Here is a 142,267-nt window from a genome sequence, read left to right as displayed (position 1 = left end):
TCACTTACAACCGTTAAAGTTTTAAAAGTAACATGGATGGATTATTTCCTTTAAAAATATATTTGAACAATTTGAGCACTGACCAGGAAGTTGCACGGTGAAAAGTGGTCCCACGTCAGACGCTCCACTTGACCGCTGAACCTCCAGGTCCGATTGCTGCTGTCTGGACTGCGACAGTCGTACAGAACAACTGTCCTGAAAAGACAACAAAACATGTTTGTGTCTCAAACTCACATGATCTGTTCATTCCTTTGCACCTCATACGATAAACTAGTTAGATAGATAGATAGATAGATAGATAGATAGATAGGCTACAGCACATCAAAGTGGGAAAACAATAAACACCACCTGTGTTCTTGTGTATCAGTCTCTGTCCCCGCTCTAAATTCTGAGGTTTTTGTGGGTCCGTGAATGCAGCGCAGGCAGAACTCTTTATTTTTGTCCTCATTTCAAATCGGCGCAGCATGGCTTGAGTGGACGCGGGTAAAAGTTAAAGGGGAAAAGGCCTACAGTATTGTACGTGTGCTACTGCGGTAACTTCAGTCATCCCACAGGCTGATTTAGCGTAGCGTGTGCAACATATAGGCCGATGTCGCACTGTAGACTAATTAACAGACAGATTAAACAGAGGAGCAGCTCTGTGTCTCTCTGAGTCTTACTGGAGAAACTGTGAGTGAGTGAGAGGGGTGGAGCTGTGTGGGGAGTGTGAGAGAGGAGAGATGAACACTGGTGTGCGTTATGTGATGCGGTGTTGTCTAAATCTACATCTTGCATGAAAGTATCGATATATCATAAAAAAAAAAAAAAAAAATCGATATTCCATCCAGCCCTGGAACTGTCTAGCTCCAAAGATAGAAAATCAAAACGTGGCGGCACATGTTTTAATCATGGTGGACCGCCATCCATAAATAAATGAACATGTGGGAAGCCCTGATGAAGCTGACTGTTCCTGCAGTTTGCAAGATAAGCTGCGGAGACACACACACACGCACACACGATCAAACACATGATCCCCGCCAGGCTCATGACTGTCAGAGACAATGACAATAGTAGCTTGTACTTACTTATCATATGATCCTGATATCAGAGTCTGTGCCTCAAACGGGTGGAATGATAACGTCTGAACCTGAAAGATAGATAAAAAACAACAACATTGTTTTCCAGAAGCTGAAGCAAATTCTGAAGACGTAATATCAAAGTTACACTGTGAATTACATGCAGTGTTACTCTGTCTCTCATCAAATACCTTATCAGTGTGCCTGCGCAGAGTTGTGGCTGGTTTGCCTTGACTCAGATCCCACAAGATAACCGTGTCGTCTGCTGATCCGCTGGCCAACACGTTTCTGAGCCGGAGAGGCGGATTTGTTTTAAGGTGAAAGAACGACACATACACAGTAATGGTGCACAAACATGAAATGTAAAACGCCAGCAAATGGAACAAGGATCAGTTAAAACGTCTCAGAATTCTGACCTGACCAGTTTGTTCCAGGATAAGTCCAGCACTGCATCTGTGTGCCCCTCGACAGGCTCTGCTGCCGCCGCCGCCCCCTGGCATCGACAGGAACAGGCAGCAATGTGTTGTAAATGTGCTTTACCAGATCCCACCCTCACTGTATAGATGCTTGTGAGAATAAGCTTGTACCTTCTTGCTCTTCTTTTTCTTCTTGGAGGCCTTTTTGCTCCCGAGGGAGAAGGCCGGCTCTAGGCAGTCCACCACATCCAGGTCCCACACGTCTATCTGAGGAGTCATGTTGCCCACTGCAGCGTAGTTACCTGTAGCACGGACAAACAGAGCGGCACAGGGTCAATACAGGGACATGTGCATAATGTGCTGTCCTAAAATTAAACATAATGCTGGAAATTCATTACTATGTGAATGGCAGTGCAAAGCTGATACAAACTGAAGCCTGGATCAAAAGGAACAGGATTTCCTTTAATGGTTTTTCTTACCAGGTCCTTCTCCAGGGCTGGGGTCAAAGTTCAGCCACTCCACACACAGAGGGTAAGCCGGCAGCAGAATATCATGATGAACGTACAGAGAGTCCTCCTCGGAGTTATAAACTGTGAAGCAAAAAGGATCTTACTCTTCAACAAAAATGTCTGGACAACAGGGTCCAGGTTAAAAAATACAGAAGTCACCCTTTATCATTTAGCTTATATTCTAAACTAGAACAAAAGTATCACAACAATGGAGGTTATTTTCCTCTCTGTCATCTCATCCTGTCACATGTGAAGATACTTACCATGGATCTCCAAATTGCAGCAATCCTTTTCTGCCCGGCCTGCCAGGATGAGATTGTCACCGGGCTTGATTTGGAAGTCTTCTCGCTCATATTGGTCCTAGAGGGAAAACCGAAAGAAAGCTTGGCATTGGAGCTAAATGCTTCATGTTTAATGACGTTCCTGTGTGACAATTTGTGCTTCAGTTTATCTGAAATTTCACAGTGATACGTTTGTGGTTGATATCAGGCTTTGGTTGCTACTTGAAGGGGGATTATACTGAATGTGTCTGCAGGTGATCTTTGAGGGCACTCACTGTGTCTTTGATGGTGATGTAAGGATCCTCGTCATTACAGCTGTACACTGTGAGCCCAGCCAGACTGTCGCCCAGACTGGCGGTCGCTATTTTATAGACAAACAGCAGATACAGGGTCAGTCTGAACAAGACTCTCAGTCACGTTTATATAGACACACATGATGTGGTCAAACAGAATGAGCAGAAATTAGTCTGCACGCACACACACACACACACACGCACACACACACACACACACACACACACACACTGTACATAAACACCTCCCCACTCACCTGCATCCTCTTCATCATATTTATCCAGGCCGTACTCTGCCAGCTCGTCGTCTTCCTCATTTCCTTCGTCCTTCTCTGCTTTTGGAACTCCAGCGCCGTCCGCTGTATCACTCGCAGGATTCTCTTCGCAAGCTATACCTTCATCATCATCATCCTCTTCATCCCCAGCTGCCAGCTCCCTGATTCAGCAGAGTGAATAAAAACAACTCAAGAAATAAACAAAGAAACATGAAACCAGCTTCAGCAGTGATATTTTATTTCTATCGAGTGCTCAATGGCATCTTAAGATTCTGACAACAGATCACTGCAGTAACGTGTGATTCGTCCCAACATACCCCAACTCCTCTTTTGCTTCAGCGATGATGCGCTGCAGCTCCTCTTGGCTCAACTCGACCTGAAATTGAATTAAAAAAAGTTGATGACCTGTTTTGTTTAAAGCTCGTATCAGAGGCAAAAAAGAGGGAGACTGAGTACTTTCTTAGGTACTGGATCCCCCATAATTTTAGCAGTACTGGGGATCCTACCGGCAATTTAGTGTCATCAATTAACCTGCATGTCTTTGGACTGTGGGAGGAAGCTGGAGTACCCAGTAAACCCACACTGACATTGGGAGAACATACAAACTCCGCACAGAGGCCCTCCCTCACCCTAGGGTTCGAACCAGGAACCGGATGCCGCCCATTAGAAATAGTTGTATACATCTAATACAATATATGACTGTTACATTTAATAAAATAGGACCTTTTAAAAATATATATTTTATTATTTCCCTGACCCCCTGCAATTACACCAAGCACCACTGGAGGTCGCCGAACCCCCAGTTGATAAACAATGTTACTAACTACCATTTTTTGTTGCCATTTGTGGTTAAATCTCTAAATACACAGTATAGCAGGTGGCACTGAGGAGAAAAGGAGGTGCAACAATTTGTGACGTTTTTTAGATACAGGGCTACCTGCAGGGGGAACACAGGCTGTGATGTTGGTTCAAGCTGGTGGAGTGAGGCAGGTGCACACCTAATTCCATGCTGGCGTGTTGGGAAGAGTGGGGCAGTGAAATGCAGAAAAAACTGGTAGGTCTGTGTGCACTGTTTTATGCTGTTGAGTCTGAATGTGTGATATTTATTGTTTTAATGTGTTTCAGGCCTGGTAGTCAGTAGGAAAAGTAGATCAACACACCAGGTATTTTAAAGTTTAGTCATGTCATTTTTTAACATTTAATCTGTATGCATTTTGATATGTTGTAATGAAGCATTTTTAGGATTATTCGTATGTTTCTCTGCAGAGCATCAGCGGTACAAGAGCTGCTCTTGCCGTGGGACTATTTTCATTGTCTGTGTTTGTTTGTTTGGGTCTTTTTCTTTGTCTAGTCCACCCTGGCAAGTGAGCTGGTAGCAGGTAAAAAGATATGGGTATTGCCCTTGGGGCAGACGACATTTTCTTTCCTGTAGTTTTGTTTTGTTTTGTTTTTTCTGCCTGCTTCCACCCACTAATTGCCAACTGGCTGAGGTTGAATCCCAGTCAGAGGGTCAGGGCAGGCTTAAGGTGTGCTGTGGTTAACTGTTTGCAGTGAAAATAATTCTAAAGGAAAGAAATGTGCCAACGCATTTGGAGTGCAAGATGTATTGATTAGAGCAGTGGTTCCCAACCGGTGGGCCTGGGGCTCAATCTGAATGGACCACAAGTGACTTGCAAACGTGTCAAGTTTGTTAAAAAAAAAATAAATCATATTTTATTTCTAAGTGCAGTAAATTTCCAGCACAGAACTTTTATTTTCAAGTGCTGTTTCCTGCTGTAGAGTGACTAACCAACAGCTACTTAACAAAGACAGCAAGTATGACACTGAATATATTTAACTGCGTGGACCTTGAACTAATGACTAAGGAGAAAATTGGGCCCCATGGTTGGACCAGATGGGAACCACTGGATTAGAGTGTGTACTGGTGTGACAGTGGAGCTTAACCCCTGCCCTGTAAGTGATGGCTGGAGAGTCAATCCTGAGGAGGGTAAGGTGAGAGAACAGAGATTGTGAACCTGGACTTCTGTTATAAAAGCCTGTCTATCATTTACTGTCAGTCGATATGCTAATTACCTGATTCCAGTGCACCTGGTTTTAATAAAGCACTAATTAAGATTTACAGAATGATCTAAAATATTCATAGTAAATAAGTAAATAGGTCTATGAATACAGCAAGTATAATATATATATGTAATATATATATACAAATATACGTCAAGCTTTAAACAACCAATCAAGTGTAATAAAAGTTAAACACTTAACATTAAAACTAACATTTTATATCCTTTCCAACAGGTTTGATTTAATTTTTCATCACTTCCCTGCAATACTAGCATCAGCTGCATGGTAACTACGTTTTCTACTCCTACTTCTCAACTTTATATTTCTTCTGCTACCACAATAAAAAGGTAAAATACTTCCCTTGTGCCACTTGTAGCACTGACTAGCTCAGGGTATTCTCAATTATATTACAGTACAGCTACCCTGACAGGTAGCCTTGCTAGTTAGCTGTAGCTACTGTTACAAAATGTTTTATTACACGACAGTTTTTGTTTAGGCAGTCTAAAGCGCCACACTGGCTGTAAATAAAATGTAAATTAAAGCCAAACGGCTTAGTAGTTTGGTCAGTTAAACTAGTAAAGTAGTAGTAGTAGTCTACCTGCCATGTTGACAAATTAGCCGCTAGTTGGCTAACGCAGGCTAGCTTAACATGCTACCTACTTTGTCCGGGGTTTCCTTGGCAACGCCTCGAGCCACCCATCCGACACAGGTGATCTGGGAGCTCATTATGGAGACACTGTCTGATTTATCGATCAAATATGATAAAATCTACACACTTGTACTGCTGTCAAGGATGGTCCACCTCATGAACGCACACAGTGGGCGTACATGTGAGTTACAGTGGGTCCTTGTCGCATCTAGATGACGTCAAGAGAGTGTCGAAGTCTGCCTGATCAAAAATGCAAGAGACGTAAAGAAAGCCGCCACCACACTGACCTGCTATATCTTAGTTTAGTTTTAGTTTATTAATGATGATTATGTAGATATTTATTGTAGTGACGAACGTATTTTTACGTTATATAAATAAGAATTTTATTTACAGTTACATTTGAATACAGATTAGGGTATTACTTTAACTGCAAAACCGAAAAAATGGATAATGAAAGACAAAACAAAATAAAATAAAATAAAAAAAGTACACATACAGACGTAGGGCCTTTCCAGTTTGAAAGGATTATATATCATCTGGAAACTGATGTAGATTCTAACGGCATGACATCATGTGGTTTCATACAGCAGAGCCAACAGCCATTCTCTGGTTTATTAGGCTCACTTGTGCACTGTGATGCAACCTAACAGCTACTGGTAAATTTGTGAAGCTCTTAATGTCTCAGCAGGGTTGTTTACACACTGTAACAGAGGTGCAGCCTGTTGCTCTGTATTACAGTGGTTCACAACCTTTTTGAAAATGACGCTGTGTCCTCTCGCTGCCCCTCATTGTGTTAAAAATTCCACTCTGAGGTGTCCTCTTCAACCAAGAGTGATTTTATTTTATTCTCAGTTTGTTTCATTTTGCCAAGTTACCCAATAACTCCTGAGTAAAATCTGTGATTAGAGGAAAAAACAATAATTTGGTGCAGTTGATTCCCAAATCAGTTTACTCGTGTGACCTCTCAGATTTATCCTGTGAACCCATAAGGGGACCACTGCTCTAGATAATGGCCGGATCAACCAAATTCTTCTCTGGTTTTATCTGAATGAGTTCCAGTGAGGTACGATTCTCAAACAGTTTGCATTTAAAAAAAGATGAAATGAACAGTTTGGTGACCCCTCAGATTCATCGTGACCCATTGGGGGGGTCCTAAACTTCAGTACTGCATTACCTTGCAAGGTTTTTATGCAGTGGTTCCCAATTGGTCCAGCCATGGGGTTAAGGTTTCTCTTTAGTCATTAGTTCCAGGTCCACACAGTTAAATAAATCAAAGGGGACGTACTTGTGTTTGGCTCTGCTGCGCAGTGATTTCCGGCGTCAGACACCAACAACAAAAGCCATCCATTGGCATGACATGCAGGCAGTCGCCATTATAGTTTAACGGTGGCCGACAGTGTCAAGGAGAAATGCAGCGGGATGTTAACGAAAGTTGAGGCAAACTCCAAATAGGGTGGCCAGGAGGGGTGTGGGTGGATCATCCAACAACCACTGACTTTCACCCGGGAAGCCGGGGTTTACTTCCCAGAAGATTGTATAGCAGACCGTGCTTTTTTCCGAAACCCAACCACGTACTTTTGTTGCCTAAACCCAATGATGCACGACTGTTAACAAAACATAACCATATACGTTTCTTGTTGAAGGAAAAAAGATGTCAATTTGTGGTTTTGTACCAACGTAGTGCGTTTATTTTGAAGCAGACTGTAAGCAAATGGTAAATTTCCTGTGAAAACGGAAGTGTATTTTGAAAAAAGTCAAAGCATGTAACAGTTGTTGAGACGGTGTCCCGGAACGTTAACAACCAACGCACCCAGGGTACCTTGCACATCACATCTGGACATGGGAAGTGACGAGGTCAGAGAGAGAATGTATTGGGCTATGTCGTAGAGCTAGTTTGTTGTCTCTATTAAGTAGCTGTCCATTATTCAATCACTGTACAACATTTCAAAATGAAAGCTCAGATTGGGAAATTTGCAGTACTTCAAAATAAAGTGTGCTTATTACAAGCTTGAAACATTCGCATGTCACTTACAGTCCATTCAGAATGGAACCACGACCCACCAGTTGGGAACCACTGCTGTAGGAGATATTTTATCTCACGTACGTCAGTAGGAGTGGATAAAATACAACGAATATCTTCTGATGTAGCAACACCTGGCCCAATGTCAAAAAAACAACAACAAATAAAGCATACACTCGTGTAAAGTTTTTTAATCTTAAGAGAGCCTTTAACCCAAGATTTAATACACACAAGAAAAACTTTTTTTTTTTTATAAAACAATTTCATGGCACTGACAAGATAAAAATACAAGACACATATGCATGATCAGATATTGCTGGTATATGATACTGTTTACATACATGGTTGTTATGGTACCATTGGCGAGGCAATAATACAGCAGAGGTATTGATCCAAGATTGAAGCAGTGACACAGGAGAAGTCTAAATTACTGTATCGCCTTTATCACAGGATAAAACATGCAGTCAAAATGTTGTGCAGTGCAGTGGTCAAGGCACAGGACTCAAACTCATGTCATTAAAAAGTGCATAGTGGATGAGAGTATCTGAATAGAGGAAGTGACAGACTATACTCACATCGTCGACGAAACCACTTCACAGGGCTGCAATTCTTTCACTAACTTTAAAAAAGGCTAAACTGCATTTGGTGTGATGATGAAAGAGCGGTCAGTTTGAAATCATTGTAAACTCTTTACGTGGCATCACATCTATCACCCTACTAACAATACAGCTTCTGAAACATTCGAGATGCTCACTAAGGTAAAGGTGTTCGAGGCACATTTAGTCAGTATATCAGTTAGTCCATGTCTATTCTAACTCTTTTGGTCTCATCACTTGTGTAACAGTGTGAGCTGAAGTGTAAAACACTCTTCATCCATCATCAATATTGCATTTTCTTGTCTATATAATAATAATACTGATATTTCGTGACAGCATTACACTAAAACAATCACCCAGCTGTGGCACTTGCTGGTTACATGTGTGAAAGCTTCCAGCTACCGGTATGAAGCTCAGTGGACGGAGTGATGCACCGCAATGCTGATTTCACCAAGCTGAAATGTAACACAAACATAAAACTGGAAGAAACTCTGGGTAACTCTGGGTAGCTTACATTTTAGGCCAACACTAAATCCTACAAGCTCACATATCACCGGAACCATTTCCACGACAACTGAGCACATTTCCAGATGACTGGAAGACCTGGAAGAGAACTCGTAGGTGCACGTTGAGCTGGGATTGTTTTGTTTGGTTGTATTTCATACTTAATCCACCAAATGGTTGGTGCTCTTTAGTGTGAAACTTCAAAGTGTGAGGCACTCATTTGCTTCTCTTTGCTGTCACATCCAAACCAGGCTGCAAAAACCAATACATGAAACACCCAGCAAGTCAAGTTAATGTGTGTAATATAAATACATTTGAAGTTATTCAGAATTGATTTGCTGTTTAAAGTGGTTAAAATCTAAATACATTAAAATTCAATACTGGCTTCAGATTAGAACAAATAGCACTGAACCCCCCTAACCCTAACCCCCTAACCCTAACCCTGTACTACACAACTTTATAGTCTCTAACCCTAACCCATCCCTTTCCGAATATCAATTACTTTAGGACGCATTCACACTGGCGCTATTTGGTCCGCTTTAAATGAACCCTGGTCCACTTCTATGGATAGTTTGGTTCGTTTGGAGTGGTGTGAACGCTCATTTGAACTCTGGTGCAGACCAAACGAGCCAACCCTGGTCCGCTTGAAAACTGGGCGTCTCGGTTCACTTGCAAGTGAACCCTGGTGCGGTTCGCTTACAGTGGGAACTGCAAACGGACTATCCAGCGACCCAAAGAGAGGAAGTGAACCAAAGAGAGGAAGTGACGTAGAGCACAGTGCATTTTGGTGTTTTTGTGGTGACCAAGCCGGCTGAAGGGGATGGATTTCCGTTTTTGGCCCTGGCCAATCAATGAGCTGGGCTTTCTTCTTCCTCATGCTTTTTTCTTCCTGGTCAGTGGTCATTTCGGGCAATACCGCCTACAAACGAGCAGCTGTTGTAACTGCGTAACATTGTCCAGGGGCTTGGTGCGTTTTAAAAAGTGCTGTGTGAAAGTGAACCAAACCAAATGAAGTTGTGACATTTTTTTGCATTCCCCACCCAATTGAACAGAGTCCCCCGAACTATCCTGGTGTGAATGTGCCCAAGTGGTTGCAGGAAGTCATAAGTGGTACTGTTGGATGTGGAATAAGGAGTATAACATGGACAGTCTTGGTTCAGAGCGTCTATGACCTTCAGGAGGGCCTCCATAAGTGACAACCTATTTTTATTTTTTTTTTGCATTCATCTTAGGGAAAATAAATCATCCAGGCAAACATTACTATTTTTGGCAGTGTAAGGAGACCCTACACAAGGACAGCATTGACTTGCAGAGCTCCTCTCGAAGACGCAAGACCATAATTTCCTTTAGGACCTTCTTTCCCAAAAATGGCTGACCATGGCAGACTGAGGAGAAAAAGCCTACTCAGTGCAGTGGTTGAACTTCTACAGGAAAAGGTGACCACTGCCAGGCAGAATCCCCCATTGCATCCAGGACGCTCTGCACCTCTCACTCCTGCCAAGGGTGATGCTGCACAGGGTCCACCGCTCCATCCCTGATGCCCCAAGCCCTATAACTGTCTGTCCACATTTGAATATGAGAGTGGCGTGGAGGTGGACAGTGGGGGATAATACCCTGACAGGAACTGGTTCTAAGTCTATGCGGCCTTCAAAACAAAAGGTATGAGCAAACAAACACCAGACATGCAGCTATGAATTCTGGGAAACAATGTTTTTTTCAGATACATTTTCTAATTTCTCTCCGAGGGCTCATCAGAACCACTAAGTATTATGTATTTTCATAAATGTCTACTTCATAACTAAAGAGACATGACGAAAAATGGGGTATATAAAGTTGGAGTGATAAGTCTATGGTCCCAGGATTACAACGCACCATATCCCATAATCCTACAGCAGAAATACTAAATAGCATTGCCCAGGGGCCACTTTAAGGCACCTTAAGGATTTGAGGACAATGGGGGCCTCGCCTTGACCCCTGCTGAGTTGTCTGTTATTTACATTGTCAATTAGAAAATGGTTTGGGGCCATCTAGTACCCTATCGCGAGCCAGATTTGGCCCACGGGCCACAAGTAGAGTATCACCGTCCTCCAGCCTTCTTATCAGAAGTTATTTATGTTCAGCGCCCTGCCGAAGTGTGATTCCATCCTAATCAGGAACACTGTGTTTGTGCACTGGTGCATCAGCTACAAAAAATCCTGTACGATATATCGGTCAACCTGAGAGGAAAGTTACAGAGGACAGATGATCTGTTCTTCTTCCTTTTAGACACTTCAGCCTGATGGGGGTCCAGACCATGAGCACAGTAGGTGGGTGAAGACTATACAAAAGTGGTTTCTCCTTTCTTTGTCCGACAGAAACATCGTCTTTCTTACTGGTTTCTACACATTCTCCATAACAGAAGTCCATATCTTGTTCCAGGTCTTAATTCGTCACTAGTTCACAAAGTCAGTATTCAAACAGAGGTGGGTAAATGTTGCAGAAAGCTGGGTAGTCATGTATTTACAGTATCAGGGATGAACATCGTCTCGATTTCTTCCTCCATAGATTTAATTCAGAAATCAAGCTCCAGCTCCTCCTGCGTCGCATTCGCCTCCGTGTTCTTGACAATCATGTCTGCGGCTGGTTTCAAACGTTTGGTCACCAGCTTGAGGTTTGTCTCGTGGAGGATAACCTGGGTCAGGTACTTCTCTCGTTTGATCTGTTCTTTGACCGCGTACGGGACGTCTGGGATCATGTAGGACAGGATGAACTTTGTAAGGTAAACAATGTGCTGCGAGGAGAAGAAGAAGAAGACACCTCCATGAGTATGTTTTAATAATTCATGCTTTGATTATATTTTTTAGTGTCAGAGAGATTTCCTGTTGTGTTCACACCCACCTCTACAACAATTATAAAAGCCATTTTGGCAGCGATCACATGCCAGTAGTAAACATTGTGCTCATACTCCCTGGAATGCCCGGGAGGGAACCGGAAATCTCGATACCTTAAAAAAAGAGAGGTTTTTAATAGTTTTCTTCAGGACTCAAACATGACTTGCCACACAACTGTCATCCACTGAACTCACCAGCTTTTTAAAATATTATTTCAAGTGTCTTTATGTGATGACGTTGTATTTTGTCCAGATGTTTCCATCACATCGCTATCTCCTTTTTGCAAGTAAACTCAAAAGACATTTCAGTCCAATTGAGATCATTCTGTTTAGAGATTCCAACTTATCTGTTCACAAATGCTAAGTTATCTGATAACGTGTCTTTACAGGCTCCAAAGCATTTAATCAAAATTTGAGTTTTTCACATTTTAGTCTCAAGTCTAAGATTAAGACTAAATCTAAATTAGCTGTCAAAATGAACACTGCCTACTGTGTGAAAGCTAGATATCTTACTCAAATACAACATATTACTGTAAAATTCAAGAGTTTTATCTCTCACAATACGCAACATTCATCTAGGGAATAACTGATAACATAAATATAATCAATAATAGCAAACTACAAATAGCAAATATTCTGAAACAATAATCTAATGGATGCCAACACAACCAAACATAGGAAAATTAAATAGAGGACACACATATGGGCCGATTGTACCTGCAGGTGGTGATGTTGTGCCTCGTCACTATGGGCATGCTGTAGTTGGAGAAGTCATTGATGTCAAATACAGACAGCGAGGTGTTGATGTAGCCCTGCATGGTGTTATTTGGGTGATCTCCATACGGGTACACAGAGAAAGACCAGTAGTACACCAACCGTGGAATCATGTCAGATGTGAAAGCAATGATCATGGCCTGTTGAGACACCAGGACATTATGCTTGACAAAAGTAGGATTTACTGAGGCATTGCTGAATGAGATTATATTAGATTTTAAAACAAATGTACAAACGTATAACTCAGTGTAAACAGTAACTCACATTTGTTGCAACAGCCAATATAGCGACGCCTTGAAGAATGGGCTGCCAGGCCCCGATATCCTGGGCCTTCTCTGGCACGATGCGACGAAACTGAGTGGTGATTTTCCACGCATCAACCCGGATCTCAAACAGGTTGTTGACCAGAGCCAGGATCGGAGCCAGAGGGAAGGAGGCCACAAACAGGGTCACAAAGCCAAACTGGATGACTGCGAGAGACAAGATACATGTATAAGGAAAGACAGGCACAGGTACTTATTGTGTGTGAGATCCTTAGTTACTTGCTGGCTAGTTTTGAACTAGTTCCCTTAGAGTTGCAACATTAAAACTTAACACTATCCCCGCCACTGCCGAGATTTTCCGTCACTGACAGAACGCTTCGCAGCCATTGACGAGATATTCTGGCAATCGGTGTTTTCACTGTTATAAGATGGAGGGCGCTGTTACACATCTCGTGAAGTACAACAGCACAGCCACGTCCAAAAACAAACAAAGAGGAAGATCCGCTGGAAACTGGAAGAAGATGATGTTTACAAAAATGTAGCAGCTTGTTAACCGCACGAAAATGCCGGCGCAGACGGAAAAGTTTGCAGTTGCGCAAGCTGTGTAGATGTCAATGGACTCAGACTCTGACAATTCCTGTTTTGATCAACATTCTGAATCCGATTTGGACGCAGACGCAAATGAGTTAGGTGGGACGAAATGGGATCTCCATGACAACGACAGTGACACATGGACAAGAGGACCACAGAGGAGAGTGAGACAACAGTATCGAAACTGAATGTGACGACGTGCTCCGCTATACCTGTGTTTCAGAACTAACAGTATTCGTGTAGTTCAGAGTCAAAGGGAAACATCTGACCAGTTGACATTATTGGCACACCATTTGTGATTGTTGACACTCAGCTTGCATACTGTAACTCTTTAATAAAAATAGTTCAAGGATTACTTAATCTGCTCGCCTTCAGGAATGCATACTCATATTCTTGCTTTATTTGCCTTCTCGCAAACACTTAGCTGAAGAGATTGACACCAGCAGCCCGTTAGCTTAGCTTAGCATACAGACTGAGCTTTGTTTATTCTGTAGACAAACAGAGATGTAAAAAACAAGTAAGGGTTTTAGCTCATTTGGTAACAACTAACCACTACTGTGTGTAAGACGTAGTTTGTGTGGTGCAACCTGTTTTGCAATTTAGCAACACATAAGCCTCCACATTGCAAACCCATGCATAATAATAAGTGGCTCCAGGTATGCAGCTGTAAATGCGACAGATGGGGGACTTACCCATCTCCAGGTATTCATAGAACAGCCCTAGTTTTGAAGGTGACTGAAGTTGGTAGTCCTGCTCCCAGCGAGGAACCACCTTCTCTGAAGCCACATTGGTGCAGTATCGGAAAATCAGATTCTTCACCCACCTGTGGAAGGGGTGGAGGAGGTCATATACAGACACGGTGACTCAGTATGACAATGGAGAGTTGGTGTACGATTCGCTATTAGCCCTATGGCCTTGACTCCTGTTATTGGCAGCAAATTCACTTGAGTTCACTGGAGATTTGTTGCATCCCATGACTGTTTATAAAGATGGACGGCATGACAGCTCCCCAAAAGTGAAGCCAAAACACCTCAATCGCCCCCTGGTGGCTGGTTGCAGTATAGGTCATAAATCTTTCCCCCCTCCATGTTAGCAGATGTTTGGTTTTAATCGGTTATTTGAGGCTATAAAAAGGGGGTTTGACATCATGGTTGACAGCGATTGGCCTGGACGAGTGTATGGGCGAGAATTTGATACTCCAAATCCACAACTGCTACTGCTCAGACTCTGGCTCCAACAGCGCAACATGACAGCGCCCATTTCTGGGATATTCTGGCTACATTTTTGCGCTTTGTCGGAGGGAGTGCAGACGTGTCGTCCATCTTTGTGTAAAGTCTATGGCTGCATCTACAGTGTAAGCTGCCATTGTGCTACTTGCGTTCCATATTTGACGTAAAGTTGGTCTTAGATTCTGACATCTTACGGTAGCAAGACCTCTTGGATGTTGTTCCAGATGGCTTTTCCACCCATGATGATAGAGAGCTGAGTCGTCAACTCGATCAGACAGCCACCAGGATCACACTGCAGGACAATGAGACACAAAATAAGAGCTGGACACACACTGTACGATTTGAACCCATTTCTGACGCCATTTTGAGCTGTACGACTAATTTTAGAGTCCGACAGAATTTGAGCTTCGTCGTTTGTCGTGCAGTGCACAGGCGGAAGGAGTGAGGACTGATCGTGGCCCGATCAACTGCTCCCAACCGACTGTTGGACGTTCGGATAAATTTCACGTCAGAAATTTTGGCCAGTTGTTGTCAGGCTCTGGGACAGCTGAAGCAGATCCATAAGTTGATTACCCCAGATCAATTAATCGTACAGAGTATATCCAGCTAGTATGTTGGTGCTGCTAACTTTGACCTGCCCGCAGCCACTTAGCTTTCAAACTTATCTTTACTGACATTTGTCATTAGCCAGAACGGTCCACAGGGGCCGACAGGCCATTATATCGTCTATTTTACACATACTGTGTGAGCACTCAGGTCGTGGCTTGATGATGGGACCACACAGTGAGCATTGTGAGTTTGGCTTTACATCACAGACGATTTACTCGTACAGTGGGAGTTGGAAATTGTCAACAACTTTTCTATGTATGCCCAACTTTAAATACGTAACAGCCAGATGGACAAACCGTACCTCTTCATTCCGGTATTTTCCCAAGAGATAAACAGGGTCTCCAGGAAAGCCGACCGCTTTCCCTTTGGCAAAGGCGATGTAGAAGCAGGAGGAGTAATAGTTGACGAACTGAAAGAGGAACATCTTCAGGGTCAAGCTGTTCTCGTAGTCCGTCTTAGTTCGTGGAAGCTCTGTTGTTGTGTCAGACAAGAAAAGATTTCCGATTAAAAACCACATGCAGGTCAATGCAGGGAAGAAGGCAGGAGAGCAAACTCACCAAAGTCGGTGATCCAGATGGCGACCCGCTCATAGAGGATGTTGAGGATCATGATTACAACAAAGCTGATGAGAGAGGCTGTGACAGAAGTGGCCATCTGAGGTGTCACATACTCCTTCAGGGGCTCCAGCTCCTTCAAGGAATCCTGAGCTCTGAGTTTGGCTGAGAAGGCAAAAAACGCAGCCAGGCGGTAGACAATGATGGCCACGATGGACGCCAGGATCAACAGAATCTAAAGGACAAAAATAAAATCAAAAAGATTAACGTATATTCTGTTTTGAAATTGAGTTTCCAATTAAAAAAATGATAAATTACAGAAAATTTACATTGGTTTAAATTGACCTTTTCTTTTTATAATTAGCACCAATTTACTTATTTATTTACAAGAATGTCTGAAGAACTTGTAAAATTACAGACAGGTAAATTACAGTGTTAACAAAGAAACATTTTATAAATAAAACACATTACCCAGAATAAGACTGTGCTAATTCCTATGGACACTCGAAAACATCGTCCGCAGGCTGTATAGGGCACTTTCTCTTTGATCTACATCACAAACAAAAACAGTGAAATGGTTGACACGACTTTAAACTCATCATTTCAACATAGCATCTCCATGTGGTTTAAACCTTCTGAACAACAACAACAACAAAAAAAAAAACGTAAAACATATTTCTTTCTTGGTTGGTTTAGTTATGTGATCACGAAACAATTTTTGGACTATTGGAAACATTATTAGCTGCAAATAGAATAAACCAGAGAGTTTGTGAGTGTGACGTACCCCTGTGACCGGGTTTTTCCTCTCATAGATGCACTTGGCTTCATATTCCGGGCGAGGTGGCTCTTCCTGCTCCAGAAACTCCACAGTGTCCCACATGTACTCCAGCTCTGCCTGGTAGCGCTTCCAAAACTCCAGGAACAAAGTGACTGCAGTCAGGAAACGAACAGAAGCAGGAAAAAACAGGCATGGCAATAGTGAGAAAGAAGGAAACAACTGAATGTACACAGTATTGTCTGCGTCATCTTCTATAAACACTGATGTACTGTAAAGTGTGTTGCCTTTAATAGTACTAAAAATAAGGACAAAATAAACATTTCAAATGGTCGGTTATAAATATAGCTTCCCTCGAAGATAGTGATATTAGCATGCCTGCTCTATGGGAAAACTGTAGGGCTGCAACTAGAGATTATTTTAATTATCCATTAATCTAAGCTTTTAGTCTATAGAATGTCAAATTTACTATTATTGATGATGAAAAATCAGCAAATTCTCACATTTGAAAAACCAAGAATCAGCAATTTTTTTGACATTTTTGCTTGAAAATTGACTGAAACGATTAATCAATTATCCACATAGCTGGCAATTGATTCTCGTTCAATCCACTAATAGATTAATTGACTTGTTGCTGCAGCTCTAGAAACTTAGAAATGAAGGACGCCAACACCTTTCTGACATCGTGTGCAACTTACCCCAGATTGACATGAAAACTGCAAACACCAGGGTTCCAAAGTTATCAAATATGCAAAGTTTCTAAAGGACAATGGAGAAAGAAAAGAGAAACAAGGACGTCAAAACTGTCCCAGTTCTGTCCGGCGTACATGCAAATCAGATCTAAACAAAACTGTTGCTGTGTCACGTAGGGAAACAAACATGCAAAGTGGATTCTGTTTTTGTCCGTTGTATATTTCGTGACATTAGAGGGAGGACGGAAGTGAAAAACATTGCAGAAACATCTTCATATTTACTGTTGAAATAAAACAAAACTCACTTTCGAAGCTTCACAGGTGTTGTTCAGCCTCCAGTAATCACAGTCTTTGTCACACTGTGGACACATTATAATCTTTCCTCCGATGTCAGGGTCGCACACCTCTTTGCTGCAGCCATTAAAACACCGAACAGAGATTTATCAGACGGGGAAATAAACATATACATCATTTATTTACATGTCCATCATCCAGAATTGTTTTTAGGAAAATGTACCTCCATGTGCTGGTTTCTTGAGTTCTGTATCCATAAATGAAACAGCCCAGTCCCACCACAGCAGCCAGAGCCAGCATTATTGTGTAGAAACCCAACCAGGCAAAGTAGATGCCAATCTTCTCCCCATAATACTTCCTGTGGGAACAAAGTGCTTCAGATGAACTAGTGTGGCTTTACTGTTCATTTAGAAAACTAACATTTCATTTGCAAGGATGAAGAGATAAAAAATAAATGTTCCTGCTTGAACACAAAGGGAATGTGAAGCTTTTTCATGTTAAAAGTGACATGCTCAGGATCATACTTTGATTTTGGTTTCTAGAGATGCACCATATTGGATTTTGCTGATATCCGATATGTAACAACTAGACTTGGCACCGATTTATCGGCAGTGCTCGGAATCGGGCCGTTTTTCACGTGATCAGCCATGACCTGCAACCGGCCGGTCAGTCTAGAATATGCTGACATAAAACGGCGGTCAAATTCCCGCCGTGCCGCATAATTGACATCCTGTAATATCAGCAGCGCACACACACGCACATGTGCAACTCACGGCTTGGCCGTTGTGAGAAAGTGAAACATGGGCGGCTTCTCACCTTAATCATTCACACACACATCAAAAGAGCGAAGGAGAAAGTTGTTAATTGTCCGTGTTAAACTGAACTGCAGAGCTCTCACTGCTGCACTGTGCTGCTTGAAACTGACGAGGCGCGTGTCCGCACACTTACTGGCGGGCGAGTCCCGAAGACCTGTGTGAATTTTCCACAGGAGATATTTTTACTATTTGGCTATTCAAGAAATTACCCACAAATGCTCTACACCAAGAATTATTATTTTATTTATCGATGTTTTTATTTATGTATGCCTTTTTTACTTATTTATTTTAATACTGTACCTGAAGTTATATTTGAGCAAAAAGGAAAATGTTTTGGAATTGGCCATCCAAACACTGCAAATCGGAAATCGGTATCGGCCCAAGAAATTGTAATCGGTGCAAGTCTAGTAACAGCTCATTTGACCGATAACTGATAACCGATATTGATATTTCTGCTTTTTTCCCTAACCTTTCTTTAGTGATCATCAAGTCTCTTCAGTAGTGGAATTAACATCATATTATGCATGCATACTCTTATCATGATGGCCACCAGCTGATGGAGACATGAAATACAATACTTTTCGATGTCTGTAATATTCATTCATTGTGTGGATTAAAAAAAAGCAGGTTGGCCGTTTCTGATGACGTAGGGCTGGGCGATATATCGATATATTTTCAAGCTAGATATAAATTTGGACAACGCCGTTTATATCGATATAGGGTCAAGTTGCGTTACATGATGCCTAACAGTGTGCATCTCTCCTCTCACACTCTCCACACAGCTCCGCCCCACACACTCACTCATAGGTTCTCCAGCAACACTTTTTAGAGCTGTAGCCTGACGTGCACCTCCTCAGAAATGTAACTACACGTCGCGGTGACGCAGACCTCCTGTCTTTTTTGTACGTTGAAACCAATTTCCCTCAGTGGAAACAAAGGATTCATTTACTTTAATTCACAGATAAGAAACAATAAATTGTGAAGACAATAAAGCCTCCACAAAAATAGCATTTTCAGTCTTGTGTGTGATTTATCCTGGCTTCATATGAGCAGAGGAAATCGCAGTTTGTCGCTAGGCTAATTTATACAATGTAAAATGCCATAGGCTTGTGCTAATAACATTAGCATGTCATATTTGTTTGGAAAATGTGTCAAGATAAAGACAAGTGTTTGTCTGTGAATGCTGCGAGTTATAGTGAAGCTGATTTATGTACTTGTGTTTACAGTGTCGCTATAAAGCCATGTTTACTGTGTGTTTAATGTGTGATTTAGGTGTGTTTTGAATCAACTAAACTTTACAGCACTTCCGCCGCCTGCATATTTTCAAACAGGTGCATAAAATCCCTGTCTTTGCATTTTATTTTGATCACAGCCTGTTTTTATAAAACTGCTTGCGACATCTCAATGTGGCTTTGATTTGCTACTGAGCACAAGTAGCCCATTTTTTGTACAAAATACCAAGATATATATATCGTGTATCGCCAGTCAGCCTGTGAATACCGAGATATGAATTTTTGTCCATATCGACCAGCCCTACGATGACGTAATGGTATTATCAGCATGTTGGCCGATTTCAATATTTCATTAGAAAGCCAATATCGGCCAGTACAGATGACCTGCCGATATTATCGCACATCCATATTTATTCAAAAAACACTTGATATTTGTGAAAAAGATGTCTGTATATAAGTTAATTTTTCTTTTGCATTATAACTCTCGCGAAATGACTCGCTTCACTATTGTGATTTGATTTTTTTTGTGATTTTAGTCCGATAACATTACAAGTCTAGAGGAGCCATAGGATTAAATCATTTTTATCCCCATTCAAGTTAGTGGAGGGCTTAACCAGGACTTAGCCGCTCAGCCAACGCAAGTCTCTACACAAGCAGACTACTACTCTATCGGCCTCATGATACCGAAGATCTGGGAAACTGCATATTGCGGAAATCAAGCTTATTTGGCTTCATGCGCCACTGAGCAATTTTCAAAGCAATGAATGGGGGCCTCCTCCAACGGAAGGAGTATAGCAGTACTTTCTATCATGAAAAAATCACCAATAAAAGCCTCTAAACCAAAATCTTTACATTCGGACATGTTCCAGCAGGAATATAATCTGAAACTGGGGCAAAATTAACAACATCAGCAACCAAGATAACAGATTTCTCTGATGTTAGCATGTAGCTAAATGTAGCAGTGTATGCTACATAATGTAATGCAGCAGCGTGCCTGGAGCAGATGACCATATAAAGAAATCTGTCACAAGCTGACATTGGCTCGTCTTGAAAGTACAAAAAAAGATGGAAAAGGGGATTACTTATACATACGTTTATGTCATTATTTGAAACTGTGGCCACGTTTAAAATGAAGATCTGACATTGTAACATTATATACATATGACAGAAAATGAGGAGAAGGAGTAATTCTCATACTAAAGTTTATCTTTGTGACAAGAGCATAAAAGATTGTGTTCACCTAATGAGGTTTAGTGGTTGCATCTTGTAGAAGCTTTTGGGATGAGCCCATTCTTCATAGAGCAGGTATCTCTCGTTTGGGCAGCCCTCCTCTTTGGACTTTACATTGAACCTACACTGAAATAGCCAACAGGAGAACAATACGAAATTTTAAATCTTAAATATGATTGTTACAAACGAAAAGAGGACACAAACCAGGCCTGATACGACCGCAACATGTAACTTACATCATGGAGGGGATAGGCAGCTTTGTACACTCCACCATCCAGCAGTTTGGTGATGCCAAACTTCCTTACGCTCCCTCGTGTTTCATAAGGGGCACGACTCAGGATGTAATATGCCTGGAAAAAGAAGAGGTTACAGTATCGTTAAATAACCGTAGAGTATGTTTACAACCCTTCAACTTCATCCTTGAAAATAAAACAGATATACGAAAACTGCCGACAGCAACACGAGACAACTTGCCATCCTGCTCCTCATGGACGGGGTGAAGAAGAGATCTCTGTCCCTCACGTAGAAATACTCCAGACGATCTTTCTCAAAGGGGGCGGTGAAGTACTCGGTCTCCTTGGAGATCATGTCCTCGTTGGGGTAGAAGTACTTGGTGATGCAGGAGAAATGGCGCCACGGAGAGGGGCGGGACGACAGGTCGTTGGGCTGGATGGGGAGCTTGATGTGCAGGACCTCGGCGTAGGTGCACAGCACGTCCCACGGCATGTGGACTTTCACAAACATCAGTTTCTCATCTGTTACCTGCAGAACACAACGAAGGGGAGCTTTGAGTATGAGATACAGTATGAGGAACCTTCCAATGAGTGCGATCTACTTACAGATTGCGTCGCCTCCAGCTCCATCCCCATCTTCATCAGGCTGGCTTCAAAGTACTCTCGCCGCCTCTACAGGGAGCAAACACAAAAAATGGCATTCAAACAGCTTCTTGATTTAATGCTCCCTGGCCATTATGATTCAATTTCTGTACCAGATGCACTGAAGCTGTGTGCCGGACGTCTTTGCCAAGCCTGCAGTGTAAATACAGCGAGCATGTGTCAAAGGCCTGCCAATCGTCTGTGTGTACACTGAATCTCATGACTTATTGATATGGTGGTATCTCATGAAGTGCCGACACATCATCACCTTGATTTACATGATCCACTTTGTCAACACTGTTGTTAAAGATGGACTCTAATTTTGTTTGATAGTTCAGTGTGTAGGATTTAGGGGTCTTTTTTAGCGTGTTAATTACCTTAAAATAAGAATTGTTGTGTTTTCGTTACCTTAGAATGAGCTGTTTATATCCAAGTAGGGAGCATGTTGCACCGCTTTGTTTCTGCAGTAGCCCAGAACAGACAAACCCAACACTGGTTCCAGACAGGGCCAATCGCATTTTGCATTTTCTCATTGTCTCAGTAAAAACCTCCTGAACAACGAACATTGAAGGAATCCTAACTGGGAGCAGCTTCAGCTGGTTGTAATCTGCAATCCTCACCGCTAGATGCCACTGAATCCTACACACTGCTCCTTTAAAGCAAGTTGTAAAGCTGACAGCTCATTTATTTGGACTTATTCCATTTCCATAACATAGGCATTATTTATACTGCACATAGCAGCAATGAATGGCGACACTGCAAACAAGTCTGAGCAGGTTCTTGTTGGTGGTATGCTGTCAGACATTACAGTGAATCCTGGAATCTCTTTGAACACAGCTTCCCCAAAACCAAGAAACACATGAAAAGCACTGAAATAGTATGAAAAAAGTATTAAATATATCCAAATTGTATAGAAAGTAGCTCATCAAAGTGCTCAGGTACAGTGAATAGCTCCAAGCTTTTGTATAAGTTATGCATGGATACAAACTTTGATGTGGCACCTTTATAGACTCTGAGGAATAGAGGCTGTTGACAGAGCAAAAGTCAAATACCCTCGCTGTTTGTTTTAGCCAACCCTGTTTACAAGTGGATGTTTTCATGACAAACGGAAAATACAACAAGTGCATAAAAATGTAGTTAAACTACAAACTAAAATATTCAAAGCATCATTTCAAGCTATCTGAAGTGAACCACGCCCTTCCGGCAGTCAGAGTCAGAGCAGGAAAGAAAGGTTTTGCAACTTGTGTTTGACCCAGGTTTAGCTTTGGAAAAACAAAGTCAAGGGAGTGCCTGGTAGAGACTGTTGCACTCCTCATCCCTCCTTGGATCTAGTTTGCCTTGGGAAGATTATGAGTAAGGAATTGCCTCAGTGTCAGTGTGTCTGTGGTGAAGAAGCTTGTGAGCTCTGACTTGTAACGGCTTTGCCAGCCTTTTTCCAAGGAACTGGCTGATCTGCTTCTACACGTGATTCTTCTGCCAACACCCCGTTACATCAATTCACTGCTGCGGAAAAAACAACAAAACTACTATCTATCATATTAGGAAGCTTTTTCACCCATTAAAGACGTAATATTTTGTTTGCAGCCTCCGCAGGGCACAGTCTCCATTTCAAAAACCACTTGTTGCAGAGTCACGGCTGCAACACTGCAGGTATCAGTCAACAAGCATTACATATCACATCTATCACTGTATTGTGAAAGGCACTGGCATTAACAAACAACACACCTGGAGTCTCGGCGTTGTTAATTTGTGCACTTCAAATCCCTGCGCAGATCCCTGAATGTTGGATTTGTGATGTGTAAGAGAGGTGGCCTGCTGAATATTCATGACACTCAACTAATACACAGTGAGACAAAACCAGAACAGCTGTTTGCCTTCTGATTTACTCAGGTGTAAGATTTCTGAGGCTAGATAATAACATTAGACGGAGTTCAAGTTCAGACAAGGAGCCTTATAACCAGAATAATCAGATTTGAGGGCTTTTTTTTGCAAGGTTTTGTTTGCGTGAAGTGAAGAAGTTCCACTTGTCCCTCTGGGAATCTAGCCAACACATGAATTGAGCAATTCACACTGAGAATGTGTGTTGAATGAATGAGAAGTGCACAAGAAAGGCACTACCATAACAATGTAAGCCAAGCTGTTCCGTTTCCTGGATAATTAAAGCCTTTTTAAAGTTCCTGTGCACACATTGCTGAATGCAGACGGTCACTAATGCTTAGTTTAAAGTCATGGTGGCATCCCGCTGCAAATGAAAACTCCCTTTACAAACAGGCAAGAAACAATAGAGTATGTGTGTCATAAAACACCCTAGGGATATCACATTCAACCCATGCTTTCAGTGGTTGACTTTTACTGAGTGAATATAACTTTAAATTAAAGTTTTATGAGAAAACTTCCACTTCTATTAACAGAAATAGTGGGTCATTCATTGAGACAAATGATCTGCTACTGAATCTTAGTTTTAAAACTCAATGCCTAAAGAATTGTGACGCTGACAGGTTCAGCTGTGGACTTTTTCTGCATATCAGGCCCTTCCTTTTTCCTCCCCACACTTCCTATTATCTCTCTAATGTACGCCATCTAATAAAGGCAAAAAGAATCCTTATCAATATAACAATATAATCTGCTGAGTTATCCAGCTCAAAATTATACCAAAAAAAGAGAGAGACCCACCTTGCGGCGCTGGTACGTATGCCTCTTCTCAAAGTCCTTCTTATCCTCATCCTCATAGACCAGGATGAAGTCAATCCTCCTGACACCGTCGTTGAAGAATAAAGACTCCGGCTTGTCATTAAACTCTGCCTGAGGGCAAAAACAAGGCTCGTCAGTTAAGTCTACGGCCTGAAACTCGTACTCTTCCTCCTCCATGATGCCGTACATGTTGAACAGAGAAGGGAGAGGACAGTGTGTGTGTGTGTGTGTGGAGAATCTGTGCACAGATATTGTTGAATGCTGACCTTGACCAGCCTCTATAACGTGCAAAGCGGGCCATGCAGGAAGAGTGGGAAGTGTCAACAAACAATATGATACCCGCCCTTTCCTTCTCTCTCTCTTTCTCTCCACACAATCAAACTTGTGACACCGCTGCGTATTAAAAAAGCTCTTGCAAGCTTATGTAATTACATGCATGAGTTGGTATTTTAATGCATCTTTATGTCTGGCGTGTTTTGTGTGATTTGATGTCTCATGGTCCAGTGACTGTAATATCTGCCATCTGTTGGCTAAATAATTGTGCCTTGATAAAAGCTTAAGACAATATTTATAATAATCATTAAAAATAAAGGTATTATGTAAATCTAGGCACCTGGACAGTATGAAAACTTAATTAAAAGAATCAATCAGTTAGCTGACACTCCATATACACAGAGTACAGACACCAACATTATTGTGTTGACTCACCAGTTGCACTTTGGCGACTTTTGAGCCTTCTTCAATACTGTAAAACGTTGGTAAAAACTCCTCGGGGTAAACTGTGAAAACAAAAAGACCAAACACATGAATGGCAATGCAGGCATAATAATAAACAAAGACAGTCCACACCACATGGCTATTTACTTGAGCCCCTCCAGTAAAATAGCAGGCTGATATTATCATGTTATTATTGTATCATTAAAGTGTCGAAGTGTCAGGGGTACCCCTGGCCTTCACCTGCAAAATGTCAATCAAGTTAACACATACGGACCAGGAAGAAACACAAAAAGACCACAAAGACATGCAAAGGAACTGCCAAGAGACATACAAAACGTAAAAAAAAAAATGGGTAAAACACCAAAAGGACACAAAACAACCACAAGGAGACACATAATGACTATAAATTGCTATTAAGTGATGAAAAAATATACAAAATGATCCCAAAGACACACAAACTTATCTGAATAAAACACAAAATTACCTCAAAGAGAGCTTAACAACAAAAAGATACAAAACTACCACAAGCAGACACAAAATGACTACAAACTGATATAAAATAGCCAAAACGACAAAAAAGTATCTCAGTAAAACACAAAATGACCAAAAAAAGACACAAAATTACCCCAAAAAGGCACAAAACAACCACAAGTAGACACAAAATGACCCCAAAGAGACATAGAACCATAAAAAGATACTTAACAAGTACAAAAAGACACAAAACAACCACAAGGAGACACAATAGGACTATAAAGAGATACAAAACTACTACAAGGAGAAAGAAAATGACTACAAACTGGCATAAAAAAGAAAAAATATTTTTAAAAAAGACATAATATTACCTCAAAGAGACACAAATAACTACTAAAAAGAGGCACAAAAATGGTCAAAGCACACTGAATTACTTGAAAGACACACAAAACAACCACGAGGAGATACAAAACCACAATAAGACACATAAAACAACGAAAAGATGCTTATGGACTACACAAAGACACAAGACAACTGCGTGGAGACATGAAAGGGACTGAAAAGAGACACAAAATGACAAAAAAGACACAAAATTACCTCTAAGGCACATAAAACTTCCACAAAGAGACAAAACAACCACAAGGAGATACAAAATGACCACGAAGAGACACAGAACTACAAAAAGAAATTTAACAAGCACAAAAAAGACACAAAATAACCACAAGGAGACACAAAAGAACTAAAAAGAGACACAAAATTACCTCAAAGAGACACAGGAGAAACAAAATGACTACACGCTGGCATAAAATTACCAAGATAGACACAATATTACCTCAAAGAGACACAAATAACTACAAAAAGAAACAAAACAATCATAAGAAGACATAAAATTACTAAAAAAAGAGCCATAAAATGATCAAAAAGACACTAGATTACCTGAAAGCAACACACAAAACCACAAAAAGATGCGTACCAAATACAAAAAGACACAAAATAATTGCAAGGAGACATAAAAGACACACAAATAACTGTAAAAAGACACAGAACAACCACAAGAAAACACTACATTACTAAAAAGAGAAACAAAATTATCCAACAGACACTAAATTATCTGAAGAAGACACAAAACAACCACAAGGAGACACAAAATGACTTAAAAAGAGACACAAAATCACCTGAGAGAGCCAAAAATAACTATAAAAAGACAAAGAACAACCATAAGAAGACACTACATTACTAAAAAGAGACACAAAATGATCTAACAGACACTAAATTACCTGAAAAAGACACAAAACCACCACAAGGAGACATAAAATTACAAAAAAGAGACACAAAATAACCAAAAAAAGACACAAAATTATCTCAAAGAGACACAAATACATACATAATGACTACAAAGAGAAAAAAAAAATCACCACAAAGTCTGTGTGTCTTGCTCCTATGTAGGAGAGGTGGTGGGGCCCTTTGCATATCTGTGCCCAGGGCCCCACTGTCTCATAATCCGCCCATGATTATAGTCATGTATGTATGCAAAAAGGAAATGCAGCAACACATTCAACTTTTGCTGACAGTGATTTTATGCATAACTGTAGCTGTGTATTAAATTTGATGTAGTTTTGTGGTTTTATTCATAGTTATCAAATACAGAAATAATTCAAAATGTGTTGTTCAAAGGCTTAACTTATCCCACTTCTACTGTTACATATCAAAAACCAACATGTCAAATTATTTGTGAACACCAGAGAGAGAAGGTCACTGATTATGTGACAAGCTGCGGGCAGCTGAGGTTTGTTTGTCGCTGGCTGAGCCAGTTGTCAACTGTTTGTTCACCTGAGGCTACAAAAAAAACAACTACATGTGCTGTAAGACCGACTGCCACTATGATTCCATTGTATTTCAGAGGTTATTGATACTGCACAAGATTGTTAGAAGTTATTACTGTACGGACAAAATAGACAGCTGAAACTCATTGCCATTTCCTGCGAAGGACATTATTATGCGTCACAGCTCTGAGTCACCTGTGGGGGATGGACCTGTCATCACCGTACATCCTGTTCAGCTGACATTTACCTGCAGTCCACCTGAAGCTGTGTTACAACAGAGCAGTCACGTCCACTTTAGCACCCAGCAAGATAATCCACAGACCTTGTTGTGAGCAGTTTCATGTAGGAACTATTTTCTCTCTACCAAACTACACCTGCCAACCGTATCACCCGTACATATACTGAGACCTGGCCACAGCATTACAGGCAGGGTCTGGTTCATTCCTATGAAAGTTGCTCGGTGGTGGGGTGTCGGTGGTTTAGTGGATAGAGCAGGCGCCCCATGTACAAGGCTGTTGCCGCAGCGGCCCGGGTTCGACTCCAGCCTGTGGCCCTTTGCTGCATGTCATTCCCTCTCTCTCTATCCCCCCCTTCACACTTAGCTGTCCTATCATTAAAGGCAAAAATGCCCGAAAAAATATCTTTAGGAAAAAAAAAAAAAAAAAAAAAAAAAAAAAAAAAAAAAAGAAAGTTGCTCAGTGGTGTTGGGAAAAAAAAAATCAATACAGCTTAGTATCGTGATATTTTTGATGCTGACATCGTATCGTCACATGGACACCAAGTATCATTTTTTTTTAAATCATATAAATTATTAGAATTAGAAATACAAATTAAACTTTTGGTACCCTACTAGAACAATAAAATTAAATGCCCTTTAAATAAAAATCACTGAAGTGAGATGAACCGACTGAAAAGTTTGTTTTATTAGATAAAAAAGTTTTCCTTCAGGGACAAAATTTGCAGTTCAAAGAAGAAAATAAATCCGATATTTTTTATTGCAATACTCACGCTTTAAATCGCAATAATATAGTATCGTGATAATATTGTATCCTGGTGCCTCTGGTGACTCCCACCCCTAATTTCCATAGTATGACACTATCCAGGTCTACTAGGTCGCACTAGAGAGTTATGGTGGCTAACGTCCAGTTTAGCGCTTGGCTAACTTAACTAAGGATAAAAAAGATTTAATTGGACAGCTTTTCTAGACTTTCTAAATGCTATCAGACCGAAAGGATAAAATCCTAAAAGTCATTTTGAGGGGGTTGTGACAAAAAAATGTAACCAATATCTCACAGACATCTCTTTCACAATATAAGTCTACAGGGACAAGCCTTTTTGGGCGCCCTGGCATCACATGATGGACCCGGATGGAGTAATTTGACATTAGGCCACTATGTAAAATTGGCTTCAAGGCCTGGCCCTGATCCTGGGGGCTTGGTATCACTGCACAGAAGGAAGCATGCATCTACTGTTTGACGAAAGGCTAGTGCTCATGATGGCGTCCCCCTTGGCTGAGCTGTAACGTTAGCTAGCTCAGTGGTGCTAGGTAAGCTAGCAATAGCCAACGCTTCCTTCTGTGTAGTGATACAGTTGGTGGGTGTAGTTCGGTAGAAAGAAAATAGTTCCCACATGAAACTGCTCACAACAAGGTCTGTGGATTATCTTAAGTAACTGGGTCATGATATCTGGAAAGAGACATTGCTGTTGAGTTTTTCAAATGTATTTTTTGGCACTTTGAGCGCCACAAGCTGAGTGTCATCTAGTTCCATTATATTGGAGAGAAGGCAGACATCTCAACAGCTGATATCTCCAACACTCGGCAACTCCCTCCAAAACAATCTAGAGTGATAAATAGCACAACAGTGAAGAGAAAATATATATTTTCTTTGAGTCAAAGTGCTGCTGACCTTAAAAGTTCTTCCCACCCCTGATCTATCTCACATTCGTACACTCACACACCGACCAGGAGAATACCCATGTTCTACCTCAGTGGCGCTCACTGAACCATCACAGACTGTTACTCATTTCCCAAACAGTCCGACGGTTTGAACCAGTGACACCTTCCTGTCACGAGCCTGTTTCACCAAACTGCATTTTTTTTTACAGTCAGCACACACTTGCCCACACACCACAGTGCTATATTCCTCCCTGGAAAGAGGCAAGAAATAGGTCACCACTCACTGCAGTGTGGTCAACACTGTGCCCACTGACAGCGTAGTGTTTTCCCAAATGTCCATTAAGAGATCTGCACTCACAGTCACCACATCATTAATAAACAATCAAAAACAACATTATTAACCACTGTATGCATTGTTAGATGCATTATAAATGTTTGTTTTTTATAACAGATAATATTACATCCAATATGGGAAAGTCCTGTAGTCTTTCCACATAAAGCAATGTGCTGATGACAAAACTAACTGAAGACAGATGTTGTTTTCCAAACACTGGCCATAGTAACATGCTGGGAGACTCCACTGTGGAGTCAGAATCAAATGAGACCTTCCCTTTGACAAAGTCCTCTACCAGGCTAACAGTCTGTACTCTAACAAAGCTTGTTATACTAGAAAGTCTGTTAGTATTTTGACATGAGAGACGTGCTGGTGAACCAATGACAAATGAATAATAATAACTAATGACTGTGCCTCAGGCTATTCTTATTTAGATGTAAACCAATAAGTAATTTACTGGCATCTAACAGCCTGGCTTTTTAATATCTGACTCCTGTCATCTGTGAGAAAGAAGGACAGATACAAGATCTTTATAAATAAATGGGTGGCTGTTTATCCATTTTTTTTTACACTGACCTTTAACCTTGCAAATGGTACCATCACTGTAATATCACATGATGCTTTCAAAGGGAAGCATAAATCCTCAATTGCTTTGCATTCATGTGTTTTAGTTTTGCTGCTGAATGGAGTCCACACTGTGGTACCTAGATGTTTATTTTCTGTTGTCACCGAGTCGGTGTGTCAAATAAATAAAATGTGCACCGGCTCCTGAGTCATTAAACCCGCCAGAAACACCGTTACGAAACCTACAGTGAGTCAGTCGGTCTGATTCTTCTCAAACGCACGCCGAATGCCCACAAGCTGTCGGCAATAAAAATCTGCTGTCTTGCCACAACCCACCCATCCCGCGCTCACTTGCTCTCTAGAGAACATCTTCCATGACAACACAAGAAACCATTAAAGGCAGAGCAAACAAACAGAAGACAAGCATATTTTGTTTTTAACATAAACAGCTGCACCAAAGTGGAGTTTTGTGTGTGTGTGTGTGTGTGTGTGTGTGTGGGGGGGGGGGGGCAACAGAGTGTGACCATTAATTATTCATAACAATTGAACATAGGCTCCATTAAAGAGAGTGCACTTTGGCATGCCTTTTGTGATCCAGCATGAGATGCATCTGTAATTTCCATATGATCAGGGCCATAAGATGTTACTGCTATTAAAGTTAACCCCAAAGGACCATTTATTCCTCACTGAGTTGTGAGTAACAAAAACAGCATACAATACTAGACACTATGTCATTGTGGACAAGACTCAAAGGAGCGTATAGATTGGGAATTCATTCCTGTAAGATACAAGCGTGGGAGCTGACAGCTGTGCAAACCCTGCAGGTTTCCAACAATGTACTCACTCAAAATTTAAGTTGCTGTTTCGGTTTGTAGCGTCAGGGTGGAATGTAAGAAATGCAAGACACAAAAGAGTGTGGAGAGATGCAATCTAGCCTTTGAGGAGCCCAACAAAGACTCTGGCTGTTTTGGGGCGGTTTCTTTTAAAGTCATGATTGCACAACATCTGTTAATCATATTAATTTGTGTTGCAGAAATGGCGGTGGGAAGATGGTGCCCTCTTGGAAATGTGCGACCACACCCCCCCACAGTTGTTCTGCCCTGCATGCATGATATGAATGTTGAACAGACTCCTATACTAGTCATTATTTGCTTCTATATTGTCATCTGGCATTTAGAGATGACAAATCATCATGTGTCATGATGGCAGAATGGGGAAATTATGTATTTGTGTCCAATAGACATCTTTGATCATACATTTTAAAACAGGGCCAAATCAGAGTTTTAAGTCCAAGTATTGCAGTCTAAATGCATTAGTATTGGCACCAAAATGCACCAAAGGTAAAAGCACCCATTAGGCAACAAAATGGTGCATGTCTGTGTTGTAATATCAGGTATTATTATTGGCTGAAGCTAACATTAAATGGCCTACAGACTGACCATATGTTTTGTATGTAAAAATCACTGTTCATACCAGTGATTCAATTCAAATAAATGCACAGGAGTGAAAGCTAGTGTTTCATCTGAATTTTGGGGCGCAAAATGAAGTTGGAGAAAATGAAAATGCTCCTAAAGTGCAAGTATCTCATTGTGGCACTTGTATATCATAAAAGTAAACGTACTTAATGATGGTGCACCACTTTAAAAGTTGCTCCCATCAAAGCATCACTGCTCAAACTAAGAACAAACCAGTGATGAATGAGTGGGTGCTAACTGTCCCACTACTTGTATTTCTCCTATCACGTGTACACTGAGACAAACTCCACACAGAGCCCATAAACCCACGCAACATTCACATCGACACAACAAACCTCTTGCGACAAACAAAGCTGTCTTCTTACCAACTTCCTCGTCTATCATGCCCATTTCAAAATCCCCCTCCAAGTCCTCCGTCTCACACACGGAGTCCATCTCGTAGATGTCGTTATTGCTCATAGTCCTTGTTGGAGTGTGGGGGGGGGTCCTCTCACATCACCCGCAGCAGACAAACTTTATCTATCTACTGTATATTACAATAGCTTTAAAGCACAGCCCCGTCCTCCGCGCATTCTTGCTGTATTTCCCAACATGGACTCGGTCGCAGAAAGTTTTGCTCAAGTTGTGACTTGAGAGAATGGAGAGCAGACGGGTGGGGTCGGAGGAGGCGGAGGAGCTGTGAAGAAGGAGGGCGTAGATGTAGTACAGTCGCGTTTGACAGATCAAGTTACGCCCCCTACTTTCCTTTAAAAGTTAGCTGTTTAAATAACTTAATTTGGCAGCTTTATATTTTACATATACTTAATATTCCCCTTGATAAACCGAATGTTTTAAGCTAACGTTAGCTCACGTCTGTTTGACATGTTTGGCATTCAGGTAGCCAGAGATGAGTAGAAAGACATCAAAATGTATTTTGATACAAAATACCCCTCAAATATTTGTCTCAAAATAAAATATAAAATACTGGTGCCAGAAAATGTATCAAAATAAAATACATGTATTTTGTATTTTCAAATACAGAAAAAAAAATTTTCTTTCTCTTTTTAGCAGCAACCCGCAGCTCTATAGGTGGGGTCAGCCCTATGTTCCCACATTTCTAAGATTTTTCTCAAAATTAGACCCTATGTTCCCACAGTTCCCATATTTCTAAGATTTTTCTCAAAATTAAACCCTATGTTCCCACATTTCTAGGACACTTTCAAAATTAGGTCTTGTGTTCCTACATTTCCCTTCAATTTAAGCCCTATCCTCCCCCATTGCTACTGGATAATAGGTAGAGTGTAACTGGCTACCAAATTGGGAGAAAGGGGGATAAAATCTGATACAAATTTATGAAAAAGGAAATGTGGGAACACAGGGTTGTGGGAACATTGGGCTGTCAGTTGGTCGGTCGGTCCACAAAGCTTTTCGTGAATAACTCAAAAAGTCCTTGACCAAAAATGCTCAAAATGTGCATACTGCAACCAGAGACCATGAGTAACTATACCAGAAGGAATGCCCATGATTCGTCCATAGGTGGCGCTATACTACTCAAAAAGTCCTTGACCAAAAATGCTCAAAATTTTCATGCTGCAATTAGAGACCACAAGTAACTATGCCAGAAAGAACAAACATGATTCATCCATTAATGGCGTGATAGTAGCAAATTTGGTTGCAGCTATTGCAAATTTATGCTTGTTTTCTCACAATTTGGTATAGCAGAGTATTCAGGTTTGGGCTATAGGATATACACAAAGCTCTGGTGAATCCCACAAAAAGGCAGAACAGTCACAGAACTAACTAAGTGTAACTAAGCGAAGCCATTAAAAGACAACAACTTGATTATGTATATATATATATTCATTAACCAGACTTAACAGCCCATAAACTTTTTTGTATCAACAAATAAAATATTCACAGACACTGTGATAATAACATATGACTGAATTTCAACTGTTTGTGGAGAAAGTATTTTGAGTATTTAAAATACAAAATTACTCCACTCAAAAGTATTTTGTTACAAATTACATTTGCTTTTTATGGTCCTTATCAAATACAAATTACAAAATACTCAAATGTAATTGAAATACGTATTTTAAATACAAGTAATAGAAATACTGCCCATCCCAGCATCAACGGAAGGAATCATGGCCTTTACTGACCTCAGTGTTGCCTCCTCACGTCAATTTAGGAAAAGTTCAACCGTTAAGACATGCAGCAGCGGGCTGTAACGTTAAAGAGGTTTTTTAAGTAGGGTTGTTGAGGATACTTCTCCGTAGATTGTCATGTCCAAGAAGTTAAGTTAGTTATTTTTAGTTCTGTCTTGTGTCTATGTTGTCTCGTGGCTTCCTGTTTTATTTTGACATCCAACTCTCCTCTCGTTTCAGGTACCTTGCCCCTTCCTCTCGTGTGTTCCCACCGGTCTGATTGTCTGCCCTGCCCTGATTGTTTCCACCTGTTTCCCATTACCTTGTGTGTGTGGGTACATATAGTCTGTGTTTCCCTTTGTCCTGTGCCAGTTCGTCTTGTCTTGTCAAGTCTGAGGTCCTCCATGTCCATTTATGATTTATCAGGTTATGTATTCTTTTGATACTTTGCTCAGCTTTTGCCATTGTCTAGTTTTATGTTAATTTGATACTTTATCTAGCCTTTTTCTCGATCCTTGTTGTTTTCCTCGCAAGAGTGATTTTTTGTTATTCTGATTTGGTTTTAGATTTTCCTCTGTATGAGCGATTTTCCTTTGTTACTTTGAAATTAAAGATTGTTTATTTGCACTTTAATCCGTTTCTGAGTTGTGCATTTGGGTTCAGATTCAGGTTCAGTTGTGACATAGATGGTGTATTATAGTTGGCACACCCAAGTTTGGAGAAGCAGGCTGGAGTCTGACATGGAAGCTAATGTACTGCTGTGGAGGGGTCCGCAACAAAATGTATTATAGACACCTAAAAAAAAAAAAGTGAGAAAAACAGTGATTTTACATTGCTGAACACAGGAGCTGCTGGTGTGCTACGGCCTCAAACTCTTAGTCACTTTGTGTTATTGTATGACTTTAGCGTTTAAAAGGGTTAGTTCAGATTCACCAAAGTCACACAATAACACAAACCAACTAACTTATTGAGGCAGCAGTAGACCAGCAGCTCTAGTATTCAAGCTAAAATTGCTGTTTTTCTCAATGGAGTCTGGTGGATTTCACAAGCACATACTGTAGTTGGGAAACTGAAGCCGTTAACAGCTTTCCTGTTGGAACAGGCTGTCTCATGGAAAGGTAAAGTGTGTTTAGGTGGCTAAAACTCATTTAGTTGGTGACCACTCTGCAGCAGTACATTACTTAGCTTCCACATCAGACTCCAGCCTGCTTCTCCAAAATGGGGGGTGTGCTGACTGACATCTACTGTACATAATATGCTGACTTTGGATAAGCATTGCTGTGGAGGGGTCAGCAACAAAATATATTGTAGCCTCCTGGGAAAGGTCCCACCTAAAAAAAAAAAAAAATCAATGTCAGTTTAATTGTATGCCATTTTGAGAGTACTGTTGCTGCTTTACCTTAATGTCAGACAGTGATTTCCAATGGGAAAATGAAGCAGTTTTATTGTTCTCTTTAGAGCCTATTGAAAAAAACAGTGATTTTACATCTCTGTGTGACTGTGTGACTTTGGTTTTTAAAAGGGTTAGTTCAGACTCACCAAAGTCACAGAGTCACACTAACTAACTGAAGCAGCAGTAGACCAGCAGCTCCTGTTTTTGGTGTGCTAAAATTGCTGTTTTTGTCAATGGAATCTGGTGGATTTGACCAGAGCATAGATGGCAAACTGAAGCCATTAACAGCTTTCCTGTTGGAACAGGCTGTCTGATGGGAAGGTAAAGCAGTGAAAATACTCTCAATATAGCATATAGTTAAACTGATACTGATTGTTTTTCTGGTGGGACATGTTTTAGTTGCTGACCCCTCCACAGCAGTACATTACAGCTTTCATGTCAGACTCCAGCCTGCTTCTCCAAACCGGGGACGTGCTGACTGACATCTACTGAATCTGAATGGATGAATGTGACTCGTAGTGTATGAAGCACTTTGAGTGGTCTGAAATCTAGAAAAGGTGCTGTACCAGTGCACATCCATTTACCATTTACTGTAATACACTTACTTTGGATAAGTATCTACTGCTGTGACAAAACATATTTTCGCCTCCTAAAAAAATCAATGTCAGTTTAAGTGTATGCTATATTGAGATTATTTTCATTGCTTTACCTTTACCATCAGACGTCTCGTTTCCCATTTATGTTCTGGTCAAATCCACCAGACTCCATTGACAAAAACAATTTTAGCTTGCTGAACACAGAGCTGCTGGTCTACTATTGCTTCAATTAGTTAGTTAGTTCGTGTTATTGTAATGCCAAAGTTACACAATAACACAAACCAGCTTACTGTCTGAGGGTGTAGCAGACCACCAGCTCCTGTGTTCAGCAATGTTAAATCACTGTTTTTCTCAATGGAGTCTGGCTCTAAAGAGAACAATATAACAGCATAATTTTCCTATTGGAAATCACTGTCTGATATTGAGGTGAAGCAGTGACAATTCTCTTCTTCACCTGGCCAACTGAAATCTCCTGTATGTAATACACTGTCTATGGATAAGTACCTCAAACAAATTCCACTTTAAAAAAAACTTCATCTATTTTCTGCCCGTAATAATAATAACATATTTGGCTTAAATTCAATATCTCATAAATTTTCAGCCTGTTGCTGTATAACAGGTAAAATCTAAAGTTTAGATTTTTGAGTGCTAGAGTCACAAATCCGGTAAGGAACCATTTAACCGTGCGGCCCAGCAAGTAGGGGAAGGAATACGGTGACGGAACATCACAGGACACATTTCCGCCAATAACAAACCTGCTAGCTTGCTACGGCTTAAAGTCTATTTTCTGTGTTAGACATTCCAAGTGTATGAAATAATTAGGTAATGATCACCTGGGGGTGGATTAAATAGAAAACATCCAGTCTAGTATTACACAAATGCCATAATGGGCAAATGAGTATGCAGCTGATAATAAACGTGAATCAGCAAACAAATGATTCCGGCTAGCGTTAGCCAAATGCTAACGCGGTGGTCAGCGACATGCTCCTCTAGCAAGTAGTCACGTTAGCTTGCTAACGATTTGGAGTTACTGGTAAATGGCATCCTGAGACGGATTAGGTGTCTGGTTTGGTAGTTAGATAATCCGTTTATTAACCAAAACTTGACCTAAAGAGAGAACCACTGTTTGTTAGCCGGTTCAGATCATTTCCTGACCGGGGAAGCCTTCCGCTGACAAGATTTTTCTCCAGGTGAGCTGACATTCACACACCATCAGGCAGTACTAAAATATGTTGAACACTGCAGTTTATTTATATCAACCACCTGCAACAATTTTAAACCATTCCTTAACCGTACATGTTAATGATGAGAACAGGCAGGGGCGTTTCTAGGGTTGAGGACATTCAGGGCTCAGCCTGGACCTGTGTAAGGGGTCCAGGGGGCTCCTTTCTTAATGCATTTTGGCACCTTATTGACACTGAGACTACACATCTTAATCAAGCCCATTTCCCACTGAGCTCTGGCTCCAACTGGCAGCAATGGAAATACAGCATCCGGGTGCCAATTTGAGCTCCTTTACCGGTGAGATGCAATAATGCGCAACCACATAATACTGTCCGTCTCCGCCCAAGCAGCAACATTGACTGAACAAGTGACAGATATAAAAAAAGAAGTAACCACTGTAACATCTTCACTGGCCTCCATGCTGCTTTCTATTGTTTACTAATCTGTTTTCCGGCCTGTCCTTGACGTTGAAGGTGACATTCCTTACTGCAAAGCCCTGTTCACAGCTCTAGTGTCCTGGCAATGGGAAAAGAGTCTATCGCCTATTTTTAGTTGGTTATAGTGTGCTTAAAAAACCAGCGTACACACGCTAATTTTGGTGGAAAAAGGGGTATCACTGAACAATTGAAATGTGTACCTCAAAAAGTGTCATTTACTTTCCAGACTGATAGTGAATTATGATGTCAAAAATGTAGTAAATGTTAGTAATTATATTACTTTAGAGTAAACTGCAATCACTGAACATTTATTGACTAGAGGGGGGAAAACAGTTAAATGTAAAATGTGACTGCTGTCATGCAGATTTCATGCTTACAACATCTATTTAAATCTCACGCTTGTGTATTTTTTATTTCATTATCCCTACAGATCAGTTGACACTGCAGATTTGCAAAATGAAGATGTTCTCAGTGTCTCACAAGACGGTCTTCGTGGTGGACCACTGTCCCTACATGGCAGAGTCGAGTCGTCAGCAGGTGGAGTGTGATGTGCTGACAAAGAGTCGAGCTCAAGGGGTTATTCCTCTGGCCCCCGTGTCCAAGTCCCTGTGGACCTGTGCTGTGGAGTGCTCCATGGAGTACTGCCGGATCCTCTACGATGTCTATCCCCTGCACAAACTGGTTAGCTTCTTGGTTTTTGTTTTCAGCCTGGGCTGGAATGATTTAGGTCAGACTGGTTTCACCTGAGTGATGTAACTAATCAAGTGTGAAATTGTCGACACAGACACTTGAGGTCAGTTAGCAGAAACCTAATGTATCATGTGCTGAGGAGGTTTTAATCAAAGTGGTTATATTAACATTTTCTGCCACCTCTTTATTTTACAGATTAATTACATCGTGAGTGATTCAGAGTTCCACATCTTGAATAGCTGGAGGCAGGAAGACCAGAGCACTCACGAGGTAATCCACTCCACACAAAAATTCACTCTCACCGTAACAATTGTACCTTTAACCCCAGTACAGTGCGGCATGTCCTTCAGTGACTCTCACTGCATTTTACTGTCTTTTCTGCTTTAATTTGCCACATTTTGGAGAAGTGCAGCATTTCTAAAAAACATCAGTAACCACATGCTTGCACAAGTTTTCTTCAGAATTGGATTTGAACTGTGACGATGCCATTTCTCCTCCTCTCTGGCAGCTCATGTCAGCTCTGGCGGCTGTTGGGCCACCCAACCCACGCGAGGACCCCGAGTGTTGCAGCATCCTGCACGGGCTTGTTGCCGCGGTGGAGTCGTTATGCAAGATCACAGAGTTGCAGCACGAGAGGCGCACCACTCTGATGGACACGGCTGAGAGAGTCGCTAACAGGGGTCGAATTATCTGCCTAACAAATGCGAAAAGGTAAACATTCATTATCATGGCAGAAAAACAGCCGCCGTCGGCTCAGCAACTCTGTATTATCACTTTATTGTACTTGTATGTTTTCATGTATGCTCTTATTTTATGGTCATCATTTACCCTATTAATTTTATAAAACAAGCTTTTGGTGTGTGTTATATCATTTTAGACTCTGCTAACACACTCCTCTTTTTGTGTTTGATCACACAGTGACACTCATGTGCGCATGTTGGAAGACTGCATCCAAGAAACTATTTTAGAACAAAACAAGCTGGCGGCAGGCTCAGACAGGTCAGTTCCAGATGAATGATATTTATTGTTTGATTGATGGATTAAATATGGCTGAAATACAGTATAAATAATTCCCTCATACATATGTGACACCACAGTGTCACAGCAGCAATTCCTCACTTGTGGGAAGTTGATGAATGACTGGTAGATTTGTTCTGTTATTTCCACCTCATTGTTGCGTGTTTCAGGCTGATGGCCATCCAGCAGTGTGACCTGGTTCTAGTTCACATCCACCCGCAGGGCGAGGACACGCTGGTGTCTGACCGAGCGAAAAAAGAGGTAGGTGCTTATAAGGAAGACTGATACGTGGGGTTGATTTTTGGAGCCAGAAGTGACCATATTTGGAGGAGAGGGTGGAGATGGTTTAGAGGAAGAGTAGAGGGTGCAGGATGCAGGACGTGATGCTAATTACACTGCAGTGGCACTTCCTAGTTGGCTTCATTTTTCAGCCCCGGTTGTTGCCACATGGTGAAAACATGACACCTAATGCTGGGTTTAACACCACACCACATCTAATAGCAGCGCATCACAGCTGTTAGTTCTCACTGCATCCTTCTCTTCTCTCGCCTCAGATCTCCCCTCTGCTCACCAGCGAGGTTCACAGCGTTCGTGCGGGGCGGCACCTGGCCACCAAACTCAACATTCTGGTTCAGCAGCACTTTGACTTGGCCTCCACCACCATAACAAACATCCCCATGAAGGTAAGAGGCTCCTTACCCTCCATCTGCCCTTGCACATGCCTTGCCAAACTTAAAAACTCACATAAATATATCTATTTTTCTTTTGTTAGTACAAAAATGTTGTCATGTCCAGAATGCAGTGAACCATCCCCTCTTTTTACTTGTTTCTTTTTTTATTTTCCTTGCTCTCTCACAGCCTTCACGTTATTTTTTTGCTTGCTTAATCTTTACGTATGAGCCCTTCCTCACTGTTTAATTACCCATGAGACTTTACATCTTTTTGTTTATCTCATCTGCATGTTGATTTGACTGTGAATCTGCTGCTGGTTTCATGCTGTATTTTCTGTTTTGCTAGCCCACATTAAATGTTTGCGACCAGGTTAGTACTCTTATCACACACACATCAAAGTGAGGAAGGGTGAGAGCTTACACCACATAGTGTCCAGTGTATGTTTGGAGCTCTGATGCTGCAACAGACCTACAGTGTCATTAATTTGTTTTGATGTGACAGTTGGTCTAAAGATTTGCTGGTGAGGCTCCAGTGATGGACAGGCAACTCTGGTCTCATGTGGACACCTAGGGGATGCAGAGTTTGGGCTCTTCACACCTGAAATTAACTTTGTTTTGAATTAAATAATGGTATAACTTCACTGACTCACCATTTGATTTAAAAGAATTCAAATTGTTGTGGCAAATGAACATTTTTTTGTCTGTTGTGACAGTTTTTAGCTGTTTTTATGTCCAAATATTTTTGACCAGCGTTGCCTCTTCTGAGTTATTTAACACTTGTCAGTGTCTGTCAGGTGTTTACACCTTAAAAGTTGTCCAAACTTTCCCCTGGTCTCTGTTTCCCCATCAGTTCCCACTCATTTTCCCCTTTAGTGTCTTGGTGTGGTCCATTGTGCTGTCTGGAGAACTAGTCCTTTAAACCTGACCTTTAAATGTTTAAACATGGTTCCACCCTTAGTTGTACTAAAACTGATTTTTCTAATCGTAGAAAGTCGTCAAATTCAAAGTTTGTTTTTAGATCAGCAGCTGCCAGGCCCCATTTTTGAGCTTGTGCCCAAACTATCTGTAATGGGTTTGTAAGATCAGGAGTCCATGATATATGTGTCACCTCGGTATTAGAATTTAAGGACATTTGCGTTAAACACAAGTCTCTGATGGGACTAGAAGAAAAACATTCATAAGTCACCCAGAGAGCTTTTTTCTTTTACTTTGTTCATTATCATTTCCCCAGTGGAACATGAAATCAGCAGTGTTAATGTGTGTTTGTGCTTTTGTGTGTGTGTGTGTGTGTGTGTGTGTGTGTGTGTATGTTATTAGTTAGCACATTTAAAGAGCTGACCTCATGCTGACCTGTGTGTGTTGTTGTCTCTGCGGATGGACAGGAAGAGCAGCACGCCAACACATCGGCCAACTATGATGTGGAGCTCCTGCATCACAGAGACGCTCACCTGGAGTTCTTTAAAAGTGGTGAGTAAAAAAAGAAAGAAATCCACATTTGAGTTGCATACAAGGCAACAATCCTCAAACTAAATTTACCTGTGCTCAAAGTAGTTTTTATTGTTTACATTATGAGCAAAATGTTGGGAAATCAGATCCTTTATGACATCCTTGATGCTTATATGTATGCTTAAAAGAACACTTCACCCACAACATGACCATTTGTAAATCGGTCATGCCGTGTTACCCTGAGTTTGTAAAGACTGCTCCACTGAAAAACTGCGAATTATTGATTGACTGGGGACCACGTTTAACAACATCATGTATTTAAGGTAACACAGCACGACTAATTAATACACAAATGGTCATTGGGGGGGGGGGGGGGGGGACGAGGTATTCCTTTAATGTTTTTGTAAAGCCTTAATTCATTATCAGAAATTAACAGTACATATCTCACCTTTGTGTCGTGCAGGAGACTTGCACATGGCCGGCACCAGCACTCGAGAAAATGGACTCAAAGAGACGATCACACTGAAATGGTGCACTCCACGCACCAACAGCGTCGGTGAGCACAATTTGCTGAATTTCTTATTTTACAATTTTTATTTATTTTGAAAAGTTTTAAGCTTGACAGTTGAGATGAAATGAAAAACGCTTTTTAACCCCTTGAGATTACGTCCCTCGTCATGTTGTGCACCTATTTAACAATTTCTGCACCCCCACCCAAAACAGAACATGCACGTATGTAAGCAAATACCAGTAAACTGCCTCAGTAACTACATGGAGCATACAGTGGGCTCCGTTTCACCCTGATGGTTACTGCTATCCTGTCAGCGTACACCATCAGGTCTCTCCATATCTGTTAAGACACGCCTACTTTTTAGTGATCAAATCAGATTTCTTTCGGCGTTACATTCCACCTGTCTGTCCCGTTTCACTCGGAAATATGTCGCAATACTGAAGCTAGGTACTCCAGAAATATTGTTTTATCTGGACTTTAAACAGAATTCAGAAGAAAATATTTCCCTCTTTGCCCCTCTGGGTGTTATATTTTTGAAACTGTTACCAAAGTCATTATCAATTCTGCTTTACACTGCGATTCCCTTATTGATTCCTGATCACTTTTCTCTGTGGTAAAGAAAAAGGCCTTCACAGGTTTTCAGCGTCAATTCAACTGTTTTATTATCTCTGCACACAGTGTAGAGACAGAGTAGAAGAAAGGCAAGTAACTCGTGTACAAAAGCTTCACTGTTCAACTGTTAAGTCTGCCTGTTACTACAACACAGAATATTTACCCTGGATAACAGACATCCTGCTCGGTTAGGAAGCAGTGGCACTCGTGTGCAGTGTCACATACATAGCATTCCAGGAATTCAAGCCCTTGTTGCTTAGAAACATGTTGCAGCATATTGTTGGTGTTTCCCTCTTTACTTGATTTCATTTTAGAGACATTTCAGGCAGAGATGTTGTCGTCTTTCTTCGTAAAACAAAGCCACACTTTGACCTGTTACTCCTGCTCTGCGGTGGCTCCTTGTTGTTGGAGATTTCCAGCAGTGTAGAAGCATGACTTTGATGTCATCGTTTTGCAATGTGCAGACATGCTGGCATTGATGAAAGGAACTGATAAGCTTGGAGGCTTATGATTCTTGTGGTTTGGTCTATTTCGAACTGGTTCTCATGCGGAAATGGTTCTAAATTTAGGAAAAGACATTCAGCATTAGCCCTTCAGACATTTGTAGACAACCATTCACACTCACATTCACACCTACGGACAATTTAGAGTCACCAGTTAACCTGCATGTCTTTGGACTGTGGGAGGAAGCTGGAGTACCTGGAGAAAACCCACGCTGACACAGGGAGAACATGCAGACTCCCCCCAGGAACCCTGTTGCTGTGAGGCGACGATGCTAACCACTGCACTGCCATGCTGCCATGGCACTAGCATTATTCATGGCAGCACTGCCACACCCATGATTTGAGATGTCTGATTTAGCTGCATCTATTTGTGTGTTTATATTTCCCCACCAGAGCTGCATTACTGTACAGGAGCCTATCGCATCTCCCCCACAGACGTAAACAGTCGTCCCTCGTCATGTTTAACAAACTTTCTCCTCAACGGTAAGCTGGATAAACCCTCTTCTCAGTTATATAGTCTCTTAACTGACTGTAGCCTGTGCATTTACTTGTGACCACCAATGTTTCCTTCGCCTGAGTTGACCTGCAGACTAACTGTTCTGACTTCTCTTAATTGACCACAGGTCGATCGGTGCTGCTGGAGCAGCCGAGGAAGTCGGGGTCCAAGGTCATCAGCCACATGCTCAGCAGCCACGGAGGCGAGATCTTCCTGCACGTGCTCAACAGCAACCGCTCCATCCTGGAGGACCCACCCTCCATCAGCGAGGGCTGTGGAGGCCGAGTGACAGACTACCGCATCACTGTACGTTCAGCCCACACCAGCTGTGTGAGAGTACAGTAATAATAATCTGCAAATAGTAACTGTTATTTTTTCCCTCTGTTTTTAGGATTTTGGTGAATTCATGAGGGAGAACCGGCTCACTCCTGTTCCAGAGTCTTCCCATGATCCCTCGGGGAAGCTACCAGCTGAGAGGGCCAAAGCTCAGCTGGAACGCCACACGCGATACTGGCCGATGATCATCTCCCAGACCACCATTTTCAACATGCAGGCAGTGAGCAGAGATACTGTAGTTCTAGATTTCACTCTTCAAAGTGAAGCTTATGCCACGCCCCAAAATATTTGACTCATTGTTTCCTGATAAAATCTACACATAAAAGATAATCTCCCCATTGGGTATGCTGTATTTTTGTTGGCCCACGTCATCATCCTTCATTGCTGTGTGTGTAACTTCCTGTTTTCCTTCACCAGGTGGTTCCTTTAGCTAACCTGATAGTGAAAGAGACTTTATCTGAGGAGGACGTCTTGACCTGCCAGAAGACAGTCTACAACCTGGTAGACATGGAGAGGAAAAACGACCCGCTCCCTATTTCCACCGTGGGATCCCGAGGCAAAGGCCCCAAGAGGTATTCATCCCAAAAATAAACAACACAGTTCATGTAAGCAAACAGTATAGGCACTAATGTTTCTGCACTGCTGACATTCGCAGAGATGAGCAGTATCGTATCATGTGGAACGAGCTGGAGACATTAGTGAAGACTCACGCCGGAGCCACAGACAGACACCAGCGGGTACTGGACTGCATCGTTGCCTGCCGCAGCAAACCCCCCGAGGAGGAGGAGAGGAAGAAGAGAGGGAGGAAGAGGGAGGAGAGGGAAGACAGGGTGGAGAAAAATGGCAGCAAGGACGCAGAGGACAAAAGCTGGCAGGAGTCGGAGAGGTCAGAATCTTTACCATGGCTTTTGGATGGGATGTGTCGCTCAAGTTTCTATTTTCTCACGCTGCACTGTTTTTGTTTTCAACCTGAAGACTAAAGGGTCTGCTGGATAAAGAAGAGCCGGAGTCGGAGGTGATCAAAGATTCCCCGGACTCTCCGGAGCCGCTCAACAAGAAGCCGCGGCTCCTCACGGAGGAGGTTCAGCCTCAGGAGAGAGCGAAAGGTCCCAACCTTTATCATACTTTTTCTGCTTAGAATTAAAACCACCTCAAGAAATCACAGACAAACTGACCAGATAAGTGGCAGACAAGCACATAATTATCTGTAGATGAGCCTGCACCAATGAGAGCTCCAGTCAAAGTAGGAAGTCGGAATTTCCCAGCTGAAATTTCCAACCTCCAAATGTTCAAGTGCACAGTGCCAAACGTACGCTTAAAACATGGCTGTCTGTGACAAACTGATGTTTCTTTGGCAAGAGGGAGCGCAGTTGACCTCTCAGCAGCGCAGCCTCCTGGCATATATAAACAGAACAGAGGCATTTCTTATGTCCTAAAGAGACTGTTTACTGGAACACAGCTCCCAAATATCATTGGACACACATTTTTACATCAATTTACAGGCAGAACAGGATTTACTACATGATAGTGTTTGATAATATAGATGCATATATACTTTACGTTGCCTTTTACAATGTGCACTTATTGATTTGATTTATCAATTCGATTTAGTGTATCACTTCCTGTCCTGCATCTGAATTTCAGTGCTGAGTTGTCTTGAACGCAGCATTATTCCTGCCAATGCCAGCTGATGACATCATCTGAGTATGTGTTTTTTTATCTGTGGTTTTGTCTCGCTGTTGCCGCAGGTCCTGTCTCGCTCCTCACCATGTGGAGCAATCGCATCACTGCAGCCAATTCCAGGAAGCACCAAGAGTTTGTTGGAAGAGCGAGCTCCGTCAACGACAAGTTTGAGTTGTACCAGCACCTCAAAGACGAGAATGGGTGTGTGTGAAAAATCAGTCATGTGTCACTTCATGGGCGTAACATTCCCCTTCATATTAAATGTGTCCAAATTGTTTTCCTATACTGACAGGATGGACGTTCACGAAAACGGAAAGGCCTCCAGATGATGTTTTTTCCACGGATCCACTGCTTCACCCCTGCCAAGGATGAGATTTTGGACCACTGTGTTTTTTCAGACTTGGATATTACCTTACACCCCCGAACAAGGACATCAGATAAAATAGACAGTGAACTCTTAACGAGGAATTTATAAATTTTTTTACTCATGGTTTTGTAGATATGCTGTGTAACAAAATAAAAGCCGTCAATAGAGAACGTTGGTGTTGAATGTGGAAGTGATGCATTTTGTTGTCTTGTGTCATTCAAGGGATACTACGATTTTAAACCAGCTTTGTATCAGAACGCTGTGGTAAACTTCCCTCCATCTCGCCAGAGCCCAGATCTCCCTGCTCATCTCCCAGCTCATATCAAATGCGGTGGATTTTCGCTGGCTCTAGAGCTGCTGCTTTAACTACAGATTGTACTTTGGCATTAAGACACAAAGAGTATGAAGCAAATCAAGAGAGAGATCTGCCCCTCTCCCTCTTAAACCTTAAACAAACAGTAACACTAGGCAGTGTGATAAAATATAAAACCAAGAATCTGTTACTGTATTGCATATTTCACACTTAAAATTTTACCTATTTTAGTGTACTGTTTGGCTGTAATGCGAGAATTTGTTAACAGGAAGTGCCTTTACATTTCCTGTAAATGGAGGCTGAGAAAACAATTCAAACAGTAAAACTAGGCAGTGCTGATCAAATATAAAACAACACTCATATTTTAGTGTACTGTTTAAGTGTAATATGAGTTTTTTTTTTTGTTACCAGCGAGCCACCATATTGTTTCTGGACAGGAAACACACAGTATCTGTGCATTCGATACCCACACTACCATACTATATAGCATACCAGAGAGAGATTTAGTATGTCCCAATACATAGTATGTCAAATGCAGTATGCCAAAAATACCAGGATGTTCTACGACCTACGACACTGGCAATTCTGACCCACAATCCTCTGCGCAGCGGACGATACATTACATTGACTGAGCTGCAGACAGCTGACAGTAGTCTCAATGGCAGATAACAGCGCATACAAGTAACTAATGACCAGTCAAATGGTAACAATCGGAATATTAATTGTTAAAGTAAACAAAAAAACTGTTTAAATATCACGAACAACAAAAGGACATAACTATAAAAATAGCAATGACAAAAAACTGCAGATGTAATTTCACTGTTGCAAATATATGTTAGAATCTACAATCTGTGCTGTTATAACTTTAAAGTTAAACTAAAGTTGATCTCAGTCTTCAGTGAACTTGGTAAGGGCGTTTGTTTATCTCCAAGGTAACAGATATAAAAGCAAGAGGGTCAAAGTTCAGGGCGTAACATTGTGAGACAGTAGTATGCAACAGTACATACTTTTTAAGGGCAGCTGCAGTACCTACTGCAAGTAAAAAGAAAAAGTGCATAACCCACCAGCGCTACCATTTATTGGTCCGGTGCTTTTTGAGCAAAAGTGAATGCCACAGCCCTTTTCCTCTGTTTTCTCTGGTCATATAGCACCAGTTCCAGAATTATTTGCATCTTTCTTCTGCACAGACAGGACAGTTTTATGAACAGACATCTTTCGAGCAGTGAAATACCTCTTAACTTGTAGTAGGACAAAAAAAAGAACCTTCAAAGTTGAAAGAGAGCTTAATTTTTCCATATGAATTATACATCCATTGCACCTGTGTTAAATTAGAATTATTGCTGTGCTCTTTCAAAACAATAAGATCTAATTGATCTAAGTCAAAAAAGCTGACAAGTTCTTGTAATTGGGAAACATTGCAGAATGACTGACTAACAGGTGTACACGTAAACAGTTGCAGCAGTTTTTAATCATTTACACATAAAACTGCCCTGATGGTCCCTGAGAACATTTTAGGAACTGAGCTTAATGCAAAGCAGAATGTCAAAGGGGAACGGTGTACATGCTTGTTCAAAATGTTTACATAGACTCTTTTGTTTCGATGTTAGATATTCGAAAATTCATATCGTGGAGGGCGAGGCTGTAACGCCTTGTCAGCTGTTTTACCTTCTTGCTCACGTGTTGAAGGGAATCGAACCTCATCGCCTTGTGAAAGGCTGATCCACAGTCTGAGCGGTGGTGGAGGCAGTTCAGGTTGGAATATCGGAGGACGCCTCGGTCTTATGGCTCTCAGATCCCTGCTTTGAACTGAGAGCACTCTGCTTGCAGGCCAAATGGTGACCGTTCTTGACCTCCCGCGACCTTTGCAGAAATAAAGGACTGTGGCAACGAGGACGACGATAAGAATGAGAATACAGACAATGAGGAGGGCTGTAAACATGCCGGCCATCCATTGATAGCGGGTTGTTTGATGTGAGGTGGTGGTGATAGTTGGAGATGTAGAGACGCAGGTACTGGAGTTGGGACTGAGGGAAGTGTTGGTGCCTGAACTTGAAGTCAGGGTAGTGTGGATAGCAGGGGTAGATCCTTCAAATATGGGGGTAGAAGTAGTGGTGAAGCAGTCTCGTCTAAAGCTCACAGGCCCAACTTTAGTGACAGGGAACTCTGGGAGCATCACCTCTCTGAACGCAGGGTTGACTGACCCATCTGTAGATCTCATAGCCAGCCACATGTTCCGTATTTGATCAACATGGCACCATGTAACTCTACTCTGACCCATGCCACATAGGCTGTAGTTGTACCAGGACACCACAGTGGAGCCAGGCCTCATGGAAACAACAGAGAGGTGGTGGCTACTCGAGCTGTTGAAGAAGCGGGACAGTTTTCTCAGCAGTAGTTCCACCCTGCGGCGCTGACGGAGAACCGAGTGAAGGCTGCGTTGAGCTGTCAGGGTGAAAATGTGACAGGGGTCGATGGCACTACGACGGAGATCAAGGGTCAGAGGAAGCCAGGTGCTCAGGCCCTGTCTGTCCTGGGCGCCCAGGAGGAGGTGCTGAGGAGCAAACTGCAGGTCCACCTCCAGAGGAACACCATGGAGCTCCAGACCATCCAGTGCCAACCAGGTGCCAACACTGATAGGAGGCCCATCAATCAACCTCATCTCCAGGGAGAGAGCGTCTGCAGCACCATCCTCCGGGTCATGGAAGGTTTTAGGTGGGATTGAGTAGTGGAAGGGGAAACCAACAGTGGCCATCAACACTGGAACAGACTGCAACACTGTAGGTGGGTGATTCATGACGCCTGAAATATAAAATATAACAATTTTTATGGTTACATAGTGTGGTAAGAAAATGGCTGTAGTTTTCAGAAAATCAAAAATTTCAAAGTTATATCGTTAGATATTTGCCCAAAGTACTGTATGTCTGTACCAGATTTAAAAACTTTAAACCACTCAGAGCAAATGTTGTGGTGCTTTTCCTTATCATGCTTAATATAATCTCTGGGCACATGTGGGTATTTATGCCTGCACGTATTCACAGTAAGTTATGGCACCCTTGATGGTACTTACTTGAGATGGAAGGTGAGGAAGGTGTTGTCAGGACTGAGCTCTCTCTTCTATATGAGGAAAGACCTACAGCCTTTGATGATGTTAACAATGCGGTTGACGTCCCATAAAATCGCCTCAAAGACGTGCTCACAATCTGCTGAGTGGGACGTCCTTTTGTAGCAGATGATCGGCAGATGAATAAGGAGTTCTCTAAACTGACATAGTTGTTACTGAGGCCAGTTGTGTCCAGTGCTGGTGATGTGATTACTGAGAAGCCAGTGCCCTCTAGAGCAGGAAGAGCCTCTGAGATGTCCAGTTGTGGAGTAGCTGTTAGTTGGTTTGTTTCTATAGTGGCAGACAAATGCAACAGTGAAGACATAAGTGCATTTGACTCAGTTTGTTTCATTAAAATATCCTCTGAGGGAAGCGGATGCATTGACAGGTATTCCCTGGACGTCTTGGTCGAAAAGAATCGTCTGCTTGAGTCAAACATTAAAACCTGTGATGGGAAATCAGTCCAGAGCTTCTCATCTTGTGAATTACTGTCCACAACGTACTCCACTGTGTTCTCAACATAGGTACTTTTGATATGGGTGATACAACCACTCACATACACATGATCCTGCATCACAGATTGACCACATACTGGGAATGAAGGATCAAGATTTTGCATTTGATGAATGAAGGATGTAGTGTACAGCTCCTGAACAGTAGAGGGAGCAGTTGGATCAAACTCAGACACTTGTCGAGTGCTCTCAGATACTGAAATTGGAAGTGGATAGGTCACACCTGGGCCTGCTGCTGTATTTAAATACATGCTTGTAGTCATCCCAATGACTAAGGATATGTGGTGAAATGTATCAATTTGGTGAGACTCCCCAAGCAGCAGTGTATGGAGTGTTTGTCGCACTGATTGCACACTCTCACGAGCTGACTCGACAGATGGTTCTTTAAAAGGTTGGTCTTTGAACATAGATAATGGGACAGAAAGGGTTTTAATTAAAAGAGGGCTCATTTGAGGAGCCTGGGATGTATATATTGGCTGCAGGGACATCGAGGAAATGTCTGAGCATAATGTCTGCATTAGTGGATTTAGATCAACATATAAGTCTACGCCTAATTGTGACTGTAAGTCTGTAACAACTGGGCTTTCAATGTTACTTTGCAAATAGGAGATGCGAATATCAGGTGGCAAAGATTTGGAAAATGCCAGCAGCTGTGGTGTCGGAGATGATGAGGCAAGTTTGAGAGAATCTCCTGGATATGTTGGATTTATAATAATGGGTGTGTCCAGTTGCCCACTAGAAAAGCCAAGCTCCGAAGGTAAAGCTGGTGTCATTGTTGTCACTGAGGACTCAAACAAGGACATTGACAGAGAAGACTCCAGTTCAGTTTTTCCAGACAGTGTTGGCTGACCCGATGATGTGGTTGATGACACATCCTGAGTTGTTACATTTAACTGAGACATTACATCCTGATTCAGACCTGAGGACAGATGTTTGCTTGTATCGGAGTGCTGAGTTCTTGATAAACGCTCAGTCATTAAATATGAGGTCGGTGACACATCTGGAAACAGCCGTGTAGATGGTATTTCGTTTGATGGTGGTTGTGAGTGTACTGTGTTTAATCTGGAGTTCAGTAGCGAGGCATCAGTATAATTCTCCGTTGGAGGTGGATGAGAAACAGATGGGAGGTTATAAAGTAATGGTTTGGCAGCATGAAGGTCTTTGGTAGGTCCTTGATTAGAGACAATGTGACCTATAAGAGAGACAATACAACAATTCAGTACAATGGAAAATGTGAGTTCCATGAATGCAATAAATGTCAGAAATCATCAGTTTTGTCCATTCATTCATCCAGTCATCTTTTTACTAGGCCCTTTTACACTGCCTTTTCAAGGCAGGTTGGCAGTCAAGGTACAAGCACAGAATTGGGGGAGTTGTCTCGCCTTTACACTGGAATCGGAGGTAGTAACAGCACCGAAATGATGTCTGCATTAATGGGACAGCCAGCAGGACAGCATGGCTGTTATATTTTGACGATGTGTTATGCTTGCAACCCACCGCAGGAGATTTTAAAGTAGATACGTAAAAGGAACTTCCGTCAACGTATGGAGTAGCTGCATGTGCGGTAGCCTCCACTCAAGATAATTTCAGTTAATACATTCAATCACCCTAAGGCTGTAGCGCATTGTTATCTGTGTGGCTGATGTTCAGGGGTTCACGTCTGGGTTTTGATGAGGCCAAAGACATGGTCCGGTAAAGGCAATTACACTGAGAAAGAACTGAGCAAACATTCAAATGGAGCTGCACCTGACGAGCACATGGCTGAACCTGCTACACAACCAACAAGCCAGTGAATTTGGATGCAGCTATTTTTGCATCCCCCGCTATCTGGGATATTAGGTGCTATATCCTCCTGAGACCCAAACTTTTGTTTGGTATGTATTTTTAATTTCTCCTAGCTATTTGGGATCGGTAGGACCTGATAAGTATAAAAAAACTAAATATTGTCAATGATAATTAAGTCCCAACGTCATCAAACGAGTACTTCCTAATTAACAGCGTCTTATCGTATTACTGTGGCTAAAATTTGTTAAATTTGTTGCCATATCAAACCACAAATAAAAATCATAGATAAACAAGTTTCAGTTTTTGTCAGGATCGGCTGCAGACTGACTTGGCAGAGATGGCTGCCATCTTGTTTGTATATGGATTAGTGTGCTCTTACTACCACTAGATGGCACATAAAAGTGTCCACGAACGAGGACAACAGGTCTAAGTCAAGTAGAATGAAGTGTAAAGTGCAGTAAACTCAAAATGTGATGTAATCATATGAGGACACAGGGTCTCAGATGGAAAGAAAATCAAGGTGTGGAGGTGAGGAAGTTAATCGAAGAGACCAGGCTCCATTACTACCTGATTGGACTCCCTTTCTCTTGTGCAAAGGGAACAGTCATTGGTGACGGAGCAGGATGATACCTGCCTGGATGCACTAGAGAGGGCCTGTAAAGAGTTGTGGCATCAAATAACTCTGCATCGGAAGGTGAATGACCTGGACAGTTGCTCCTGACAGCCCAATTTGAAGTTTGCAGGAATTCCTGAGGGAGTGGAGAAGGGTTACCCTCTGGCTTTTGTGACTGAGCTGATAACAAAGCTCTTTGGCCAAGCTGCTATCCCTGAGCTGGTGAAAGTGGACAGAGGCCATTGTATGCTGAGATCCAGACCGACGGCAGAAGGAGAATGATGGCATAATATCATTACTAAAAATACACTGTGACCAGGACAGGGAGCTGATTTTGGATCTGAGCCGGGAGAGTGCACCACTGTATTACAACAGTGCTAAGGTGTCTACCTTCCCAGATTATGTATCAGAGGCGACATTTCAACGAACCTTCAGCGGTGTCATTAAGACACTTTGCAAGGCTGCGGTGAAAACCAGTCTTCGTTTTCTGCCAAGCTGCGTGTTGAGCATAATGGAAAGATTACTGTGTCCATGCCAAGCTCTTTGCAGACTCCTCATCTTCCTGTTGACTCTTCCAACACATGTGGTTGGTAAAAGCTACTGAAGTGTTCGCTGCTAGATTAACTCTTTGGTTGGTAATTGATATACAGCTTTGATTATCATGTGCTGTTATTTCTAATAAGAGCACCACAGGCTAAAATACTGAGCGGGCTACCACAGTGGTTTTGAATGCGTGGGGTAATGTGGTGGAGCCACGTTATTGCCTTGCTCCTTAAGAAGATGGAGGCACAGCCAACCTGCTTGGCTCAATGGTGGGATGGAGGGTTTTGGGAAAACGTTATTAGACTTGGGAATGTTTCTAAGTTTAATTATCTTTGCCAGGCCTATTGTTTATGTTTTATATGATTATATTTTATGTGTCTGCAATGGTAGGAATGGTTATGAATACTTTTGATGTAGGGACATTAACTTTGGTGACTTGGAATGTACCCAGCATACATTCCACACATATTAAAATCCTTTGATCAAAACAGCTCGCTATTTTGCTTAGAAAATCTGTACCATTTGAGTTATTGCATCTCATTACCGCCCCTTCTGGTAGATATCTGATAGTTTTGGGAAATATTAACAATGTTCCTATCACCTGTATCAATGTTTATGGTCCTAATATTGATGACCCTGATATTTTTCAGAAGGTTTTTAATCTATTATCAGATCTGAATTCCACCCACTTGATTATAATTGCTATGCATTTGTTAACTCAGTAGGCATAATTTTATTTGGTAGATAAATGGAGAATACAGCATCCAGTGAAGTCGATCTCAAATGTATTACAAAGAAAATACCAGGGGATCTTAATTTCCAATCATAGCCCTCTAAGCATGACTTTTAAGTGGTCCTTACCTAAGGCTTTTCACTCCTGGTACTCTAACCCTTTATTATTACAAGACAGTCATTTTCATGGTTATATGCAACCTAGTCTCACTCCAAAGTCGTTGAAATCCGGCGCATGGGCAGTGACTTGCAGCATCAGACACTGACGAAAAAGCCGTCTGAAAACCGACCAAAGGAACACCCTCTTTATACTTTGATGCAACTACATCCTGGCCCTAAACATCTTGTCTCAAAATTTGAGACACTGTTTTCTAATATGACTATCGTTTCATCAATCAAACCGTATCAAATCTGCCGCAGAGGCAGTTGACTGAGGAGGTGTGTCGGGAGGGGACTGAGAGGATCAATCCAGCATCAACTATTACCAGACTGTAGTTGTTTCAGTTCAAGGTCATGCTTACATTACATTATTCCAGAGAAAAGATTAACAAAATGTATTTTAGTGGCACAGTGCTGTAGTGGTTAGCACTGTCGCCTCACAGCAAGAGGGTTCCTGGTTCAAACCCAGAGTGGGGAGTCAGAACCTGGAGCGGGGCAGCTCTCCTGTGTGGAGTTTGCATGTTCTCCCTGTATCAGCGTGGGTTTTATCCGGGTGCTCTGGCCTTCTCCCACAATCCAAAGACATGCAGGTTAATTGGTGACTCTAAATTGACCGTAGATGTGAATGTGAGTGTGAGTGGTTGTCTGTCTCTATGTGTCAGCCCTGTGATAGTCTGGCGACCTGGCCAGGGTGTACCCTGCCTCTCGCCCGATGTCAGCTGGGATAGGCTCCAGCCCCCCTACGACCCCCAACGGGATAAGCGGTTACGAAGATGATATCGATGACAGATGTAACTTCACAAAAGGTATTCTAAGTCATACCTTTTGGTTTTGTTCTAAGATTATTTCTATTTTGCTGGGTATTTTCTCATGGCATTGTAATATTTATGATATTCAGATTGACCCATTAATTGCCCTGCCTGGTTATTCTGAAGCTTCTCTTGCCCACATACTGTACAGAGGACCCTGATGGCTGGTGTGTTAGCCGCAAAGACTATAATTCTTAAGGAATGGAAGGCTACCAGCGCATCTTGTTTTTTTTGAAACAGTACACTGGGTTTGCAGAATAAAATTGAGAGTACCTGGTGCCCAATAATTAGTCACCTTAATTTACCATCTAATAGCTGAAGTCAATACTGTGACTCAGCACGTTTTGTTATTCTTAGCCTTTTTTCCTTTTTGTTTATGTAACAGGTTTAATACTGTTATATTTATATTTATCTTTGTCCACTCTGGCTGTTTAATTTTTTTTTTATTTTGTTGTTTTTCTTTTGCTTTTTTTGTATGTGGGTCGGGTTTGTTTGTAAGTCTGTTTGTATATGTCACTTTTTTGAGATGAAAGTTAAATGTAATAGGAAAAAAGTAGTGGTCAGCAGTTAGCAGCTAACTTGAAGAAGAAGAAGAAGAAGAATGGCCGCAATTTGAGAAAACAATAAGGTCCGGTAGCTCTTTACCCTCCAAGCAGAGGATGAGATCAGCCTCCATACAACAAGGACGGTAAATCTGTGTCATTGCCATGTTAATGCCATTGTTAATGTTTATAAAGTGCAGCCAACACACGTTATATTTTAAACTAGTGGCCGACACTGGTGTGTTAACATGTTACACCTGCCACGCCTGTTTTGCTTCCGCAATGCTAGCATGGCGTCTAAAATCACATACTGGAGCAGCATGATGCCACTGTTATTTGGCTCTGTATAAGAATGCAAAGGTGGCATAAAGAAGGGACTTCATAGCGACTCTATAGTGTGATCTCTTTGTAAAAAGGGCTGCTGATATGAAATCACAAGTTAGTTGGTTCTCCCACCAACAAAAAAATTCCCGTTCTTAAAGCTGCTATATATATATATACACATATATATATATATATATATATATATATATATATATATATACAGTGGTGGAAAAAAGTTTTCGGACACCCTTAAAATTTTACACAATCTCAAATATTATCATGAAATATTTGTGGAAAAATCTTTTTTGTGTTTCAAAAGATGTGGCTGCATTAGACAGATACAAACAAATACAAATTATATTGTTTTTGTTTATTGTTTACAAGAAAAACTAACAAAACTAAATTCTTGACAGTTTCAGTATGTCAGTTCTCAACATTGTTGGTATCAAAGTCAACAAATAACAGAGAATGTGTTCAAAACTGAACAAAAAATAAATAAACCATCACATCATCAAATTAATATTTAGTAGTCCTGCCATTGGCACATAGTAGAGCTCTAATCCGGGCTGGCATGTTCCCCACGAGCCTTTCACACTGTTGAGGGGTAATCTTGTCCCATTCTTCTTGAATTACTGCTTTTAATTCTTCTAAATTCTTTGGTTTATGCTTTGAAACAGACCTTTTGATAATCCACCACAGATTTTCAATGGGGCTCATGTCCGGGGATTGAGCTGGCCACTCTAAGACCTGGATACTGTGCTCCTGCAGCCAAGTTCTACTGGCCTTGGATGTGTAGCAAGGGGCATTATCTTGTTGAAACATCCAGTTTTTACCTCGACGGAACAGTGCACGCGCAGAAGGGAGCATGTGGGTTTCGAGAATGGTACAATACTTGGTAGAGTTCAATGTGCCATCACAGACAGTGAGATGACCAACACCAGCAGCACTCATGCATCCCCAAACCATGATACTGCCTCCACCATGCTTGACAGTAGGTACTGTACATGCTGGAGATAATGCTTCGCCTGGCCTTCTGCGTACCCTCACATTAGTAGGAGGAAGATAAAGCTGGAAACTGGACTCATCTGACCACAAAATCTTCTTCCAATTCCTGGCTGTCCAGTTCTTGTGTGCCTGGGCCCAACGACGCCGGGCTAACCTCTGTCTCTCATTGATCAGGGGCTTCTTGATAGCCTTGTAGGACCTTAAGCCATGATCTAAAAGTCGGCCACGTACAGTGCGGGTGGAACACTGGACACCAGTTTGGTTTGACCACTGCTGCTGAAGCTCCTGTGATGTCAATCGGCGGTTTTGCCTGCACATGCGGATCAGGATGCGGTCATTTCTTGCTGAAGAAACCCTTGGACACCCAGATCTTGGTTTGTCTTCCAAGCTGTTGGTTCGTCTGTATTTCTGCAGAGTGTATCCAACTGCTGAAGGACTGCATCTGCACTTCCTGGCTATCTGGCGGCAGCTGTACCCTTCCTGGCTGAGAATCTTTATCTTCAGGTGTGTTTCCTGCGTTAGGTTCCTTGTTTTAGCCATTTTTGTGTCTGAAGAACTTTCAAATGTGCTGGCTTTATGTAGACACGAAGCTTGGCAACAAAAAATGTGTCTTTTAATAAAAAGAACAACCTTCATCACTGGTACCAAAATGACCCAATACTCAAAATTTCTTATGTATTTTTATGGAACCAATCAATTTTAAGTTTTTAATGGCTTTTTTAGGATTTATTTAGTATTTTGGCTGTGACTGTACTAAAAGAAATTGCACTTGAAGACCTAAGAGATTCTCAATGCAATATTTCACAAATGCATGGGATGTCCAAAAACTTTTTTCCACCACTGTATATAAAAATCACACCAAAGCAATCTAGATAGCACTACAGATAAGAGGAAATTGTGTATTTTTGATTTTGGGGTGAACTGTCCCTTTAACAATGGATCAAATGACTTTGTGTATTTGAAAGGGGTTGATCACGATGATGAAACCACAGATATGTATCTCCCAGTTCCCCCCAGCTCTGCAGTGTTTCAGCACTTTGGTTTTACAGCCCGCAACTTTACTGTTTTGGTTTTAGTCTCATCGCTCTCATCTAAATCATTACCAGCTGTCGCCACCAGCAAAAAAGCTCTAAACACCCCACTGTAAGCCACTGTAATGAAGACAAAATGGGTTACCGTAACCGTTAACAAGTGAAATCAGACACAAGCAAATTGTGTATGGCTCCATTAAAAAAACATGTTGCTGTTTGATTACACTTCTGTATTTCTTTTCAAGAAGTGGGAAACATTATTGCTGTCAGAAATTTCCAGTATCTCTAATTACAACTCTGAGACTGACATAAAAGTTTTACCCAACTGGATTGCATGTCTGCACAGCGTGATATGAACACAGTAATAGAAAAAGTCTGCTAACAGCACAGGAGAATGAATATTGGACTGTGATTTACCACGTGGCCAGAAACATACCACAAAACTGAATGCTAATGTCGCTTTGTATCTGCTGGATGTGTAAATAAGCAGCTGTCTGTTTTTTCCATCCCTTAGGCTGTATGGAGTTGGATTTAATTCAGGGCAACTAAAATATGCAAAGGTCTGTGTCAAAAATGAAATAAAAAAGTCATAGTTTTATATGTGGAAAAAGTCATGCAAAAAAAACAACAACAACAACATAGTTTTGTATGTTTAAAAAAACCTCACATAGTCATACTATAAACATATACTTTTAAAAAAAGTCATCATCAGTCATTATCAGTCATAGTTTACATCTATGTTTCTAGATCACTTACTGTACTATAATTGACTATTAGTGTTCTACTACTATTGCATAACCCCTCTCTGAAACCTTTCTCTGGGCATTTTCATTTTCCTTTTCATCATAATGTATATTATTGACCTTCTTTACTTATATATAAGCTATTACCTACTTTTTTCCTGCCTACCTTACCTACCACCCAGCCCTTAGCTACTGTACCTCTGAACAGCCCAGTCTCAGGAGGAATACCAGGATAGGATTGGATGTGAACTACTGAGCTATCCTGCCACTACACATACAACCATTTCTCCGGGCGCATTTAACCTTTTCATTTGGGCGCTGGACTTTAAAATTCACCTGCCCTGGATAAGGATCGAATCTCTGACCTCAGAATTCCCAAGCGGCTCTTTAACAGCCTGAGCTATTCCACCTCACACTTCTGCTGTGTATCACAGAGCCGTTCACTCTCTCCTCTGGACAGAGACATTACAGACATTATTAGACATTTTAACTTTCTCCTTCAGTCAAAAAAGTCCTGTGCACACACAAGAAAACAGTCTTAGACAGGTGCGTAGGTGGGGCAAACAATGGATCAAAAAGGAGAACACCCGCACACTGTCTGCACTTGCAAAAAGAGTTAAAGTTAAATGTATTATTATAAATTTAACTTTCTCCGTCAGACATCAGCTTGCAAAACAGACTGGCTGTTCACCTGAGAATTGAACCCTGATCCTCTGACCTTCAAACCGGTCCTCTACCTCCCTGAGCTAATTAATTGGAGACACTCAAATGTGCCTCCTTGAAGATTTTCTCTTGCTCCTTTAACAAAGCATTAAAGAAATAAACAAAGGAAGTCCATGTATAACTAATTTAAAAGGATTCATAGTGTATGTGGGAAAAAAATGAAATAACTCAGTAAACTGTGTTGAAAACACCTCAATGTTATAATTTTACAAGACAAAAATGGGTTACAAATCAGTGTTTCCTCTACACTGTTCAGCACGTCACAGCATCTGCAATGTGTGCTCACCTTATTTTTGATCCAGGAGGTTTTTACCTGGAGCCAGATTATCAACAGAGGTCTTTTCCTCTCCATAAAAAACAGACCCGGTGATTTAAACCCATAAAATACTGAATAAAGCAGTTTCACGTTACATATAAATGATTTTCCGACGCTGTTTGGCTCATCGCAAACAAGCTGCGAGCCCACCACCTGCTAATGCGTGCTCACCTTTTTTTAGTTGATAACTTAAGACCCAGATGTTCAAAAGGTTTTTACCAGGAGCCAAATTATCTGCGAGGGTCTCTTCCTCTCCTACACAAACAGACCTGGTGATTTAAACCGGTAAAAACACTGAATAAATAAAGCAGAGGGCTTGTTAACTACAGTGGCCGACACGAAAAAGTGAATGTAAAGCCAGTGTTTGGTTTGATTACTCTTTTCTGGGCTCTTGTAAAAACATAGCGGTAAACATGGCGATCTCTGTGGATGAGGACCCACTCCCTATGGAGGTATAAACAGCTTGTTCTAAGGTAAAGAAAACACGATTCTTATTTTCAGGTAATTATCTTGTATATTAATAGAACTTTTTATATTTTATGTATTAAATCCTACATACCTGGACTTCTGAAAAAAGTGGTGTTTGCAGTTTGTTTCTGTTGTGTCCACGTGTACAAAATTTCAGTTGATGTAAGTTTAAATACATTTTTATTTTGTGTTTTTATCCACTCGATTCATAATTCATGATGTATTTCCTCTGAACCTCAACATAACGTAGCCATTTGTTTCCCATGTCTTTCATGCCTCTCATATTTCCAGCACTACATTAGCCCATATGTTCTTCTGTTCACTGAGCTCCATTCAGCTGTGGGCCTCTTTCTCAAAACAGGGTCAAGTCATTACAGCGTATGACTTGAATGACTAAGCACCCACAACAATCCCATTTAGTCATACAGAAGTCAACAGCAGCAGACTTACCCAGTGAGCTCACCGTGGGCTGGCTTTCTGAGTCAGTTAGGCTGCCTCCATAGGATCCAGTCCAGAGGGGGGTTTCCTTCTGGTGGGGTCAGAGGGTCAGACGGGTGGCGAGCGATTTTCTGTCGGCGGCCTCATGTGTCAGCGTGGAAGTGACACTGTAAGAGGCCGGGGTCAGCGGCACTAAGGGGTAAATACTGGACAGTGTGGTTGATGTTAACAATGTTGAAAGTGCGGCGTCAGCTGTAGGAAACATCCTGACTGTTGATGTACGCTCAGGAAAAAAGGGTGAAAGAAATAAGCCTGTGGTTCGGAAATATTCAGATGTGTCTGATGTGATTTCCGATACTCTGTCGCTGCAGAGAGTTGCTTCTACGGGAGGGTTTGTTCTTGAGGCAGTTTGATTTATAGAGTTACGTTTCTGAGAACTGTGAACCGAAGGCCAGTTCGGTAAACTTTTAAAAATAATTTTCCCAGTGAATACTTGACTCTCCAGGAGAGCATAAACATGCGCGCTGTCTGAGTACAAAGTTGTCTGTGGGATAAAGAAAAGGGAATTTGAGGACACTTGTATTTTTTGCATGTAATCTGTATTCCCAGTTGAGTCCTTCATATGTGTTGGCTCCATTCTTGTCCCCATGTGCATCAAACTGGTCCACAAACTTGGTTCCAGCTTGGCCAAAGAAAGTGAATATATGTGTGAATGCTCAGGTTTCACAGTCTGATGGACCTGAGTTGGCGGAGGAACAATAATATTTGGAGTGGGTGTAAATTTTAGCCTTTGCAAGTCTCTCTTAACTTCATGCCGAACACTTCCAGGTGTACATAGCGCCCTCCATCCCAAAACAGGAGCTTCTAGCAACCTGGCCAACCCTCCTGCCTTCACACTGCATTCCAGTACTGCGGCTAAATCAGATTGTCCTTCCTCTCCTTGACAGCTGGCAGGCCACAAAACCTCAGCAACATCTCCTAAGGCATCTTGTATCTCATTATCACAAGTAAGTATCTCAGCAAGCCCACCTTGCTTACAAACTCTGAGCTTCTCTTGTTGTTGAGTGGACGATTTTTTTCTTGAAAACAGGTAGACAAAGCCAAATGGCAGGCGCAGGTACACGGCCATGGTGCTGACCAAACGGATACGCTGGCTGGCATCAAGAGCTGCAGGGTTTAACTGAAGTAGAAGGTTAGCCCAGATGGTCGTCTCTCCCTCAGAGCAGGACAAAGTATCCCTATCAGACAGAGAGTCACAGCAAAATCTGTCTTTCATTCATTTTAAAGGACAAGTTGTGATCGTGTGTATTTTTCTTATTGTCAGTTTGAGAAAGTTGTCAACATGTTAACATTATGGGATAAATACTTCAGAATCAGAGTATGATTTAACACCGAGTAGGTTTTCACATGCAAGGAATTAGCTTTGGTCTTTGGTGCATACATTAAATATATGATCAGTATATAAAGAGGAAATAAAAATAAAGGCAAAGAACTGCAAAACTCAACTTAAATATTGAATAGAAAAATTTGAATAAATATATGACCAGTCCTGGTCCTTGTTGATGCGGCCCACTGCAGTTGGGATCTAACTGTTTTATGGCGTCAGGTTTCAGTCCTGATGGACCCCAGCTTCCTGCCATACGCTCCCTCTTTTGTGATGTCATGTCAGCAGAGTTAGGGGTAACAACACTGCTGTTGATACTGTTAGCACTGTCAGCTGCTAGCTGCCAGCTCAGTCCACTTCATGTTAAGAACCATGAGCAGTAGTGCTTAATTTGAGCCGGAACGTACTGGAACGTACAGTATACCAGGATCTTTTCAGAAAAGGCCCTGGTGTGTTCCGGAACTAATTTGCATGGGTCCAGAACTTTTCACATCTAAAAACTTCATACAGTATTGGCTGATGTCACTAGTGTTGCAGAGTGGAGTACCATAGTACTACAATGCCTCACATACCACTAGTGATGTGTCGGTCGCGAACAAAACGGCTCATAGAGCCGGCTCTTTGAAGTGAACGACGGGAGCCGGCTCCTGATTGGGAGCCGCTTTGTTTTTTTTCTGTTCAAGCCGCATGTGTTTGGTCAATATGTGTGGTGTCGTCTGTGTGTCCGCGGTGAGCAGAAGGGGGAGGGGCGGGGGTTACAGGCACACACAGCACAGGGAGCACATGAACAGGAGGGAGGGAGACAGAGAGAGAAAGAGCAGGCGCTACAGAGAGAGACAATATGCTGGAAAGGTAAAAAAAAAAGTTGAGAAAATGAATACAGCAGTAAAATTTGGAATCATTTCAATTAAACTGACAATACAAGGGCAGAGTGTAGAGTCTGCAAGATTAAAATCTCATATGCAAACAACCTGCACAGGCACATGAGAACTGTTCATCCAGCAGTGCAATTGGAAACAAGCAAACCTGCTATTAATGAAGGTGTCAGTGTGTCTACTGCAACTGCTGCTGCAGTTTTAGTTATATTCTGTTGAGTGATTCTGTAAACTTCTCTATGTTGTTTCACTGTAAATAGTAGGGATGCACCGAAATGAAAATTTGTGGCCGAAGCCGAATAATATTAAACGCTTGGCCGAATACCAAGTACTGAATACCGAATATCGTTGTTTAGTTTTTCATTAGTTTTTGCAGATGAACCCCCTCCAGATTAGTGTTGTCACAGTACCAAAATTGGGACCCACTGTACGATACCAATGAAAATATCATGGTTCTGAGTAGTATCATGATATCACAGTGAAAATGAGGCAGATGTGCCTTTTGTCATTTATAAAAAGATAAATCACTTTTCTATAATACATCAATGATATTTCAATGGAATAAATTACTTATTGACTTATTCATACTTCAAAAACAGCATCAATCAAAATCGATCAAAATAAAATAAATAAATAAAATAAAAATCAACCAGCCACCCTCCGTGAACGGCTCGTTTCTCCTCTGACACGTCACATACCTGTGTTCGGCTGGCTCAGCTGTTCAGGTACTTCTGGGCAGTCATGATGCCAAGAAGAGGATATTACTGGAGCCGACTTCTCCGCGCCAGTAAGCCGATGGCTGCCGTATTTGACAGGAATACATTACTGTCTGTGTCTGTGACTCCTGTTCATCCCACAACTGGCAGGATTCGCCTTTCGTTTCTGCTGCTGGTTGAAATCTGTAGGCTGCTCGCACAGCGTGCTGAATGATTTAAGCCTATTTTGCTCGCTCAAAACTATTTTTAGTCGCAAATGCGAGTGTGGTGACGGATGGATCGCCACACTGCCGACATTTTAATCCGCCCGTCACAGCAAGCTGTTTGATTGTGTTATCAAAACCGCGCCGCCATTATTTGGCCTTGCTTTTAACTTATTGCACTGAATACCAAATGTGTGTTTTTTGCAATATTCGGCCGAATATATTCGGTCACCGAATATTCGGTGCATCCCTAGTAAATAGTTACAAGTTTAAGATAGTTAAGTGTAGTAAAAAGCTAAAAGTTTAAAATAGTTAAAAGTTTTTTTGTACTTTATAATTTATTTTTTGTAGCACTCTGTAGAGTATATAATGCCATATAAATAGTAAACATTTGATGCAATGTATTTTTTTTTACATCAGTAATTTATTTTACACATAATTTTATATTATTGTTGGTAATAAATTAATTTAAGCAACAAAAATCTGAGGAGCCACTTGGGAACCAAAAGAGCCGTCTCTTTTTAGTGAGTTGAGCCAAAAGAGCCGTCTCTTTTTAGTGAGTTGAGCCAAAAGAACCAGCTCTCTAAAAAGAGCCGGAATTCCCATCACTACATACCACTACTGTGGGATAGGTTCAAAGTCCAATTGCAAGGGGGTGAGTGTCCATGCGCCGTCCAGTAATGGTGCGCACTGGCCACCTGGCACTCAATATGCTGCTGTAGTGGTTTATTTTCCAGACGTGAGTATCTTTGAGTTATTATTTATTTCTTTTTACTTGTCGGCAGTGATTTGTTTTCCACAGAGCTCTACGTGCGAGCATTTTACTCGCATTCGGACTAAAAATAGTTTTGTGCAAGCAAAATAAATCATTCAGCACGCTGTGCAAGTACAGATTTCAACCAGCAGCAGAAACGAAAGGCGAATCCTGCCAGTTGTGGATTGAACAGGGGTCACAGACAGGAATACGGCGGTCAAATAACCTACGGCGGCTCCGCAGTGCAAGATAACGGCTTACCGGCGACAGAGAAGTCCGGCTCCAGGTCCAGTAGCCTAATTTCCTATTTCGTTGGCGTCATGACTGCCCAGTAGTACCTGGACAACCGAGCCGTGGCGGCACACAGGTATGTGGCATGTCAGAGGAGAAACGAGCCGTTCACATTTCTCTTTGTGGCAGGTAACGGTCCACAAACCTCACTGCACTTTAGGGACTGTTCTTTACTTATGAAGGGACTGTTCTTTACTTGTCAGGGGAGGAGGGTGGCTGGTTGATTTTTATTTTATTTATTTATTTTATTTTGATCGATTTTGATTGATGCTGTTTTTGAAGTATGAATAAGTCAATAAGTAATTTATTCCATTGAAATATCATTGATGTATTATAGAAAAGTGATTTATCTTTTTAGAAATGACAAAAGGCACATCTGCCTCATTTTTGCTGTGGTATCGTGATACTACTCAGAACCGTGATACTTTCACTGGTATCGTACCTTGGGTCCCAATTTTGGTACCGTGACAACACTAGTCACAACCATTCCATTCGGAGTTGCGCAGTGAGGCGGCTCGGGTGCCGCTTTAAAAAGTGTTCCCCCACTTTTGGGAGTGGGGGAACACTGCTTTCTCAGAGGCCCAACGTGTTCCCCTACTTCTAATTTTACAAATTAAGCACTGGTGAGCAGTCAGTGTGAATCAGACTGTGAACTGAATGTTGTTTAGGCCCTTTGACTGTTAGTAAACAGTATTATGTTTTTTGGTGGGCGGGGCTTAGCTGGAGGCAAAACAATTCTCCATAGACATTAGCTAGTGCTAGCTACCAAGTTCTCTTGGCTTGTTTCAGACAGTGGGGGAAGACAATGCTAGTGGTGCATTTAGAAATATTCATTCCGAGTGCTGGAGTGCTGTCTGAATGTACCGTTAGGTTATCCTCTCGGCGCTCTGTCTGGGGAGACAGAACAGCAGAGCACCGAGCAGAGTCAATGTGTGATTAACTTAACCGTTTGTTAATTCATATAGAAATATAATGCTCCATTTCTTCGACCCACAGCGCTCTCATTTTAGTGTAGAGACTGGCCAACCTGTATGCTCTCACTCAGTGGCTGGATGATGTCACAGGAAGCTTTGGGGTTGATTACTATGCTAATCTTACAAAGGAGGATGACACTTGAACGGTTTCCTCCAATATTCATCTTAATACCTCCCCAGTTTCTGATGAAGTGGACATGATAACCCTTAATACACATGACGTTATTTATCCCTACATAGGGCTTAGGTTTTTCACTGAGTGTTGATCCTTTCTCTAGAGCACAAACTTCTTGTGTTTATTTGAACTCAGAACTAGCCCAGCTAGTGACTGCTGTGAATAGGGCAGCTGACAACAAGGGAAACACCATATGACCGCTTGGAAAGACAGCTGACAGGAGGGAAAAGACCCCAAAGGTGCTGGCATGGGCTAGCAACCCATGGTAGCAGTGGTGAGGCCTAGCAGCCTTACTACAACCAAAATTAGCTACAGCCAACATAGAAAAAATACCCCAAGAGTCAGCGAGAGCAGGGGTGGAAGATGACTCACAGGTGGATTACACGGTAACAGACGTTGGAACGGACACGACTACGCATTGGATCTGTGACTCAGTGAAGGATAGGGGCACGGACCTATCCACCAGGGCTAGAATTAGTAGCACTCAGGGTAAGGCGAGCGCATCTGTAGAGGATAAAAGTAGCACAGTTGAGAACAAGATGCTTCAGGTTTGTCCTTGTGGCTGGCAGAAAGTAACATCAGTAAAAGGCCTCAAAACTCATCAGGGAAAGAAGAAGTGTGTGGCAAAGAAAGGGCAAAGTAGCCGCATTGATCAGTACTTCCTTAGAAGTCAGTCGAGTCAGTCGGATGAAGTCCAGCGGCAGGTAGAAAACCACAGTTCGCAGGATATCAGTAACGCTGCCACTGAGGAGGAGGAGGAGGGGGTAGTAAGAGAGGATGCAGGTGACAATGAGGCCAGTGTGCCAGTCAGAGAGAGAACCATGGAGCAAAAGGCTAGAGTTAGATGGCCTAGGGCAAATGACAGTAAAGAATGGGAGATAGTTAATAGAGATTTGTCAGTAATCTTAAGTAGGCTAGAGGAAATGCAATAGAAAGGTTAGAAAAGATGGGAGATATAATTTACTCATATGGTGTAGAGAGGTTTGGGTTGCATGAGAGAAAGAGGAGTGAGAGGGTACAGTCAGGTAAATCTAGGCGGCAAAGAGAAATAGAGGAGCTAGTCAAGGAAAGGAGACAGTTAAGAAAGGTGTGGAGAAAGGCTACAGAAGAAGAAAGGGAGGGGATTAAGGTGTTGCTAGAGGAGTTGAGAAGCAGGCTAGCAGTTCTTAGAAGGGTGGAGCATCTCAGGAAAAAGAGGAGGAAGAAGGAACATGTAAGGACAGGTTTTTTCAGGGACCCTTTTAAGTTTGTTAAAGGATTGTTCAGCCAGGAAAAGGGAGGGCAGCTCAAAGCAGAAAGGCTAGAGGTTGAAGAATATTTGAGAAATACATATTCAGATTTAGAGAAGAATAGGATAGTAGGTTTCCCACCCGATATCCCTCCATTGGAAGGGATAGAGCATGAGATGGATGTCAGACCACCTAGGTGGAAGGAAGTTCAGGAGGTGGTCAGGCGTGCAAAGGCTTCTTCGGCCCCAGGGCCTAATGGAGTCCCCTACTGGATTTATAAAAGTGCGCCTGATACCCTTAAATTTTTATGGAAACAGCTAAGAATAGTTTGGGAGAAGCAAATTATACCAAGAGCATGGCGCAGGGCAGGGGGTGTCCTCATTCCTAAGGAGAAGGAGTCTGTGGACCTTAGCCAGTTCTGGATGATTTCTCTCTTGAATGTAGAGGGGAAGATTTTCTTTAGTGTAGTTGCGCAGAGATTAGCTAGCTACTTAGAAAGGAATAGCTTAATAGATACCATGGTGCAGAAGGCAGGAATACCAGGTTTTTCAGGGTGTTTAGAGCATACTAGCATGATCTGGCACCAGATTCAGGCAGCGAAGATTAAGAAAAGGGGCCTGCATGTAGTATTTTTAGATCTTGCAAATGCGTTTGGTTCAGTACCGCATAGCCTCATTTGGAGTGCGTTCGACTACTTCAGAGTCCCACAGGTAGTTGTTAACTTAGTGAAAGCATATTTTCAGGATATTAGGCTGTGTCTAAGTACAGCAGGTTTCACAACAGGTTGGCAGAGGCTAGAAATAGGCATCATGGCAGGGTGTACAATTTCTCCATTTGCATTTACTATGGCAATGGAAGTAATCATCAGGGCTTCTAAGTGGGTGGTAGGTGGAGAGAGACGGCAGAATGGGTTGCATTTTCCACCAGTTAGGGCTTACATGGATGACATGACACTGGTGACCACAACAATGCCATGTACAAAGAGGCTATTAGAGAAGGTAAATAAGAACCTCAAGTGGGCCAGCATGAAGATCAAGCCTAGTAAATCTAGAAGCATCTCGATACGTAGAGGGAAGTTAAGTGATAGGAAGTTTGTCATAGATGATGAGGAAATCCCAACAATTAGGGAAAAGTCAGTAAAGAGCTTAGGTAGGTGGTACAATGTGGAGTTGAATGATGAGGAACAGGTGGTGAAATTTAGGAAAGATGTGGCAGAAGGATTGGATAGAATAGATAAATCCGAACTTCCAGGAAAGTTGAAGTTGTGGTTTTTGCAATTTGGGCTATATCCTAGGTTAATGTGGCCATTGTCAATTTATGAAATTCCAATATCCGTAGTGGAGAGAATTGAAAGGTCGGTTAGCTTCTATATTAGGAAGTGGTTGGGCGCTCCTAGGTGCCTAAGTAGTGTTGCATTGTATGGAAAAGGGATACTTCAGCTGCCAGTATCTAGTTTAACAGAGGAATTTAAATGTACCAAGGTCAGGACAGAGCTGTTGTTATCTGGGAGTAAGGACGTGGTAGTTAGGAGTGTGGTTCCAAATCCAACCAAGGGGAGGAAGTGGAACCCAAGATCGGCAGTTCAGAGGCAGCTCTTAGGCATGCAGAGATTGTTGGTAATGTTCAGTTTGGCCGGGAAGGCCTGGGGCTTGGCTCAGGCAAACCGGTATGGAATAAAGCAGGTCTCAAAGATAAAAGAAAGCTGGTTGTAGAACAGATACGTAGACAGGAAGAGATGCTAAGGGGTGCAAAGGTAATGGCCCAGGCTAAACAGGGACAGTGGTTGAATTGGGAAAGTGTAGAGAAGAGGAAGCTTAGTTGGAGGGACCTGTGGAGTATGGAGGAGAATCGTATTAGATTCCTGGTAGGGGCTACATACGATGTGTTACCAACCCCCCAGAACCTAAAACTGTGGGTAAATGAGGACCCATCATGCCCATTGTGTTCACGTACCGCAACCTTAAAGCATATTTTGTCAGGCTGTAAAGTTAGCTTGTCACAAGGCCGATATACATGGCGACATAACCAGGTGTTGAAATGTTTAGCTGCAGGCATCGAAGGGAAACGAAGACAGGTGAATTCAGAAGGTGTTAAGGATAGGAGTTTAGTAATTCAGTTTGTCTGTGAGGGAGAGAAACACAGAAGAGATAAGTTAGTGAGGAGGCAAGGGTGTGGCCGCCTAGAAAGTGCTTGTGATTGGGAAATGCAAGTAGATTTAGGGGGAAAGCTTGTTGTTCCCCAGGAAATAGTTTGTACCAGGCAGAGGCCTGACTTAGTGTTGTGGTCAGTGAGTCAACGGATAGTTTATTTCATTGAGCTGACAGTTCCTTGGGAAGACTCAGTGGAAGAAGCCTATGAAAGAAAAAAGCTTAGATATGCAGACTTAGGAGCAGAAGCTGAGCAGGGAGGATGGAAGACTAGGATTTGTCCAGTGGAAGTGGGGTGTAGGGGATTCATAGCAAGATCAGCTGTCTCGCTTCTGGGGGAACTCGGAGTGCAGGGACAGAGTTTGAGGAAGACAGTAAGGGAAATGTCAGATGAAGCAATTAAATGTAGCCAGTTTATCTATAAGAGAAGAAATAATGTCAGTTGGGGGCCAGCAAGGGGAACTACTAAACAGGGCACATAACTCCTTGAGATCAGGTGGAGAGATCCACTTCCTCTCAGGAGGAAATCCAGGAAGAGGAAGTATTTAAGTGTGGGAGTGGCCTATTTGAATCCATTTTGTTTGAGGCCATGCGGCAAGGTGAGTGTGCTTGCTGATCCTGTAAGTTCATTTAGCTCCTTTAACTTTAGCTTATATTGTAGTTATGCTATGTAGCGTGTGAAATAGAGTATGGTGAATGTGCTAGGAAAGGTAGTATCAGCCCTGTTTCTACCTGGAGCTCGCATGTACGGAGCCTGGGTTTGGTTGAAGATGGCAGTGCTGTTTGGGCTGAGAAAGCCATGTGTAAGTAAGGAGGAAGTCCAGGAAGAGGAAGGTTATTTAAGTGTGGGAGTGGCCTATCTGAATCCATTTTGTTTGAGGCCATGCGGCAAGGTGAGTGTGTTTGCTGATCCTGTAAGTTTATTTAGCTCCTTTAACTTTAGCTTATATTGTAGTTATGCTATGTAGCGTGTGAAATAGAGTGTGGTGAATGTGCTAGGAAAGGTAGTATCAGCCCTGTTTCTACCTGGAGCTCGCATGTACGGAGCCTGGGTTTGGTTGAAGATGGCAGTGCTGTTTGGGCTGAGAAAGCTGTTTATTTAGCTCCTTTAACTTTAGCTTATATTAACTTTAGCTTGTATTGTAGTGTGGTGAATGTGCTAGGAAAGGTAGTATCAGCCCTGCTTCTACCTAGTGCTCGCATGTACAGAGCCTGGGTTTGGTTGAAGGTGGCAGTGCTGTTTGGGCTGAGAAAGCCATGCGTAAGTAAGGTAAAGGAGGTTATTGGGTTGGTGCAGGGAGCAGTGAGACCTGGCATTAGGGGAGTGTCTCTGGGACGCTAGAGATCACTGTCTAGCCTCCTGGAGGTGTTGTGGGACCAACTAGACGAAACACTGGTGAAAGGAGGTTCCCACCCGATGACCCCAAAGACATGCTAGTTATCACTGCTCATTGGTTTGTATAGTTAAGCCTTGCCATATTAGCTTATCATAGGGCTTAGGTTTTTCACTGAGTGTTGATCCTTTCTCTAGAGCACAAACTTCTTGTGTTTATTTGAACCCTACAGCAGTAAATACTTTTTCCCTAACCTGATATGAAGTGTGCGCTGCACATGTAAGCATTTTTGATGATCACCATGAGTTTTGAGCCATGACTCCTTCTATTCTGGCTCCCAATAACACAACAAGATGACATCTTTAGACTCCTGTGTAGCCCACAGCCCTGTGGTGGAGAGTCCTGTTTTGCCTCCAGCTAACAAACTGACGTCATTGTGACGTCGGCCCTAAAAGGGTCTACAGAGCTCCGCTAAAACTCACAGACCAAACCACATGAAATTATTGCATCAACATTTGTCTTCCCCGACTAACACTGTCATCTCTAAGAGCCAATTAAACACTGATACGGTGAATGAAAAGCATTATGTAGAGTGAAAAAACACTGTCATATTTACCTTGCTTGGTCCTTGTCAGTCAATGTTCTGTTTAGAATGTGCAGGTAGAAGTAGGCAGCACACTGCTCTTCAATATCAGACACTTTAAGGTGGTATATCCCACAATCTTCAGTCAGAGCCAGGCCAGCTAGAGTGCTAATCTGTTGCCTAAACACCATCCAGTGAGGCAAAGTTCTGTCTCCATCAGCCAGTGACAGCTGGAGGGAAAAGAAAAGCTGATATAAGTGGGCTGAATTTGATTATTTTATACATGTATGCTTGTTTGGGCGTGTGAATGCTTGTATATAATCAATGAGCATGAGTGACCACACTGCTTCTTGATTACAGACACACCACTTTTTGAGCGCATCCCTGCAGAGTAACTAAAGCAGGAATGAGACCTGTTCCACTAATACATCACCAGGGTTTAGAAAGATGAAAATACTGACATCATCTTCAGGAAGAACAGTGACAAATACATCTGCAGTAACAGCAAAGACATCTCTGATTCACTGCTACTTAAGAGTACAGTCAGCATGATTTTCACAGCATGTTACACACGGAAAAAACATTTCTTTTTCTTAAAGAAGAGTGCTAAAAACAACAAGCATCTCCTTGTGGCTTTGACTGATGTCTCGTTTTCTCATTCCAGGGCAGCAGAACTGACATAGTTCCAAAAAATAAATTTATAAAAATAAATTTGATTTGTAGAATGAATTTATCACCACAGTTATTTACTACTGAAACTCATGGCACCACTGTGTACACATATCTGCCAATCTTTCTGCAATGTTGATCTCACCTTGTGACGCCGAGTGTGTCCTTGGGTTGCAGGGATAGGCAGCTTAAAAAAGAAAGAGGATCCCGCCTGAGACGAGAAGTTTGGCAACCTGTCCAATTCTGTCGTTATAGGACAATGTTGCATTAAACTTTGATTTCGCTTCACACCCTGCAGCAGCAGCAGCAGCACCAATTTGAGGTAGACGTCCAGAGTTTTACGTGACAGGGTGATCTTTGGGTAAGACAGACCAGCATATTTGACTGGGAGGTCGTCCATGTCTTGTTGCTACGGAACTAAATTCAAGGTAACGCTTAATCCCACTACACCTTTCTCGTTCTTCACTTCCATCTTTTTATGTCTTGGAAAGTAATTAAATCCTAAAAGCTCTGGTGTTCCTCTGAAACACAAACAGATATCCAGAATGTCATTTAATACGTCTAACAAAATGTAGTCCAAGCATCCATTATTCTGGCTATGATTTCTACTAAGTCCCAGTCTCTGAGTCTCAGGCTGAAACTCTCCATTGGGTTTCCTCCTGTCCAGCCTTTTTCATCAGTCATGTCTGAGGCCTCTCTTTCCTTTCCACTGTGCTGCTGCTCACCGAGGAAGGCATCCAGTTGTCCCATAATGTTTCTGATGTCTGGTTAAATTGCCTGAGATCAAAACTCCAAGAGAAGGCGTGTAACAAGGCATGCAGCGATATTTCATCCTTAGTTAAATGATGTACAGCGGAGCACCACCAACAAACAGTGTTTGTTTACAGCAGAACCTGATCCTCAAAGTTAACTGAGCTCTTTCTCTGCTGATACTTTATGGCGCTGGAGGTCCAGTTACAAGTCAGTAGAGGTTACTAGGATACCTACGAAGCTACCGGAGACTCTCTCATTGACTTTTGTGACTGATGATCGCAAAAGGCTGATCTCACTTCAGCCTCTTGGTGCATCAGATCATAATGTGCAGAGCATATATGTGTCAGGACAGGGCAGGAGTGTAATTATTAGTAGTATTTCTCTACAACATCAAATATGAAACATTAATTCACAGAGTGTCTGTCTATTTTGTTAAACTTTATTATAATAAACAGAGTTCACATTTGCAAATTAGGATCTCTCAGGTTGCCAGGCTGAGAGATACTAAATGAAGTTCAGGTGTAGGCACCTATACATCCATGCATCAAAAACATCTCTCATTTCACCCTTGGTAGGTGTCCTTAAAAGCATACAATGCAAGGTTTTCCTATAAAATCCCTCTGAATCATCACTTATTATGACCCACCAGAAGTGTGTGTGTATTGAGAGGACCTGTCCTCAGCCTCACCCTCAGCAAATAATAGAGTGAAGATATAAAAATGAAAAGGTCTATACATTTGTCTGTCCACACAGACCCTGAGGATGGCGGTAAATTGGCCAGGACTGCTGTCCATAGGAGTGTTTTACATGATCGTACTGGGCACGGGTATCTGGTCATCCAGGAAGTCCAAACGTGAAGAGAAGAAGTACACTGGAAACCGCAGTGAAGTTACAATGGTTGGAGGGCGGAACCTAAACACCTGCGTCAGCATCTTTACTATGACAGGTAAAAGTAATGATGATGATTGTAACAACATCATAAATGATCACAGTCAATCAGTGCGGCATTAAATGTCCATAATAGCAATTAATTCAGGGGCATTTCACTTTGAAATCATTAAAAGATTTAATTTTAATCTAACTATAAAGTGAGGAATCTCTGTATGTGTGTGTGTGTATGTGTCCTAACCATTCATCCAATGTATTTCAGTCATTATCTGTAACTGCAACGTAACCATATGTGTTTTCCTCTGAACAACAAGTGGCCCACTAAGTAAGTAGTATAGCGTTGCATATTTTTGTAAGTTATTTTGGGGTACAGTGAATTAGAATGGCAACATGTTGGACCACAGAATGCAGGCCAGCACTATAGAAATACAAACATCTGTCAGTGAAGTTACACCATTGTGAATGCTGACATAAGTGTTGGTGTTTTCCCCATTGGCTGATGCTCTTGTGAAATGAACAGCACATTTAGAGCGCCATTGTGAGTCAATGTCGGTTGGCGCAGCCCTCCTGTTTGTTTTTGTAAACTAAAAACCGCCCCCTCAGAGAAAACGAAGCTTTTATTTACTCACAGATAAGAAACAGAACAGTGTAAAGCCTCCACAAAATAGCATATTAAATCTTCTGTGTGATTTATCCTGGTTTCATATGAGTAAAGGAAAATTCTGCTAGCCCCTAGGCTAATTTATGCAACAAAAAATGTTATAGGCTTATGCTAATAATATTAGCATGTTGTATATGTGAGGAAAATCTATCAAGTTGAAGCCAGTTGTTTTGTTGGTGTTATAAAGGAGCCCAATTTTGTAACATCACCTTTGTTAAATGTTGACACTGTTCCTTAAGCACCTTTTTTTCCCAGGTGATGTATTTTTTTTTTATTACTAATTTTCAAGTAATTTTTTTAAAACTTTTTTCCCCCCAACTTCTTGTTGGTTTTTGGGCCATTTCTTCTAAAGTTGCTCATTGCCTTCCTCCCGTGTTTTTGAAAGAAATCAAGCATGTACTTACTTTTGTATTTTTTGAACAGCATCCACTGCTGTGAGTGAAAGTCTGTAACTGTGTGAATGCTGCCACCTCTTATTTCAAATTGAAAGCCATAGTCTAGCATTTCATACATGGTCCAGCCGTAGGTATGACCTAGTGGTGTTCCTATCTATAGTTAGCTAATTAATCTATAGCCAAGGAATAGACTCAAGGAAGTGCAGTGTACAGTATAGGCGTTTTTTCGAGAAAGCTGCAAGCAGCAATACCATAGGCCAAGCAATCATCCCGCTCTAAGCAGACATGTTTTGGACGTACACTGCACCAGTTAATTTAACTCAGTTCATTTTCAGTGGGTGGACCTAGTTTTATTCCTTGTCTTTTTCACTGCCTGTGTGTCCCCTGATGTATTGCAGCCACTTGGGTGGGAGGAGGCTATATTTTGGGTAATGCTGAAGTGGTCTATGATCCAACAAAGGGCTTGGTGTGGGCCACCGGACCCATTGCCTTCGCCTTAAACATGATTTTAGGTGAGTGAGGTCAAACACAACTGCTTATATGTGACACGGTGAAACCCTAAACTGCTCAGGAAACAGTAGTACAATACTTTTACAAAAATATTACAGAAGGACATTACTGGTGTTTGATATGTCAGACTGACAACTCTTTCAAAATTAAACAAATGCTGAAAGTTAATTGTTTTGTTTTTGTTTGTGTGACTTCAGGTGCACTCTTCTTTGTCGAACCTATTCGGTCGAAGAAGTATGTCACCATCATGGACCCATTTCAGGAAAAATATGGCAACACTGTGGCTGCTGTTCTTTTCATTCCCGCTCTCCTTGCCGATATTCTGTGGATAGCATGCATTCTTGGTGCACTGGGTAAGTTTTGAAATCTCAAGAGTATAAATATTGCTGTATTTTGTACCATAATCACAGACAGAGAAATGTTTGCTCTGGTGTTAAAAGGGAACAAATATTTTTTTTCACGTTTTCAGCCAGTTTGGTATTTAAATATGCTTTTTACAGTACAACTGTAAATGCTGTTTAGTAACAGCACTGGTGCCATGTTCTTTCTGAAAAAGTGCTATGAGTTATTTTTTAATAGTTAAAAAAAATACATGGCATCAATGTTAGGTTGTTGCTTCAGCACCTGAATTTGAGTTCTCATTCTGAATATTTGTTTGTGGTTACAGGAGGGACGGTAAGCGTAGTCATGGATATCTCCTCCTCCCTGGCTGTGAGCGTCTCTGCTGCTGTGGCTATTATATACACGTTATTGGGCGGACTGTACTCTGTGGCGTATACTGATGTCATCCAGCTCAACTTTATGGCCTTCAGCTTGGTACAAACATTACATTTTTAGGAAAATTCAAAGCATTGAATTTTAAATTAGTTTTTATTCTATTTTAGTTTTGACTTTTCAAATTTATTTATTTTTGTTTGTTTTTGTTAGAGTCAAGTATAATGTCTCAGAAGTATGTAGCTACATATTCACAAAAAAAAATACATGGCTTGAGAACGACGTAGGAACGACCATAATGTTAAATCTTAAATTTGGGAATCAACTTTATCTCTGAACTCTTTAATAGTACCAAACTGAAAAGAAAACTGAAATTTCACCCCGACCTAGCTGGCTAGTTGTGAGTCTTTGTTCGTTTCTGCGTGTCATCACGGCAAAATATGATCCTGGAGACAACTATTGTCACAGAAAGTATGAAAGATGTTTGGAGTATTTTGCAAGGTGTCCGTAAGTCTCTTCAGCCCCATTTCCACCAAACACTTTCAGTATGGTACCTTTGGAACCAAAAGTAACCCTTCAGACATGGTACCTAGACCCTAGCGTTTCCACTGCAAACAGCACTGTTGGGGTTGTCACTCACTGCTCCGTCCAGCTCTTACTGTATTTCCTTGCTCTTCTGTACCTCATTTATCGTCATTTATAGTTTATGATAATAACCCTGCTGGCGGCATGGCTCCACTTTGTACTTTGTATTTAGTGCCAATTAGCAAATGTTAGCATGCAAGTACAATAATTAAAACAGGGAACACGGTAAACATTAGAGCTGCTAAACACCAGCATGTAAACATGCTGATTAGCAAATGCTTTGAGCTGAATAAAGCTAGTGCAGCTGCAGTTACATCTACATGACACAGTAGCTGGTGTACCTCTGTTGATGTGAGTACTATTTTGTATCTATAGAGCTATGCAAGACTGATATACTGTATTAGTAACTAAACTATGTATCTGATTGTCTCCTTATTTCAGTGGCTCTGTGTGCCTTTCATCCTGTCAAGCCCGACCTCTGCAAACATGACTGTTGCTGCAGTAACCGAGCTGTATCAGAAGCCATGGATCGGCAAGTTGGAGCTGAAGGACGCAGGTTGCTGGGTAGATGACCTATTGCTACTGGTAATGGGACACTCGTAACTCGTTTCTTCCGTAGTAAATATGCAAGATCAAGAAAGAGTTAAACTTTTGTTATAGGAACATAAATGTCGTTCATTATTGATGCTGATACTTTGAAACACTGTTGCAGCAAAGTTTCACCAACATTAACACTGTTGCAGCAACCTAAGAAATCCTATCTTCATTTCTTTCCAAGTCCATTGGAGGGCTCTGCTACCAGGCCTTCTACCAGAGAATCCTGTCCACAGCCACGGACGCCCAAGCTAAGATCACCTGCTATGCTGGAGCAGTATTATGCCCAATCCTCGCCATCCCATCACTCATCATTGGGGCAGCAGCAGCATCTACCAGTACTATGCTTTAACTGTGTTCTCATTGTCTTTGCTATCTTGGAGTACACAAATCTGTAATAGCATTAGTAGCACGAACCAGGGATGGACTGTCCATCTGGCATAGTGGGCATTTCCCTAGTGGGCAAACATGCTTTTTGGGTCCACTTGACTGTCTTCTCTCCATAGTTGTTGAAAGCAGGTAGATCGGCCTATTTTCTATAGCTGACTTTATTCTATATTCTTGGTTGACACTGGGCTGGCCGTGTCGCATCTTTAAACCCCTTCCCCTTTGGTCTCAGTGCCTTCATTAAACAACATCTGCAACAAAAAAGTGCCAAAATCGATAAGGCAAAGTGCAAGGGAGGCATGGAGAAACTGTAGGCCAATTTTGTTGTTTAGATTGTTTGGACCCTTTAAGCCAATGGTTCCCGACTGGTGGGTTGCGGGTCCATTCTGTATGGATTGCAAGTGACTGACAAACTGTTAAAAACACACTTTATTTTAAGTACAGTGATTTTCCAGCACAGAGTTTTCATTTTAAAGTGCTGTTTCCTGTAATGGACAGCTACTCGACAGAGACAGAAAACTAGCTTAATGACATATCCTTATATTACCTTTCCGTTACACTCCGTAAAACTGGTAGTTGCTTATCTCCCCAAAATTCAGATGTGTGCCTCTGTGTGAATGTCAGGGTCAGGGTAATCGGCATTAAGTGTAGCGAATGCTAGATGGGTTTTCTGTACCTGGGGGTCTTCAGATGCTTGTATCTGGTATTTTCCCAAGGCTTTGCCCGATAGACAACATTTCATCCACCACACATCCAGCCACAAGCTTCATTACATCTTTGTAGCTGCAGCTGTCCACAATTAAAATCCAGTGTTGGTTGTTTAGTCAGTGTAGCTTTACAGCCGACCTCAATGGCTTTGGTGGGGTGTATTTCCTGCAGCTTTGCGTTGTTGTGCTGTCGGTCATAGTAGCCAAGGTGTTTCAGAGCAGAGGTTTGAGGACGTATTTCTGGCCGTTATGGTACGCGTTTCTATCTTCCTAATTAACTTGCTGCGAAGTGACGTGCCTGCGCAGTGCGACGATTACCATAAATTGATGCAGAAAAGACAAATCTGTACCTAAATTTGTGCATAATTCATCAGAATAAAGGAAAGTGACCCCTGACTTAGTTTGTGTGCTCCATATGTTGAAAAAAACCCTGTCTGATTTGGACCACAATGTCAGGGATGGGGTTTTTTTTGTTCCAGTCCGCCCCTGGTTCAAACTCATCTACGTGTTGTATGTGGCCACAGTTATGTCTATTTAATTGCTGACGTATTCTACAAAATCTCAAAGTCATAGGTTTGTTTTAATTACCTGTGCTTTCTATCTGTCAGATTGGAACCAGACCACCTACAGTTCACCCAGCCCGTATGAGCGGGGCAAAGCTGGTATGATCTTACCAATTGCCCTTCAGCACCTTTGCCCTTTCTACATCTCGCTGGTCGGTATGGGAGCACTTGCTGCTGCTGTGATGTCATCAGTTGACTCTGCACTTCTGTCTGCTGGCTCCGAACTTGGCCGAAATATCTTTAAGAACATCATCTATAAAAGGGTAACATCTCACATGACAACTACTCATACATCTTTCTCTTTTGAGCAGAGCGCACTCTGACACAAACTCGACCGTTCATAAATTCGGAGGGCTGTTGAGATATACTATTCGGTGATTTAGAGCACCGCACTCTTGGTGTGGCAGAGTGCACTCTGGACACTCTGACTGGGGAGATGGAGCAGCACAGTGCTGAGTGGAGTGAATGTGTGACTAACTTAACCGGTCGTTAATTCATGCAGAAATAGAACACTCCGTTTCTTTGAACAATAGGGCTCTAATTTCAGTGTAGAACATTAGATCGGATCAACGAACGCTCCCAGCACAGAAGCAGATCAAGAGACAGACACGCCCCTCTCTAAAACTGAGAATGAAATCCGATCAAACGGTAAAATTACAACTAGTGTTTTTAGAAACATATTTTAGTGCTCTGTTTAGCTGTTCTAGTGAGAGTTTGTGACCAGGAAGTGGAAGCCTTACTGTTTCCTGCACAGTGAAAACAGAGGCTGAAAAAACTGAGATCAAACAGTTATACTATGCTGCATTAATCAAATATACACCAAGATTTGGTGACTGAGTTGCCTATGATTCAAGATCATTCCTTGCCATCTAGCTGCCATCGTTTACGTTGTTACATCATCCACCAGCGGGAATGTTGCGGCACAGTGCATTCTGGTAGTTGTAGGTTTTCTACCTTTCTCATTTTTTTCTGGTTCTGTAGCACCAATTTCAAAAGTATTTGCATCATTCTGCTGCATAGATATGCTAGTTTTATTGGAAGGCCATCTTTACAGAGGTTAAATACTTGTTTAAAATACCGATAGGGACAATGCTGTCCTCCCACAATATTGGTAGGGACATGTCCTTACTATGTATATGCAAACCTGCACCCTTGCTCAAAAATCAGCAGTGTGATACCACACTTATGTTCAGTAAAATTAACTTAAATATTTCCTTTATTTCAGGCATCAGAAGCAATGATTATTTGGGTGGTTAGGGGGTCGATCCTCCTGTGTGGAATGATGGCGGCATGCCTGGCAATGACATCGAGTTCAATCCACCTATTCTGGATCATCAGCGCAGATGTCATGTATTCAATGATGACTCCCCAGGTGACATGCACCTTCTACTTATCTCGGTGGGTGAACCAGTACGGGGCCTGCTTTGGCTTTGTGTTGGCGATACTGCTGAGAGCTCTGGTTGGAGAACCCTCAATAGGCCTTCCTGACGTGCTGCCCCTGCCGTGGGACCAGATACGGAGGACGGTCACTTCCGTCGCTTGTTCCCTTTTCGTACTGCCATCATGCTCATCACCACAGGGGCTATTTTAGTAGTTTCACGCCTTGCTGTGTGGCTGTCTGAGAAGGGGCTTCTGAAAAGAGTAAATGATGCTGAAACGGACACAAACACATATAACATGGCACCGGTCCGAAAAGATGCGGGTGAAGAGGAGACTGAATGTCGAACAGACTCCCCTATGCTCTAAGCATAAACACTTTCATACAGCCTGTTGGTGCTCTAAGAGTGAGTTGTGTATGATATGTAAACAACTGTTGTGTTCAGGCGGTTTTCTCATATGACATATTGTTACAAAGCTACATTCCTTGTGGTTTGATTGATGCGGACCATTTCAAGATACAACTACCACAGCAGGTACCATAAAGCCCTGTGTCCACCAAACATGTCTGGTATGGTACATTTGGAACCAAAAGTAATCCTTCAGACATGGTGCCTAGACCCTAGGTCCACTTGGCGTTTCCATCGCCAGGATTGGGATATATGCCGTTCACATTACCCGGTCAAAATTCATATATATATATATATATATATATATATATATATATATATATATATATATATATATATAAACACTTGAAGATCCACTCATTACTAAAATTGTATGTCATATAAAAGCTAAAGTAAGTTGTCACAGTGAAATTTAAGGTGAGAATCATGAATTGAGTAACATTACAATTACAAATGTTCCACCTTAAAAGTTGCCGGCAGTCAGCCCAGTGAGTTAAGTAAGTTTTTCTCAGACTCCAGCTGCTGCAGGAGGCAGCAAAGCATCCTTTCATTTTATAGTTACAGTTTACTAATATACTGTATGTAAAACTCTCCACAGTATGAACAGTGGCAACATGAGCCTCAAAACCAGCCACAGCTCAGCCCTGAGCTGAGTGACCGTCCTCCATTAACTAATCAACAGACTGCAATGTTCACAGCTCCACCTTTTAGCACCAGATCTGTGTGCTAGGTACCCCAACAGAGGGGCGACCAAAAATGGGGACAGAAAAAAAAGAATAGGGATGGACGGAGGTGGGCAATGTTCTTGAGGTGAAAAAAGGCTGTTTTGGTGACGTGTTTAACGTGCTGGTCGAAGGAGAGGAATTGATCGAAAATGACGCCAAGATTTCAGATGTGAGGGGAGGTGGATACAAAAACAGTCCTCATAAAGGTCCAGACGATCTAAATCCAGCAAAATATTTAGTCCAAACACGTTATAACAACCATAGATATCGATGGACTACCGTCATTTCAAACGTCATATATTCTCCACGTATTGTCCATAATACCCCTAGTTCACATGTAAACATGCCACATGATACCAAACTAGTGGCAGAATTCCAACTATTTGATTGACACCTACTTGGCACTTCCCTGTCCTCTCCACAGCCTACAATAGCCAACAAGAGCCTGTGTTAAAGGAAAGGCCTGCCTCTCTTCTCAGGTTACAGAGCCAGACAATATCAAGCGCTTAGTTCAATGACTGATGGGTCTTGTAGCCAATGAAACTCCTGACCTGGAGAGGAGGTTTTTAACCAGTTATTGTCAGTATAGACCCTTAAAAATTACATAAATGAAAAAGAAATGGGTCTTTCGTAAAAAATTTAGGTTGTGTTATTCCTGTCTTTGTTGATTTGTTTTTTTTTACTCTTCATTACACATTCAGTACATTGTTTGGAATGTACATTTGTAAACTGTTTATTTTCTTTGATATTGCTATCTTGGACTAGGTAATTGGACTAGGAATTTACTTTGGGTATGCCTTAATTAGGCATTTTAGGTGAATTCTACAGGAATAGTAAGAGGTAAACATCTTCCTTCTATTGATACTGGTGTAAAATAAACTGAACAAATACAATTATATGTGGTTGCGTAGTTCATTTCTGTGTCAATACACATTTATTTTGGGGAGATAAACAAGCAGTGATCTTTAAAGCCCAGATCAGACCAAAGATTCACGATGAGATGAATCCGCTTTAGAACGTTGCAGAGAAAAGTTGCAGCGGTGTGAACTGGCCATCTGAGCTCGGCTCAAGCTGACTGATGGTTTAACCTTTCAAATCGCAGGCGGCCGGTTTAAAGCAAGACACCTGTTTCTACAGCTTGTAGTGAAGTCTGCTGGTCAAGTCGAAATGACCGCAGACAATGTGTTCGCGTGTTTGTCAATCAATATTCTTTTACCACCGCTACCACCACCAACGTCTAGACCCTGGGGGGTTTCCCCGAATTCATCACCCTTCTTAAAGCACACCATCTCGAAGGGGTCTAACGCCAAAGACTTTTCACATTTTCACTCTCATGTGCACATGCTAATAAAAATGAGTCTCTCCTCTCCAAACACAAGTATGATGCTGAATATATCAAACCGTATGGACCTTGAACTAATGACTAAGGAGAAATCTGGACCCTGTGGCTGGACCAGATGGGAACCAGTGGTTTAAATCATTATGACAAACAATGATTTTACACTTCTTACATTAAACACCAGCTACTACTTTCAATTGTGTGTTTCAGCATGCATTTTAAAAGTTTCTTCTTGCCTGAATATTTTACCACACTTCAAACACTGGAAGGACTTCTTGTTTGAGTGGATCCTCATATGCTTTTTCTGCGCGTACAAAGTCTGAAAGGATTTCGGACACAGTAAACACCTGTACGGAGTCTCTCCAGTATGTTTGCGCATATGAACTGTCAACAGGCACTTTGCTATGAAACCATTCCCACAGTGTTTGCATGTGTACGGACGCTCCCCTGTGTGAAGCCTCATGTGGAGCCTTAACTCTCCGGAGGAGAGAAATGCCTTCCCGCATTCTGTACACAGATAGTTCTTTTCTCCTCTGTGCATCCGCATGTGTCTCGCCAGGTGCTGGATTGAAGTCTTCCCACAAATCTGACATTTGTAGCGTCGGTCTCCCGTGTGTATGCGAACATGCCAACCAAGGCTGTATGAGGATCTGAAGCCCCGGCCACAGTGCGAACACAAATATGGCGTCTCGCCTGTGTGAATCCGGTGGTGCACATCCAGAGACGCTTTGGAGTAGTACTTTTTCCCGCACTTGTCGCATTGGAATGGCAGTGTGTGTGTTTTTCTGTGGCTGTTCAGGGTTGACACATCCTTGAAGACCTTCCCACAATACTCACAAGTGTTTGTTGTGCTCCTCATCTCATTGGCTGTCGTGGGTTCTTTAGACTGAAATCGGTTGGGTTCCTGATGCGCCTGTCTGATGTGCTGCAGAAGACCTGACACATGGCTGTCGGAGTAGAGACACAAAGAGCAGGTGTGCACTCTTAAAGGCGTATGACTGTTTAAATCTGAAAGAGACAAAATAATGAGGAGATTTAGATTACAGATTTTTCCAAGTTCCCTAATTTTCCCAATCTTTAAATTACTACTAGAGTTATACAAACAAATGTACATAATATGAATATGGAAATTCAATGAGGAAGCAATTATTTTCAATGGTGTCCATAATTGGATACGGCCATACTTGAGCACTCTGCAGCTGTCAGGTCATCCTCCTGTTCTTCTTTGAACTTAAGGTCTTCACCTCCTTCACTATAGTCCTCCAGAGTTGGTTTATCACCCATTTGGTTTTCCTCAACAGCCTCCTCATCCTTGCTATAATCAAACTCTTCTTCATCTGCATCACCTAAGGACACTTCCTGTTGCTCCGAAGCGAGCTGCAACGAGTTTGGTTTGTGAGGAAGAGACAGTCTCGGCAAAAACATTTCCTGAGTTTGAGAGTGTCCTGTGAGGAGAGACAGGAAACCAATTAGAATCGAGAGTTAGCTGCAAACACGCAATAATGTTGAGGTGTACTTTAAAGAACTAGCAGTGACACGCAGACTGTTGCCTCGACCAAAAAGTTGTACATGAACACACTGCAAAGACTACAGGCAACGGCCAATTAGCACATATGTTCTGCGCCAACGTGAGAGGAAGTACCTCTCCATACCAGCAGGGGGCAGTAGTCTGTATTTGTAATTTATTTTTTAAAAAAAAAGGGCAAACGAAAAAACCGACAGGACAGACTGAAGACACAACAACACAAAATAGTCTTACTAATAAAACAAGTTTGTTCTGATCTTTAGTTGTGTTTGCTTACCTCACTTCAGTTTCTTCTTCTTATTCACAGACGGGCTCCACCGTCTCCAACATCAATTCAAAATGCTGAATCAGCCAAAAAAAGCTGACAGGGCTGACTAGCAGAGGTGGGAGTAAGTCACACATGTGCAAGTCATAAGTCATAATCTCCAATCAAGTCTAAATCTCCAAATCTTGAGCAAGTCCCAAGTCACTGTGGTGAAAATCATTTAGTATTATTAGTTACTTTTACGAGTGAAGGATTTAAATACTTCCTCTCCTGCTCCAAACCTCACTTATCAATATCTAGAAAAATCAAAATATTAAATAAAAAAAGTCAAGTCCTTTCAAGTCATCTGTCTCAAGTCATGAATACCATGTCAAAGTCAAGTCGAGTATTTCATCAGTGTTAATCAAGCAAGTCTCACGTCCTCCAGGTTTGCAACTCAAGCTGGGCTCAAGTCAAGTCATGTGATTCGAGTCCCCCACCTCTGCTGCCAACGGTGCACTTCACACTGCAAAAACTAAGGCGACAGACACTCACTGATGGCCTGACATTGACCGACGCCTGACTGTTGACTAACATATCAACATCCCACTGCTGTGATATTACAGACTCATAAGTTTCAAATATATAAAATATCACTCGAAATGCAAACTCTGCCATCACATTTGAAATCAGTAAATGTTCCAAGAAATCTTAACATTGAGAATAACTGGTTGGTTTAGGGCAGCTGAGTGTATTTAGTTGTTTTTATTTAACACTGTATAAGGTGACTTACGTTTGTCTGCGCCTCCTGACTGTTGCTGGTGGAAGTGCAGCAGCACCTTCAGCTGCTCTGGTTCCAAAGCCAGCTGTCCACATTCCTCTATGACAGAGGGGGCAGTGCTGAGCCACTCTGCGGTCTATAACATGTATGCAAAACACATCATAAACATGTGCTGCACAGGTAACAAAAAGACCATGTTTAAACAACAATATCAATCATTTCTTGGTTCTTTATTTAGTATCTTGCTTCGTAACAGTTACTTTGACAAAAAACTATTGTGTGATCAAATCTTACATTTATGTATTCAGCGTATTCTCTGATAAGAAAAAGTGATATGGGCCTATAGTTAATATACAAGTGCACGTCACACACTGACTGAGCTGCCTGTTAATGACGCTGTGGGCTAATGGGCATGTAGCGACTTCCATGTTTCAGATGATACGTCATGTTTGTAGTCGACCAATGAAGATGAGTTTACATAACACCTTGGGTTCGTCCTTCACCTTCTCAAAATGATCCCACACTTTGGATTTCCTGCCTGATATGTTATTAACTAGCCTGTGGAATAACCGCAGGTACCAGCCCTGGAAATTAACGTGACTCCTGTCTTACTGCTGAGCGTGGACACTTCCAGTCTGTCCTTTCAAATTAAATTCCCACATGGTCCAGTCATAAAGGTTTTGATTTATTTTGACAAGGAGCAGCTCCTAATAGAGCTTCATGGTTTTGAAATCTTGCTGACTAATGACCTTTTTGGACAACTAATGTTTGATCGACTAATGTTTGGTCGACTATTAGGGGGCAGCCCTAGTGTTTATCACTTAAAAATGTTCAGTACCTGTTTAATATCCGGTACAGGCAAAAGATTATCCAGTTTAGAGATGAACTTCCATATAAATGTGTGCAGAGTGGCCTCGTACTCCTGGCCATAGTGGATGGGGAAGACCTCCTGGGAAAAAAACACACACACACAGCAGTTTTTATGCTACATCCACACTATTACATTTTTAAAGCAAAACTATTCAGAATCAGAATCAGAATCAGAAATACTTTATTGATCCCTGAGGGGAAATTATTTATGTTACAGGTGCTCCTTGAGAGGAAAGATACATGAAAATATAAGAAATTTAAACAATAGTATTAACAAATATATAGTTAAATAAAAAGGAATTATCAACAAACATAAACGTAAATAAATAAATAAATAAATATATATATATATATATATATATATATATATATATATATATATATATATATATATATATATACATACATATATATATATATTGTAAACAAAATTTACACAAACAGAATATATACAGTCAGGGTGAATGGGGTTATTGCACAAGTTAAATTAAATTATTGCAGTGTGTGAAAGTCTCAGGGCCACTCAGAGGGAGGAGTTGTACAGTTTGATGGCCACAGGCAGGAATGATTTCCTGTGGCGCTCAGTGGTACATCTTGGTGGTATGAGTCTCCCACTGAAAGTACTCTTGTGCCTGACCAGCACATGGTGGAGTGGGTGTGAGACATTGTCCAAGACAGTTCGTAGCTTAGACAGCATCCTCCTCTCTGACACCACCATCAGAGAGTCACACTCCGTTCCCACAACGTCACTGGCCTTGCGGATCAGTTTGTTGAGTCTGTTGGCGTCCGCCACCCTCAGCCTGCTGCCCCAGCACACAACAGCATAGAGGACAGCACTGGCCACCACAGACTCATAGAAAATCCTCAGCATAGTCCGGCAGATGTTGAAGGACCTCAGTCGCCTCAGAAAATAGAGACGGCTCTGGCCCTTCCTGTAGAGAGCGTTAGTGTTCTTAACCCAGTCCAGTTTACTGTCAATGTGTACCCCCCAGGTACTTATAGTCCTCTACAATGTCCACACTGACCCCTTGGATGGAAACAGGGGTCACCGGTGTCTTGGTCCTCCTCAGATCCACAGCCAGTTCCTTTGTCTTTGCCACGTTGAGCTGCAGATGGTTCTGCTCACACCATGTGACAAAGGTATCCACAACAGCCCTGTACTCATCCTCATCACCCTTGGTGATACATCCAACTATAGCAGAGTCATCAGAAAACTTCTGAAGATGGCAGGTCTCAGTGCAATAGCTGAAGTCCGTGGTGTAGAGGGTGAAGAGGAAGGGAGAGAGGACAGTCCCCTGCGGGGCCCCGGTATTGCTGACCACTGTCTGACACACAGCGTTGCAAGCGCACATACTGTGGTCTGCCAGTTACACCGGTTACACCTAGCGTCCACGCTACTAGTCCTAAAACAGAGAACTCTGGAAATGCTGCTGACCCTGTTTCAGTTTGAAAACTTTGGGCTGGTGTTTTAGCCTGGATGGATGGAAACGGAGATGTTTGAATACAATGACGTAGACACTCCAATTTGCTTCCTGTAGGACCCTACATACATATTTTTTGTGACTTTATCTTGCTTGTGTGTTATGGGTAAGATCGGAGCTACCTGACTCATTTCATCCATCTTAATAATGACTGACAAAAGTATCAATACTACAACACAAGTCAGTATCAATTAAACAGCCCATCATCAGACACAGCTTCAGTTATGGCGATAGTGTTAGTGAATATCTCACCTTGAAAAACATCTCTCTCTCCTCAGTGTCCTCCAGCAGGATGTGAACAACATCCACAAAGTTTGACTTTGAATTTTCCAACTCCTCCAACTCCTGTGAAGTGTCAAAAGCAAACAAACAAAAATAATGGAACAATGAATATGTTTATTTCAAAAGAATGACTTAAGGTCCCTTTTGACCAATCAACAAGATTCATCGTTAATTCCAAGGTTCATTTAAATTAGCATCACTGCTTCATGCCAAAACACAGAGATGTTAGCTATAAGGAAAATCATCAGTCTTATATTGTTTTTCATCATATGTGTATTTGTATGGGAGCTGATCTTGTACATCACGTGAGGGTCAAAGGGTGGCTCATCTCATGTCATCAGACCTATCTCCACAGTGCCAGCTCTAGAATCACCTATTATACATTAAAAGTCATGTGTCACTGTGTAATTCAACTGTTGCACATTGAGGTGAAGCTTGACTATACTTTTGTTCTGGAGGAGCTGGAATATGACAGAAGCTCATGTGAAGTGGAACAAATCGGTACATTAGTGAAGTCAGTGTCACTGGTACACGCCGCTGACAGAGTTAAATACGTGTGGCACATCAACTCCGGCTGGCTGTGTCACAAAACGAATCAATATCAGACACCAGATTCCTGTGAGACAGAGTCTGTGCTTTTCCAAGGTGCGTTCATAAGTTGTTTTTTCATTGTAGATCTTTTTAACAATTCACCTCAAACAAAAAAGTAGGCATGCCTTATTGCATGATCTAAATCTTCACCAAAATGTGCCATTTTCAGCATGTAGGTTGTTAGCTCTGAGGTGATTGTTGTTGTTTCCCAGAGCAAAGGGAATTTGGAAATGGTAATGCGCAGATGGGAGAATGCTTGCCCCAATGGCAGGCTTATAGCCACAGTCTACATCTGGTGAGTCAGACTAATTAATAGCTGACAGACCAGCAAACTAAATACATCAACTCTTATTAAGTTAAGAGAAGTAGAGGAGCCTGCTGGTGTCTGTAACAGCGGGAAGAGAGTGGCTGCACAGGCCACCTACCAGGTACAAAAGCATGATGTAGGGCGCCACTTGTAGAGTCGCCTAAATTAAAATAAAGAGTCCTGAATTTGAACATTCAGTAACACAAGAAAATAAATTAAGATCTATCAAAATGGCTCAGCAGTACTGTCTCTTCCTGCATCTTCACTTAAAAGCGACGCAAGGAAACATCAATTAAACATCAAGGAGAAATCTGCCTGGACTGAAATCCCAAGGGAATGACGGAGGCATGGGGTCCATCCTGAGCGTTAGATGGAAGGAGATGATTGCCTCGAGCAAAGTGAGGTGCAGACCCATAGCTGATGCTCCTAATGATCTCTCAAAGGACTTAAAGGGTTAAAAGGGGAATGCTACTTAATTTGGACTTTGAAGATTCAGCCTTTGACCTCACAAAGTTCAGCAACCTTTCCCTTCTGTCTCCTGCAGGAACAACAGAGGAGCTTGTCCTAACATGTGACAACAGCAGGGCAGGGAGACAGGAAAAGTTCACGCAGAAAAAATATTCCCATTTAAAGCTCCACTGCAAAATATTCTTATTATTAATAGTGGATCAGCTGAAGCTTTGTCATATGAAAGCGGTGTTTTTGCTGCAGATCCAACTGAGAACCAACTCACCGCTCTGTAGCTCTATGCTGGTTTCAGCTCAGTATTCCTGAAAACATACCTGCTGATCACAGGTGGAGACCATGGCGAGGTTTTGAATGACCTCCAGGTGAGGCTGAATGTTCAGCAGGTGGGCTGTGCTCTCACTGCGACACAATTCCAACACCATCTGAAAGAGACGCCACTTGTATATTGTTATAAAGCAAGTGCTCGGTAAGTCAGTTTTGGGTGTCTTGTGATGTTTGATGTGTCTTACCCTCGCCCTCAGTCTGAGCAGGAGCTGCACTTTCTCTTTGGGCGTCAGCAACTCTGGAGCCAGCTCTGTCACCAGCCTCACCAGCTCCTCCACCTTTCCATAATGTGGCACATTACAGCACTGCACCACTTGCCAGGCAAAGGCACACATCAGACGCAGGGTTGGAACCAGGAGACACAGTGAAGACAAGGACAAGCGGCAACCTGAAAATGGGACAGGAAGGCATGTAATGACACTATCTAAAATGACAGGAAGTATAGATATCTGTGAGCAAACTGCCATCAAGCAATCAATAGTCAATAATGGAGTTGACTGGAAAATAAAAATCAGATATTTTTCCCTCATCATCTCATCATATATGAAAGAAACCTCAGTGGCACTGTGTTGGAGAAATTGTGGAAAAACTGGGGATAACACACGTATTTTTGGGACTGCCCAATAATTCAGGGGTTTTGGGGAAGTGTTAAGAAAGACATTGACAAAATCATCAAGGTAGATGTCCCGCTAGACACTGATATTTCTGTTAGGAGTTATACCTAAAGATAGATATAGCAAGGATCAGAGGTATACACTGAGGATACCCCTAGTGATTGCCAAGAAAATGCTAACAATGAACTAGAAAGATGCAAAACCACCAACTATAACCCAGTGGACACAGAGACTCACAGGTGTAAGCCACAGTGAAGTACAACAGTAGCTTATTTACCTGAGTCTTCCTCTGTTTCAGGAAGGTCTTGCTGTGATGTCTGCACAAACGTAGGGGCTGAATCCACGTCTTCAGCTTCTGCTTCACGGCTAAGGACTTTATCCAGAATGATGAACCACCTGCTTTTCTGCTTTTTAAGGTCATTCTGTTCCTTTACCAGTCTGTACTGGTGTTTCAACGTTTTTATTTTTGTCCTGCATTGTCTGGAGGTCTTATCGAAGCCGTAAGTGGCCAGCTCAGCGCTTAACTCAGCGAACACTCTTTCATTTCTGTGAGCTGATCGAAGCTGTTTCTGGGTACTCTCCTTTGCCCATCGGGTGACCAGCACTTTGATTTCATCTGATGTCCAAATAGCCGGTGACATATCTGTTGAAAGCATAGCAACACAGTTAATACAGTGAAAGCTCTCAAAGTTACAGATAAACCTGTTTTGTCACTGGGTTTTAAACAGACCATTTGTTGGCTGGTGTTCTGGTGATTTAGCTTTTGTCAGTACAGCAGATGAATCCACCTCTGTAGAAGTCTCTCCCCTGGGGCCAAGGACACTATCCAAGATAGCAAACCAGTCGTTTCTAACGTCCCCACATGGTTCTGCTTTCTTCATTCTTCTGTACTCCTCTTTAAGTTTATCTACTTTAAGACTGCACTGTTGTGGTGTCTTGTTAAACCCTACCAGTGCCAGTTCACTGCTGAGGTACATGAAGACTTGATTGCTTGTTGCTGAGGTGAAAAGCTGTTTCTGAATGTTTGGTTGAGCCCAGAGGGTCATCAGCACTTGGACTTCATCAGGGAACCACTGGGGTTCATCTGTGAAGGTACAAAAAGCAAACAAAAGGAAAGGTAAATAGAAGATTCATTCATTAATTTTCCATAACTGCTGGAGCCTATCCCAGTTGACATTGGGCGAGAGGCGGGGTACACCTTGGAAAGGTCACCAGACTATCACAGGGCTGACACATAAAGACAAACAACCATTCACACTCACATTCACACCTACGGAGTCACATTTAGAGTCACCAAACACTGCATGTCTTTGGACTGTTGGAGGAAGCCGGAGTACCCTGAGAAAACCCACGCTGACACAGAGAGAACATGACTCCGCACAGAAGGGCTCCCCCACCCCGGGTTTGAACCAGCAACCCTCTTGCTGTGACGTGACAATACGACCACTGTATCACCGCTCTGCCCTCTTTAATTATGTAATGACTAATAACAGTACTTAATTTGTAAAATTAGAAGTAGGGGAACACTTTGGGCCTCCGAGAGAGCAGTGTTCCCCCACTCCCAAAAGTGGGGGAACACTTTTTAAAACGGCACCCGAGCCGCCTCACTGTGCAACTCCGAATGGAATGGTTGTGACATCTAGTGTTGTCACGGTACCAAAATTGGGACCCAAGGTACGATACCAGTGAAAGTATCACGGTTCTGAGTAGTATCACGATACCACAGCAAAAATGAGGCAGATGTGCCTTTTGTCATTTCTAAAAAGATAAATCACTTTTCTATAATACATCAATGATATTTCAATAGAATAAATTACTTATTGACTTATTCATACTTCAAAAACAGCATCAATAAGTGATTAACATAGGGGGGATTGAAATAAAATAAATAAATAAAATAAAAATCAACCAGCCACCCTCCTCCCCTGACAAGTAAAGAACAGTCCCTTCATAAGTAAAGAACAGTCCCTAAAGTGCGGTGAGGTTTGTGGACCGTTACCTGCCACAAAGAGAGAAATGTGAACGGCTTGTTTCTCCTCTGACACAACACATACCTGTGTGCCGCCACAGCTCGGTCGGCCAGGTACTACTGGGCAGTCATGACGCCAACGAAAGAGGAAATTAGGCTACTGGACCTGGAGTCGGACTTCTCTGTCGCCAGTAAGCCGTTATCTTGCGCCGCGGAGCCGCCGTAGGCTATTTGACCGCCGTATTCCCGTCTGTGACCCCCGTTTAACCCACAACTGGCAGGATTCGCCTTTCGTTTCTGCTGCTGGTTGAAATCTGTACTCACACAGCGTGCTGAATGATTTATTTTGCTTGCACAAAACTATTTTTAGTCGCAAATGTGAGTAAAATGCTCACACGTAGAGCTCTGTGGAAAACAAATCACTGCCGACAAGTAAAAAGAAATAAATAATAACTCAAAGATACTCACGTCTGGAAAATAAACCACTACAGCAGCATATTGAGTGCCAGGTGGCCAGCACGCGCTGTTATTGGACGGCGCATGGACACTCATCCTCTTGTGAATGGACTTTGAACCTATCCCACAGTAGTGGTATGTGAGGCACCGTAGTATTATGGTACTCCACTCTGCAACACTAGTGACATCAGCCAATACTGTATGTAGTTTTTAGATGTGAAAAGTTCTAGACCCATGCAAATTAGTTTGCACCAGGGCCTTTTCTGAAAAGATCCTGGTATGTGTTCCAGTACGTTCTGGCTCAAATTAAGCACTGACTAATAAGATAATCATGCAGGGTTCCCCTACATTTTCACGGACAAAATTTCAAAACTTCTCCCTGGCTTTTTAAGGGTCCAATTTTAACATTTGTTTTTCTCGCCCCAGTTGCTCAGCATTTTTCGAACATAGCAGATTCAAACTCCATGAACCCTGAACATTGGAGTAGCAGGGGACTTTTATTATGACTAAATTAATGGATGCCTTAAAAATTCAACAGAATACATCATTTAAAATGTTTGATGAACCCCAAGCCCCCCATTTCATATGTGTCCCTGCCCCTGATGTTAACACGAACCTACGCTCTTGTATCTGTGAGATAACTCAGAGGTTGAAACCACCCCGACAATGCCCCTGAAGGCTTCTCTGATCTGGTGAAGTATATAACAACATGTAATATAGAAAAAGAGGAGAGCTGAGGCTGGTAAAAAGTTCCCATAAAAAAAGCTGTTCCTGCACTGTATTATGTGTCCAACACATCAAACTTCCCATGTTCCCATATGTGTTCTCTAGCAACACCTGCTGTAGCTTGTCTGAAATTGCATACATCAAAAATATGCAAGCAAAACAGAAAATAATCTATCTAGACTTTTCTTCTTACCATCAGCGTCCACATCCAGGGCAGACGGTGAGGGACTGAGCAGTGAGGGCTCTGTGAAGGAGGCCTCTGTTGTTCCTGAACGCCTCGCTGCTGCAGCCTTGGGACTGAGGACTTCATCGATGATGGCAAACCATACACTTTTATGGGAGCTGTGGCTTCCAATCTTGTATTCACCGGTTTGGATTCTCTTGTACTCCTGCTTCAGTTTTTTGATTTTCTCCCGGCACTGCTTTGGCTCCTTGTTGAATCCGAGCGATGCTAGTTTAGCACTGACGCCGGCATAAATTTCATTATTCCTCGTGTTGAGGAGAAGCTCTTCTTGAACAGTGGGGTTTGCCCAAAGTCTCAACAATGCTTGGACCTCTTTATTTGACCAATGGCCCAAGGACGTGTCTGTGGAAGCAGTAGATCAAGTCATAACAGTAGATAAGCTGTGTACATTTTTAGAAGGCAATGCATTTAAGAAGAATTGATGTAGTGAGTTCACAAGTGAAGGTGGTGTTCTACAACCACTTCAGTATGCCTCGTTTGCACCAAGCAGTCCGGTTTGGTTCAGTTCAGTTCAGTACTCGACGGTTATTTTTCCGTTCCCATTGTGTTAAGTTGTGGATGGTACCAACAGAACCGTCTAATTTTCATCACCCCTCTGGTGGGGTTCCGAGCACGAGGGTCAATAGAAAACTAACCATAACTATAAAATAAAAGGATGTTTTAAGCATTTAAAAGATGTATGTGAATGTTAATCAACATATATTCTAATCCTCCCTTGGAGAAAAAACAAGGTAGAGCGTCTTTCCAGCGCGCTCGGGCACCACAACACCATTGCTCTTGCTCGAAAAGGACTCAATGCACAAACATGCTATTTTTAAATATCCTACTGAGAGACTCTCACTCCAGCCTGTTCTTTTTTGTTCTAAAAATGTCAGCATGTGACCCTGTTCCATTGACGATAAACGAGGTGCAGACATCCCTCTGTATTACCTTTGAAAAGGAAATGCAAAGGAGAGCTGGACAGAGCAGTGAGTGACAACAACCCCACCTCAGTGTAAGGGTACTGTCTGCGGTGGACAGATCTAGGTACACGTCCTTAGAGGTCACTTACCGTACTATACCATAAGTTTTTGGTGGAAACGGGAGGAATTCTAAACAGCATTTTGTCTCTGTCAATTAACCTATTTTTGCTCACACTGTATCCATTGAAAGACTTTATTTAGGAGCTTTTGACTGAGTGCAGGGTCTGCCTTAAAAAAATACAACACTCATACCCTTTTTCCATTGTCACTCTTGGCCGCGCCAAGTAAAGCCAGGCCACGCCGATTTGTGTTTCCATTGTCAGTTAAGACAGAGCGTGCCACGCCAAGCTGCACCGGAGATGGACCTTTCTCAAAAGTGGGTCCAAAGGCCGGGCCACCCGCCCACAAGTGGGTAGCAGTGACCTCACGCCAACCACAGCCAACCCCCGACCCCGACTCCCCCTGAAACAAGCATGTGTGTGTTGCGAGACTCTACTCTTCTCTGTCTGCAGGAGATCAGAGACAAAGGTGTTTTTTTACAGTCTTTTGTAGCTTCTAACTGAATCTCTGTGGTTTGGAGTTTAGTTTCTCTCCTGCGTCCTATTTTTACTTTAGATATCTGCTTTATTTTACTGTTTCATCTTCCCTATCAGCCGTATTAGACGTTGTGTGAAGTTGCTGCTTTAAAACTCAACATTTCTTCAGCTCACCTCCAACAGGTAAACTTCTTTTACCTGCCCTACTGTTGAATAACACGTGCAACAAAAATAACAGGGGACAGCCGTGGATCAGCCCTCTGCTTTTAAACATCATCACTTAAGACAAGACATCATCAATTTAAGATGCACCTTCAAGAAGGTAGGCCTGTTCTAATGAAAATGCAAGGCCCTGTTGTGCTGGGCTGAGGGCCCAAACCAAGCCAAGCCAACCCATGACTGTTGAAAAGGGGTATCAGTCATCACTGAGTCACTTGTTTAGTTTAAAAGACAACTTCAAAGTAATCATGAATGCCAGTCATTAATAAACTACTGGTTGTATAAATGTACTTTCATTTATACCATGCCGTGGTCCTGTCAAATGCCTCCTGCTGCTGCTATCATTAGTCATACTTCTACTGTTATTATACACATATGATTACTGGCACATATGTATACTATCATATATTAATATATACTTTCAACATATTGTACCACAATAGCCAGAACTATAATATTATTACTTTCATTAATGTTGTTGTAAGCTACTGTCATTACCGTCTGTCCTGCATCTCTCTCTCTCTCTCTCTCTCTCTCTCTCTCTCTCTCTTTGTCTCATTGCGTCATACGGATTACTGTTAATTTATCATGTTGATCTGTTCTGTACGACATCTATTGCATGTCTGGAAGAGGGATCCCTCCTCAGTTGCTCTTCCTGGGGTTTCAACCGTTTTTTTCCCCCGTTAAAGGGGTTTTTTGGGGAGTTTTTCCTTATCCGCTGTGAGGGTCCAAGGGACAGAGGGATGTCGTATGCTGTAAAGCCCTGTGAGGCAAATTGTAATTTGTGATATTGGGTTTTATAAATAAAATTGATTGATTGATATCTTTTCTTTTTTAAATTCAAAGAACCCAACTGGTGGTGTAAATGTTTTACATAAGACAACGTATAAAAGAGAAAGCGAGAAAGTGCAGCTGGTACCAGTGTATACTGCAGAAAAAGAGCATTGAAACAGATTAAAATATTAATTTGCCTTTATTCTTTATATTTTAATACATCTGCACAAGACAACCTTGACAAGTGAGGTGTTTTTATTGGATGGACGATGAAAAAATAATCATAAGACTCATTTTACATTGTGTATTTTGCATTGTATGTAGTGTGTTTTCTACTGTTTGTGTTTACCTATTGATAAACTGCAGCTAGGTGAAAGCAAACTTTAAGTTTGACACTTGTGTTTGTCTGTACATGGTCCCTGACATATTTGATTTCTGCTAAAAACCTGATTGAACAATAAACTAAGGTGAATTTATGGTTGCTTACCTGTTTCCATGTCTGAGTTGCCAAGTTGTGTAATGTGTGTCATAGCTGGCTTTTCACTCATGACAGTCTCCATTTGGTTGTACCACTTGAAGGTCTGTGTGTTGGCCCCGTCTGTCTCAACCTGCTGTTTTATTCTATTGTATTCTTGTTTAAGCTTCTTTATCTTCTCCCTGCACTGCTTCCCAGAGCGAATCATCCCCATGGCTGCCAGCCTACCTGACACTTCCCTGTATACTTTCTCATTTCTGAACGATTCCTCCAGGCTGCGCTGTATTTTCTCCTCCGACCACACTGAGATAAGCGCCTGAGTCTCGTCATTAGTCCACCTCGCCAGAGGCTCCATGTCCTTTTCCTTATTTTTGCTTTAAATCTGACAAAAACTGAGAAGTTAGTAGCTGGTGAATGTTTACTTTTTTTCAAAATGGCGCCCCTTCAGCTAGAAATGACCCGCCTCACTCTGCGTTACTCTGCCTCTGATTGGCTAACCCTTACCTTAACCTTAGCCAATCGCACTTTTCTGTCTAAAACTAACCAATCCAAACAATGAAGGCAAAAAGTACTAGCCAATCAGAGTGAGAGGAGGGCGGGTCATGTGTTCCTAACCTGTAGAATGCAGCTGGCTTGGTTGAGGGCGGGCGGTGACGGCGGTTGAGTCCAGAGACGTTGTAATAGCACTGAAAGCTTGACAACGGTTTAGCTCGCACAGCAGGGGAAAGGCGTGCCGTGCCGTGCCAGTGGAAATGGGCTATTTTATGTTGTACTGGTTTCGCCAAATACACGTTATCAATAGTTAAACGGATACAGCGACCACGAAAAATGGCATCGTTTCCGACATGAACATCTACTTTTAACTGCTTAAAATGTCTATGTAAAGTTATCGCTGACCAAACCCTTATTTAGGTCTGATTCCGGGGTTCATGATAAAAAGCCAGTAAGACAACAGCCATTTTCTATGTGCATTTATTTTTCTGCAAAACATCAAAAAACCAAAAAGAATATTATAGAACAGCTTAATGGCATGTATACATGGCTGCTCACAATATGATAATATGAGAGAGAAGATTTACAGCACACAACTGCATAATGTATTGTGCTCAAGTTAAATTAAAATTCTCATATTTTAGGCTAGTTCAACACCATCGGAGCAACAACACTGCATCTACTGCTGGGAAAAAAAATGAAATCCTAATAAACACAAATGAGCCTATTGTCACTAAAACAAAAGCAGTGTAGTTGCAGTGTTTACAGTTCAGGGTTACATAAAAAAACGTGTGGTAAAAGTAGTTTTGGATCTCTACATTGCCACAAAGATATGGTAACAAAGATTAAAATGTTTCCTAGGGACACTACGACATTTCATTACATAGCAGACAAATGATCACATGCACTGAAATATTTTTACTGTATTGTTTACATGGTTTCTTAAATGTTCACTACATTCAGGTAGTATATTTGCAAAATTTAAACCTATAGTAGATTCTTTTTTTTTTTTTTTTTATGAGATGATCACCAAAACTGCTCTACTGATTACACCTTACACCTCTCAGGATGTGACCGCTTAGGGTGACCTCATTTCCTAAACTAATTTTGTCGCATCACCTCATTATATGGAAAAACTGATGTACAGTAAAACAGTGGGTTTTGTTAGTTGGGATGCTCCGTCATGGTGACATGATCTCCACCACAGAATTGAAAATGACATGGTTCAAAGGGTCAGTAATGCAGTAGCTATCCAAATTAGCTAACTATAATTGAATCAGTGATTAGCATCAGCCCTAACACCGCTAATCAGAGCATCTTTATTTAATACAAAATATGTTTCCTTGATTAATAATCGTCACCGCTACCCTCATCTTCCTCATCATACTTCCTCTTGAGGGAGTGCTTCTTGTGCTTACCCCTGTGTCTCCGTTTACCGGAGAAGTCGGGGTTAGCCTCCCTCGTGTGCATCTGCTCGTGCTTCTTCAAAAGGCCAGGGACTGAGAATCCTTTCCCGCACGTGTCGCACGTCCAGGGCTTCTTGCACGTGTGAGTCCTTTTGTGGACGTTCAGATGTGACGCCAACTTGTAGGTCTTGCCGCACACGTCGCAGCTGAACGGGCGCTCGTTGGTGTGTAGCCTTATGTGGACCTTCAGATTCCCGACCTGGGTGAAGGTCTTTTCACATATGGAGCACCGGTAGGGCCTCTCCCTGGTGTGGATCCTTAGGTGAACCCTCAGGCAGTACTTGCTGGAGAACTTCTTTTGGCAAATGGGGCACGGGATCTTCGCTTTGGGCACATGGTCTTGCTGGTGCCTCTTCAGGTCAGACAAATAGACGAAGGTCTTCCCACACTGGGAGCAGAGATACTGGCGGTCGCCGATGTGGTAGCCCATGTGTCTCTTCAACAAGCTGGGGACAAGGAATCTCTTTCCGCAGCGCTCGCACATGTGAGGGCGGTCTCTGGTGTGCCAGCGTTCGTGGTTCGACAGCTTGAAGGCTGTTGGGAAGCTTTTGTTGCAGTGCTTGCAGGGGAACGTCATCTGGCTCGTGTGGCACTCCATGTGTCTTTTGAAGTAGGTGGACTGCGTGAAGCCCTTGTTGCAGATGTCGCAGTAGAAGGGCTTTTGGCCACTGTGGGCCAGCATGTGCTTCGTCAAGCTCTGCAATTTGACGAAACACTTCCCGCACTGGCCGCAGGCGTAAGGACGCATGGTGCTGTGGGTCTTCAGATGGTTGTTGAGGAACGCCTGTGTTCTGAAGCCTTTGTTGCACGCTGTGCACACAAACGGCTTCTCTCCTGTGTGAATGCGCTCATGATCCATTAGCTTGGACTGATAAGGGAAGGTCTTGTCGCACACGGGGCAGGTGAATCTGTCAGCTGGAGGTCTGATTTGCTTTTTTCTTCTTATACTCGGCTTTGTGTATTCCCCTGCAGTCAACCTGGGTGGAGGAAGTGGTGGCAGGGCTGGGAGTGATAGCGAGTTAGTGGCTATCTGTGACACCCACTGATGCAATGTGACTCGCTGAGTCTGGGGCTTTTGGCCATCTTTTGTTCCTGCGTTCTGCATGGTGGAAGCAGTTTTGATCGGCATTTGAACTACCCGGAAAGGGATGGATTTCAAAGGAAGTGGCTGTGGTTCTGGTTTATTTGGTGCTGCATTTTCCCCTTCGCTCAGTTGAGTTGTGGCAGGCTGTTCCTCCTCGCAGCTCTTCTCTTGTAGCACATTCTCCCTCTGAGCTGTTGCTGCGACACTCTTTTCCTTGTCGGCACTGCCATCAGCTGTTTTAAGACTGTATCGCCCTCTCCCCTGTGGTCCAGTAGCAGCGTCTGCTGGGCTGTCAGAGTCATCTGACATCACTCCCAAGTCTTCAGTGTCACTGAGTGAGGCTGGGCTTGATTCGTTGACGGTGACCTCTAACCGCTTTGGTGATTCTGGCGGTGGCTGTGGTGGTTCGGCTGGTTTGGGCCGGAAGGCTAGTGAGGCGAACACACAGTCGCCCACTGAGGACGAGATGGTTGCTGCACAAATGGAGAAGGCTTTGTCAAATTCATTTTACTGTATTGAATGATTTTATAAAATGATTTTCTTAGTATGTTTCATCACATGCTCTTACAGACATCCTAAAATATACCTTTAACACCAAGGAGTCCCTTGGCCTGCTGGTGCAGCAGGAGAGCCTTCATGTCCCCACTGCTGGGCATGAAGCCTCCGCAAGCCTCCAGGACAGATGGATCTGCTGAGATCATGGCACCGAGCTGAGGTAGAGAGGCAGTGAATGTTAACACTGAATGAGTTAAAAGAATTCTTCACCCACAAAATGACTATTTGTATATTAATAAGTCGTGTCGTGTTAGTTTGAATTCGTGAAGAAAACTTTGTTTTTCTCGCATGCCTCCATGGAAGAGGCTAGATATTGATTTATTGAGAACAACCTTTGCCAACAGTAGAACTATATCAAAACATCCGTTTACAAACTCACACACAACTCGTGGAGTATAATCGAAGTCTCATTTATCCAGTCGTATGCTGGTACCTCCGAAACACATGCATTTTCACTAAAACAATTAAATCTGAACTGAAAGTGGAACATATCTATACTCTTTTCAGACTTAAATATGTTTATTTGTAATACGTTTTTTTTTTTTGTGAAAATCCATGTGCTTGTGAAGTGCTGAGCATATGACTGAATAAATGAGACTTGGATTATACTGCATGAGTCGTGTGAGAGTTTGTAAACAGATGTTTTGATATAGTTTCACTGTTGTTAAATGTGGACTGCAATCAATCAATACATCAGTATAACCCTATTTGCACCGAGCAGTACAGTTCAGTTCAGCTCAGTATGCATTTTTCCATTTCCACTGTGAAAAGTTGTGGATGGTACCAATGGAACCGTTCCATACCATCCCCATTTTTGGTCCGCCCTCTGTTGGGGTACCTTACTGGTTTGATGCTTCATTCCAATAAGGCCTTAAGTGTCAGGAGATACACGGACTTTAATGTAATGTACTGTAATGTGTTGTGTTGTTGATCACCCACAGAGAAATTCTGTCTTTGCTTTGGCCGTTCTATAAAGATAAACTAGAAATAGACCATGGAGCTGGGAGGAACTCTGTGCCCTTCTCAAGCATTTTGCCACTGAAGTGGAGTCGACAAAAAGTTACTTCCTGTCTCCAATCAGCAGCCCACCGTGCTGTCACCAGATTAAATGTCAAAATGCAATGACAGTGCACGCGCGTACCTGGGAGAGATTTGGTACAGGGAGAAGCTGCTCCAGCTTGCACACCAGACCTGCAGTTAGAGCCTGCAGCGCTGTATCGAACTTTGTGCCATACTGAACAGGGAACACTTCCTGCAGAGAGGGAAAATGTTGAAAGTGTGAGGACCAAACACTGATATTTGGATTTAACTCAAACATAATGTTTTAATGTTGCCAAATCTAAATCAACAGCAAGTGTCTATTTAAAAGACACCCAACAACTCAAATACCACATTGAGACAGATATGGATACCTGGAAGAAGCGCTTCCTCTCAGCAGGATTTTTAAGTAGACTCTGGACCAGCACCATGAAGTTTGTTTGAGATTTCTCCACTTCTAAGTCCTTCTATAATACAGGAAACACTGTAACTCAGGTTAACTTCACACTTTAGGATTCTAGAGTCTAGGATCCAAAATAACCACAAGCACCATTTAAAAAAAGGTACAACTGTGTGTTTCTCAGGAGGACAATTTTCCATTCTTACCCCTGAAGCTGCAGACACTTTCAACTTATTTATGAGAGTTTGAATGGCCTTGAAATCTGGTGGGCCGTCTTTGTGAAGCAAATCCAAAATGATCTAAAGTGCGAGAAAACACAGTCATAACATGACAGGATTACAGTCGTAACACAAACCATATCATACATAAAAATTAAGTAAATGTTCCGTGTGTGTGTCTGTGTGTGTGGGAGCAGGTGCTGACCCCAGCCTGGGGCGAAACACCACACGTTATAAATGACATAAAAATGCAGTGTGAGACCTTGAAGTTATGTTATTCACGCAATTAATGTGTACTAATTCAAATTCAGCTCAGTGTGAGAGTCCTTTGTATTTTGCTATTGTTTATGCCTCATGGTGTTTCACTGCGGACGGGGCCAGGCCCCTGCTCGGAAGACAGACAAACAGCTTCACTGCCAGTGCAACAAAAGCATGATGAGCAAAAAGCCAGGAAGAGTTTTTTCAATGTAATCTGCATACGTACAGACGACAAAACTCAGGCAAAGGCTGCACCGACGCAACAAACAGTGGAGGACACTTTTTAAAGGAGATAGAAAGTCCCTCGACAGACTGACAAGGCCAAAAAGATTGATGAGAGGGTTTCTTATTTTGTAGAAAACCCCCCAAAAAGAACAAGCTTGGATCCAGGGATTTTTGCAGTCATTCAGTTGTCAAGCATAAACGTTGGATTAGGGATGTCAGTGGTTAACCATTAACCGATAAACTGCTATTAGTATTTTTGAGCGGTTACAAATGCTACTCTCCAGTTTATGGCACAATGCACCACCAGCATCCGGTCAAGGCTCTTCAGTGAAGGCTGGGATAATGTCTTTGACCCTATGGGAGTAATGGGCTATGACACATGCGCAGTTTAACTGGAGCTATGATGTTGGAGGATTACAGTAGACAGCACTAGAAAAAAAGGGACAGTGTCTGCTCAGGTGTGATTTGCTGGCGATAATTGCTGAAGAGCCCAGAGCAGGCATGGCTGGTGTTAGTTAACCAGTGGAGACAGGAGGGTGGGCAGTGGCCACTATGCATGTTAACGTGGCTATCTATCTGTCAGCTAAGCCCACACAAAATAAAAAAGACATTTACATTAGAAAACATTAAAATTTCACCACCTCTAAATGGGTATTTGAAATGCAGTGCTAGACTAAAAGAAAATGCCTTGTTTATTTCACATCATTTTGCTTTTTTCTTCTTAAAAAAATTAACAGGTTATGGGTGTCGGGCTATCAGAAGCACAATTAACCAAAACTGACATCCAAACACTGGACTGATTTTAATAACTTTAAAGTAGCAACTTAAAGTGTACAACTAGGAAAACTAAAGTATCAGACTGGGACTTGGAATCTGCAGATACTCAATATCAAATGACTTGGATAGGGGTCATGGGCAAAACAACTTTGTGGGGACATCTATAATAGTTTATTTCTTTCTCAAACACAATATCAAAGATGAGAATTTTGAGGGCCCAACTTCTGCAGAGTGAATGAGGTTAACAACATATAGATACAAGGATGGAAGCTATAGCTTAAAATGCTTTTATTGTTCTTGATGTCTGGTTTGTAGACATATGGAGTTCATCAACATAATGTGAACAACTGCTTTGATGTTGAGAAACCTTTAGGGGCACATATTATGAACTGAATGCCCTTTAAGAAGCCTGGAGAGCACACGAATCACAGGCTCAGTGTGATGGAGGTCTGTCGCGACTAAATTCAGTCTTTTGATATCTGCTGCTACACACACACACACACACACACACACACACACACACACAATAGATGACAAACTCTCACCCTAGCTCTCAACCCCAAGATGAGCTGGGCAGTCTGCTTGAAGCTTATGAGGTCAGGAACAGTCTGCGTCACCATGGTCACAAACTCCTCCACTTTCCCGTAGTGCTTCACATTTCTCTGCCGTATGACCTGCCATATGTAGGAGTAGGTCAGCTGCAGAGGGGAAGACAGCAAGCGAAGGGAGGACAGGGAAAGGGAACCTCCGACACCTGTGTAGAAAATAACATCAAATATTGAGTCAGAATGTAATAAAAGTTAACGGCATGTTCATGTTAAGTAGGCTAAGTTTCATGCCTAGAGGTCTTTGATGTCACTGTATTATAGATTTTTTTAAATAAATAAGTTCTTATAGGCCTATTTCCTTTTAAATATACTTTATTAATCCTAGAGGGGAAATCATTTTTTCCCTCTGTTGTCATACACACACAGGCCCTAAACACACACGCACAAACAGGACCTGTACATGTATTAAATGGAGAGATGACGGAGCAAGGGGGCTGCCACGGACAGGCGCCCTGAGCAGTTGGGGGTTCGGTGCCTTGCTCAAGGGCACCTTGGCAATGCTCAGGAAGCTAACTGGCACCTCACCAGCTACCAGTCCACACTCCATATTTGGTCTGGACAGGGACTTGAATTGGCGACCCTCCGGTTCCAAACCCAAGTCCCTATAGACTGAGCTACTGCTGCCCCAAAGTCTGTGCAATCTTGCCCAATGTTCATTGTGACATAAAATACGACTTTTTTGGTCCAGTGGAAAAGTTTAACAATCTACATATTTCGGGCATGTCCAAAGTCCACCCCAGGCTGTCAACAGGTATCACACACTTTTTTCAGACCTTGTCATGATCATTTTTGTCCAAATTTAAGACTAATATTTGGACAAATAATATTTTTCTTATTCAAGCACTGTAGGTAAGTATAAAGGTGAGAGGTACATATTTATGGTTATTGAGTGAGTTTGGTTAGTTTACATTTTGCTAAGTGTAAGTATGAATGAAAATGACAGTATTAGCTTCAGTGGTAGGTGTTAAGATTTGTAACATCAGAAATGTGGACTTTCATGCAGAAGAGATCAACAAAAAAAGATAAATTAGATCAAATATTTGTAGCAATTAAGACCTCACAATTTACAATTTAAGACTATTTAATGACTTATAAGGCCTTATATTTAAAAACTGAATTCAAGACTTTTTAAAACTCCTTAGGGACGTGCAGACACCCTGCAGACAAGGAGCCTGTGGACCGATTTAAAACAGCATGTAGCCTGTCTGTCTTTTCACTACTTGGCCTTACTGGGATTTTTTTGATAACCAATATGATGCGAGAGGCGGCTGGCTTTAAGGTATTTTCACATTACCTAATCTGGACCCCATTCAGAAAAGTTTGGACACCCCCGAAATACTTCAAATGTTGACAAAATTTCTAGTGGTACACACGCAAAACGATGAACATACAGTATATTATCGTAAACGTTTCTATTTGGTTTACCTTGAAAAAAGCTTGGTTATTTGTCCTTTGATTGGACGTGGTGAATGAGTTGAGTGTTATTTTTTAAAAAGAAATGTTACCAATTATTTTAAGATTTCACACTAAAGCGTCTAACAATTCAAAGACCCGTTCAAGACACATTTTAACCAAATTTAAGACAGATTTTTGGACAAATTATGTTTTACTTATTAAAGCATCGCAGGTAAGTGGTAGCCTATATTTGTGGCTTTGTGCAGAGGTAAATGACATGTAGGAATATGGTTATTAGAGTGAGTTAAGTCAATTTATATTTTGCCAACAGGTATGTGTGAAGTAAAATGACAGTATTAGAGTGTTTTAAATATCTGTAACATTAGACATATGGACTTTTACATAGAAAGGCTTCACTTGTTGAATTGATAAATGAAATTAGACAAAATGTTTGTAGTCGTTAAGACCTCACAAATTTAAGACTATTTAATGACTTTTAAGGCCTTATTGTTGTAACACTGAGCTTTTTAATGACCAGTTAGACTTTGTGTTTCAGCCTCACTGCAGTGTAACTCACCTAACTGCCCTTCATTAACAACGTAAATCTCCCCCTCTATCAGTGATCACGATAAGAACCTTTGTAAACCGTGGGTGTGTGTTCCACACAAACTAACCAACAGCACACCAGCTTGAGTAGGTGGAGCCAACAGCCACTGTAGGGGGCGCTGCAGTGCTAAGGCACGCTTTAATAGCTGCAGACAGGCTGCAAAGAGGTTGGACGTGTGCACATTTGCGTGTGCATGTTCAGTGGTGAAGAGAATGAGCGGCAAACAGCATCCGAGTTAAATTCAAACTTTAAGTAGGGCTGTTTAATGCTCCTAGTGGGTGTCATCGTGGCTGTTGTGACACGATGCAGCTGCCGAGCAGGACATCCGGAGGGAGGGATGGTTTAATTTGAAATTAAGCAGCCCGGGCTGTCCCTGCTGAAGCTTATTAGCTAGCCAACCACCAAACATCGCCAAAATACCCGAAGACACTTAGCTACACGCACGTTAACCTGCGATTAAACGCAAACAGCTAGTTATCGGCAACAGATGGCTTCCGCTGGACCTCATTTTGTGAGCACGGCTCTCGGCGGCAGCTACTGTTAGCTTGCTAACGTTAGCTTGGCAACTTACCTGCGGTGTCAGACCGTTTGTCCATTCTGTACCCGGGGCGGGTCGCTAATTCATACGTTAATCAACCGAATACACGAAAAAACAGGCAATGTTGCAGTTTACCCCGAAATATAACGTTTAAAAGTATTTAACCGTCTTTCTCCGGACAGTCAAGCCAGGAAGAATCATGGCGACCGGAGTATAGCTGCTTTCCAAAACAAAAGTCTCGGCGTTTCCGGCGGATGTTCCTATACAAAATAAGAGCACGGTCTTTAAAATTTGAATTGTAGGAGCCAAAAAACAGAGAAAAGCAGTCGTCTCTGTGAATTATGATGGTTATAACTTTGTTTATGATGTTTTTAAATACATTTTTTGTCATATTTTTGTGCTTACACTTGTTCTACTAGTTTTAGTTATACTACTAGTTATTGTTCTACTCTAAATTTAGTTTAATAGTGAAATTGTAGATGTCAAATTAAAATATTAAAGGGGAGCTATGCCCATTTTGAAAAATCATACATGTTATTCCTATTGTCTAAGACAGCCCAAACATGAACAATTCTCACCCAAAACCAGACACTGGAGAGCTGAAACTCAAATTTGTGATGTCATCGGGTATAAAGTCTGGAGCTGCCCCATAGACTAATAAGGAAAGCTGTTATAGAGACACTGAGAGCTCCCAGGGGAATGTTCTGAGTATATTGGTACATTTTCCATTTCAGAAATGAGAACCCATAAAGTTATTTGGGTATCAAAAAGAAAACAAACACTATGGGTCCATGGCAGGGTCCCATTCATTGTCTATAAACCGAATCACAGTGTTTGTTTTAACAGTAACTTCCGGGTAGAAAATCCTTGTGTCATGCAGATAAAATCAGTGCTGAGCAATTGGTTTGTTTTTAGCCATCTAAAAAAGGCCCACCGTAAAAAAGTAATATCAGTTTAGGTGTATTTTCACTGCTATACTTTGCTGTCAGACAGTGTTTTCCAATGAGGAATTAAAGCTGTTACATCAAACTCACCTTACTCCATTGACAAAAACAGTCATTTAGCTCAGCACTGAGTTGCTGGTGTACCACGGCCTTGATTGGTTAGTTTGTATAGGAAAATGGAGCAAATATTGAAATATAGGGTACACCTTAGGTGGCTAAAATATGTGTTGTTGCAGCCCACTCCACAGCAGTGCATTGTTAAGAAATGTCAGATAGCAGCTCCAGACTTTAAACCATGTGACATCACAAGCTTGAGACTAACACCTCTTGTTTCTGGCTTTAAGAGGGTTCACTTTTATTGATCAAGTTTTCCTTGACCATGGAAATAACATATTCTCAATTTGGGTAATTTCCCCTGTGACAGAGTTACAATATAACAAGATCCAGCTCAAAAGCATCGCTTCTTCTGTTGCATAACAAATAGTTTAATTATTACAACTTGAATCACCAGAACATCTCATTGATGCTATTGTTATTTGTGCAATCAGTAACCATGGCAATGAAAAAAAAAATCATCATGAATCATCTTTGAAATTACATCAAAGGTCAGGGAGGCCTGAGAAGACCTTACAATGTTCTGCATGAATGTATGATCTCTGTATGAATAAGTCCAAATATGTCACTTCAAAAATCCAGAGTGGAGGCCTTTCATCAAGCCCCTTGTTGCCTGTGTTATGTCAACTTACAATGTTTTTGAAGCAGTATTGTGTTCTGTTATTTTATTCTTTAAATAAAAAGGACTTGAAGGAAGCATCCAGTCTTGGCGTTTCGTCATTTTTCCAACAACAATAAGATGTATCAATATATTGTCACAGAACATACATATAATATTGACAACATGATTTCGCTCATGGGCCATTTGCAGGGGCGAGACAAAGCAATGTCAACATTTCATAAAGAACTACATATATATAATGCCTTGCGCGAGAAAGCTGCTCTTGATTGGTCAGAATTTCCATGTGGGAAAAATCCAGGAAGTAAACAAAACGTTGAAGAAGAGTACACTTGCAAGATAAATGTGACACTTTCTAATGTCACAATGGAGGGACAACTACGCAGGTTGATTTTAGCGCTGCTCATCGTGGACTATATTGCTGTCATTGTTCATTTTAGTCAAACCATACAGTTTGAAAACGAGGTGCGGCTCCAACTAGAAAACAATGTTTTGATGCAAGGGATGTGCTGAATGTGCATATTAAAGTCGGGACACGTTCTCACCACAAATGAACCGCACCAGAGTTCGTTTGTAACCGGACCGAGACCACCTCTTCAAGAAGGTCTCGGTCCGGTTGTTTTGGTGCGTACCCAAGTGTTATGCCCAAACGAACCACACTTAGGGGGCAAACGAACTTGAGTCCGATTGAACCGAACCAAACAGGCCAGGTGTGAAAGCACCCTTAATTACTTTGAGAGTATAATGTGTGTTCTCAGAATGTTTACAGTACTTTGTCTAACCCCAGTGCATGCATGACTTAAAATTTATCTATTTTTCATTTGCAATATTACAATAGTAGAAAAAGTTCATTACATTTTGTAAGTGGTTTATCTCATAACAAAATAACTTAAATATCTCACATACGATACAAATACACAATTTCACAAAAATACAAAAATTAAAATTATTTAAAAAAAATTGGTCACAAGACAAACAGTAAAACACCAAAGTTGTAGCACTTGTCTACAAAGTGAAAATATTTTAATAAAGGTGTATCGTCCCATATTTCATTGATGCGTTGTGGAAGTAAATCATTCGAATACCAAAAACTGTTATTGAAATACTGACCATCCTCTGTAGATGAGGCTACATAGCCTGCGGTCTGGAAAGATTCTTCGCCTGTTGATTCATAGGGATCTGCCGACATCAGTCGTGTTTGTAACTGGCATTTCCTCCAGCCTACGGCCAGTTCTTTTGTGGCGAGAACAAGCCTTCCTTATGCTTCTCACTGAGCTCATCCGTCCATCCATCTATCTATCCCTATCTCCCTCACTTTCCCTCGTCCTGCCTGTCCTGTCTCTCGCTCCCTCGCTCTGACACATACAGCACAAGAGCGCTCACACTCGGGGAGTCATGTTCTCATGACTGAACATGATTGACTCAGTGAATAAGGCATTAAAAACACACTCACTGTGGCTGAGCAGCAGCTATAGATCACTGGGCAACAGCTTTGAAATACAATGACGGGATTCAAAGTGCCTCTGGCGATGGCTATCTGCCATCTGGTCAGATCTTTGATACACAAAGTAGGACGCTTGTTGAAGCGCCTGGCGTGTTGTTTGTGACTAGCAGGTTTGCAATTTGTGACAGATCACAGATCAGAATAACGTCAACAACAAGTAAAAGAGAAGCTGCAGTAGATGCACTTGCACAATACTTCTGATGCATTACCAAAAGGAAGTGGTGATAGGAATGTACTTCTTTGCATATGTGCATTTCAGTGGATGTCAGAATATAAGACCAGCAGTGAAAGGACAGTCTCTGTAAACACCAGGACACAGCCGACAGATTGATGAAAAGGTCCATCGCAGAATAAAATGACATTTTCCTGTGAGATCATTTTGATTCAAGGCTCCAGCGATACGTTTGATCGCATAGCAACACCCTGAATGGCAACGGTTCAGAGTGGCAGGAAAGAAAAAGAAAACTCAACTCAGTCTGCTCAGAGAGGGCCGGCCAAGTGCTGTTAAACACTGGCCAAGACGAGACAATTAATGTACTTCACCAGCCATTTTGGCACATAACCAGCCATTGTGTAGTGAGTTCCTCCTCTGGATCCAAAAAAGCCTCTTTGGATGGTTAAGTGCTAGACGTGCCTGGGGAATTTTGTGACACACCTGCCTTCACAGCAGGTGAGTTTTCTCTCGTAGCTCGGGTCCGTGCACTCAGATGAGTGAAAGCAGAGGAAGAGTGTCAGACAACACTCGTTTATCCAGCAGCCTCTGGCCACTAACAGAACAACCTGGAGAGTGCGTTGTTAAACTGCGGTCCACATTTCCCTTTTCTATTAATCGCGCCTCATCCGCTCTCATGCTCAGGGATCGCCTCCCCCACCGGCTGAGTGTCAGCAGCGTGGGCGAGTGTTTGGAGTGGGATGGAGATAGACACAGTTGGGATCATGTCAGAAGGTGCCATTTGACTATTTTCAGTGTTGCACACTGGTAAAAGCCTCCTAGACTTGACCTAAAAATAAAAATGAGAAGACAGAAAGTTACAATCTGAACAGTGCTCAGTCATATATCCTGTTTTCTATGATGAACAAAGGCAGTTAATAAATCTCCAAAGCGGAAATCATTACATAGGTAATAACGGCCTCAAAGTACTGCTGAATATTTGATGAGCACTTGTTAACTTTACAAGAATTGCCTTCCTGGAAGTGGTCAGGAAAATGAAGGCACATTATCATGGAGGCTTTGACCCACAGAAACCAGAAGGCACAAGAGACCGTGTAGCTGATGGAACATTTACTATCAAGGATGGTATTTTTAGATGGGGGCACTTAGGTTTTTACAATATTACAAAACCCAAGAGAACCACTACAATTTCAAATATATGCGATCTATAACATACAGTACACCCACGATATCATCCTCTCTGAATAACTAATTGTGAAATGGCTCCCAGCTGAATTTTTCATTCATGAAGAGCCGGAAGGCCGTGCTGAAAGTCTTAGAAATTGCAATAAGTGCTCATTGTGGTGCGCCTTTTGAGTTTGACATTATTGCCCTTTTAAACATACACCCAATTATCTGCCTGAATAGTGTCATAACTATGTTCCAATATACTCAATAAAGAAGCAAAAAAGGAGCTTTTACAACGGCAGGAAAGCTGTATGAAAAAAATCTGTCTCTCCGCAAGAGTTTACAGTCATGCTAAAAGCTTTGTGCGCTAACATCAGCACACTAACAATGACACTGCTAACAGGCTGTTTGGCAGGTAGCCTATGTTTGTCCTAGCATATTCTAATTAGCATGATAAACTAAAGTACACAGTAGAGAATGTCAAGGCACGTCATGCAGTGTAGGTTGCAAAGTTGCGTTTCCTAGAATAGTGAAGGTATGACCCACCCTACTCTCCCTCTGATTGGCTAGTACTTGTTGCCTTCGTTGGTTGGATTTGTTTAGTTTAGAATAAAGACCTTCACACACTGAAATTGTCGAATGTCTAAAAATGTATACGATCTAACGTTCAACTTTCGTCCGTCATAAAAATGTTCGGAACAGATTCGATTGTCTGCGTTTTTCGCACTCTTCAGAAGCTTTTAGAGACGTTAGACTAAGAATCTGCGAAGAAAACGTGGCAGTGGGACACATCCTCGACATGACAGAGGAACAGGGCGCACAGAATCATTTAATGACTCGGATAGCTCACGTTCAGCGGGTCACATGGTAATATTCGATTGATGATGATGAAGAGGAGGAGGATGTGGACCACATATAGAATGTGGAGGACAGTTCCGCCCCTTCATGTAGTTGCGGTGCCAAATGGAAGACATGGGAAGAATGGTGACAGCCAGATAGGTAACTCCAATGGAGAGAGGCAAAGGAGGAAATGTGTCCTTTCATTTTGTCACGTACTGCGAATTTTCACAACTAATAGAACAATAAAAAACATCGGAATCAGTGTGCAAGGTTTCTGTGCGTTACATTTTTTTTTTCCGATGGACTCAGTTTGTAAAGGCTTTACGAATGTCAGGGTAAGCCAATCAGTTGCAGAGTTAGGTAGAGTAGGGCGCGTCATGCCTAGAAAAGGTAAATATGCGTGAAGGACGGGGGCGCTATCTTGTGAGGTATGCGCTCTTGTTGTGTATGCACCAAAGTTTGCAATGCAGTCCTATCAGCCTGGTATTAACATGCATCTTGGGTGATTGGTTCACAAGTGGACAGCGCTAGATACAAGTGCAAACAGCCACCAAGACACACTGTGATCCAATCGGTCAAATCGCTTGGCGAGGTGGCCACATATCTTTTGTAGTTGGACGAAGATTTGCCTGACCGTCCATCATTTTGCCCTATGGAAGAAGACACGTTGGATTCGGTTGACAGGTTGACGATAACGTGACTAGCGAGCATACCAGTACGCAACTAGAGTGTGGACATAATAACTGCAGAACTGACGTTCTAGCCTAAGTGTCATAGGCAGTTAAGAAATCTGAATACAAGCGGTCAGCTGGAGACTCGTGATAGAAACAGGTGTGAATGGCGATGTGTCTCAGCTGTCCACTTGTGTTCAGATCACCGAAACACACGTTAACACCAGGTATAAACAGGCTGTGTGTTGTTTATCCTGATAAATATATAACCATTCAGCCAGGTAAGTGATCATGTTACAGATAGGTCTTATAATTTCCTGTGTATGTATCTTCCTATAGATTATCCAAAAAAAAAAAATTTCACTGAGCCAGTCCAGTTACTTACCAGCCACACTACGATAATAATACAAGCTGTGAAGGGGATGAGAGCCAGAAGCAAGGGAGCTCTCTTCGACCAGCTGTACTCACGACCCTCCTCTTGACCTTCTGGAAGAAGGAAATATTATTGGAAATTTCACAGACCACAGTTACGCCTTAGAAATCTGATAGTGGGTACGTCAATCCTCTTGATGTTTATTTATGGAACTAGTAGAGAGGATTCTGGTGAATGTGTCACTCAGAAATACTCACTTTGGCTTCCTATTGGAATGTCAGGGCATTAGGCATTTACAAGTACTGTCTGTATGATTCTTGCTTTTAATGCTCATATAATTCCTTTAATTACCCGTATTGGCTGTGCGTTCAAGGTTACATATCTGGTTCCTAACCCCAGCTGTGTGTCCTTGACCCCAAATCAATATCTGCCCACTAATAGGCCACTAAGCTGCTTTAGTTGTTGAGGCATCTATTAAAAATTAATGATTGTACCTGGTGTTTGATGTGGATTAAGGCATGGTGGTGGCTTGCACGAGAAGCCAGATGTTCCTTGAGAGGCGGCGTGTAAGACGTCTTTGATGTAGTCAAAGTAAACTCCGGACATTAAGCTCTCTTCCTGATAGTGACACTGGAAGACTTGCATCGCCGTTTCCTGGGGGATCAGACAACAAGCAATCCCGAAATAACTCAATCATGCAATTAAATGTGCAAAACAGTCCCAGAATGTTCCACACTCCATCCTAAGACTGAGCTGCATCGTGATTATTTACCAGTTCCTCATGGTCAAAGGTGAAGCGTAGACTCTTCAGCATCGCAATGAAGACAAGTATGTTTTCTTTGTTGGAGGAGATGGCACCAAACATGTTGGCAAGCTTCCGCAGACTTTGCTCCAAAGGATAGATATTCAACACCACCCAGCACGTGCCAGCCTGGAGACGTACATACCAAAGAAATGATCATCCTTTGCTCAATACTAGATTTGTCTCACATAATATCTGCCTTTACATCTTCATACGTACCACTTCTTTGGGAATGTAACTAACGGGAATCTCATAATCAGAGGGGATATTCTGCTTCTGTAATGCAGATAATAACAGAGAAAGGATTTTGCAAGATACTATCAGTGATACAAGATCTCATAGGGACAGTTTCTTTACATGAATGTGATACATGTCAAGCCTGTAGCACCCAGACATCTCACCAATAATGACAGCTTGCTCACATCATCAGTTATCGGCGTCCCAAATTTTCCAGAGCAGAGATTCAAATTTGTGAACAGACTCAAGAGGAGACAAGGTGTTTTCAAGATCTAAGGGACAGAAAAAAACAAGTAAAACACACAAACACGACACAGTAAATTTGTCTGAGGATGCTTTGTTGCATTTTAGCACCACCCTAATTTACATTAATCCAGTAACACATTTACACCTAGAAGCTGACCCGTGAAACCACACTTTACACCCACAGTGCCATGCTCAGTAGTACCAGGATCAAATATTTGTATAAGAAGGACAATCGCTTTCTCCACCCACAATTTCGGATCAAAAATGTGAATCAGACATCTTAAAGATGAATTCTCGAGACTCCTCTTTGAGGCTTGTTATGTTGAACACAAAACAGTACACACATACACACACGCCTCTTGTATGCAGTACTAAAATGCTATATATTATATATGTTTCAAAAAGACGATCCAATTTAATGTAGTGCTTTTTTAAAGTAAAACAACTTCGTCATATTAGTTTGGTATTATATACAATTTCCTCCAGTTTTTATCCAAAGCAGAGCTGCAACCATTGGTCGATTATTTGATTAGTCCAACGACAGAAAATTACAACCATAGTGAAAATCTAACACTCGTTTTTGGTCATCGTAAAGCAGCATCTCAAATGTTAAATCCAAATTACCACCCAAGAAAACAATGAATAGAACTGTTAGTCACAGCCCTAACCAGGGGCGTAGGTTTCGTTCCAACATTTTGGGGGGACACACATGAAATGGGGTGTTTGGAAAATTTGAAGTATCAAAAGCTTCCTGCATTCTGGTGATTTTTATGCACCAATTTGTGTTGTAAATGTCCTTAATTTGCTACTTTTATGTTGTTTTTGGGGAGTGTGGGTGGGACGACTAATGCACATGTTCTAGATATTAAGGGGGGATGTGTTCCCTGCACCTATGGCCCTAACCGGCACTCCAAATTAATTTCAAAGTGGATGCATTTTACCCCTATGGTCATAATAACAAAAAAAAACAAACCCACCCACACTTCAGCGCATTGCAGCACAGGACCAATTTCCCCAGAGGTGATAAGTAGCTGTAATGACCCCTTGCAGAGTTAACGTTTTAAATGCAAAACATGTGAGGAGCTCAAAGCTGCCTGGGTCACAGGCAGGGATGTGGTTTGCCTCAAAGAAATCTTTTTTCTTGTAAAAACATTTTGCAGCAGCACGAGGGAGTGTGCGCAGATGATGAACACTCAATATGTGTCCATGTGCCCCTTTCACCTCGCTCCCCCTTTTACAAGAGCGTAGAACCAGCAAGGATGCGGAGCACTTACAGAAGACCTTTTAACACATTAAAATACCCTTAATGCAACAGTGATGTCACTTCCTAATTGTGCATACTTTTTTTTGTAGACTAAACTCCATTTCAAATACTACAGGACTATTATTTAATTGTGGTATTTATAATTTTAGTTAACAATTTGTGCACTTTTTTTTACAATTAAAAATGAATGACAGTCTCCACAAATTAAAATTCATTTAAAAGTAGAGTGGAAACACATTTAGATCCTTTGTCATTTTGTTACATCTGATGTCACACAATTACATTTCATTGCAAGAATAAAGCTAAAAAGGCACAAAGAATATACAAACAAAAATGTGATAATGCTTCACTCTTAATACAAATATTCTGCTATTTAACAAGCAAAACACAAGTGAGAATTTGCTGCCTCAGTGAATTAATCTTCCCTCTGTTACAACACACAGCTACAGTGAGAAACAGAAAGAAACTAAAAATCTGCTACTTACTGTCTTCCTCATATGGAGCAAGAATCCGTGGCTGCTCAAATCCGGTGCATGAAATCAAGTGTTTTCAGTTCAAAGACAGAGCTCATTGTGTGTATGTGTGTGATGTCCGAGCGTGTAGTGAAACTTGAAGAGGGGCTGGCAGACTGCTTTCCCTCCAGACAGATTGGTGGTGAAGTCTTTTTGACGCGGTGGAGAGGCCGCCTACAGGCTGAGTCACTGTGTCACACACTGATGCTGTCTGAGACTTTTTCCATAAACTCCCACGGATCAATTTGTTCGTCAGGAGAAAGTGGGCGCTTGTTCTATAGAGGGAATATTTCGCTTAGAATATGTCAAGGTTATTCCCCAAGCTGTTGTTTAGAAAGTGAAAAAAAGATAAGAGGTCTTTGTTACTGTTAGAAAGCTTGTCGGGGCCCCACAGTGAGAGTGGCTCATTTTCAGTCATGATCTTTGTTTAATTATTTTAGCATTTTTTATTATTAAAATCTATTTATATGTATTTTTTTTCATCGTGTCCAAGCTTAGTTACTCAAATACACTTTTGCTGTTATTGATTTGCTTGAATGAGTGTGCAGATGTTTGCATAATATTCTTACGACATACTGAGGAAGTAAAAGCCCATATCCTTTATTGATTTTCATAATCAAATCAATACCAGACACAAAGGAGAACATTCAGGATAAAAAGTGTGATGTGTTAGACATTTTTGTTAACATCAATAGCAAGAATAGTTTGAGGAAGGGATCTGGAAGATAAATGGCTTCAAATTTGTGGCAACTCTTGGACAGCGTTGAGAGATTTGAGGATGGGACTGATAAAGATTGGACCCTGAGTAGGTTGACTTTGTTTAAAGGATTCTCCAATTTAGTGCAAGTACAGAAGAGTAAAGGACGCTCCAACACATGAGCTGTGGTCATGGAATATTCTGCTTCAATACTGGAGATAATGACGGATAAAGGATTTTGTGTGATACTTGAGTGTGATACCTGTCAAGCCTGTAGCAACTCAGAAATCTCACCAATGATGACAGCTTGCTCACATCATCAGTGACAGGAAACGAGGTGCTTTCAAGATCTAAAGGAGAGGAAAAAATGAGTAAAACATACAAATATGATTCAGTGAATTTATACTACATACAGTTGGAGGCCCTGGGGCAGACCCAGAAAACGCTGGAGGGATTACATATCTCATCTGGCCTGGGAACGCCTCGGGGTCCCCCGGGAGGAGCTGGAAAGCGTTGCTGGGGAGAGGGACGTCTGGGGTGCTTTGCTTGGCCTGCTGCCCCTGCGATCTTGCCCCGGATAAGCGGATGAAAATGGAAAGATCGATGTGGATGGATGGACAGTTAACACCATGCAGCTTAAAGCATTGTTTAACTGCTTTTTGTCCGAGGATGTTTTATTGCGTTTTAGCACCACACAGTAACACATCTACACCTGGAAGCTGATCTGGGAGACCACACTTCACACCCATAGTGCCCAGCAGTCTGGAGTTTGGACCGTGAGTTGGTTACATGGCCTTTGTTTGAAGGAAGGTGTATTGCTTTATAAAGTGCACACGAGTAAGGGTAAGGTGAAAGCATTTGAATCACTGTCAAGTGGATTTTATGTTTTTACTTTCTTAAAAGTCCTCATCTGTATATATAAATGATCAATTTACTATGATATCTCAATATATCTCAATGTGTCAAGAATGCCTTTAGGGATTTTTTTTTTTCAAATTTGGCACAACTGTCCACTTGGATTCAAGGATGAGCTGAGTATATTTTGGTGGTCAAAGGCCAAAGGTCAAGGTCACCATGACCTTGCATCCGTCTCGCTCTTGTGAACGGGATACCTCAAGAACACCTTCAGGGAATGTCTTCAAATTTGGCACAAACATCCACTTGGACTCATTGATGGATTGATTAGAATTTGGTCATCCAAGGTCAAGGTCTCTGTGACCTCGCAAAACATGTTTTTGGTCATAACTCAGAAATTCATACACTTCTTATCACAAAATCTCACACGAAATGTCTAATAGAATAAAAGTGATGATATTTTATATCCAAAAGGTCAAAGGTCAACTTCAGAATGACATCATAATGTTCTGCAAAACACTTTTCTGGCTATTATTCAACATTTTAAGAACAGAAGGGGAGACATTTGGTCAGATGCTGAATTGGTGATACTGATCTTGTGTCCACGTTGAAACTGTGCTGATTGTATATATGTTCTGTGTCGGGTTGAAGATGCGTGTGAAGCAGCCATGTTTTCACAGAAATGGATGTAAACTGTAACCGCAACTTGAATTTCTTTTGATGAAGCAACATTATTGATGTATTCAACTGCTGTTCATCACTCATGTTCTGGGAGTTACACCTGGTGGGGAGGGAGGAGGGGGTAGGATTTGAGTTGTATTTGTATACTGGATTTTTTTGCTGTTTTGCAGACTGAAAAAAAAAGTGCAAGCCATAAAAATACCAATAGTAATAATATTGTGTCCATGTATTGCTGTGCAAGTAAAGTGTGACTATAACATGTGACCAAATGACCTGGCTGGAATGAAGTCACAGTGTGGCAATCATGGAAAGGAGTACTTTGTACACAGGAGTTGGAAGTGAAAATGCAACAGGCACTCTGAGCTGAGTCAGGTCGTCTAGAGCAGGTCACATCTAAATATAACCCAGACAGCTTCGGACCCCGCTAAACAAAAACACACGGGCTGCAAGCTGGAGTGCTCCAGGGCGCACGTTCAGATCAACAGGTGAGACGGATTGTTACGACTAACATAGAAAATGCAACCTGTGGCGTCATCTCAAATGTGACAGACTAATGTACTCACATGTGACACCATTTGAAGCTGGGGTGACACCGTGCCAGCAGCCCTGTGCTGATAAACAAGTTGCATGCCTGCAGCCGTGGACAAAGCAGAAACACACACAGATGTGACTTCAACATATTATAAGTTGCCAGCAAGTCATTTAACTTGTGTGAAAACCTTTTATTTTTATTACAATTATTCTCATTGTGTCCTCTGATATAGAAATGGATGACTTTGATCAGGAGGGCATAAATGAGGAACTTATCGAGTTTGCCATTCGAGAGAGCATTCAAGATGGCAACAAGCTGCCATGTTTGATACAAACAAACAGGTGAGAGAGTCCAAAATGTCTGTATGTCCAACGTGCTTTCACTAAAAAGGTTACAGGTAGTGCTAACTGTCAAAAGGGCATTTTGGGGTTGTAAACAAACTGCAGAAAAGATGGGTAGATTCTGAATTCATAGGAAATCCTGACTCAAATCATCAGTCATAGAGTTTCTAGAGCAAAATCTTTCAGTGACCTGCTCTTCTCCTTTGGCTCATTAGGAAGGAATCAAACAGTGACAACTTTATGAAGATAATGGCAGCCATTCACAAAGGTAGACTTCCTGTTTAACTCTGTCCATCATTGTTGTGACACATGACTAAAGTAATTTCATAGAGGCACCTAAAAATAAACACAAAGGTTTTTGGGTTCGTGTCTGAGTGCATGGGTATTACAGATGTTTCCCCCTGTGTCCTGCATGGGTCTTGGTTGTGTCTTCCCAGGTGATGTGCACGCACTGCAGGAGCTGTCGGGTTGCGTGTCTGCCTTCAGAGAGACCAACAGCAGGGGCTGGCTGCCTCTTCACGCAGCAGCTGTGCAGCCACAGCGAGAGACCCTGTATGTGGTGCTGCAGGGTGAGAGCTCAGTGCAACACAGCGGGGCGTAAAGTCTAAACCAAAGAGCATCTAGCATCTGAAACTATTTACGGAAGTAGAGTGTGTGTATTTCCAACTGTATCATACTGTTTGTTGTTTTGTGGGCAGTGTCCACATCAACAGACCTGACCCTGGAGGAGTGGACAGATGACGGGGACACGGCTCTGACTCTGGCAGCGGAGGCCGGCCTGGTGGAAAATGTCAAGATGCTGCTGCAGCACGGAGCGTCGCCACACAACACCAACAGCAGGAACGAGTCTCCTCTGCTGATTGGTAACACACACACACACACACACACACACACACACACACACACAGACTCAAGATGATGCAAACAACTCACTCAGTCGCCCACTTATCCCCTATTAACAGCATATTCCAAAACAGGTTTATTAGTACATCACCACCTTTACAGTTTGGCTTTATACTGGTGGATCTCCCAGTGACACTGGGCGAGAGGCAGGGTACACCCTGGACAGGTCACCAGACTATCACAGGGCTGACACATTGAGACATACAACCATTCACACTCACATTCACGCCTACAGACAATGTAGAGTCACCAATTAACCTGCACGTCTTTGGACTGTGGGAGTAAAGCCGGAGTACCTGGAGAAAACCCACGCTGACACAGAGAGAACATGCAATTTCCACACAGAAGGGTTCCCTCACCCTGGGTTCGAACCAGGAACCCTCTTGCTCGCTATGGTTAACGTGTGGTCAAGTTTAGGCACAAAAACCACTTGGTTAGGGTTAGAAAAGATCATGTTTTGGCTTAAAGTACCCGGTTTTGGTGGCACAGTTCCAGTTGAAAACGCAGTGATGACTTGGTAAAACACAACTGCTTTTTATGGCACTATCTCCTGTAGAAACACGGCAATGGTTCACTAAAAAACACCCACATTTGGTGGCTAAAAAGCCGATTGCTGGTCTTAAACAGTGGTCATCATCTGCCATCCCTTCTACCTCCTATTGACAAAGTCAGCTTATAAACTACGTCAGTGGTTTTCAAACTTTTTGTGCCTAAGCACACCAAAGGGCAAGCCAAAATCTTAAGGCACACGTGTATATATATATATATATCTGTGCACAATAGCTTCTATAACATGTGTTATCAATCTTATTACAACATAAGACAATAAAAATAAGACAGGGAGCTTTTGTGATACTGTGTAGAGACAGTTATTTTTTTCAATTTTCTTTCGGTGGTAGGTCATCTTCACTGGTGCTTTGTTGTAATTTGCTCCGTACAATGAAGCGATCCATTGTCCCACTCATGGCTTTCATCCCTTGCACTGGCTGCCAGTCAGGGCTTTTGATGTGTCACGCACTTATAATTCCCAAACGTGAACCATGACAAATAGGTTCCCCACAAAGGTTGAACTGAATTAAATTAAACTGAATTACATTTTTTAGCTAGTTTGCCTCTTTATTAGGAAGTGTGTGTGTACAACATATCAATACAGTCGATCAAAAAATCATTCATAGCTTTTTGTATAGGCCCAGTTGAATATTGCAATAATAATGTGTGGTTATCACAAAATCTGGCGTGATACTTAGGCGAGATGGACAATTGTTCAAGACCAATAAATACCAACATTTTATATAACAAGAGTTTAGGACAAGTCCAGCTGTGTTTGTAGCAACCAAACCAGATATTTTAAGCCAAAACATGATCTTCTCCTCACCCTATCCAAGTGGTTTTTATGCCTAAACCTAACCACACCTTAACCACAGCGTCTTCACAACATAAAATTGAAACATGAAGGAACGTTTCAATATATCTGTGACATATTAAATGTCCAAATGTAACATATTTGTCGTGTGCAGAAACATACAATACAATACCAATACTTATTCTGGCGATTGGGTTTTCATGGCACGACTGCCTGCGTTAGCATTTAGCTCAAAGCATTGCTGTTCCTAAATGCGGCCTCACAGAGCTGCTAGCATGACATCAGTTAATGTTATTTATTCAATAAGAACTCTATGAATAATAAATACTGCTTTGCAATGGCTTTTTACTGCATTACCTTGTATTTTCTACATTTTATAGCGGTGAGACAGAAATCATATGACATGGTTTTCACGCTTGTCATGGGTGGGGCCTTTGTGGAGCAGGTGTGTCTCAGTAAGTGGACGGCGACCCATGAAGCTGCAAAGGTGAACAACGCTGCATGATACTCGCTATAGCACAATAGAATCTTCTCCTTACTTCCTCTCTACCACCTTTATGGACTTGCCTTCTATCTCTTGCACCAGGTGGGTTGTCCAGCTATTATGATGCTGCTGCTTCGACATGGAGCTAAAGTAACTGCCAGAGACGGGCACGGGGTGACTCCTCTGGGGATCGCAGCTGAATATGGCAATGCTGAAGCTTTGGAAATTCTCATACAGCATGGTAAAACACCAACAATACTATGTAATGCTTTACATCTGTCATGTTTTTCTCACTCTTCAGACCTTGTTGTGTTTGTCCCTGTGCTCCACTAGGTGGGGATGTGAATGCCCAGGCCAGCAATGGAGACACAGTCCTGTATGATGCATCTGGTTCTGGAAACCTGGATTGTGTCGAGCTGCTCCTGCAGCACGGAGCCAACCCCAATGTTGCCAGTTACGCCTTCCAGCTTCCCATCCACAGAGCTGCATATGAGGGACACATACTGTGAGCTGACCTTCATAAAAAAAGGGCACCCAATCATCTGGAAGCACTAGATATGGCAGTATTCTCATGAGAATGCATCTGAGTTTTGACAGATAATCCAGTTTCAGACGGCGAGAAATTACTAGAGACAAATTAACATTCTTGTCCTCCTACTGCGCAGCCAAATTGATCAAACTGTAACATGTCTCTCTCTGCACCTCACAGCTCTGCAGTGTTTTCACTGTCATCATCGCCACAAAGAGCCTTCTGTTTATCGCTGTTTATCAGTTCTGTCACTGAACGCCACTGTAGCTTGAGCCACAAGCTAATGAAAGTTTTGCTCTGTGTCCTGTTTTCTTCTTTTGCATTTGTTTTTCACTGTTTCTGTCCTTCACTCTGTTGCTGTTTGTCCCAATCCCACCCCCTCTCTCTGCAGAGTCCTGAGGACTCTCATACCCATCACCACAAAGAGAGCTATCCGTCTCTCAGGCCAGGGCCCCGTCCACTCAGCAGCTGACGGGGGACAAGTCGAGTGTCTGGAGCTACTTATCCAGAAAGGATATGATGTCAATGACTTGCTAGGCACACATATCTCTGGTAGGACACAGCTGGGCACTAGACTCCCTCTCACACATGCTCAGAAACACAGAAAGCTTCAAATAAAGACAGCCTATTAGTTTAGTGTTAGATGCTAGACTGACCCCATTAGCCACAGCACTTCAAAATAAAAGCTCTGTGCCACAAATTCCCCATACTTCAAAATAAAGTGCCCACCAGTTGGGAACTACTGAGCTAAACCACATTTAAACAACTGGCACAGTCCTTCAAGTGTTGGAGAAAAGTCCCGTCTTAGTCTTTTAAACTGGCCCCTGATCGAATGTAAATCTTGTTGCAGACAACTACCAGGACCTCAGGAGGAGCCCTCTGTTCTTTGCTGTTTCCAATGGTGATCTGACCTGTGCTGAGATGTTGCTGGCAGCTGGGGCGAGCACTGAGCTGGACCCACTACGATGCATCCTGGTGGCTGTACGCGCTGAGAGGTGTGTGGCATACAGTACATGTGTGTGTATTCTCATACACGGCGGAGCCTATCCCAACTGACACTGGGCGAGAGGCAGGGTACACCCTGGACAGGTCACCAGACTATCACAAGGCTGACACATAGAGACAGACAACTGTTCACACTCACGTTCACACCTATGGCCAATATAGAGTCACCAATTAACCTGCATGTCTTTGGTGGGACTGTGGGAGGAAGCCGGAGTACCCAGAGAAAACCCACACTGACACGGGGAGAACATGCAAACTCCACACAGAAGGGCTCCCCTGACCTGGGTTTGAACAAGGAACCCTTTTGCTGTGAATCGACAATGCTAACCACTGCACCACCATGCAAAAATGTCACTCAAATTATTGTACTGTACCATACATGTACTAAACAGTAAGAGTCACAAAAAAGACCACAAAGAGATGCAAAGAGACACAAAGTAACTACAAAAAGGGGCAAAACAACTGTGCCCAGATTGTCTCATAGTCCGCCGTTTTCCAGGTATGAGCTGGTGCAGCTGTTGCTGTCCTACGGAGCAGAGGTGAACTGTTACTTCAGAGTTATCAGCAACACACTGTTTCCCACGGCCCTGCAATACTGCCTGAGGGACCCCGTCATGCTGCGGCTGCTGCTCAACAACGGATATCAAGCTTCCAGGTACGTCTACTGACTGTCAAAAGGGACTTTGAGTAAGACACATTTAAGCACTGAAATAATGAAGTGCTCATTTGTAAATTTCACCCCTGCAACACTGTCTGTGGCAGGTGTTTCCAATGTTGCCATGGTAACAGTGAAGAAATTGATAGTACCTGGGCTGACCTCCATAACCAAGCCTACCAGATTTACACTCAACCTGGCGCCATCACAGTAAGAGCTAATGCACCGACGCATTCTCATCCCAACTCATCAGACAAAGGTGCCTTTTTGTGTCAGTATCTGACGCCAAAATCACCCATGAAACAGCGATATTTGACGGCCTGGGAATGAGAATGGGCTGAATTCACGCAGACATATATATTGCAGTATAAAGAGTCACACAGAGTCAGTTCAATACGTGACCGATCAGCCAATCACTGAGCTAGTTAACCAAATATATTGCAGTAATTCTCATCCCTGATTTTTTCTCCTTCCAGTTCTGTGAGTTTGTCTCGGTGTCGTGGCTCACACATCTACTTGGCAGTCTTGTACGGATGCTCCTGGACTACGTCGGCCACGTCAGCATCTGCCCCGTCCTCAGAAACATCCTGGAGAAGAGGCCTGAGTGGGATGAGATTTCTGACATACTGAGTAAAACTTCAAATCCATTATTTTGCATATCTTTTTTTAAAAAAATATGAAGTTAATCCTTAGGGATTAAGGAAGTAACTAGAGGTTGCTTGTGTGTTCCCAGGCAAGCCACGGTCTCTGCAGCACTTGTGTCGACTGGCGGTCAGAGGTTGCATGACCCTCAGGACGCTGAATGACCCAGTCGCCATGGCTGCTGTCCCTTATCCTCCAAGACTGAAGAACTACCTGACATACAGAGAGTACAACATTAGTTAGTTCAACTTGTGTGATTCAAACATTAACGAAAAAGCACTTGTCATTCTTAAAAAATGAGCCAAATGGGAATATATATTCTCTCCTTTTTGTATTTTATTTAAGTTTTATATGTAGAGCTATATACAGTATATGTAGAGGAGCGCCTTGTAGTGTGTCACTTTCTTTTATGTGAAACAAAAGAAGAAGAACACTTCCTTTTAAGCTTGGACAACTGAAAGGTCCCTTTTCTTTATGGAGCCTGATTATTTTGTATTGATGTAGCACTACAGTCTCCTTTTTCTAATAAATATTGGCACCTTTAGCTATGAAATCGATCCTAGCTCATTCCTGAACAGATCCAGTCTTTTATGCTTCGGATAAAAACTAACAATTCTGTGTTGCCCTGCTGCTGTCATTCTATTCATGTCCAGGAGAAATGTTTCACAATTCTTAAATGCACTGCACACCCACACAGGTGTTTCCACTTCTCGCTAATTAGATCTCAGCTCAAGGAGAGGTTGGGCGCAGGATTCTATAACTGTAAACTATAAATATAACTATAAAGACCGATAAGAATAATTTAAGTGTGAGCTGTGCCGCCTTAACGGGTGCAACAGAGTGTGAGAAACATCAATCGAGCAGTCCTGAGTAAAGGTCTAATCAGGCGGGTTAAGTGAAAACACCTGTCTGGGTGGATGACATTATTCTCACATTGTGATGGCTTTAGGTGTTCAAACTGTGTGTACTCAGTGAAGGGGTTTTAAAAAAGCAAAGTATTGTTGCTTAAATGTATTTCAGTCAGGAACACTTTAGTCAAAGAAAACTTTATTTCCATTTGCAGTATCATATTAGACGGTATGGCTCTGTTCTGGGGCCTCTGTCTTTCCTCAGGCCTACGCAGAAAGCCTCTTCCATGCCACTACATGGAAAGCATAAGGCGGAGAGAGCACACCTCTCTGCCCTTCCACGTGCAAATGAGGAAGTACTGGCGGGGCGGCAGTAGCTCAGTCCATAGGGACTTGGGTTGGGAACCGGAGGGTTGCCTGTTCAAGTCCCCGTCCGGACCAAAATATGAAGCGTGGACTGGTAGCTGGAGAGGTGCCATTTCACCTCCTGGGCACTGCCGAGGTGCCCCTGAGCAAGGCACCGAACCCCCCAACCGCTCGGAGCGCCTGTCATGGGCAGCCCACTCTGACATCTCTCCACTTAGTGCATGTATAGGTCCAGTTTGTGCATGTGTGTGTTCGGACCTGTGTGTAATTGACAACAGAGTGAAAAATTGAATTTCCCCTCGGGGATTAATAAAGTATATAAAATTAAAAAAAGGCCCCGATCACAGAGAAAGCGTTTTGCAGGTTCAGCTAGCCACTAGGCTAATATATACAATATAAAATGCCATCGGCTTGTGCTAATAACATTAGCATGTTGTATTTGTGGTGAAAACGGGCAGACAAGTGCTTTGTCTGTGAATGCTGCGAGTTATAGTGAAACTGACATGTGTACTTGTGTTTCAAACTGTCTCTGTTAAGCCATGTTTTATATGTTTTGAATCAACTAAACTTTACAGCACTTCACAGAAACCCCGCTGCCTACCAGTGTTTTGGTGGTGTAACTGCAGAGTGACACAAGCACACCACTGCATTAGTATTAATGCTCACAACAGTGTAGGCCACGTGCATAGGCTACAGCGTAGGGTCTGCCGCACAAGTGTAAATCCCGTTTTACCCTAACCTTCCTGTGTGTTCAGTCTGGGAACTGCCCATTGGTTCGACATCCCATTGTTCCGACCATATTAAACTCATTGTTCCGAAGTCCGTTCTGAAATCATCATGATGCCCTGTGGTTAAGGTCTGGTTAGGTTTAGGCACAAAAACCACTTGGTTAGGGTCAGGAAAAGATCATGGTGTGAGTTAAAATGAAAAAGAAAGTGACAAACTCATAAGCCGTGAGCCTGCTCCGCCTCAAGCCAGTCGTGGCGCACCATACGCCGCCGCGAGCCGTTCAGCTCCGCGGACAGTCGGACTAATGGGATGTCAAACCAATGGGCTGTCGAACCAATGACATGGACCCGTTCAGTCTACCAGTTATTTTGGCTAGCCAGTACTACCTACATTTTTTTTTTAATTAGAAGTTTTAGTAGTTCTATTAGTAGTATAAAATAGACAGGCAGAGAGTAAAGTCATATAGCTCTGGGTATCAAGCAACTGCTACCACGAGTTGCTCCTCCATTGTTCACCAACTGTAAAATTGTTGTCGTGACCACCACAGAAGACCCATCGCCTCTCAAATGAAGTATTTTCAATTCAAGGAGTTCAGAGCACATCAGTAAAAACACCAGGTGTCTAGAGCACAGAAACATGAGGCGCGTAGCAACACAAAAACAATGAGCAAAAAGCTTTATTATCATCAAAAACAATTACAAAAAGCCGCCTAAAGCTGCTAAAACCCTTTCTGTGTGATCAGGGCCAACGTGTTTCTGTTCTGTTTGTGTGTTAATACAACCACTCTGTGCCAGGCCTGACTGAGAGGGGAACCACAACTTGTCACTCAACAGCAGATTAGCAAAAACAAAACTATGAGCTGTATAAAAGCCCATAATAATATCAACATAATTCCTGTCCTCTCATTATATTCTCTGCGCCAGACTAAAAGATTTGGTGTGATTACGTTGATGATGACCTACTGATGTGTTTGTATGTGGGAGTGTGTGTGCGTATGTGAGAGATACAGGCGTAACCTCACAGCAGATTTGCATTCAGTAACTTTCAGTTTAGTAAATCGGCTCCCAACCAGACCTACACTTAAAGAGAGAACTTTCTCAAAAGAGAAATTTAAAAATCCCCCCGAAAAAGATGAACTTACTACTAAGGTCAAGCTACTTTACAACACAAATCCTCTGATGCAACTATTAGTTTTCGGCTTGTATTACTGCACACTAGTCTATTGACTTCATTCTGGTTCAACATTTGAAAGGTCAAATAAAGTGAAAGCATATAAACAAGAGCCACTCCAGCCACAACAACAGCAGCTCTGTGAGGCTAAACATTAAAGGGACAGCTCATCCCTACAAAAAAGGTTCATATTTTTCCTCTTAGCTGTAGTGCTGTTCTGGATTGTTTTGGTGTGAGTTGCTGATTGTTGGGCATATCGGTCGTAGAGATGTCTGCCTTCTCTCCAATATAATGGAACTAGATGACACTCAGATTGTGGTGCTCAAAGTGCCAAAAAATACATTTGAAAAACTCAACAGCAATGTTTCTTTCCAGAAATCATGACCCAGTTACTCAAGATAATCCACAGACCTTGGTGTGAGCAGTTGAAAGTTGGAACTATTTTCTCTCCACCCAACTAAACCCACCAACCGTATCACCGCATGAAGGAATTGTGCATCTACTCATGGATGAGAAGCTCATGCTCTTGACAGTGCAAGACGTAAATATTAATGCCGTCCTCCTTGGCTGAGCTGTAATGTTAGCTAGCTCAGTGGTGCTAGGCGAGCTAGCAGTAGATACACGCTTCCTTCAAAAAAATGTAGATTCATAAGTAGCACTACAGCTAAGAGGAAAAATATGTATTCATGATTTGTAGTTGAACTGTCCCTTTAAGCTAGATCCTAATGGCAGCATGCTAGCATCCTAACTATGGTGATGCTAACATGCTAATGGCTAATAGCTGGACTCTTTTACACATTACTACAGGTTAGAGCCTTATTTTTGTCTACGTGTTTGTTTCTGCCTCTTATGTCATAATCTACAAAATGGCATCTGACAAACAATGAGTCAGGTGAATGAAGTAGAAACTTAACAGCAAACCCCTACGTGCCTCAGTCCTTAAGTCACATAACCTTTATATGTTGCTAGAGACTCACAGCCACACATCCATAAATCTCTCGGCTCTAAGCTATCGTCTTTGTCCCTGCCTTCATATGTATTTCTGCTATGTTATGGGAGTTTTAAAGCCTCTCAGATCAACTGACAATAACAACAGACATGCAGAGATCGAGCCTGTGCCGTAGTGTTGGAGATACATTATCTCTGTTTATCTTTCGTTCTGTTCTGTTGGGTCCAGTTGGTCTTTTTTGGCCGTGAACAAAGCCACTCAGGCCGTGGTGACAGACTGCTACGTTGACAGGCCACGGCCTCTGAGCTCACATGCTTTTTGTGGCTCTATCTCTCAGAACGGTGCCTCCCAAAAAAGACGCTGCATCATGGGGCTCACACTTTGGTACGTTCCCCTCTGATCCCTCTCTTAAGGCCCAAACAGCAGCTGGCGAGATTAGAGAGGAGAGGACACTGACACACACACACACACATAGACTCTCCCTGACAGCAAGACAGTCGGCCAGGATAGATCCAGTTCAGACTGGAGTGGGGACGTTCAAACACATTCATCCAGCTACGATCACCTCAACTGGACCCTTTATGTCTGTGGATCTCCAGCAAACTCACTGTGGACCTTGTCTTGTGTTGGATTCCCACATGCCTACTTAATTTTGGGGTCCGGACTGAATCAAGGGCAACTCAACAACTGGTCTTTCTGTGGTAGTTTAAACTCTTACTGACTGGGTCTGTGCTAATCACGCTTTGGCCATGAGCTGTTTCGGGTACCGCCGAGAGTTGAGTAAGTACGAAGATGTCGATGAGGACGAGCTTTTGGCCTCCCTCACCCCTGAGGAGCTGGCTGAGCTGGAAAAGGAGCTGGTGGACATTGATCCTGACGCCAACGTGCCCATAGGACTCAGACAGAGGGACCAGACAGACAAGACCCCTACGGGGACCTTCAGCAGAGAGGCCCTAATGAAGTATTGGGAAAATGAGACACGTAGATTGCTGGAGGATGAGCTGGGTGGAGGAAGTCCCAAACTGGTCAGTAATGACATTTAATTAGATTTGCTTGGCATGCACACAATGTGCCAGAGGCAAACCATGTTTGAAGTTGTATCAGATGAAACTTGAGCTTAAAAAAGCCAAAAGTAGGAAGTCATTTGAAGCACTAAAAGAAGAAAATCATAACAAATCGTTCTGTCTTTCATAGTTGCCTTAAAACATCCACGTAGCTTTACAATGAACATGTTTCATCAGTTTTTAAAGGTCCAGTGTGGAGGATCTCGGGGGCTATATAGGTGGAAATGGAATCTAATATAATAAGTAGGGTTTCTTTAGTGTATAATCACCTGAAAATAAGAATTGTTGTGTTTTCTTTACTTTAGAATGCATCGTTTATATCTACTTAGGGCGCGGGTCCTCGTCTAAGAGGTCCACCAGGACATGGCAAAGACTGGCTCTACATAGGGCCATTTGTGTTTTCAAGTTTTTTACGTGAAACTGCTTTATTCAGTGTTTTTACCGATTTAAATCAACCTGTCTGTTTTGAAGAAGAAGAGACCTCTGCGGATACTTTAGCTCCCGGTTAAAACCTCCTAAACAATAAACACTGGAGAAAAAAAGTTTCAGCTGGTTGCAATCTGCAGTCCTCACCACTAGATGTCACTGAATCCCCCTAAATCTTACACACTGGAACTTTAAGAGCAAAAATACTCATGATTACAGCATTGCACTTCAACGATGAATGATTTTATTAAAATACAGGATGAAGAACAAGAGGAGGAATGTGTGACAGAAGAAAACAGCGATGCAGAGGATGAAAAGGATGTTGAAAATGAGAAAGAACAGAAACAGCAGGAAACACAAGAGGAGAAGAAAGAAGAAGAGGAGAAGGAGGAGGATGAAGAAGAAGAAGAAGAAGAAGAAGAAGAAGAGAGTGAGGAAGAGGAGGAAGCTGTAACAGAGGAGGAGGAGGAAGATGAGGAGGAAGAAGATAATAAATTAAAACCTGAACCTGTAAAGGAATTCCGGGCGCTGACACCGCGTGCCGACAGCCCAATGCTACTGAAGCCGCAGAGGGTGGAGCCTATGAGACTGACCCCTCCCCCTCCACCTGTCGACCCAAACGCAACCGGAAACCCAACAGTCGTCGATGACGCTCTCCAAAGAGCTCTTAACAACGACCCTGAACTCACGGAGGTTAATCTCAACAACATTGACGATATCGCACAGGTACGAACGCAGACACATGCTGTTAAAGGTTTGTCCTACGCTAGCCTATTTTTGGCACCAGGCATGTTGGCATGGTTATGTACTATAGGGCATAGTTACATATTTGGCATGACCGCTTTTTATAACTGGAAATGAACAAAAACATGGTGCCCTCAGTTTTCAGTAGGCACCTAAAAGTTGAAATCATCTTGTGGTTTACTTGATGGCATGTAGTAGCTAAGAAAGTTATTTTACTCATGTTAGTTTTAGGTGCAGTAGCTAGATCATGACCTTTGTGTCAACTTGGTAAACACAGGCCTTACTAAAGTGTTAAAATGTCTTCAGGGATGCTGTAACCAGTATGTAGTGGTGGAGGTATTGCCAATTGAAAAGAATATCCCAGTCGGCCTTAAAGGGTTAGTTAGATCTTTTGAAATGGGGCCGAATGAGGCACTTACCCATAGTCAGTGTATTACATACTATACATGTTGGTCAGCATGCCCCCAGTTTGGAGAAGCAGGCAGGGGTACGGAAACATAGGCTATAGCAATGAACTGCTGTGAAAGGGGGCAGAAACAAAACGTTATTTAGCCACCTAAAAAAAATCAATATCAGTTTTGGAGTGTGGGGTACGTCACACAACCCCACTTCAGAATATCTGAACTTTCCTTTTAAACTGTAATTTTACCATTTTTTAAAGTCCCTTGTTTCAAAGTTTCAGTGTGGTATAGCCAGTACAGGTCAAATGTATTCAATATGCTTTCACGCTGATCATATTGTAATTTACTTTTTAGGAAACCCTGATTCGATTCGCTGAAGCTCTGAGGTCCAACACACACGTGCGGGTCTTCAGCCTCGCGAACACTCGAGCCGACGACCCTGTGGCTCTGGCCATTGCTAAAATGCTGAGGGAGAACTCGTCCATCATCAGTCTGAATATAGAGTCTAACTATGTGACTGGAAAGGGCGTGATGGCGTTGGTTCAAGCGCTTCCTGGAAACAACACCCTGACTGAGCTTCGGTTCCACAACCAGAGACACATGTGTGGAGGACAGGTAAGTTCTCCTCTATTGCTTCAACCAAACAAATCTCGACAAGGCAGCCATAATCTGAATGTCTTGCTTTCTCAAACTCCCCCACCTCAGGTAGAGATGGAGATGGTGAAGATACTGAGGGAAAACTACACCCTGATCAAGCTGGGCTACCAGTTTAACCTGCCTGGTCCCAGGATGAGCATGACGGGGATCCTCACCAGGAATCAGGACCGCCAGAGACAGAAACGGCTGCAGGAGCAGAAACAGCTGCAGGGCCAACTGGGGGTGCCAGAGGGAGCGGTCAACCCCAGAACCACTGCACTGGTATGTAACTTTGCTCCAGTATGGGACGTGTCCAGTAAAATAGGATTATTTTTCGATGGGTCGCACCCACTGTTGCCCACTGACCAACAATTGAATTCTTCCTATCTTTGGTTCTCCATTGTAGCTTCAAGAGTACCAATCTGTGTAACAGTGACACGCTCTTCAGCTAACAAACGAAATGCTTATGATGCGCAACTTTAACAAAATCAGCTGCTCCAACAACCTGTGATAGTGTGGCATCAATGACCTTCTTCAGAGCGCCAACCCAATTCCGTCTTTTGGTTTTAAGAAAGTCTGGACAGCAAAAAAACCCAAACAAAAACAACAACGGTTGTGACTGGCCTAAGGAGGGCCAGGTTGGTTGGAAATTTGTTAGAACAGGAGGAGGACTAGGCGCATCTGCCTGAGCAAATAAAACACAAACTCGCAAATTTGTCTGATTCCCAGGCTAATATAAAATACTTTGAATGTAACTACTCAGTGTTTACAGCTGCAACTTTAAGCGTAAGCCAGCACACGAGCCTTTTCTAGTTATAAATGTATGTATGAGAATCCATTTTCCTCTCTCTGTCTCTAGAAAGGAACTCCTCGTTCATCACCTTACAGCTCACCCAGGGGCTCTCCTTGGTCCTCACCCAAACTCCCTAGGAGTGACCTGGCCAAAAAGCAAACTCCTCCTGCTCCACCTCCTCCTCCCCCTCCACCACCTCCTCCTCCCCCACCTCCTCCTCCACCACCTCCCCCGCATCGGGAGAAGATGAAGCCCACCAGGATGATTGCGGAGGTCATCAAGGCGCATGAGGCGGGCAGCAAGAAGGTGAAGAAGACAAAAGGGAAGAAGGGCAAGAAGGGGAAGGCGTCAGAGAGAGACGATACACCTAGCATCCTGAAGGAGCTCAAGAATGCGCTGAGGCCCATGTCGGTGGACAAGAGAGGGGAGGAGGGCAGCAGGCCGTCTACGCCCATGAGGTCGGCCCACGACCAGCTGATGGAGTCTATTCGCAACAGCAGCGTCCGCAGCCTGAGACGGGTAAGGGAAAGGATTTGTGCAACAATGGGGACGTTTAAATGTTTATCTGATGGTTTAAATTTGCTGCTCACTGTGTGAATGCTGATTCAGCAAGGTTGGATTTTCAAAATAAAAGCTTATAGATAGTAATATAATCAAATTAAAAGTTTTTTTTCCCAAATATTCAGTACTTGCAGTGAATTGAAAAAAACCTTCGAATCTTCAATTTACGCCACTTTGGAATTCTACTCTCTATACTTTTATCAGTAGCCTTCATTTAAACTTTAAACAGGCCACAAAGTAATTATAATTTTCCTGTACATTTCTGACTGAGTACTATGTCCGGATACTTTCAGCAAGGGGAGAGTGGGGCACACAAATGAACAGTGATTGTTTTTTCAGATTGGACAACCTAGATTGACATGTAAAAATATGAATATCGAATGTATGAATATTGACGAGACTGTGAAACTGTGTCGATAAGATACCTGACAAATTAAAAACACAAGTATATCTCATTTAATTAAGGACATCAGTTTAAACAGAAGTTCGAAGTTGCAAAAATAGAGAAAATGTGCTATAGGACACTCAATTATTCTAACACTGTGTTACCAACTAATCCCGCTGTGGAAATTTGATCAAGCCTAGCTAACACTTGCTCAGAGTTGGTTACATAATTCAAACAGTGCTATGTTTTAGGCAACAAGACAATTATTGGTTATATATGGTTGGATTTGGTGACTTACATAGACAGTGCAATAATCGTAAAACAAGTACAACAAAGAAATTTACTTACGCTGGCCAAAACCACACGTCCAATCTCTGTGGAATTTTGCAGGTCACTGTTTGGTGGTATTGTGGTCAACTGGCTGGAAGCACGAATGGTTCGACCCTGTGATAGGTTGTGCCCTGCGCTCCCTCACAGAGACCATTCAAATGTCAAAATGTTATGCTCTTTATTGATATTCATTTATATACTCAACCTTTTCTGTTTTTTTGGTTTTTAAAGTATAAAGCATTTCTTCTTTCAGCCTTTTAGTTAAATTCAAATTCCACCTGTGACAGTACAGTTTACCTTGCAGCCTTCCTAGCCATGTATTTCAGCTCTTGGCCTCTTTAGGTAATGCTGTGCCAGTTTTACATTTCAACTTCCAACTCTTTTGGCCTTTAACATGTTTTAGACTAGTCATGTCATATTTTTGCATTTGCAGCAATGCTTTGTAATGTCCTTCAGCTTTCAGCATTCACACACATTTTCTTCAGGACATGCATCTCCTTTTTTTCCCCCAGTTTTGTTATCAGTGTTGTTGTCCCCTAATTACTGTATCAGATTCAAGCTGGATTATGTAGAAATGTACTGAGTGGCAAAACATTCCTCCTCCACAAGCAGGCAAGTAATCCACTTAATGCAAAACTGAGTTAAGTGCCTCGACAGGCAAACTGAACAAGTAGGAAGTTTAATGTAGACGAGGATGACACAGAGTCAGCAGTGTCTGAGTCATGGTATGTATTTTTCTCTTCACTGGGGTACTGTAGGCTGCAAAAGACTGCTTAACACCAGCCAGCACTGTGGTACGATTACAATGTTTTCAGAGCCAGAGAGAAAAGCCAAAATTTAGCCAATAATAATGTCAGCCAAGCCAGTCAAGTATTCTTACCCTGAAGAGGAAGATAAGATTATCAAGAGAAAGAAAGAAGGATGGAAAATAAAGCTAATAAGACAAACAAATAAGAGAGCATGCATTTATCTCATAACTGTGTGATAGTTTTACTCTTAAAGAACTGAATGCATCCGAACTTAGATTTTTTTTCTAATCTTGGAGAGGAGAGTGAAGTAATACCTTGGCTGAAGCTTTAGCACAGCTTGTTGCATTGTTAAAGTGGAAAATCAGCTCTGCCCTCAGATGGCAGGGTCTCCGAGCTGTGAAATTCCTGCCACTTAGAGAAAGTATTTATAGAAACTGTTCAGCGCAGCTCTGATAAAGGCAGATATGACACGTTACCACAGCACGCAGCAACAACACACATCCAACAAAAACAGCCCGCTAACACTTCATCTGTTGACACCGCTGAGGACGTCATGCACAGACTTGATGTGATGTCCAGGTTTGCGAGCTTATAAAGAACAATTATATCTCATTGGATTCATGCCTTTCCTAAAATGTGTACAGGGTTGCTACACCCTTTTTAAAAATCCAATTTGACGCTTGTTTTGATCTTTCTAAGACCTCGACGGAGAAAATTTCCAAAAGCAAATGCACATTAGGGCTGAGCTCTGTGTGTTAAAAAACATTTTCATTTAAAACTTAAATTTAAATTACAAACTGCTTGTTAAGACACATACATGTTACAGTATAGCTACCTTTTATCCACTTTTACAGTCTATTAAACTGGTACAATCTGGTGACCAAATTTTAAGTCCAACACATTCTCACCCCAACCTCGTCACATATCGATGTTTGGTCATGAACTTTCCACGTCTGGATATGACGTGCAAGATACCCTGGATGTGTTGGTCGACGTTAAAGTACGGCTTTTCTTGTCGGTGTCTGACACCTCAAGTCACTGCCCAAGCGCCAGATTTCGACAACTTCGGAGTGAGACTGCATTTATGTTGCATATTGTAGTTCCTTAGAAACATTATTAACTAGAGTCTAGCTATTGTCAAAAATATCAGAGGGCTTTGTGTGTTCTCTGAAACTCAACTGTTTTAACCTAGCATCATCCTTACTGTTTTCTGTATTTAATCCTGCTCTCACAAGCAGGTGGCCTGCGGAGAACCAGTCGAAGCATTACAAGAAAAAGAAAGAGCTGGATTGAGTCCGGACAAAAGACCAAACCATATTTAAATAAGTAAATCCCGTTTGGAGCTATGTCTCATGCAACTAGGCATCAGCTCCAACATTTAAGGTCTACCATGATTTAAAAATGACTTTTTAAAGGTTTAGTGTGTAGGAGTGTTTAGTGCCATCTAGTGGTGAGGTTGCAGATTGCAACCAACTGAAGCTTCTCACGTGTGCTTAGTGTGTAGGAGAAGTATGGTGGTCAGTGCAAAAAGGCAAATCATCCTATCTAGAGCCAGTATTTGGTTCTAAGGTAACAAAACATGATCCTTATTTTCAGGTGATTATACACTCATGAAAACATAGTTATGAATATTATATACTATTTCTGCCAATATATCCCACTAAATCCTACACACTGGACCATTTCATGAAATTCTGAACATCTAATTTAAAGAGATACTCTGCCAGTTTTCAAGCAGCTTTGTATCACAACAATGTGGGTAGTATGTGTAAATGAACTGTCCATCTAACCAGTGCCCAGATCTCGCTGCTCGCTTGCCAGCGAAAATCCTCTGGCTCTTGGGCTGTTGGTCGAACTACAGATTGTACTTTCCCAGTTTCGTGCCCACCGCCACCACAGACACAAGGAGTATGGAAGCAGATCGAGAGAGAAAGAGCCGCCTCTCTTAAACTCAAATCAAACTGTAAAACTAGGCAGTGCAAATCAAATATAAAACGAGATTCTGTTACTCTATTACAATAACACTATTTCCTCAATTACAGTATTAACTATAAATAATAAATATTACATTATTAATATACAATAGTAATTTCATAAAACATTCAGAACACCCAGGCCTGACGACACCATCGTTTATTCCACACTATCGAAGCTGCTTCTCTTTTTGAAACCACCGCAGAGTCTGTAATAATTTCGTTTTCAGCCATGCTTGTTGTTGCCGCGGGTAACAGTATGATGTCAATATGTCAACAAGTCAAAATATCTAAAGTTTCACAATATGAATTTTTCATATGATACTAAAAGCTATACTGGTATAATCGTGATTGAGATGATATGGCAGACCCCGATTTTAGTGTACAGTTTGGCTGTAATACGAGAGAGGTTGAACAGGAAGCAGGTGCCATACTGTTTCCTGTATTATGAAAATAGAGGCTGAAAAAACTGAGATCAAACAGTAAAACTAAGCAGTGCTGATCAAATACAAACCAAGAATCTTTTACTGTGGTGCCTCTTTCATTTTTCAGAAACACATTTTAGTGCACTGTTTAACTGTAATAGGAGATTGTTTGTTTCCAGCTAGCTGCCAAATTGTTTTTCAGATAAACAACTCACATTATGTCATCCACCAGCAGGAGGATTTATTGGTCTGGTGCAGCCCAGTGCATTCTGGTAGTTGTAGGCTTTCTACCTTTTGGGCAAAAGCGAATGCCACAGCTCTTTTCCTCTGTTTGCTCTGGTCATGTGGCACCAAGTTTTTGCATCTTTCCACAGCTTCGACAGCCCAGTTTTATGAAAAGACATTCGTCTGGCCAGTGTACACTGCCAACAGCCAGAAAATTACCCATTATAAATTAGCTTCACCACTTATAAAGGAGAGAGGCCATTTTATGAGAGATGTGGTTTGAAAACTGCATTCTTGTGCCCATGATTCAGAAGTCATTTTTTTTCTTTTTTTGGTTGGATGTATTACTGTCATGTCCACTGATTCAAGTCCATTCCTCTCATTCCCATCTCTGCTGTCACCATCATATTCCTTAAAAAGCATGGATGACTTAACAGCCTGTATTTAAAACTGACAAAGCATTATCTTTATTTCCAGGTTGAAGTCCCACATCATCTACGATAATACAAGCGACGTAAAAGAGTTCTCTTCGTTGCCATGGAAATTCGGGGCATCTGCCTAATGATGACGATGGAGTGATGAAAGCACATGATGAAAACATGTTGGGATTGCTGAGGAGGCAAAAACTGAATACTTACTCATGAAAAAGAAAACTATACTGGGAATTTGCACTGCAACAATAGCTTTACAAGTTTTTTTCTAAAGTATAAAAACATAATTGAAAATGGTATTTGTATTTTAATTTTGAGTTGACTGAACTGTTTACTGATACGTTTTCTAATTCATTGTTTTCTTGTAAAATTGTAAATATGGTCTGTTGTTGGGTGAATCGTGTTCATTTCTAAATATAGCCATTTGGTGTTTACAATGCTGCTTGTCAGTGAATGCGAACTGTTTTCTTATTATTTGGTTACTGGACGAGCTCCATTCAAAAGAAAAGGGTCAAGCTGTGATGCAGCAGTATAGCAAGCGCACGAAGCCACTGTTCTGATCAGTGAGTCATCTTACTGGTCAAGCACCACTGATGCATATTCCCACTCCGACACACTCACAATACGCCCACTCCAGTCAGCACGTATTAGAGCAGGGCTCTGGCGCACTTTGTTTGAACAATTCACAATGCATGACAAGCCAAGAGAAAAAATAGGGAGTCACTGTCAGTGCCACTGACATCACAGAAGAGACATTCACTTCAAAGAGGATGAATGTCTGCTATGGGTCAATACCTACCCAGAGTTTGTTAACATTAGCCACCACAAGCTACTGGTCTTACTGATGAATTTTCATGAACAGTGATGTGTTTCATTTTCTCGCTTTAAAGACTAAACTGAAATTTACCATCACCAAAAACCCACTTAAAGTTAAAGGGCCAGTACACCCCAAAAACAAAAATACATATATTTCCTCTTACCTGTGGTGCTGTTTATCAGTCTAGATTGTTTTGGTGTGAGTTGCCGAGTGTTGGATATATTGCCCTAAGAGATGTCCGCCCTCTCTCAAATATAATGGAACTAGATGGCACTTGGCACCACAAAAATACATTTGAAAAACTCAACAGCGATGTCTCTTTCCAGAAATCATGACCCGGTTACTCAAGATAATCCACAGACCTTGTTGTGAGCAGTTTCATGTAGGAACTATTTTCTGTCACCTGCCAGCCAAATCACTGGTCATGATTTCTGGATAGAGACTTTCGGTATGTTTACATGCACAGTTAGGTCGAGCTACGGTTATAGATCAACTAGGCCATTTAATTGGACTACCGTCCTTTTCCCAGTATACAAGCATGTTTTTGGAATCGATTTATTGACTAAAGTTTGCCTGACTATGATGGGTATTCGATATTTAACTCTTTTAGCTAACACAGCATGACCTGTGTTTCGTTGTCTGTCCAAAAATGCACAGCTCTGGATGTTGATTTCGCCATGTTGTTACCAGCTTCTTCTTCTGTCATGCATTTGATGCTATTCGACTTCTGGGTCAAGGCCCAGGGTGAAAACTGTGGACCACGTGCAGAGCACCAAGGCCAGTTAGGGTCCAGTTGACTGTATACATGTGAGAGTAATTTGATTCTCAATCGCATTATCTTGGTGCGTTAGTCCGACTTTGAGAAGTTTGATTTAGTATGATTTCAGTCAGAAAACATGTATTCTAAAAGTCCAGTTTTGGTCGGACTGCCACAATAAATTGATTTTCTCCAGTGTCATGTAAACGTAATGATTGTTGTTGAGTTTTTCAGAAGTATTGTTTGGCGCTTTGGGCACCACAAGCCGAGTGCCATCTAGTTCCATTATATCCGAGAGAAGGCAGACATCTCTACGACCGATATCTAAACCACTCGCCAACTCACACCAAAACAATCTAGACTGATAGATAGCACTACAGGTAAGAAGAAAAATGTGTATTTTGGTTTTGGAGTGAACTGTCCCTTTCAAATCTATAGGTACAGTGGGTAGATCTATGCTGGATTTATTCTGGGTTGGCGGGATTTAGCCAATTAAGATGGGGATGTTGGTCAATAGAGACATAATGTCATGATAGAAAGGGAAGGAGAGTCCGGGAAAAGAAGAAGACAAATTAAACTGAGAGACATGGGTGACAGGTTGGCAAGGAGAGACCAAGAGCATGTGAGGGTGGAGGGGGGGATGACAGATGACAGTGAAAGCAAAAGACTGAGGGATGTGAGCTATTAGCATTCTAATCCTGGTCCTGCATTTGTTTATGTGTCTTGGAAGAGTTCCCTGACTCCTAAATCCATAGTGCAGCTGTTCAGACAACACAGTCAGGGACTCAAGGGTGGCAACAGCAAGACAACTACAAATTGCATAATGGCAAACCGTTTCCCAAATTATACCAGAAGGTTTTCAAAGTGATTTCCCACTTTAAAGGCCTTTCATTAACCTCAGCATTGTAAAATAAGTGTATGAAGTGCCAAATTGTGGCAGATAGGTACTGAAAAATTGGCATTTTCCAAAACAACATTACTGTAGTATGTGAAGGAAAAATGGTGGACGGTGCAATAGAGTACATCATGAAAAAAAAAAAAAAAAAGCATCAAGAGGAAAATCCAACCTTCAGCTAGACTTGGCCAGAACTGAGTGAAGCTCCATCGCAGGGTACACTCCTCATGTTCAAACCCAGTCTCCTCAATGGCCGTCCCAAATACCGCAGCTCAGTATGCACAATGCACTCCTCAGACTAAGTGTCCTAAGAATAAAACTTCCTCTACTCAAGTGCGGCACTTTGTCATATCTGTCAAACTGTCAATGGGGGGATCCGTCCATAAAGACTCACCATAAAATGACGAGACTTCCTGCTTGTAAATGAGGTCTCTGCACTCAGGGTGGTCACTGCATTATCCTCGTAGTGAATTCAAGATTATTCTCAGGATGGACAGAGGGTTTCATGCACCATGGGGAAATGTAAAACCAGTCAGTGAGTCACAACAAAATTGTTAAGTGTGCGTGTTTACATGTATTCCTTGAACACTGAGCTACAGAGTATCCCTGAAGCTGCTCAGTCAAACCACTCAGACCCTTTGACCTTTGCATTCCTTCCTAATTTATGCATGCAGTGTTACAAATTAAAGCCATTCAACTTAAGCTGCCACAATCTTAAAATACAAACCTAGCTTCAAGTGCACAAAAGGGCAATATCACCAGTAATTTATCTAATATTCTACTTGTGACTGACACACCAAGCCGACAGTTGGCCATTGGTCAATGTTGGGCTGTCAGTGAGAGTCTGTTACCCTGTGGTGTCCAGCACTGTTTTTCGGCTGATTCAGCATGTTGAATTAGTGTTGGACCCATTGAAAACCATTGGTGATCAAAGTAGTAAGAGAAACAGAAATGAGGAGAGCAAACAAATGGTGAAAGTCAAGAGGGCATAGGATCAAAACAGCCTTCTTATATTAGGTATGGTTAGATTTTAGTTACTGAGCTCTTTAGCACAGTTTGTAATTGTGTTATTGTTCATGAGCACACAGGAAATAACCTTCGTTCGCTCAACATTGTGTTGTGCGGTGCCAACTGGAGAACTAGCGTCTTGAATCCATCTTGTCTTCTGGTTTCCTTTTTCAATGACGTATACAGACTACCGCGTATACGGACTACCGCCGCCTGCTAGTTTGGAAAGTTATTCCCCCCATTCAGGCGCAGAACATACGTGCTAGTTGTCTTTGCGGTGTGTTCAAGTCATAGACTGTACATAGAGATGGACCACCTGCCTCCACTTTCTCCCACTGTACAAAAACCCAAAATATCCTGGATATGGCCGCTGCTATCTTACACTGGTGACATCATTTGGAGCCAGAGTCTGCACAGTAGAGATCTTTGCGGTATTGAGTTCCCGCCCATACACCCGTCCGATCAATTGCGATCAGTGCCATTGATTGAGCTGTTTTGGTCATATCGTCCACGTTTATTATACAATCTATGGTTCAAGTACAACTATTTTGCCGAGACACAGATGAGGTGAGGTGACCTTACAGTCAGCCTTTGTTGGCGCTACTTTGTTGCAGTTGAACAGTGTGTAAAGGCTGAAAGAACCGACAGAGTCAAAAGATAAACAGTGCTCTGTTGCTTCTATAAATGCTTTTGTTTATGTGCATGTGTGTACTGTATGTGTTGGTCGGGATCTCTATGGCAGCGCTGTATCCAAGTTGTGCTGCCCCACTAGTGGAAAGTACCATACCTGCACTAATCCCTGGCAGAGAGAACTGATACAGGGTCAGTGTGGTGTCAGCTGATGTGGACCATCAACTAAAAATAAATGGTAGAGGCATAGGATTGTTGTAGTCCTTATTGTGGTGCTCACACTTAATTATAGGGTCAATTCTTGCAGTGACTTCCAGAAATACTTTAGAGAGGGCAACTTTTAGTTCCTCACATCATATGTCGTTGCTACATCTTTTGTTTGAGTCTGGGTATTTTTTATGGAGTTTAGTCAGGAATGTTGTATCAGACACACACATACACATACATGCATACATACATACATACATACATACACACACACACTTATGCTTTGTCCCTCACTCACCCAGTTTTCATTTCTACCTGGTTCAGTGGGTGAAATGGTAGCAGTAAAGGGTGTGATAATCCTTTGCTCAGCTGTTTCCAGATCTGTCCAACTCCCTGTCTGGCTGTCTATTGCAGGTGTTGAGACCTGTATTCATCACACACACATGTGGGCAAACAGATGCACACACTCAAATTACAAACTTGACAGATATGATTGTGCTCCCTTACACAAGTGCAACAAAGTCTGTGCACATTATGTATCAGGATTACTGTCTCTTTCATGTCTATGAACTTGATTCAACTATAAATATTAGATTTCTAAACCCTAAACACAAAATTAAGTCAAAGTTTCACAGGAAATTAAATTAACATTTTGAAATTATGGATCCTGCAAATAAAAGTTTTAGAAAGAAACGTCCATTATAACAGTCTGTGAAAGTAAAGGAAGCCAAAATACCAAAGTATGTAAATATCAACCTTTTATTGGAGTGTACAATGTAAGAGTTCATTATTTGTCAAGCCTCATTGATAAGGCTTGGCGTCCATAACATCATATTAACCCGAGTCACCTACAGAAACTAACATCAGCGAAAACATGGCTAGGTTTGCCCCCAAAAAGTATCTTGATATTTGACAAAAGAGGTCAGTTCTTACATCAGACAAGTGGCAATTTGACTCTCAAAGACAGAATTTAAAGTGGACACCAACATTCCTCTTTTGCAAACAGTCAAAACAAAAAACAAAACAAAAAACACTTTTTTATCATGTCCTGTTATTTTTTCTGGAAATTTGTTACACTGTGGTTAAGACATTTCTGTATTAGCTCTGCTACATATTAGCATGTCCAAAATGCTAAGATGGCAGCTGTAGAGGAACCCTGGGAGGTCAAGCTTTCTGTTTGACGCTTAAAGGACAAAACGGTTAGCAGTCAGCAGCCCCTTCAATGCAAATATTTTAAGTATGAGTAAAACTTTTGAAAGAGGAATTAACACATTTTCCTCAATCAAGTTAAAAGTTGAATTAATTAGCCATAAAATGCACCCTAGCGCAAACCAACACACCCAGTTTTGCTGCTACAGCCTCTTTTGGTCTGATATGACCAGTTAGCATATGCTGGCTGATGTTAGCAAACACTAACTGGTCTTGTATGACCAGTTAGCTTATGTTGT

The 142,267-nt window shown here is 42.0% G+C and overlaps 8 protein-coding genes and 1 pseudogene across 14 annotated transcripts in view; 4 read left to right on the top strand and 5 right to left on the bottom strand.

Moving 5' to 3' along the window:
• Positions 1-5,739, bottom strand: part of pwp1 (PWP1 homolog, endonuclein) — a 7,668-nt gene extending 1,929 nt beyond the window's left edge. Inside the window, exons 1-11 of the mRNA XM_033614354.2 lie at positions 5,551-5,739; positions 3,147-3,205; positions 2,812-2,990; positions 2,537-2,622; positions 2,244-2,340; positions 1,951-2,061; positions 1,643-1,773; positions 1,472-1,548; positions 1,247-1,343; positions 1,065-1,126; positions 84-195 (exon numbers count right to left, since the gene is read on the bottom strand). Of these exons, the coding sequence (XP_033470245.1) occupies positions 84-195; positions 1,065-1,126; positions 1,247-1,343; positions 1,472-1,548; positions 1,643-1,773; positions 1,951-2,061; positions 2,244-2,340; positions 2,537-2,622; positions 2,812-2,990; positions 3,147-3,205; positions 5,551-5,616 (1,077 nt within the window). The 5' untranslated portion in view covers positions 5,617-5,739. The remainder of the gene's footprint in view (positions 1-83; positions 196-1,064; positions 1,127-1,246; positions 1,344-1,471; positions 1,549-1,642; positions 1,774-1,950; positions 2,062-2,243; positions 2,341-2,536; positions 2,623-2,811; positions 2,991-3,146; positions 3,206-5,550) is intronic.
• A 1,997-nt stretch (positions 5,740-7,736) lies between these two features.
• Positions 7,737-32,086, bottom strand: ano6 (anoctamin 6). The gene is made up of 20 exons (XM_033615132.2): positions 31,799-32,086; positions 24,861-24,931; positions 24,135-24,263; positions 21,426-21,491; positions 21,061-21,348; positions 20,823-20,936; positions 20,597-20,712; positions 17,533-17,667; positions 17,321-17,426; positions 17,022-17,082; positions 16,333-16,478; positions 16,020-16,097; positions 15,552-15,783; positions 15,296-15,465; positions 14,580-14,677; positions 13,849-13,979; positions 12,567-12,772; positions 12,246-12,442; positions 11,537-11,642; positions 7,737-11,429 (listed from the first exon to the last, which is right to left on the bottom strand). Exons 1-20 carry the CDS (start codon positions 31,890-31,892, stop codon positions 11,211-11,213), a joined length of 2,763 nt encoding a protein of 920 aa, XP_033471023.2. The 5' UTR covers positions 31,893-32,086; the 3' UTR covers positions 7,737-11,210.
• Positions 32,087-36,273: 4,187 nt separating this feature from the next.
• Positions 36,274-45,704, top strand: ints13 (integrator complex subunit 13). The gene is made up of 17 exons (XM_078165248.1): positions 36,274-36,738; positions 37,640-37,890; positions 38,095-38,169; positions 38,408-38,610; positions 38,818-38,898; positions 39,087-39,177; positions 39,471-39,599; positions 40,970-41,054; positions 41,497-41,589; positions 43,053-43,142; positions 43,283-43,461; positions 43,547-43,711; positions 43,909-44,063; positions 44,147-44,377; positions 44,467-44,597; positions 45,240-45,375; positions 45,467-45,704. Exons 2-17 carry the CDS (start codon positions 37,666-37,668, stop codon positions 45,501-45,503), a joined length of 2,106 nt encoding a protein of 701 aa, XP_078021374.1. The 5' UTR covers positions 36,274-36,738; positions 37,640-37,665; the 3' UTR covers positions 45,504-45,704.
• Positions 45,705-46,712: 1,008 nt separating this feature from the next.
• Positions 46,713-95,934, bottom strand: LOC117249027 (uncharacterized). 3 transcript variants are annotated; one of them, XM_078165070.1, is made up of 12 exons: positions 95,500-95,934; positions 92,471-92,863; positions 89,857-90,210; positions 89,404-89,769; positions 88,698-88,900; positions 88,503-88,610; positions 86,793-86,885; positions 85,028-85,138; positions 84,202-84,325; positions 82,824-83,084; positions 82,477-82,647; positions 69,122-70,592 (listed from the first exon to the last, which is right to left on the bottom strand). In XM_078165070.1, exons 1-12 carry the CDS (start codon positions 95,840-95,842, stop codon positions 70,579-70,581), a joined length of 2,541 nt encoding a protein of 846 aa, XP_078021196.1. In that variant the 5' UTR covers positions 95,843-95,934; the 3' UTR covers positions 69,122-70,578. The 3 variants fall into 3 exon arrangements, with proteins under 3 accessions (XP_078021195.1, XP_078021196.1, XP_033470243.1); XM_033614352.2 differs by lacking the exon at positions 69,122-70,592 and having other exon boundaries at positions 80,969-82,647; XM_078165069.1 differs by lacking the exons at positions 82,477-82,647; positions 82,824-83,084; positions 84,202-84,325; ... (6 more) ...; positions 92,471-92,863; positions 95,500-95,934 and adding exons at positions 46,713-48,653; positions 48,922-50,658; positions 59,710-60,935 and having other exon boundaries at positions 70,396-70,582.
• On the top strand, positions 71,415-80,352 carry LOC117248918 (high-affinity choline transporter 1-like; annotated as a pseudogene). The gene is made up of 9 exons (XR_013490374.1): positions 71,415-71,459; positions 72,538-72,730; positions 74,127-74,240; positions 74,436-74,591; positions 74,906-75,054; positions 75,979-76,122; positions 76,316-76,469; positions 77,834-78,051; positions 79,014-80,352. The product of XR_013490374.1 is annotated as a high-affinity choline transporter 1-like (transcript).
• Positions 95,935-96,445: 511 nt separating the features above from the next.
• On the bottom strand, positions 96,446-105,389 carry LOC117248950 (uncharacterized). Of its 2 annotated transcripts, none has more exons than XM_033614205.2 (7): positions 105,182-105,389; positions 102,546-102,754; positions 100,729-100,821; positions 100,497-100,589; positions 100,226-100,336; positions 99,116-99,239; positions 96,446-99,002 (listed from the first exon to the last, which is right to left on the bottom strand). In XM_033614205.2, the coding sequence occupies exons 1-7, from the start codon at positions 105,204-105,206 to the stop codon at positions 97,327-97,329; spliced, it is 2,331 nt and encodes a 776-aa protein (XP_033470096.1). In that variant the 5' UTR covers positions 105,207-105,389; the 3' UTR covers positions 96,446-97,326. The 2 variants fall into 2 exon arrangements, with proteins under 2 accessions (XP_033470096.1, XP_078021226.1); XM_078165100.1 differs by having other exon boundaries at positions 100,497-100,586; positions 105,182-105,386.
• Positions 105,390-106,426: 1,037 nt separating this feature from the next.
• Positions 106,427-114,812, bottom strand: LOC117249482 (uncharacterized). 3 transcript variants are annotated; one of them, XM_033615161.2, is made up of 7 exons: positions 114,587-114,812; positions 112,756-112,863; positions 112,574-112,630; positions 112,325-112,483; positions 112,047-112,206; positions 111,565-111,662; positions 106,427-109,330 (listed from the first exon to the last, which is right to left on the bottom strand). In XM_033615161.2, the coding sequence occupies exons 1-7, from the start codon at positions 114,596-114,598 to the stop codon at positions 109,166-109,168; spliced, it is 759 nt and encodes a 252-aa protein (XP_033471052.1). In that variant the 5' UTR covers positions 114,599-114,812; the 3' UTR covers positions 106,427-109,165. The 3 variants fall into 3 exon arrangements, with proteins under 3 accessions (XP_033471052.1, XP_033471053.1, XP_033471051.1); XM_033615162.2 differs by having other exon boundaries at positions 111,565-111,665; positions 112,777-112,863; positions 114,587-114,808; XM_033615160.2 differs by having other exon boundaries at positions 111,565-111,665; positions 114,587-114,744.
• A 2,254-nt stretch (positions 114,813-117,066) lies between these two features.
• On the top strand, positions 117,067-124,847 carry asb15b (ankyrin repeat and SOCS box containing 15b). Its single transcript, XM_033615154.2, has 14 exons — positions 117,067-117,331; positions 117,611-117,719; positions 117,935-117,987; positions 118,157-118,288; positions 118,418-118,582; positions 120,366-120,472; positions 120,572-120,710; positions 120,803-120,974; positions 121,390-121,550; positions 121,849-121,993; positions 122,503-122,658; positions 122,766-122,868; positions 123,135-123,288; positions 123,392-124,847. Exons 2-14 carry the CDS (start codon positions 117,613-117,615, stop codon positions 123,541-123,543), a joined length of 1,746 nt encoding a protein of 581 aa, XP_033471045.2. The 5' UTR covers positions 117,067-117,331; positions 117,611-117,612; the 3' UTR covers positions 123,544-124,847.
• A 2,951-nt stretch (positions 124,848-127,798) lies between these two features.
• Positions 127,799-136,938, top strand: lmod2b (leiomodin 2 (cardiac) b). The gene is made up of 6 exons (XM_033614291.2): positions 127,799-128,387; positions 129,111-129,578; positions 130,352-130,612; positions 130,703-130,915; positions 131,493-131,945; positions 136,552-136,938. Exons 1-6 carry the CDS (start codon positions 128,112-128,114, stop codon positions 136,576-136,578), a joined length of 1,698 nt encoding a protein of 565 aa, XP_033470182.1. The 5' UTR covers positions 127,799-128,111; the 3' UTR covers positions 136,579-136,938.
• Positions 136,939-142,267: the final 5,329 nt, after the last annotated feature.

This window comes from Epinephelus lanceolatus, chromosome 23 (genome assembly GCF_041903045.1).
Source record: "Epinephelus lanceolatus isolate andai-2023 chromosome 23, ASM4190304v1, whole genome shotgun sequence".
NCBI lineage: Eukaryota > Metazoa > Chordata > Actinopteri > Perciformes > Serranidae > Epinephelus > Epinephelus lanceolatus.
The sequence above is the reverse complement of the archived record's forward strand: the minus strand, read 5'-3'. Positions and strand labels throughout refer to the sequence as shown.

Excerpts from the sequence above, each read along its gene's own strand:
- ano6 (XM_033615132.2), bottom strand. The coding sequence starts at position 31,892 with ATGAGCAATAACGACATCTACGAGATGGACTCCGTGTGTGAGACGGAG. Across the intron at positions 24,932-31,798 it reads CATGATAGACGAGGAAGTTG|TTTACCCCGAGGAGTTTTTA; the intron begins GTAAGAAGACAG and ends TTGTTTTCACAG. Across the intron at positions 15,466-15,551 it reads CATCTGGATCACCGACTTTG|AGCTTCCACGAACTAAGACG; the intron begins GTGAGTTTGCTC and ends ACACAACAACAG.
- ints13 (XM_078165248.1), top strand. The coding sequence starts at position 37,666 with ATGAAGATGTTCTCAGTGTCTCACAAGACGGTCTTCGTGGTGGACCAC. Across the intron at positions 41,055-41,496 it reads CCTGGAGTTCTTTAAAAGTG|GAGACTTGCACATGGCCGGC; the intron begins GTGAGTAAAAAA and ends TGTGTCGTGCAG. Across the intron at positions 43,143-43,282 it reads AACAAACTTTCTCCTCAACG|GTCGATCGGTGCTGCTGGAG; the intron begins GTAAGCTGGATA and ends AATTGACCACAG.
- LOC117249027 (XM_033614352.2), bottom strand. The coding sequence starts at position 95,842 with ATGGAGCCTCTGGCGAGGTGGACTAATGACGAGACTCAGGCGCTTATC. Across the intron at positions 90,211-92,470 it reads CCTGGATGTGGACGCTGATG|ATGAACCCCAGTGGTTCCCT; the intron begins GTAAGAAGAAAA and ends GTACCTTCACAG. Across the intron at positions 88,611-88,697 it reads TGCTCAGACTGAGGGCGAGG|ATGGTGTTGGAATTGTGTCG; the intron begins GTAAGACACATC and ends CGTCTCTTTCAG.
- LOC117248950 (XM_033614205.2), bottom strand. The coding sequence starts at position 105,206 with ATGGACAAACGGTCTGACACCGCAG. Across the intron at positions 100,822-102,545 it reads TCTTGGGGTTGAGAGCTAGG|ATCATTTTGGATTTGCTTCA; the intron begins GTGAGAGTTTGT and ends CTCGCACTTTAG. Across the intron at positions 100,337-100,496 it reads AGAGGAAGCGCTTCTTCCAG|GAAGTGTTCCCTGTTCAGTA; the intron begins GTATCCATATCT and ends CCCTCTCTGCAG.
- LOC117249482 (XM_033615160.2), bottom strand. Across the intron at positions 112,207-112,324 it reads CCTTTGACCATGAGGAACTG|GAAACGGCGATGCAAGTCTT; the intron begins GTAAATAATCAC and ends CTGATCCCCCAG. Across the intron at positions 109,331-111,564 it reads TTATTATCGTAGTGTGGCTG|GTCAAGTCTAGGAGGCTTTT; the intron begins GTAAGTAACTGG and ends TTTTATTTTTAG.
- asb15b (XM_033615154.2), top strand. The coding sequence starts at position 117,613 with ATGGATGACTTTGATCAGGAGGGCATAAATGAGGAACTTATCGAGTTT. Across the intron at positions 120,975-121,389 it reads GCATATGAGGGACACATACT|AGTCCTGAGGACTCTCATAC; the intron begins GTGAGCTGACCT and ends CTCTCTCTGCAG. Across the intron at positions 121,994-122,502 it reads GTGGCTGTACGCGCTGAGAG|GTATGAGCTGGTGCAGCTGT; the intron begins GTGTGTGGCATA and ends GCCGTTTTCCAG.
- lmod2b (XM_033614291.2), top strand. The coding sequence starts at position 128,112 with ATGAGCTGTTTCGGGTACCGCCGAGAGTTGAGTAAGTACGAAGATGTC. Across the intron at positions 129,579-130,351 it reads ACATTGACGATATCGCACAG|GAAACCCTGATTCGATTCGC; the intron begins GTACGAACGCAG and ends TTTACTTTTTAG. Across the intron at positions 130,613-130,702 it reads GACACATGTGTGGAGGACAG|GTAGAGATGGAGATGGTGAA; the intron begins GTAAGTTCTCCT and ends CCCCCACCTCAG.